This window comes from Puntigrus tetrazona, chromosome 23, assembly GCF_018831695.1.
Source record: "Puntigrus tetrazona isolate hp1 chromosome 23, ASM1883169v1, whole genome shotgun sequence".
NCBI lineage: Eukaryota > Metazoa > Chordata > Actinopteri > Cypriniformes > Cyprinidae > Puntigrus > Puntigrus tetrazona.
The window spans coordinates 2,901,103-3,040,164 of record NC_056721.1 but is presented as its reverse complement, the minus strand read 5'-3'; the positions used below and the strand labels follow the sequence as shown (position 1 = coordinate 3,040,164).

The 139,062-nt window shown below is 42.0% G+C and overlaps 11 protein-coding genes and 2 long non-coding RNA genes across 35 annotated transcripts in view; 1 reads left to right on the top strand and 12 right to left on the bottom strand.

Moving 5' to 3' along the window:
- The window catches only part of frmd4bb (FERM domain containing 4Bb), a 47,457-nt gene extending 21,908 nt beyond the window's left edge, over nt 1-25,549 (top strand). For 2 of the 5 annotated variants that reach the window (XM_043224864.1, XM_043224863.1), the window contains exons 2-23: nt 672-737; nt 858-952; nt 1,502-1,594; nt 1,765-1,849; nt 2,983-3,039; nt 3,129-3,151; nt 3,810-3,893; nt 5,589-5,654; nt 5,818-5,875; nt 6,684-6,770; nt 8,350-8,426; nt 8,923-9,061; nt 9,515-9,653; nt 9,851-9,984; nt 11,311-11,427; nt 11,828-12,056; nt 12,488-12,544; nt 12,727-12,868; nt 13,139-13,303; nt 13,384-14,168; nt 14,575-14,710; nt 24,982-25,549. In XM_043224864.1, coding sequence (XP_043080799.1) covers nt 672-737; nt 858-952; nt 1,502-1,594; nt 1,765-1,849; nt 2,983-3,039; nt 3,129-3,151; nt 3,810-3,893; nt 5,589-5,654; nt 5,818-5,875; nt 6,684-6,770; nt 8,350-8,426; nt 8,923-9,061; nt 9,515-9,653; nt 9,851-9,984; nt 11,311-11,427; nt 11,828-12,056; nt 12,488-12,544; nt 12,727-12,868; nt 13,139-13,303; nt 13,384-14,168; nt 14,575-14,710; nt 24,982-25,063 — 2,916 coding nt within the window. In that variant the 3' untranslated portion in view covers nt 25,064-25,549. The remainder of the gene's footprint in view (nt 1-671; nt 738-857; nt 953-1,501; nt 1,595-1,764; nt 1,850-2,982; nt 3,040-3,128; nt 3,152-3,809; nt 3,894-5,588; nt 5,655-5,817; nt 5,876-6,683; nt 6,771-8,349; nt 8,427-8,922; nt 9,062-9,514; nt 9,654-9,850; nt 9,985-11,310; nt 11,428-11,827; nt 12,057-12,487; nt 12,545-12,726; nt 12,869-13,138; nt 13,304-13,383; nt 14,169-14,574; nt 14,711-24,981) is intronic. The other 3 variants (XM_043224865.1, XM_043224867.1, XM_043224866.1) reach the window with 3 other exon arrangements.
- LOC122328882 lies at nt 18,194-28,984 on the bottom strand. 2 transcript variants are annotated; one of them, XR_006247846.1, is made up of 5 exons: nt 28,100-28,984; nt 21,730-21,933; nt 20,234-20,860; nt 19,454-19,626; nt 18,194-18,646 (listed from the first exon to the last, which is right to left on the bottom strand). It is a non-coding gene; the product is annotated as an uncharacterized LOC122328882 (long non-coding RNA). The 2 variants fall into 2 exon arrangements; XR_006247845.1 differs by lacking the exon at nt 28,100-28,984 and having other exon boundaries at nt 21,730-24,973.
- Nucleotides 28,985-30,147: 1,163 nt separating this feature from the next.
- rbm10 (RNA binding motif protein 10) lies at nt 30,148-44,996 on the bottom strand. Of its 10 annotated transcripts, none has more exons than XM_043224869.1 (21): nt 44,853-44,996; nt 44,218-44,289; nt 42,840-43,353; nt 42,461-42,649; nt 41,687-41,756; nt 39,540-39,613; nt 37,961-38,047; nt 37,286-37,346; nt 37,029-37,187; nt 36,161-36,258; nt 35,970-36,057; nt 34,141-34,427; nt 33,952-34,039; nt 33,368-33,459; nt 32,886-33,077; nt 32,637-32,792; nt 32,364-32,426; nt 32,050-32,226; nt 30,687-30,752; nt 30,501-30,589; nt 30,148-30,416 (listed from the first exon to the last, which is right to left on the bottom strand). In XM_043224869.1, the coding sequence occupies exons 2-21, from the start codon at nt 44,232-44,234 to the stop codon at nt 30,359-30,361; spliced, it is 2,625 nt and encodes an 874-aa protein (XP_043080804.1). In that variant the 5' UTR covers nt 44,235-44,289; nt 44,853-44,996; the 3' UTR covers nt 30,148-30,358. The 10 variants fall into 10 exon arrangements, 8 of the variants coding, with proteins under 8 accessions (XP_043080804.1, XP_043080806.1, XP_043080807.1 ...); XM_043224871.1 differs by having other exon boundaries at nt 30,148-30,413; nt 44,853-44,995; XM_043224872.1 differs by lacking the exon at nt 30,687-30,752.
- Nucleotides 44,997-46,809: 1,813 nt separating this feature from the next.
- On the bottom strand, nt 46,810-50,650 carry rhoac (ras homolog gene family, member Ac). 4 transcript variants are annotated; one of them, XM_043224938.1, is made up of 5 exons: nt 50,501-50,650; nt 49,219-49,374; nt 48,763-48,883; nt 48,482-48,612; nt 46,810-47,708 (listed from the first exon to the last, which is right to left on the bottom strand). In XM_043224938.1, exons 2-5 carry the CDS (start codon nt 49,372-49,374, stop codon nt 47,535-47,537), a joined length of 582 nt encoding a protein of 193 aa, XP_043080873.1. In that variant the 5' UTR covers nt 50,501-50,650; the 3' UTR covers nt 46,810-47,534. The 4 variants fall into 4 exon arrangements, with proteins under 4 accessions (XP_043080873.1, XP_043080874.1, XP_043080875.1 ...); XM_043224939.1 differs by lacking the exon at nt 50,501-50,650 and adding an exon at nt 50,426-50,494; XM_043224940.1 differs by lacking the exon at nt 50,501-50,650 and adding an exon at nt 50,267-50,387.
- Nucleotides 50,651-51,148: 498 nt separating this feature from the next.
- Nucleotides 51,149-56,827, bottom strand: LOC122328866 (protocadherin Fat 2-like). 2 transcript variants are annotated; one of them, XM_043224924.1, is made up of 9 exons: nt 55,206-56,825; nt 54,657-54,779; nt 54,356-54,502; nt 54,157-54,280; nt 53,882-54,060; nt 53,474-53,605; nt 52,552-52,762; nt 52,243-52,455; nt 51,149-51,845 (listed from the first exon to the last, which is right to left on the bottom strand). In XM_043224924.1, the coding sequence occupies exons 1-9, from the start codon at nt 55,380-55,382 to the stop codon at nt 51,730-51,732; spliced, it is 1,422 nt and encodes a 473-aa protein (XP_043080859.1). In that variant the 5' UTR covers nt 55,383-56,825; the 3' UTR covers nt 51,149-51,729. The 2 variants fall into 2 exon arrangements, with proteins under 2 accessions (XP_043080859.1, XP_043080857.1); XM_043224922.1 differs by having other exon boundaries at nt 51,149-52,455; nt 55,206-56,827.
- Nucleotides 56,828-63,318: 6,491 nt separating this feature from the next.
- On the bottom strand, nt 63,319-74,565 carry LOC122328851 (cadherin-like protein 26). Of its 3 annotated transcripts, none has more exons than XM_043224888.1 (16): nt 74,458-74,565; nt 73,618-73,740; nt 73,371-73,520; nt 73,116-73,263; nt 72,454-72,626; nt 72,165-72,296; nt 71,847-72,056; nt 71,340-71,659; nt 71,087-71,229; nt 69,276-69,500; nt 67,381-67,602; nt 66,785-66,903; nt 65,133-65,216; nt 65,005-65,040; nt 64,845-64,925; nt 63,319-63,929 (listed from the first exon to the last, which is right to left on the bottom strand). In XM_043224888.1, exons 1-16 carry the CDS (start codon nt 74,506-74,508, stop codon nt 63,723-63,725), a joined length of 2,424 nt encoding a protein of 807 aa, XP_043080823.1. In that variant the 5' UTR covers nt 74,509-74,565; the 3' UTR covers nt 63,319-63,722. The 3 variants fall into 3 exon arrangements, with proteins under 3 accessions (XP_043080823.1, XP_043080824.1, XP_043080828.1); XM_043224889.1 differs by having other exon boundaries at nt 66,785-66,900; XM_043224893.1 differs by having other exon boundaries at nt 71,874-72,056.
- Nucleotides 74,566-83,247: 8,682 nt separating this feature from the next.
- LOC122329171 (WAP four-disulfide core domain protein 3-like) lies at nt 83,248-85,056 on the bottom strand. The gene is made up of 5 exons (XM_043225370.1): nt 84,903-85,056; nt 84,618-84,749; nt 84,268-84,408; nt 83,520-83,750; nt 83,248-83,489 (listed from the first exon to the last, which is right to left on the bottom strand). Exons 1-5 carry the CDS (start codon nt 84,994-84,996, stop codon nt 83,248-83,250), a joined length of 840 nt encoding a protein of 279 aa, XP_043081305.1. The 5' UTR covers nt 84,997-85,056.
- Nucleotides 85,057-88,536: 3,480 nt separating this feature from the next.
- LOC122328870 (glycine-rich cell wall structural protein 1.0-like) lies at nt 88,537-91,175 on the bottom strand. Its single transcript, XM_043224928.1, has 6 exons — nt 90,979-91,175; nt 90,709-90,840; nt 90,359-90,496; nt 89,552-89,812; nt 89,082-89,381; nt 88,537-88,958 (listed from the first exon to the last, which is right to left on the bottom strand). Exons 1-6 carry the CDS (start codon nt 91,070-91,072, stop codon nt 88,711-88,713), a joined length of 1,173 nt encoding a protein of 390 aa, XP_043080863.1. The 5' UTR covers nt 91,073-91,175; the 3' UTR covers nt 88,537-88,710.
- Nucleotides 91,176-92,309: 1,134 nt separating this feature from the next.
- LOC122329170 (WAP four-disulfide core domain protein 3-like) lies at nt 92,310-94,153 on the bottom strand. Its single transcript, XM_043225369.1, has 5 exons — nt 93,964-94,153; nt 93,679-93,810; nt 93,329-93,469; nt 92,564-92,794; nt 92,310-92,518 (listed from the first exon to the last, which is right to left on the bottom strand). The coding sequence occupies exons 1-5, from the start codon at nt 94,055-94,057 to the stop codon at nt 92,310-92,312; spliced, it is 807 nt and encodes a 268-aa protein (XP_043081304.1). The 5' UTR covers nt 94,058-94,153.
- Nucleotides 94,154-96,358: 2,205 nt separating this feature from the next.
- LOC122329169 (glutenin, high molecular weight subunit DX5-like) lies at nt 96,359-100,127 on the bottom strand. The gene is made up of 7 exons (XM_043225368.1): nt 99,914-100,127; nt 99,644-99,775; nt 99,300-99,437; nt 98,589-98,752; nt 98,015-98,222; nt 97,778-97,946; nt 96,359-96,563 (listed from the first exon to the last, which is right to left on the bottom strand). Exons 1-7 carry the CDS (start codon nt 100,005-100,007, stop codon nt 96,359-96,361), a joined length of 1,110 nt encoding a protein of 369 aa, XP_043081303.1. The 5' UTR covers nt 100,008-100,127.
- Nucleotides 100,128-101,083: 956 nt separating this feature from the next.
- LOC122328888 lies at nt 101,084-101,444 on the bottom strand. The gene is made up of 2 exons (XR_006247852.1): nt 101,405-101,444; nt 101,084-101,315 (listed from the first exon to the last, which is right to left on the bottom strand). It is a non-coding gene; the product is annotated as an uncharacterized LOC122328888 (long non-coding RNA).
- A 2-nt stretch (nt 101,445-101,446) lies between these two features.
- LOC122329167 (WAP four-disulfide core domain protein 3-like) lies at nt 101,447-116,785 on the bottom strand (the record flags this gene model as incomplete). Its single annotated transcript, XM_043225367.1, has 5 exons — nt 116,606-116,785; nt 116,321-116,452; nt 115,983-116,123; nt 115,267-115,452; nt 101,447-101,526 (listed from the first exon to the last, which is right to left on the bottom strand). Coding segments are annotated over exons 1-5 (633 nt in total), but the record flags the coding sequence as incomplete, so codon positions are not given.
- Nucleotides 116,786-122,616: 5,831 nt separating this feature from the next.
- On the bottom strand, nt 122,617-138,351 carry LOC122328848 (cadherin-like protein 26). 3 transcript variants are annotated; one of them, XM_043224883.1, is made up of 17 exons: nt 138,268-138,351; nt 132,488-132,610; nt 132,232-132,381; nt 131,987-132,131; nt 131,075-131,247; nt 130,850-130,981; nt 130,559-130,741; nt 128,344-128,663; nt 128,091-128,233; nt 127,719-127,943; nt 126,614-126,835; nt 125,679-125,797; nt 125,369-125,461; nt 125,154-125,237; nt 125,033-125,068; nt 124,847-124,939; nt 122,617-123,382 (listed from the first exon to the last, which is right to left on the bottom strand). In XM_043224883.1, exons 2-17 carry the CDS (start codon nt 132,596-132,598, stop codon nt 123,176-123,178), a joined length of 2,436 nt encoding a protein of 811 aa, XP_043080818.1. In that variant the 5' UTR covers nt 132,599-132,610; nt 138,268-138,351; the 3' UTR covers nt 122,617-123,175. The 3 variants fall into 3 exon arrangements, with proteins under 3 accessions (XP_043080818.1, XP_043080817.1, XP_043080819.1); XM_043224882.1 differs by lacking the exon at nt 138,268-138,351 and adding an exon at nt 135,852-135,956; XM_043224884.1 differs by lacking the exons at nt 125,369-125,461; nt 138,268-138,351 and adding an exon at nt 135,852-135,956.
- Between the last annotated feature and the right edge of the window lie 711 nt (nt 138,352-139,062).

Sequence of the window (139,062 nt, the reverse complement as noted above, 5' to 3'; positions counted from 1 at the left end):
AGTTTATCTGTTTCAATTTTGATCGTACAGACCAATTTACACTGCACCGACGCTCACCAGATTGCAGTCACATCCCAGACATTCCAAAGCCCAACAAACACTGACTCGGCAAAAACAAGCGGCATCCAACGACAACAGACAACGACAGGGTGACACAGAGATTCGATAAAACCCGGCGAATGCGTCTTCATACTTTCCGTCTGTCTGAGAGTTCAGTGTGTTCAGCCACTGTATTCCAAAATACCCAAACTAATTTCTTTTTAAAAATGAAATTGAATTTGAACGTAAAAATTCAAATGACAGCGTAGTGACATTTTTTCTTCAGGCACTTGACAATGAATCGTGCCATTTGCAGAAACGTCTCATCTGCAGAACACTGTCAGCACGCTGCCATAACAGATCTTTTCTGGGTCGTTATGGCTGCTGCTGAGAAATGCATCGTGACTCATAGATCCGCTCTAGATGACAGTTATTATACACTGTGGTAGTGAAATATTTCTGTCTGCTTACTTTCCTGTGTGTACCAACTGAACCAAGACATTGTACAACTTGAATTTTGAACCTAATGAGTTAAGCTAGTGTTCGTTGGGCCGCTGTAGTGGGTGAGGAGGAGGAGGAGCAAGTGCACGGATGCACCGATCAATCTTCTGATGTCATGCCTGTGTTCACAGATGACCGAGGGACGACTCTGCCAGGTGCAGCTCCTGGACGACAGGAAGCTGGAGCTCTTGGTTCAGGTATAACGCTTCACAGTTCTTATTCCAGTTCTAGTCTATTAAACCTCCCACTCGAGGGTAATGGACCTCAATAAACCTTGCTGTCTCGCGTTATATCGATCAATGGATTTTCTCTCACAGCCAAAGCTGTTGTCTCGTGAACTCTTGGATTTGGTCTCATCCCACTTTAACCTGAAAGAGAAGGAATACTTTGGCTTCACCTACGTGGATGACACGTGAGTACCTATAGAGGTTTCCCATTCCCAGGGAACGTTCGTAAAATACTAGCTTCTGAAAAAATATGGAACGTTCCTTGTGTTTTTTTTGAAACCGAACGAAAGGTTTGCAGTGACAAAATTTGATTCACTGAAGCCATTTATCGGTTCATTTATTTACAACCTTTCTTCTTTTTCTCAGCGTTGTCAGATACAATGTTCATCACTGTTGTTTTAAATAATGTAACTGCATATGTATCATTTCCATTACAAAAAAGGTATCGTTTTCTAAAATGTTATATTGGTCTGTCTGTTTTAAACTTGGTTTGACTCAAATGTCAAACGTTTTCTTTACAAATTTGTTTGAGCGAACCATTCAAAAGAAACCCTGTAACGATTTATATGTAACTGTGATTCGAGCAAGGCAAAATCTCACTTAGTTCCGCTCAGTCCTGCAGAAGTCATTTCTGCGCAGACGATTTTCATCTATTAGTGTTAAAGCAGAGCGTTTACTGGGCTGAATGAGATGCGGGCTTCCACATTTCAGTCAGATGACCTTTTCTCTTCCAGCGGTCAGTGCAAATGGCTGCAGCTGGACCGCAGAGTGCTGGAACACGACTTCTCCAAGAAATCCGGGCCTGTTGCGCTTCAGTTCCTGGTGAGGTATGTGATGTCTGAAGTCACATGACCACAGCGACCACAGAAGGCAGCACATTCTTGGATTTAATTACTGTGCTGCTGCTGCTGCTGCTGCTCCAAAGAAACACCTTGTTTCAGAGTAGAAGTGAGGTTTTTTGTCCTTTGGCCACCAAATTGCGATTTGTCATTTGCAGGTTCTATATTGAGAGCATTTCGCTTTTGAAGGAGCACACGACTGTGGAGCTATTCTTTCTGAACGCCAAGTCGGCCATCTATAATGTGAGTACGTCTGCGACTGTTTACCCACCAAAGTGATTCGCTGTCTCATTTCTCGCCTATATAAACAATTAGAAAGCCGCAGACCTCAGACAGTTAATATGAGTTATTGCATCCCAGGGCCAATCAAGAAGAGGGAAATTCTTGAAAGATTCTTCATTACCATCAAGACCGACATGAGCATTATTTTTGGATTCAACAGTTTAAACATAAACAAACTAATATACTTAATGTAATGTATATCAGGCAGTCATACATTAAAGAAACGGCTAATAGTTAATATTGCTAGTAAACCGAATGCATTTTAACACACGATTACCATACTTATACATTTATCATAAATAAACCCAGTTTGTTTAATTTGAGCTAATTCAATATTAATTCATATCCATTTTCAAGCATTTTCATACGTTTTAGTTTTCACAATGAACACTTTCTAATTGAAAGTAATGCGTTTTGAAAATATGTTTGTTTAAACATTTGCATATAAAGACATTCCATCTTTTTGGATCACACAGCTTTACATAAACTAATAAACTGAATGTGTCATAGTACAGTTGTCAGTAACGCACGAAAAGGTCAAGTTTCTGGTTATAAAGCGTTTATAAACTGAATGTGTTTTAAATGCACAATAACCAGGTTTATATATTTATCATCAATAAATAAGATGTTCAGTTTCATATAGTTTAACTAAATATTGTTTGTTTTACAGCATATATATATGTGTATATATGTATTATATATGTTAGATATTAGATATTATGTATGTAATGCAAATCACGAATCATAAATTTGCGCATAAATATAGAGGTCACGCACATCTATCAGCCACAGACTCGTATCTGTTTTGCTTTCGGTCAGTCAACATATGAATATGGATCTCCGGTGTACAGTGGCAGTTGTCCTTTATTGTAACGAAAGGTTATATTAGGACGGTCGGTTGACTGAATAGTTCATATGTATTGATTAAAAATGAAAGATCAATTGAAATTATCGGTGCGTAACCTAATTTTGATTCACGAGCCAAGCCATTTCACTAAAACGAACCGATGCCCGTGGCACGTTTTCTCATGACATGACGAGCATGATTTCAGAGCGCCGTTGCTCAAAGGGAAGCTTTGCTTGTTTGTTCGCAGGGCGACATTGAGCTGGAGAGTGAGCTGGTTTTTAAATTAGCCGCTCATGCTCTGCAGGTAAGACCATCCGAGCTTTAAGACACACGACGTGCTTTCATGTTTTTGTTGGTGTCATGCATTAAAAAGCACATACTTTTGTTTTACAGGAATCTAAAGGAGACTATACGAGGTGTGTTTTGCCGTACTTCCTTGACACGAAGTTGGTGAAGTTGAAAAAACACCTACACACACACACACGCACACATAATTAATCTGGAAATGAAGTGGTTGTTTTCTGAAGAGAGTAAAATTAGCGTTAAAGTGAATCTCTCCCTGTCAGGCAGTACGGGGGGGACGCAGTGAACCTAAGATACGGAAAAAGACATTAAGGGTTGTTAATTGAGAAACAAGGTCAGCGTGAGATTAGAGTCACGTAATAATGAAAGTCCATGTTTTATAATAGGATCAGAAAAGTTTGACTTTTAAAGCGATAGTTCACCCAAAAATGTCGTTTACTCCGAATCCAGACTCGTGTGGCTTTTTATTTCACAGCTGTTTTTTGGCAAGCTGAAAAAAAAGCAGGCTGATTGTAGCTTTCAATCAGTACTTTAAAGCGCCATAAAAGTTGCGCTCGTGTGTTACTTGATAAAGTAGCCTTTAATTGAAGCCGTTTTTCACAAACTTGAACTCAAAATCGCAGCGCTTTTGGTTAAAGAATACATTTATGCGCATATATGTGTGTTTGTTATTCATTTTGTGAAAAGTAATGAAAGCCTAAAACCCTATAACATGTCCAGCGAAAAAAAAAGCGTCGGCTGCGTGTTGAAGACTATTTGTGTTCATTGTAGTGACGAAAGCACCAGAGTAGATCTGAAGAAGCTTCCAGCGCTGCCCACTAAAGTCCTGAAGGAGCACCCGTCTCTAGCGTACTGGTAAAACACGTTTTCATCCAGACATCAGCACATTTTGTTGGCTTTACATAAAATTGCATTTTTTAAAATGAACACTTTTATTGGAAAATAAATGATTATGGCTATCATATGCATTTTTGTTGAGCACTGCATAAAAATTGGCTTTTCAAAAAAGAAATGAAGAACCGCAGTAGTGATGCGAAAAAATTCTATTTTGAAACAGAAATAGCAAACGGCTATTTTTAAATCGTAATAATTATTCACAATATTACAATTTACTGCACTGTGTTATCAAAAAAAGTCTTGCGGGCAGATGGTCGTGGAAAGTATTGCGGGTAATTTACTAACGACGTGCGTATTAAAGAACACACTTATTTACATATCGAGCACTGTAATACAACACAAATAAAGGATGAATAAAGCAAGAAGCCACAGCACGCTAAAAAGAACCGGAGGTGAAAAAATGAAAGTTTTTCCCTGAAGCAAATGAAAAGTAACAGCATGTTTTGGCAAACGATGCGATATGCAAAACAAACGTGTTCTTCGGGCAATTAGAATAAATTAATATGTGTGGAAAAAAATACTCTCCTTTCTTCCACACCCTCTGCAACAATAACTGCAGCCATTTCCAGCGCAAAACAAATCTATTTTGGAAGATAGATAATGGCACCAGTAACGTGCAAGCGTTAGTAAAAACACGTTGCATGATTCTTTGGAATATTTTCCCCCCGTAACTTTTGTGAAAGTTAAAAATAAAATATTCAATAAGGTCAGGCGCAAAAATGACTATATTAAGTGGCCTTAACTACTATGCACTTACATTTAAAAGGCTAATTCGGTACAATGCACTTATTGTGTACATACGTAATTTTACATTGCACTCATATTGTTTAAAAATACGTATATAGAGATACATCTGTAATGAAATGTACACTCTTCAACCCACCCTCCACTTTTTTTGGAAATGGACTCATTCTCCAGTTTTACTGTGTTTGAATCCCTTCGGCCGATCTAGCGCTTTTAGCGTAGCTTAGCATAGATCACTGAATCCGATTAGACCGGTAGCGTCGCGTTAAAAACCGCAGAAGAGTGAAGTTTTAATTCGGAAAAATTTGTAAACTCTTTGATCAGCTGTAACGTGCACCGAGAGCGGCGGAAAATGAAACGTTGACATTTCCGAGGCCGATGTGACTAGGAACTATACTCTCTGTCCGGCGTAATAATCAAGGAAGTTTGCTGCCGTAACAAGGCCGCAGCGGGCGCAGTGATATCACGCAGCATATCTATTCGCAATTTTTTTTTTTTTACACTTTTTCTTATGTAAGCACACCGTATTTAAGGCCACTTAATAGAAAGTGGTACCAAAATAACTCAGTGCCAGTTCCTCACTAGTAAAACCTGACGGCACTATTTTATCGGCAAAAGATAGTTTGAGCTGGCGCAAAATACCGATTAAAATGTGATTACTGCATTATAGTGTATGTTGTCACGGTTTAAAGCGGTTTAATTACCGACGTGTCATTTAAAGCAGCGACACAGACAGTGCCGAGATTTACACGAAGAGCCCGTGAGTCCGTGATGCTGAAGCTGCATTTCTAGCCCTTTATGAGCGCTTTATGGCCGATGATCTCGCTCTGCTGTGTTTGTGCTGACGCGCTGAGCTTTGGGGAGATGTATCCTCCGTGGAGCGGCTTTCATCATCCTTCTCTTTTGCAGCGAGGAGCGCGTGATTGAACACTACAAGCTGTTGAGAGGGCTCTCCAGAGGACAGGCCATTGTGCAGTGAGTATCGGAAAAACAATGATCGGCCTCGGGGGGAGGGGGCGGGGCCTTCGGGGGAGAGCTGATTTATGATTGGCGGACCGACGTGCGCCGATGACGCTTAAGATGCTGTTAAGCGTCGATCTTAAGCCAATGTATAACTGATGATTACGATCCGTTTCAGGTATTTGACCCTGGTGGAGTCACTGCCTACGTATGGAGTGCATTATTATGAAGTGAAGGTAAAAATTGAATGCGTACTGTGTCAGACCGATCGCCATATGCCTTTACGTATCACCATTGAACTTATTAATATAATCGTATATAAATAGCGCCGTCAAAATTGGCCTTAATGCGTGTAATTCATTTTCCAGTAAAACATTTTTTTGCGCCTTTATGCAGTAAAACGTAACCCAGGCCCCTGCGACGTTTCTTAATCGTTAATGGACGTTTAATCGAATTTAATTTAGTGCTTGATAACTTCAATTTCCGCATACGTCTTACTTGCTGAAGGGCCGGGTAGCTAAATATGGCATGTATGACGATGGGTTTATGTGCGATAAATATAGTAACGAATGTTAAAATTGAAAGCGCTCATTTAGACCGTAAGGTTGAAAGGCTGTAGTTTAACGTTCAGGGGGGAAAATGTGTTTCACGGGGACTTCAGTAGTACTTGGCACTAAACGATTATAAAAAATATACTCCGTTTGTTGTTTGTACACTAATTGGAAGATTGTAAAAGCGTATTTGAGAAATGTAATGAGATTAAGTGTGATTCATTTCAGAATAATTAGTGATTAATTTGTTACTTTGAAATAATTTGACAGCACTATATAGTATTATATATTTGTTATATTTATCACTTTTGGTGCCATTTTTTTATTCTCCGGTGATGTGTAATCGCATAGACGAGCATCGAGTAATACCAATTAACAGGTTTGCATGGAATTAGGTTTAGGGTTTGGTTTAGGGTTTGTTGCTTGAAATGATGCATACTTTACTGTTATCACGGAGTACACGTGTAACTAACGCAAAGGTCTCGTCCGGCAGGATAAGCAAGGAATCCCGTGGTGGCTGGGCATCAGCTACAAAGGCATAGGACAGTATGACCACCAAGATAAAGTAAAACCCCGAAAGGTGAGTATTTGTTCCTATCTCCGGGCATCGGAGGAACATTTGTTATGTAAGCAGTCGTGAGTCAGCGTACGGAGCTCAGCGTATCCCGTGAAATGAGGCTTTGATTTGCCCGGATGAGACTCACGGCTTGTCGGCACTTGCTTTCATAGTTTATTTGCGCTTGAGGGTACGACATGAGATATAGAAAGGAAGCGTAACATTCGACACGTATCGTCTGGGTGGAAGTAAAACAACTGTTGCATCGGTGTGCGTTTGCGAATAATTGATGTATTACAGTTGGGCCGATTGGCGGCCGGGCCGGTTTTGTGTCACAGACCTGACAACCCTGCAAGCGAACGCCTTTGAGTTCTGTCACACGGTGAAATGCTTAAGAAGTCGGGTGTGTTACGCAGCGGGGGCCCACAGCTAGTGAACTCCATTTCCAGCGTTTTCTGAAATCCTCTTTTTGATTATGGCCAGGATTACGTAACTCATCACGCGCTAGGGGCGGTGAAGCGAGCGGCCCGGGCTGGGTTAGAACAGGTGGAGCAGCGGGCCCAGCCTGAGCGAGACTGATCCACCCTGAGCTCGAGCGCTGGTATCTGACTGATGTCATGAGCGGCGAGGCTGGGCCAAGACTGCGTGCCTGAGCTCCTGGAGGAAACCTGATGAGACAAGTCAGGAACCACCAGGAGAGACGCTTCGGCAGAGTAGACGCTAACATAATGAAGGAGCTCAGGATTTGATTAACGGCGTTTAACCTTCCCAAGCACCGGTAAGAGCCTCTAAAAGCTGGATAATTCAGTTTCGCACGGGAAGTCTTGAGAGGGTTTGTTCTCGCAGGGCGAATGAAACCGTGAAGGAGAAAGTGCGGGTACTGGATTTTATACGGGTCATTGGTGGACCATACTTTTAATGGAAGAATAAGTAAAGAAACGTGGGGTCGGTGTTACATGTGTGCATTTTTAAAAAAAAATTAACTTTCAAAGGTTTGGGGTCAGACGGTAAAGTGACAGTAAAGAGTTTTTCTCTGTAATGGTTTCTGTTGTAAAAAAAACAACAACAACAAGAAATGCTAATAAATGTTTGCTTTAATGCTGTCTGTGAATCCTCAGAAATGTATTCGTTTTCAGAAAAACATGAAATCGTTGATAATGATCAGAAACTTTCTTAAAACCATCAGATTTAGCCAATTCGAACGATTTCGTGACACGAAGAGTAAAATTCAGCTTTCATCGCAGAAATAAATGACATTTTAAAACATATCCAAATAGAAAGCAGCTGTTTTCACTTGTAATAATATTTGTCAGTATTACAGTTGTTACTGTATTTTTGACCGAATGAACGCAGGTGTGTTAATTGTGAGAAATCAGAAAAACTGTACAAACCCCAAACCTTTGTATGAATGCACGGCGAATGCATGCTCAAAACGACTTGGTTGCGAATGTGTTTTTAATAGCGACGAGGCAGTCTAGTTTGAGGATCGCTGTGGTTACGCGCGGTACTGCAGCGGTTGCCAGGTCGACGTGTACCGAGTCATTTGGCAGCGGGGTGTAGTCGGCGAAGCACCTCGGCTCACATGTTGTTTTTCCTGATTTAGCTCTTCCAGTGGAAGCAGTTGGAGAACTTGTACTTCAGAGAGAAGAAGTTTGCCGTGGAGGTGAACGACCCTCACAGGTGTGTGTTTTGAGTGTCTTATAGTAATGTTCTGAAATAATATTAAAATGTACAATATGTTCTATTTGAATGAATGTATTTGTGTTATTTAATGCTGAATTTTCATCATCTTATCTTCAGTGTCACACGAGCCTTTAGAAATCAGTGTAATATGATAATTTGCTGCTCAAGATGCTGAATGGAGAGTCTCAAAGAACAACATTTAATTCAGATACTATGAAACTATGAATGTATCAACGTTTGTATTTAATACAAGAAATGTTGAAAATAAAAACCTTGAAGATTAAAAAAAAATGTGTCAGCATAAAATAGTAATACTTTAGGTTTATTAGATGTATTAAGAGCTATTAAAAGCTAATAAAACTGTGTGAACTGCTGTTTTACAGAGTGTGAAGTTTTCCAGATTTAGTTTTGAATGTGTTCCAGTGACCATGCTCTTTGTGTGTGTGTGTGTGTGTGTGTGTGTGTGTGTGTGTGTGCGCGCGCGCACGCCCAGGCGAACAGTGACTAAGCGCACGTTTGGCCAGACAGGGCTGGTGATCCACACTTGGTATGCCAGCCACTCATTGATCAAAACCATCTGGGTCATGGCCATCAGCCAACACCAGTTCTACCTGAACAGAAAACAGAGCAAGGTCAGTCAGCACACACACGGTCTCTCTCGTATATACATCTATCTACGTAAGAACAGCAGGTTCATATGGTTTGACAAGAGTCGAATCCAAAAAGTGACATCAGGCGTTACACCGTTCCAGAATTATGAAACATGTCCTGTTCTTAATAATAGTTGCACTACACCCGTTGTCTTCCGGGGTGTGTGCTAATTTGAGCTAAAATTAGGAATTGGGAAAAAAAACCCCGCTTGCGTAACCAATGAGAAGGAAAGAGCACAAATGAGCTTTTTTTGTAGCTCTGTGAAATAGAACATTATACCGAACTTGTACGTCTCATAGTATGATATATGCTAGAATATGCGCTTTATTCTCTAAGAGGAAGTCAGCGAGTTTTGATGGCGCCGATCACGGAGAGGCCTTACGACTTTATAGGGTTAATGTAAAATCCCGTATCCTATTCATACCAACCGACAGGCGAAAATCACCACAGCCAGGAGTTTAGGAGACATCGCGTCCGACCTGACAGAGAACGGAGCTTCAAGGATGAACAAACTGAGCGCCGGAGTGAAAAATCAGCTCATCATGGCCAGCAACGGGAGTCTGGTTTCAACAGGTACGCGAGCTCTGATCTGATCCTCAGGATACGCTCTGTTAGCATCCAACGCGCTTCCACGCTGCTCGGACGCTTCCTCTCGAGCCTTTCCTTTACGCTCACTGTATACTCGTCACCGAAGTCCCCGACGTGATCTTTTTCCTTTTATTGCCTGCCATAACGAACGCTTCTGTTATTTTATGCATTTGTCCTCACAGGTTCGGCCGACTCTGAAATGAACGACGACCAGAAAAAGGAGAAACTCGCCGAGCTGAGAAAGAAAGAGAGAGAGATCCAGGATGTACTCGGCCAAAAACTGACGGAGCTGAAGGAAATATGCCTGCGGGAGGCCGTAAGAGCAAACAAGTCGATCGGTTGCGATCACTTTATGAAATAGCAAGTCTGATAAATAACATGGAATCACCGTATTACAATAGTCATATTGAAAAGGTATTTTGTGTTGTAGACAAATGTAGTTTAATTGTATTTTTAGTCAGAAACGATGCCTTAAATGGGTCAAAAGTGACAACGGAGACGTGTATTGTTACAAGATTTCTACTTCAACGGCTCAAAGAACAGAAAAGAGCCTTTTCTGTTTTCTTTGGATTCCCTAGATCAGTGGTTCCCAACCTTTTCTTGTTTGAGGCACCCTTGGAAAGCCTTTCAAAAGTTTCCGGCACCCTTATAAGGAATGCTAATGCTAAATGCTAATGCTAATGCTAAATAGGCATCAATATATGTCCTTTTCTTCGAGAGAGATGCGTGTTGCCCCTTTTCGCAATTTGATTCAGATGGAGCAGGAACACCTTCAGTGTTTGACTTTGAAGCAGTACCAATACTGGAAGCCACCATTTGGTCTGGAGATTCATCCGCCTGTACTTTTCGCTTCCTCACTACGAACTTATCCATCCTTCTTTTTCGACGCTGTCAGATAAGATGTATTGTGAAAAAAAGGAAAAAAATCAGAGAGGCTTAAATTAGTTTCTGATAGTTAAGTAGAGAGCGACAAACACAGTTTTAGCTTATCACAAGAATTGCACTTGATCACAAATGTACGTGCACTCGTGCACGTGCTGCTTAATACAATACCTTCTGCCTCCTTTGAGTCACCAATCAGTACTGAGGCATGCTGGCGAGTGGCGACTGGCGACTCGATGTGCTGATACGCGTCAATCCACAACCCTCACTGAGGAACGGGTGGGGTGGAGAAGGACTCTCCGCTATCTCGGTAGTCCCTTCCTTCCCTCCCCCTCCAAGAGAGAATGACGTTAGTGCAATTTTTCCCCCCAAAATTTGGGCGGCACCCTCAAAAGATCTCACGGCACCCCTTAGTGCCGCGGCACACCGGTTGGGAACCACTGCCCTAGATGAAAAAAGTATTTTGATTCTTCAAAGAATCGTTTAAAAAAGTACTATTGTTTCTATAACAGGAAGATGTCAAGAAATATATTAGAACCGCTTTTGCTACATTTTGAAAATCTTAAAGACAGTATGATTTGTCATCGCGCATTCTCATTATTCTCACAGTAATGAGAATCACAATTGTTTTCCCATTGCATGAATGAAAAGGAAATCACATTGGCCCTTTTGGTTGGATTGTTTATGCGAATGATTGATCATTTTCTTCTCGTTCTTTTGTGACTTGCACCCTTTTACAGTACGTTTGATCTGCTTTCAGGAACTCACCGGCAAACTGCCGAAAGAGTATCCCCTCATCAAAGGAGAAACCCCTCCTCATGTTCGGAGGAGAGTCGGGACGGCCTTCAAATTGGATGACCTTTTCCCATATAACGAGGTTAGTGCGAAACAGTGGCGCACAACAACGTTGCCGAGTAGAGGACCGAATAATATATCAGACACTGGGGGTTTGGCTCTATTCCTCTCGCGTTTGTCTGGCATCACCTGTACGATTTCAGCTGCCAAATAATTCCAGGATGTGGCTTTGCATTGGAGATCAAGCTTGGAAAAAAAGAAGAAGGGATTTCTGTTCATCGATCGGTGGTTTCGCCCACAGGTTTTGATTGAGAACTTGGGATATATTTGTTTTTGAAGCGACAGGTCGTAATGGGTCTGTATCGTCTTTGTAATGCAATGTACGGACCGCAAATGTTGGCGATTCTTGTCACTCGTACAGACAGGCGTATTTCAAGTTTTGGCATACGGAATACTAAATAATCAACAATCTTTTTTCTTAGGATCCGTACCTCAGAAATCTGGAGAGCCGGTTTGCTTTGCAGCAGAAAATCGTGGAGGCGGCCAAGAAGCTCGCCGCTGAGCCTGACATCTCTAAATTAGTGAGGAAGAAAAGGAGGAGGAACTGTCTGGACGCCATGCAGAAGCTGCAGGAGATTGAAGACGAAATGAACCAATACAGACTGAAGAAAGGGCAGAAACCCACACAGAGAGCTTCTGTGATCATAGCCGGTATGTCAGACAGGGGCTCATCGCAGGTCAAGAAAGTAGAACAACAGCAACGCAAAAACTGTAGTACATTGAAATCTTAAAGTGACTTGAAGAGAGATGTAGTGCCTTTTTTTTTTTATTAAAGCTTGCCATTTAATATTATATGCAAAGACGATATATGTTAAACGTATACATTTTGCAACTGTATCATGACAAATGTGTTACAAATGACATCCACGGTGCAAGTTTTGATAGAAAGTACATTGATAGTATACTTTGATATACAGTACATTAAGAGAAAAAACAAATGATGGGTGCAGTTTTACTGTGACTCTGATTGTAGAGCTCATCTAATACACGCGATTGATCAATACGATCAGTTAATTTGACGAAACGATCGATTCAATTCACGTCGCGTTTCATTAACGTAACGTCATTTCTGTCTTCCCTAGACGAACTAGCTCAGTCCGAGTGCAGCTCTCTGTGTGAAAGTCTTCCTCTGGATGACGGTAATGACTTTAATTGTGAAACCACTATCAGCTCTCTGCTTATGTCATTAAGATTTACGACAAGTCAGCATTGTTCCCTAACGTAGGCACCGAGGCACGCACGTTAACGCACTCCTAGTAGATCCAACAATGAATTTATATGCAGAAAACACAGCAGTGAAAAACGATATGTGTGTCTCTAGAAGACGATGGCCAGAGGCCGCGTTCCCGCTCCGTCCAGTGCTCTCCGTGTCTCAGTCCTCCTCTGTCATCGTCCGGCCTGGAATACGACGCAGAGAGACGATCGTCATCGGGCGACACGCATCACGACGGAGCTCTTAACAGGTGCGAATATATTCACGTACGACATGTCCGACAGGTCAATGTGATTTCAAGTGTAATTTATGAGAACATTTGTAAGTATTTATCAGTCACGGTAGCGGTTGTCGCGCGCTGAAGCACGATAAACGTGTTTGCAATTGTCTAGCCTTCTGGCCTATTTGGTAGCTACGCTGAAAAAAACGTCACGAAAAGAATGTGTCAAAATATCGTACTTTTCTTTTGAGCTCTGGGTTTAGCCATCGTCGTCACTGGAATTCTTTTGTCTCTATTCAGATTAGATCATGAGGTCCAAGGCCCGGGACATTATTACGTCCCCCGCGAGGTGTTCTCTGCCCAAAGCAGTCCGTGTAAAACTTTAGCCAGAACGCCAAAGGACCTTGGCAGCTTACCGCAAACCCCCGTCATGCCCCGTAACGCTTACAGCAGCAGCCAGCTCAGGTGAGTCGCATTGTCACAATGCAATACAATTCAGTGCATTCTCTGTGACCTAAAGCAAGGCTTTTTACGGCGTCCCGTAGGTCGGACGGTCACGTCCGTGGTTTCCGGCACCGCAGTGGCAGTTTGGAGTCCCAGTCGCAACTCGTCCACTCTCGCCGCGCAAACAAGTCGGCCTTCCCGCCGTCTCCGTCCCGCCGTAGCAACAGCACCGAGGCGCTGGACGATCGCTCGCCCTACACCAGCACGTCCAGCGTGGACTACTGTCTCCCCTGCTCGGCCGCTCCTCCCTTCCGCACCGCGGACTCCCAATCCCACGACTACCGGCTCCACCGCAAAGCGGAGATCTACGGTAACACGGGCAGCATGCCCAACTTGGTCCCTCACAATTCCGGCTGTTACGGCTACCGGCAGAACCACTACGGCCCCACCGCGTACTACGTGGCCGGGTATCCCGGCTTGGAATACGAGCCTTGTTCTAACGGAGCTTACGTGTACGAGAGCGAACTGGAGGGTCACTATAACGTGAACCCCACTTACCCGGCGCACGGTTACCAAGGTCGTAGCCGGAATAGGCATTACGGAATCGAGGGGTCGGATAATTTGTCGCAGAATCCGTACGCCACCGTGAGGCCCCCTAGAGGAAGACAGGGACCCTTGAACGAGGTGTTGACCAAGAACATGTACAAGGCTCTGGTGGCGGAGCACCTGAAGGGATGGTACAATCGCAGCGCCGGACACAGGGACCCAGGAACGTATCAGCTGGTGTACACTTACAAATACGACCGAGGTTCCCAGCACAGCTTGGGTTACCAGACGCTGCCCGCGCCCTTCAGCCACTCCAGCCGAACCAACTCGTTCTCCTCAGGTAAGGGCGAGCAATTGTTTGGCCAAGATCCTTGTCGTAGAACGTGCCTCTGTTCTGTCAGAGAGAAGTTAGCCCGAACTCTGTACGTAGCTAGCGAGCATACGGCAGCCCAGCTGAACCAAACGCGTTCTCAAATGTGGATAGTCAAAATAAAGTGTCGGAAACTTGTTTGTAGCTTCTTTTTAAGAAGAGACCAGGAGATTCTTGGTAAAGCAGGAGTTTGTTTTTGTTTTTATTTCGTTAGGATTAGCATTCACACTTGATTTAGGACACCTACCAGATGTTCAAGAAGTGAAAGACAAAAGATATACTGTTATATCGGAATCTGTGTTTAACCTTTTATAAATGTGTAATACAACAAAAGCATCGAGCTTTGTTCTGATGAAACACCCGTCTTCCTCACCAGTGTCGTCTACCGCCAGCGGAGGGGGGAACTGGCAGAATCCTTTAGCCGTGGGTCTGACCGACGGTGAACCGCCAGACGGACCCTCGAGCGCTGGGGCTTACAGTCCTTTGTATAATCGCAGTCCTACACACCACAGGTGAGAAAGGGAAAAGTACTCGGGACGAGACCCGCAGAGTATTGAAAATGGGTACATTGGTCATACAGTAATCTGTATTCTCGGATACAGACCCTCTCATCTCCCAATAGCGAGGCCGGTTTAGCGACACCTTAAGTGGCAGGTTCAGGCGTTTTTAATTAGGGCTGAAGCTAAGCTCTACAGCAGTGGTTCCCAACCTTTTCTTGTTTGAGGCACCCTTGGAAAGCCTTTCAAAAGTTCCCGGCACCCTTATAAGGAAATAGATATTTAAAATCTCTCTAGCTTTTTTCTTATTATTTATTTATTTGTTTCATTTCGAGAGTTTGCATGCAACAACACCTTATACCTAGTCCTAGATGATATGAGAATACTGTTTACACTGATTCTGCCTTAATAAAAAAAAATAGTATTACGATGCAAATATGTAATTGTGACAAGTTTTACTGTAGTTGCACAATGTATTCAAGTAGTTACAGTGTTACACTACGATACAAGACAAACACACAAATAGACCACAGTGCACCATGCATGTATACTGATTGTGATTGATGCTTGGAACACAAACTCTTGATATCAGGTGTTATTGTTGACAATGCCACCCGCATATCGTCCTCCAGTGAAAGAAGCCTATTTCTTTGTTTCGATTTTATTGTAGCCATGGCAGAAAATGCCTGCTCGCACAGATACGATGTGGAGAAGGGCAAAAGTAGAGAAACAGCTTTGTGACCCAAATTAGGGTATTCCCCCAATGTTGCATGCCAAAAAGCTGCCAGTGTCACGTCACTCTTCTCAAATGTGACTTTCAGTGTTGAATCAGCAGACATATCAAGAATTCACAAAATCACAGAGGCTTAAATTAGTTTCTGATAGTTCAGTAGAGAGCCACAAACGCAGTTTTAGCTTATCACATGAATTGCACTTGATCACAAATGTACGTGCACTCGTGCACGTGCTGCTTAATACAATACCTTCTGCCTCCTTTGAGTCACCAATCAGTACTGAGGCATGCTGGCGAGTGGCGACTGGCGACTCGATGTGCGCCCTGTGCTGTACGTGTGTTATACGCGTCAATCCACAACCCTCACTGAGGAACGGCTGGGGTGGAGAAGGACTCTCCCGCTAGAGACCTGCGCGGGACAGATTTTTCACGCCCGCTCCCGCAACAATCTAGATAATATTTTTTTCCCGCTCCCGCCCGCAATATTCAAGTTTTGTCCCGCTCCCGCCCGCATGTAAACATTAAAACTGTGCACACTGATGACGCTTCAGACCTGAACTTCCACACTTGTGGCTGCTGTATGCGAGTATTTAGCTGCATTTGTCGCAGCTCGCAAAGGAAAGGTGCTTTCCATACCGTCACATACTATAGAAAAACATTTCCAAATATCGGATTTCCCTTTGTTTGGCTTTGTAGTTCTGTATGTTCCTTTCTTTAATAATGAACTAATATCTGTAGCACTAAGCGCTCCACCTGTGTCATGCTCTTCAGACATTTTGCCTCGGTGTGGGTCTTTGTTCCTCGTAAGAACCACGTGAGAATGTACGTTATTTTGAGTTGTTTGTGTTGCTTTTGTGCAGCAGATAAATAATATTTCATTTCTTTTTAACTATTTAATTTGAAGATATTTCCATTTTGCGGGAGTCCCGCAAATAATTTCATTCTCCCGCAACCCGCACACACGAGGACCTGGGTTGCGTCGGGTCCCGCGAGACCCGCGGTACTCCCGCGGGATTGCAGGTCTCTACTCTCCGCTATCTCGGTAGTACCCTCCCCTCCCTCCCTCCCTCCTCCCCTCTCCCGCCAAGAGAGAATGAGGTTAGTGCAATTTTTTCCCCGAAATTTTGGCGGCACCCTCAAAAGATCTCACGGCACCCCTTAGTGCCGCGGCACACCGGTTGGGAACCACTGCTCTACAGGATAGCTACAGGTCTTCCAAATCCAGGAAAGACCGACGCAACCTTTCAGACGCAGCGGACTTTACCTTTAGATGTCCCATTTAATGGGATTAAAAAAGAAATTCAAATGAAGCTTTGGGACCGTCACGATGTCATAACATGTGTGTGGAAGTGGAAGCGACTCTGAAGACCTCGATGAAGCGGTTCGGGTGCGTTTAATTGGGGCTGGAGCTAAACCGTCCAGGACAGTTGCCCTTCAGGAGCAGGGTTTGACACCGTGGTTTTTCCCGTGGTTTTCGATCATGCGTCTGTCTTGTCTGACACACTCATTTGAATTCATGAACCTTTTTCCTAACGAGGGAGACATGCAGATTGAAAAAACCACCGCCCTAGGTGACAGCTAACGTTTAATACGACGTGTGTTTTGAACTGCAGACACGTATGGAAGTAACGCTGTTGTATTTTGGTTGAAAGGAGGATATGCGGCAGTACAGCGTTTGAAAAACAAACGAGTACCGCATCCAAGATGAAACAAAAAACGTAACCGATAGAAAGCGTAAAAATGAGAAAAGATGAAACGATACTGTTAAGTAAGGGATAAAAACAAAGAGGTGGAAGAACCGAACAAATAATAAAAGAGAAAGCGTCAAAGAAATACAGAAAAAACAATTCTGTAATTCCGACCCATGACATAATTTGATGCGACTCCAATCTTTCGCGATTGTAGTCACGTTATATTTGGATCATTAATGAACGAGAATACTTTGTAGTTTTGACTTTAAAACTACAGAGTCACGACACATCTGGGCCAGTCCAGGTCTTAGTCAGAGGCTACCCCGTAGATGGCTTACCCTTATCGGCCATTTCCTCGATAGACTGAAAAAGAGTAATTGTTTTATGCGTTCCCTAAGTACACTGTAAAAAAGAAACCGGCAGCTGTGGTTGCCAGAACTTTACCGTCAAAAATACGGTAGCAACGTTACTGGTTTTACGGGATTGCACCCACTGTACTGTATATTTTAGGGATTTTAATGCTTTTTTTTACGGTTAAAAACTGTCTAATTAACACATTTACGTTGCTATAAAGACAGTTTGTACCCGTCAAATTCCAGGGTTTACACTGTAATATTTACGGTTCATTACCACCTTTTTTACAGCTCAGAACTGTATAATTGAAAGGTTTACGTTGTAATAATTACGGTTCATTACCATCTTTTTTTACAGCTTATAACTGTATAATTGAAAGGTTTAAACCTCAATATTTACGGTTCATTACCATCTTTTTTACAGCTCAGAACTGTCATAATTAAAAGGTTTATGCTGTAATAATTACAGTTCATGACCATCTTGACTGTCTGATTTGAAGATTTATTTTGTAAAAATTATGGTTAAAGCAGATAGGAAACTATTTAAACTAAGGAAAAAACAAAATATGTAAATTATATGAAATTATTTTATTACAAATCAATTAAATATAAGTGAATTCATGAAACAATTCTGTGAAAGCATAATTTTATCACACTAGCTGGGAGCTGGGAGAGATAGAAGTTACATTGCTAAACATCAAAATGAAATAATCAAAAACCGTCAAGCGGTCCCAAGTATTTTTAATGAAGACTGGCAGGCATTTCAAACAACATTATCAGAACATTTTATCAGAAGTAAACAATGGCTTAAGATCAGTCTTAAAATCAGCATCAGACTACGCATTTAAAATGTAGATTCAGAGTTTCTGTTCCCTAACTGCCACTTCAAACTGAGCTTGGGAATATATAAAGGTTGTCGAATATTTACAATAATAACTACTAAAGCAGAACAAAGCACAACACAAGTGCTTAGAGAGTATACATTTCAACGTTTAACAAGAGTTTAAACATGGAAACCGTTTCCGTCGCAGGCCACCTTTGCGAGGTCTCTCGCCACTCGTGATCAGAAAGGTCAGAGATGAAGGTGAAGACTCTTGGGTTCACTGGGAGTCGTTTTTTGTTCTTCTTTTCCACGACCTTTGTGCCCTTTTCAGGATTGATGATGAAGAAGCACCTTTAAAAGAACAAAAAAAAAAAACAACAACACTGAAAACCTCTGCAAATGTAGCCACATATACAAAATGTCACAAAAATACACCCCTCACATTTCAACGATCATTTTGATATATATTGTTAAGGGAAAATACTATAGAAATGAAATGTGGATATATTTTAGAGTAGTCCATAAGTTTATCTTAAGACGTACCAAAGAAGAATTTCTAGTATATTAAGTACAAAATTAGTGCATGAAAATAGAGCACATTGAGCACTTGAAGTACATTGCGGAAGTGTAGTTGTTTGCCACCAAGCCAGTTCGTGACCCCCAGAGTATATATTTCCTCTGTAAAAATACCTTAACATACAGCCATAAGTGTCAAAATAGCTTGCAACAGAAGCGAGTACACCTAATGTTCAAACAGATGTATGTCATTTAATCATGCATTGCCATATATCCTATTCATCACATTCATGTTAGTATGAGATAATTGTACACATACCAAATGTGAACATCTCTAATACAGTAGACGCAAATGTGTATGGTCCCGTCAAGCAGACAAAAACATTAACACGATGAATAGGACATGTGGCAATGCATGGTTAAATGACATTCATCTGTAAGTTGCACTCACTTTTGTCGCCAGCTATTTTGACAATAATGACCGTATGTGAAGTTATTTTTAGAGAAGAGGAAATCTATACTTGTCTACAAGTAACATATTGACTACTTGACAATATATCCATATTTCATTTCTGTAGTATCGTCCCTTAAGAAGATTGTGAGGGATATCGTAAACCTCGCCTCCTAGGTGTCTTTACATACGTTTGCAAAAATTCAAGCACTGATGCCAGTTCAGTAGGGTGGTGTGTACTGAAACAGTAATAACTGCCCAACGTTAGGCATTTAAACGGCAGCGATGAATGCAGTGACGTCATGATTCACAATCTTGCGGTCCACACTGAGCATAAATCGAACAGCAGCATAGCAGGAGGGTCCTGTGGATACATTTCAATACAATAAAGTTATGTGCATGTAGCGAGGTATGCGTATTTACATATTTGACTCATTTGATCATAAAAATTGCCGTTTATTTAGTCCTGCCCTGGAAAACTATTTCACATAATATATTTTACACATTCTACAACGCAGATTACTCACAGACTCCTTTTACTAAAGTGACCTAGTTTAGATACCCCAAATGGTTCATAATTAAAAAGTATAAGGTCATTCACAACTGTTACTTTAAAGGCCAAATATGCAGAACATGTCAAAAGCAAATGATGTGCTAGTTTTATGTCTAATATGAAACAAGACTTGTGAAAGAAAACTACCACAAAACACAGAAACGCTCATGATTTAGGTCAAATCATACAGTATTAAGCATCTAGGGTATCTAAACTTTAGAACTGAATTATTAGTAGTCCGTGTTGTGAAATATACGTAAAACCATCTATTATGTGGTGCAGTTTGATCTGGGCAATCCTAATTAAACATATACTGCAAGGAGTATGTGAAATATATATATATATATAAACTCAAGATGAACATTTAATCGTTAAAGCTTTGAGGGTGCTACTGTATAAGAAGAAAACTGAAACTTACCGCACACAATAATGCAAGGCGTCGGAGGCAGGTTGTCCAACTCTACATCCTTTGCAAGGCTTGTCTCTTCTCGTACATAATGAAGAAGGAGCTCTTGTTTCTCATCAAAATAGGAGAGAAGTAGAAGAATCGTGTCTTTCACATCCTCTGAGCGACCATTCGTCTGTCCTCTCAAAACTTCAAGTTTTGTGACAGCCCGTAAGACACGCTTGTTCCTGGTTGCACAAAGATTCCTCGTAAAGTTCAACAGCCTGTTTCCTTTTCTGTCCCTGTGAGGTCTTTAAAGTGCACTTCCATTCCACTTTCCTGAAACAAAAATGGCCTCTCCTCAGTGAGAGTTTTCATGTCCGTTCCATTGTCGATATCTTTTCGTTGACTGTAGTATGTAGACTTTACGAGAAACTCTCAGCAGTTTCACTGAGGGGCATAAATGTAACTTCCCAATGAACGCAGCCGTATGTATCTTGGACTGCAGCTCTTTTTTCGGGTGTGACTTCCTCAGTGTCACATTCGTCTGTATCGTGAATGCGCTTTTTGTATTTTTGGTGTGCTGGTCCTTCTTGCATTTTTCGACCCTGGCTTGAGATAGTTTGACCAAGGAGTAGTATCCAGGACCAATCACGCTGTCTGTAAAAAAAGTTGGACCAGGAATAGTTCAACCAAAATGAGAACCACCATCACCGTTTATTATCCTATTGTTATTAAAAAACAGGTGTTCATTTAGAATGACAAAATAGTAAGTAAATTCCAAACTTGTTTTAACAGTTGAACAGTTACTTTACAGGGATAGTCCCAAAAACCAAAATGTATGTTGTGTATATATTTTATTTCAAATATAATTGTGACCATTAAAAGTATAGTTGACCCCAAAATACAAATTCTGCAATCAATTACTCACCCTCAAGTTGACCCAAACCTGTATATATTTATTTGTTTTGCTGAAGACAACTAAAGAGGTATTTTGAAAGTGAATGGGGCCTCTGATCCGTTTATGTTCAAAGATTCTTCAAAATGTATTCAGCATTTGCGTTCAGCGAAACATAGACCTTTATACAGGTTCGGTGACAGAATTTTCAATTTTGGGTGAACTATCCTTTTAATGGTCCCAATTATATTTAGCCTCGCCGTTAAAATAAAATGTATGAAATATAATACATTACCAGAAGTAACGACAAAAGCATTTGCTGCTTTTTAATAACAAAAGTAATACGTACGTCTGACCATAAAAGCGATAGTTAATGTAAAAATTGTACAATTCTGTCATCCTTTACTCGCTCTCTCAGATTGTTTCCATTAGCGAGAATGTCAGTAGCCAAACAGGGAGTAAATGGGGGGATGAGATCTGCTTGGTTACTTACAAATATCTTCCTTTGCGTTTAGCGGAACAAAGAAATGTGTATGTACGTTTGGAACAATCTGAGAGAGCGAGTAACTGACAGAATTGTCATTTAGAAATAAAACCATCCCTTTTTTTGTTAAAATATACACGGACTTACTGGTCTCCTTTAGAACAGAAATAAATGTCCTGGCTTGAATGGGCCTCAGTACAGCTCCCAGATCCGATTTCTTCTGGGGTCTCCACTCCAAGTGATTTGAAGGTGTCCTCAAGAGATTTTTTGTAGTTGCGATTGGGAGTTCAGGTAATACAGCATCAGTGGCATCGCTAATGTTTGAAATGTTTAGCTCTGAATCATCCATTTCTGAAAAACAACCAAAACAATCTGAGAAAATACAGATCGACCATCATGTTCAGCGTGACATCACACTGTGCTTTAATGGAATTAGCCTTTTTTCCATTCGTCATATATGATGTTAAAGGATAGAAATGTGCCAGGTCATTGATTTTCACACAGTGCATTATTTCGGTCTGATTTTTCAATTCACGCAAATGGTATGCAGGAATGAACTCTGTTACATAGTTTCTCAGCAGAAAATGAACAACTTTATCTTTCATGAAAATAAGTGCAAGTTCTCCAAACTCTACTGAGTCCATATGGTTTGTCACAAGGAACTGGCCTTTTTTGTATATAGCGTACCCCTGTACATGACTTGTGCTGAGACTTTGGTATTGTTCTCTGTAAATCCAAACTGCCTCACTGCATCTTTAACAGAATCAGCATATAGCTGTGGGTAATATATGCAGTGGTGTTTTTTTCTCTCTCACACATCGACCCTTCTGACAGATAAGCCTGGTACAATTGATGCCTTTCAGAGAGAGTGAAGCACAGGTTTTTGAAATTCTTTACGTTTCTAGCGCATCTTTTAAAGTAACCGTGCTTGCTCTCAAGTAGTGATGCTTAGGCTTTAGTCCATGTCCTGGAAAGAGAGAGAATGTGCAAGCAAGATATTCTTGGATAAGAACATGAAGGTATGCGACCTCTGGCAATGAAATGTTCTGCGCACAAATCATCTCCACAATGTCTTTTAGTTGAAGGGTCAACTGCCAAACATCATCCATGGGCTCTTTGACCTTGTCACACATGATCGCAGGAAGAAGTCCAGTTCTGAACAGCCTGACCAGAAAGCCTTACTCTGTTGGAGTTCACTGCACTGCACTGTACTTAAAATGCGTCTATTCAGAACTGAATACTTGAGTACTTGAGGTAAAGGGCTCAAAAATGTCACGGCCTAAACAGCGAATGAAAAATGGAGCCAGATGTTACACCTTCAACGTTTTGTCGTCCCTCAGACTGTAAAATGTCTACTGCAGATTGGTAGTTTTCAGGAGTGCGCTGAGGTCCACATGCATTTGGATCTGTTTGAAAATGTGCTCGTGTCATCCGGCAATACCTGCAGAAATATTGGGAAAAACTAAAATGTTGTGTAAAACCATATTACAATATTACGAGACCCCTGCAATGCACAAAACAGTCCCTTTGACTTTTTTCTTTCTGAAATGAGCCTTGACAAAACTTTGTCATGGCCAAAGTGTTTAAAGTGTTTTTGTCGACACAGCATTACAAGTGACACGCGGTCTGTATTTGATCTTATATGAGGTGGTAAATTGCACAATTTGGCCATAGGTCAGACTCCAATAAACACGTCAAAGTGTCTTTCAATGGAACGTAGCAGGCAAACCTAAAAAAAAATAATAAAAAATGTAAAAGCGCTGTTAATTACAGCAAAAGAATATTTCCATTTTTCAAATCAAACGTACAAATGTTAAAGTGGACGTAGGCAGACAATTGAACCAAACAATTGTAAAGTCCTTCTATACAGTGTTGCACCAAAAATGTGAGAAATGTTTATGTCCCGTCTCCTGAGTTGTGTTTTTCAAGTGCACACTGTACAGTGGTGTCAAATATGTTGATGTATTTTTAATGAGACCCGTTAAGAGGGCAATAATTGCACATAACCTTACAAAATGAACAAAAGGCTTTTACTGTAACACAGATGTCAATATCTGACTTGAAAGCATGACTGAGAAATATGTTTGGAACATAGTCTTACGTATACTTAATGGTGGTCATCAAAGAGAATCAAAGCACTCTACTGTTGTTTGAAATGAAAGCAAACGTGTTTACGACATTAGAAATGAGCTATTAGCTAACAAGCTAATATATCCAAAACGGATTCTTACTCTTACACAATGTGCTACAGAGGTCTGGCAGTCACGTGACCAGTTCTGCTTACGCCGCCATACTGGGAGGAAATATATGAAATAAATGGGGCCGGCAGAAGTGTCACGGCAACAGAGTTCACTGCAAACTTGAATTCAAAGATGTTTACCAGATTTGAAGCTCTTTAATGTCATTTTAGGGTTACTATCCAACATGTTGAAATTGTGTCTGGTTTGAAATGATTGTTCAACCACCAACGATACCAATGCTACAGTGCTCAAAAGATCTCGCCTTTAAGAACGTTTTGTCGTCTTACTAGTGCATATCTAGGCAGATATTATTAGCACTTTTAAACTCTATCAAGGGTTTGGTCAAATATGAGCAGTTCTTCCAGGCCCGCTATAATCCAAAATATGTGTTCGCTGTGTCCCGCGCGAGGCTTGTCGTGTCAAAATGTGCAATTACCTGGAATTGCCCAAGACATAATGTTTTTCTGGTAACGATGTTAATGTAACGATCAAATTTTGTTTACGTGTCATCACATGTTGGACATTTATACTATGGGCTTTGAAATCTGAAGTCACATGGGATTGCCAGAAAAATGTTCCAAAAACACACATTTCACATGTTTTTTGCACATGTAAGAAATTCATGTGTCTTAGTATATTGTTAATGAACTGCAATAAGCCGTATTTTACAGTTATGACATGTTTTTTGGAAGACGGTTTTATCCTGTAGCATTTATACGGTACTTTTTGATATGTTTTTAACTGTTAAATGTAAGGTCATACTCTGTAAAAGCAATTACGGTTTTTCACTGTAAAATCAATGGTCGTCCCATGTTTTGTGGAATACGGTTTTATTCTGTACCATTTATACGGTATTTTACTGTGAAATTTACGGACATTTTCTACAGTGTAAATAACACGCAAAGCGTATTGCCGGCGTTTGTACGGGCCAGAGAAAGTGTGTCGACGCTTGGAGGCTGCTAGGTGTTTTTTTTTGTTTTTAAGTAGTCCTAATTGTCCTCGGCATGTTAAAAACGAGCAACGTTCGTAAACCCCATTTTGTCATTTCACACAGGAACGATAGTTTTGAATGCCGTTTATGTGTAAATGCACCAATCGACGGTTTGACTCAATTGTCAAATTGTCGACACCATTTAATGTTTGCATTTTCTAACGACAGGTTCCCGTCAGAAAGCGCCGCCTCTCGCGCATCGGAGCCGGCGGAGGTGTTCGGCGCCGGCTGTTGTGACGCGGACCATTGAAGAGCACGCGAGGCCGGGTCGTGTTGAACCGATACGAGTCGATGTAGTACCCGAGCCTCAGAGACTCGGCCCGATTCCAAAGCTCTCGTGATCGTCTCCCGAAAGCCTGAGCTCGGGCGATTTTGACAAGATGACCGAGAGGCGGTTCTGAACGGCAGTCCCCGACGGAGCACAAGCTGATACGCAGCACCGGGAACGGGAAGCGGAAGGAAACGAGCGCCTCACGGACGGACGTGCGTTTCCAGCGGCCCAAAGGCCCGGTGAAACGGGCAAAAGTGAAGATCAAGCAAACGAGACGCGCACGCTCACGGCGAATGTCACTTCCTAGGGGGCGTGAAACGATGTAAATATTATTGTGACCGAGCCGTGCAATCGTGTGATAAGGGAGCGGTTTGCTCGCTCGACGCCCTATATATATTGCGTCCCGCACAAATGTGTTAGAACAGCACTGGACAGGAGCCCCCGAAACCCAGATGTTAGTTGTTAGGGGAAAAAAACCAACAGGCCAAAAAAAAAAAAAAAAAAAAAAAAAAAAAAAAAAAGACATTTTAAGGAATAGCGTAAGAAGGTCCGGGTTGTAGAGAGGCATCCGAAAAATGCTGTCGATGAGTACATTGTTTGCTCACGTTTCTGTTCGGGTCGATGCTTTGCATGTGGAAACACACACACACACACACACACACACACACACACACACTGCACTGCACTGCACTTAACACGGAGGTCCAGGTAAGATGTTGTAGAGAATGTGTAAATAGTAAAAGTACTGTAATTGTCTTATTTTTGAGTCGACGCTTTATGTGAAACAAATGTTTTTGTGCTAGTCGAGGTGGAAAATGGTAACATGAAACTTTGTGAAATTTGGAAATGTCCTAAAACACGTTTAAGGAAGTAAAAAAAAACAAAAAAAAACCCTTGTGTCTGTGTACATGAACAGGATGATGACGAAAAGAATGAAAGATTAAGCGAAATCAAAAAGAAAAGAGCATAGTAATACTAAAAGGGGTTAGGAGAAGAAAAAGCGACTGTGTTGATATTATTTAATGTCAGTAACATTGAACAAGAAGCTAACGTCCAAAAACAATTAAATACCGTAACAAAAGTACGGTCATTGTTAACCGGCGCGTTCGCTAATCTGTTAGTCCGACGTGTTGTGGCGACGCCTTTAACCGACGCGGTACTGAAGCGCTTTAGACGGACCCGTCCCGAGCGGAAGAAGCACGCGATGTCAAAAGCAGACGTTTGTAGAAAGCGTTTCGATGTTTAGGTTTAAAGGCGAATCGCACGAACTTGAGCGCTTTCCCCGGCCAAAATCCGAGACCCAACATGTTTTTAACGAAGCGTCTTGACAACGTGAAAGCATCGGTAGTGTTTAGCGTGGACGTGTGCTGTTCAACGAATAACGGGTGTCATAATGAGTAGTGTTTCTGCTAGCTAGTGTGTGTGTGTGTGTGTGTGTGTGTGTGTGTGTGTGTGTGTATATGTCAATGAACGAACGAATGAATGAATGAGTCATTTGTATCGGTAGCGCTTTTAAGAAGACCGGTTGCATAAACGCACCGAACAGTGTAAAGTAGAAGAAGACAGCGACAGCGCTAATCCGGGGGTGTCAAACTGAATTCCCGGAGGGCCGGAGCCCTGCGGAGTGTAGATTGAACCCTGCTAAATCCCATATACTAGGCATGCGTGAAGTACTCGACTAGCTGGATCAGGTGTGTTTAATTAGGGTAGCGTCTAAACTCCGCGGGGCTCCGTCCCTCCGGGAATGGAGTTTGACAGCCCTGGCGTATTCAATCGAGCGGACGAGAATCAGCTGTGGCGACGCGGGAAGAAGTCCGTGCCGGGTGTTTGAGCTTGCCCTTAATTAGGCGGGAGATGACGTAAGCAAACGGTATAAAAGGCGAGGAAGGAAGCGGAAACGAGAGCGCGCGCGCGTCCAAAGGAGTTCGGTGGACCTGCGAGCCGCCCCCCAGGTAAGGCGCCGACCGGTGCGGTTCCGCGATGTTGCGCTTGCGACAGGATCCCAGACGACTCGCCCGCAGGTATGTAATATTGAAACGCATTTCGTTGGAAGCACGCCAGCCTTTCAGATTGACCAAGTCGTGCTTGATGTTGTGTGTTGAGCAGATGTTTGTCCGTCCGTCCGTCAAGACGAGCGCTTCACGCAGGCATGTAAGAAACGCGCACACACACACACACACACACAGGAGGAGTACGTTTTGAAGTGTAGGAGTGTAAAAATAGCTTGTGTAGAACTGAAAGAGCACGTCGAAAGTTGTCGGTTGTGTAAATGTGTGAATTGGTGTTTCCCCCTTTCTTTCTTTCTTTTTTTTTTTTTTTAGGAGTTGTTGAAATGCTGGAAAGGTGGTCATTGCAATTGTGGTGGCGTTCCCCGTTGTTTGTGTAACTTGTGTTTGAATAAAACGAAGTGTTTTTCAGATGTCAATGAACTACGTAATTGGGTTTTGTTGTAATGTGTTTGATTTGTTTTATTTTTTCCCCCCTTATGTATTCCACCGTCACAAGGCGTCCCCAACAGAGCGAGCGCCCGAAGGCCGTCCGTCCGTCCAGACCGCGCTGGGGCCAGTTGTCCTGTGAGCGGACGTCCAGCGCCGAAGCTCAAGTTGAAACGCAGCTGTGTCGGATGGACCGTGTGTGACTGGCCAGCCGGGTTGTTCCTGTTTGCCGCTTCGCTCTTCAAATGTATCGCCTTGTGTTGTGTAGCGATGAAATGTAACGCGTGTACGTGCCGCCGAGACTGTCATAAAAGTAATGTAAGTAATTAGAGTGGCGTTAGTTCGCTCAGTAAAAGTGTAGTAGTCGTTAGCCGTTCAGCTTGTCCGTGTCGTTCGCTCCGCTTTCACGAGCTCGTCAACTTAAGAGCGGTAAGTGAGCGAGCGAGCGTTTGTTGTGTGACGGTGAGTAAACGGCTCGTCCTCGCGCACACGTCTAGTTTACCTATTTCCCTGCATGTAATCGCGCCTCAATCGCTCACACAGAAGTTTTTCGAATTAGAGAGACGCATCCGGACCTTACCTGAGGACGGGAATAAGGCGAGGGCTGTAGATGGTGCTTTGGACGCGACCAGTTGAGTGAACGACGTACATAGTTGTAGTTATTTTGAAGAGAACAGGACGAGTTTGCGCGGCAGACGCGAGCTGGTGTTCATCCCTCCTGTAGAGAGCCTTTGAGCTAGATGGGACACTCCACTACTGTGTCTGTTCCCAGAGTTGGAGTAGGCAGTGAAGGTCCAAACGGAAAGAAAAGCAATAATTGTAAGTAATGTAGAAGAAATAACGCTTTGTAATAGAAAGATGCAAGTGAATATTCGATCCCAGTGTCGAAAAAGTAGAAACGTTTAGAAAGGTGCGAACGTAGACGTGGTCCGTTTGGCAATCCAGGCGCAAAAGATGCGTTAGGAGTAGAAGTAGGTGTAATATTGCGAGTAGTCGCGAGAGGGCAGGATTTGAGTCCTTGTGAAGTGTAGAACGAGGTGGTAGAGACTAATCCCCGTCATGTTTGTAGTGTATACAGGCCGCAGCACAGATGCAAAGAGTGTATTTTTGTAAGCGAGTGAAAGTGGTAAGAGGTAAAGAGTGTTTTTGTGTAACTGTTTGTAATTTGAAGTTGTAAGATTGTACGGCAGCCCCCCCAGGAGGGATTGAAGAGCAGGTGTGTAGAAGGGGTGAGGTTGTGGCTAGAAAGTGATGTATGTTGTTGTGCAGGCAGCAGTAGGACATTTTTGTATTTGCCCAATGACAGACCTCTGTAATGTGTCTTTAGCAGGTGTGTAAGTGTTGTACTAGAGTGAAATCCATAAAGTTTGTGCTTTTGTATGTTGTTGTGGTGTGTGTTGTTCTTTTTTCCTTTTGTAGGTTCAGAGGTAGTGGGAAAAGGTGAGTATAATGAGTGTGTGTGTGTGTGTGTGTTGGTTCCCCCTTTAGAGTTTAGAGTTTAGAGTTTAGAGTTTAGAGTTTAGAGTTTAGAGTTTAGAGTTTAGAGTTTAGAGTTTAGAGTTTAGAGAGTTTAGAGTTTAGAGTTTAGAGTTTAGAGTTTAGAGTTTTAGAGTTTAGAGTTTAGAGTTTAGAGTTTAGAGTTTAGAGTTTAGAGTTTAGAGTTTAGAGTTTAGAGTTTAGAGTTTAGAGTTTAGAGTTTAGAGTTTAGAGTTTAGAGTTTAGAGTTTAGAGTTTAGAGTTTAGAGTTTAGAGTTTAGAGTTTAGAGTTTAGAGTTTAGAGTTTAGAGTTTAGAGTTTAGAGTTTAGAGTTTAGAGTTTAGAGTTTAGAGTTTAGAGTTTAGAGTTTAGAGTTTTTAGAGTTTAGTTTAGAGAGTTTTTAGAGTTTAGAGTTTAGAGTTTAGGAGTTTAGAGTTTAGAGTTTAGAGTTTAGAGTTTAGAGTTTAGAGTTTAGAGTTTAGAGTTTAGAGTTTAGAGTTTAGAGTTTAGAGTTTAGAGTTTAGAGTTTAGGAGTTTAGAGTTTAGGAGTTTAGAGAGTTTTAGAGTTTAGAGTTTAGAGTTTAGAGTTTAGAGTTTAGAGTTTAGAGTTTAGTTTAGAGTTTAGAGTTTAGAGTTTAGAGTTTAGAGTTTAGAGTTTAGAGTTTAGAGTTTAGAGAGTTTAGAGTTTAGAGTTTAGAGTTTAGAGTTTAGAGTTTAGAGTTTAGAGTTTAGAGTTTAGAGTTTAGAGTTTAGAGTTTAGAGTTTAGAGTTTAGAGTTTAGAGTTTAGAGTTTAGAGAGTTTAGAGTTTAGAGTTTAGAGTTTAGAGTTTAGAGTTTAGAGTTTAGAGTTTAGAGTTTAGAGTTTAGAGTTTAGAGTTTAGAGTTTAGAGTTTAGAGTTTAGAGTTTAGAGTTTAGAGTTTAGAGTTTAGAGTTTAGAGTTTAGAGTTTAGAGTTTAGAGTTTAGAGTTTACTCTGGGATGTGAGCCATGCGTTTTCCTTCTGCCTTGACCACGACTCCCCTCTATCTCTTACACACTCACGCAATGCAACATTCTTCCTTACATATCTATACATACATATATGACTTCATCATATATCACTGCTTGCATTGCAGAAAAGCAATGATGATAATAATAATCACAACGCTCAAATGTATACACTGTGCAATTTATTTGTGATTTCTCAAAGTCCTGAGCCGTTTCCTCACAATCCACCACAATCTCTTAGCTTTTCTCACACACAGACATTTCATATATATATATATTTCGCCGCACATCGCTCTCCTCTTCACGATGGTCTCTCAGGTGCGCTCTGCTCACGCTCCGCACCGCACCGATACAACTCCACAGGCCTCACCTCACGTCACTCCGCCAACAGGCTGTGATTGAAAATCCTTCCGGGGACGCATCCCGCTCCGCTGCTGAACAAAAGCAACAATTACACGAGCCTCAATAAAAACATCTTTGTTACGATCCTCAACCCAATGACTCTTTCTTTCACTCACGTGGGACTGAATTTCCTCTTTTTGGCCTCCGGTGCCTGCGGGACGGAGCCTTTCTCTCTTCTTTCCGCCGCCCGGTCCCTGTACTTCAGCTGTAAGGAAATGAAGAGCGCCGCCCTGAGGTCAATACCTCGACCGTGTTAAAGTAATTCATTACACCACATAAAAAAAAATACGCCTCTGCTTTACCTCCGTTTCCGACCGCTCTTGTGGCTCCGATCGACTCTGTCTCGCTCTCCTCTGCTCCAGATTTTGCTAAACGTTACATGCCAAATCGACAGAAAAACACGTCACAGTGTTACGCTTGCTTATTGCCGCCCTAATTGTGTGTGTGCGTGTCTCCCGTATGCCCGAGGGAATCCCTATGCTACGCTGTAAGCTAAGGTTATACACTTGCTCTCGTTCTCGTCCACGTTATTTCGCTACGCGTTTACAATTTCTGCTTTGTTCAAACTCGCCCAAATGAACGTGTTAGCAATGCGTATTACTAAGCCACAATTCACTTTTGCCAAAACACCTTTCACATTAGCGCGGCATTCCATACTATCCGTCGCAACATTCTCTTGGATACACTAGAAAACCATGTTGGCATTAGAGGAAGCGCCTTAGCATGGTTTACATCATATCGAGTTCCTCAAGGCTCGGTGCTAGGACCGTTACTTTTCAACCTGTACACGTTACCTCTGGGAGATATCATCACGAGTCGTGGTGTGAGCTTTCGCTGCTACGCTGGATGTCACATTCTGAAAACACAGAGGCGCTAATCATTGGACCTAAAAACCCCACATGTAATAATCTACAACGCAGCCGATCGCTTGATGGCTGCTCTGTTAATTCGTCATCGTCACTTAGGAATTACGACCTACGCTTTCGACCTCTAATGCAGAAATATTCATTCATGCCTTTATGACCTCGAGCTTAGATTATTGGGTGCTTGTTCTGCGCGCTTCACAAACAAACTTCAGGATCGCATTAGCCCGGTTCTGTCAACGCTGCACTGGCTCCCTAACAAACATCGGATACATTTTAAAATCTTATTCATTACCTATAAAGCCCCGAATGCTTTAGCTCCTAGCCCGCACGTCCGCTGCGTTCTCAAACCTCTGGCCGTTTCATAATACCTACAATATCAAAATCGACTGCGGGCGCCACATCTTTTTCCTATCTAGCACCTAAACTCTGGAACAATCTCCCTAACTCTGTTCACACTCTGCCGGTTTCAATCTACATTAGGCTGCGTTACTTTGATTTGCTGGAACCGGGAACGCTACTCCTACAATACAATGTACTTGTGACGTCGGAAAAACAATGCCATCTACGCTAATATTAGTCCCGTTTCTTTCTCCATCTCTTTTCACCAGATCCTGACACAGCTGCCTTTAAAAGTGCTGGGCGTCCAGTTTCTCCCGAGGTTTTTTGGTTTCCTTGCCGCCGCCGTCGCCTCTGGCTCGCTTGCTTGGGGACACTTAACGTCAAATTCATTACAGAGACCGTCTCTGCATTTCATAACATATTGGTCACTCTCGTCATTACACTGCAAATATACGCTCACCCGGTGGAGCTCCGACAGCTGCTGATGTCTGATCAGAGCCTCTTTGCTGGGAAACTGTCTCCTGCACAGCAGACAGGCCAATTTGGACCAGTCCGTCAGCCTCTCCTCTCTCTCTCCGGCCTCCTCCTCGCTGTCCGTCTCTCCGCTGTATCCCGCCGCCAGACCCCGAGGAGGACTCTGCCAGGAGACGGATATTGCTACACGTTACTTGAGCAAAACGCTGTTTTTCATTTGCTATTAGTCTTGCCCTTTCTATTTACCCTTTTCTTTCACTTCATCAAATTAACTATACTAAAAACACTACTACACCGCACCTCTCTTTCTTCCACATGTTTCATCTGCTCCGTCGCAATCTGAGCTCTCTCCAGCAAGGCGCCCTGTGGAGAGGAACCAAAATAAACACGTTACGTTGCTTTTTTTGGGCCCATTTTAAAACACATTTCCTATTCTTTCGCTACATTTAGAAAGAGCGACAGACAAAAAAAACCTTACAGTGTAACCGCTGCACTTTGTATCGACTCCAATGACACTTGCGCAAGCGTATCGGTTCTCTTTTGTTCGGCCAATTCTAAAGCTTCGCTCCCTACCTTCATCTCCAGGACGGCGTAGCCTGCGTCGGCGCTGGCAGATTCCCGCCGCTCGTCGGGCCTCCCCGGCGTCGTCGCTCGACAGTTGCCGCTCGCTCGCCCGTTCTCCTTCTGCCTGTTCAGACTTTTGGCCCACCGCTCCATGTCTTTGGCGATCTAAAGTCAAGTGCAAAGTACAAGGAAACTCGCCTCGCTAAACCTCAACGGACCCTTCCCCAAAGCGGGAAGGCTTTCTGTCCCGGGCCGCACCTGCTGTGCCGTCTTGTTCTTGGGCTTGTCCTTCTTGTCCTTGCCGCCGTTGGGAGCGCCTGGGAGCTCGGAGCTCGCGCCGTCCGTGCCGCCGTCGTCGTCGTCGTCGGACGTCCGTGACGGGCCGGGAACGTACGTGCGTCTTTCCCCATCCCAGTACATGTATTGCTGCGTATGGGGGTTATAGTAGTACTGCGACGACAACGACACAAAACACCGGCTCTCTCAGCGACCTCTGCTCTGTCAACATCCGTGACAACCGTTACTCATCGTGGGAATAAACCGAAATGCTATCCCAATCGCCTGTCGTCCATAGAGAACGCCGCTACATTGTCACTGCGCTTTTGCTTTGGGAGATTGGGCACGACGCCAACCTCTCGACAACGCCGCCCTGTGACTTTTAGTCAGAAAAACAGCCTACTCAATAGACTAACGCGCGCGACTGCCGGCTCTCTCTCCGGCCGTACCCGTGACTTTGTTACCTGTGAATTGGGGTCATAGTAGAGGCCTGTAAGAGGGTCGTAGTAATAGCCCGAGCTCTCGTCGTACTGGTACGTGGACACGTCGGGATCAGCTGCAGGAAAGAGGAAATGCATTCATTAGCTTCAAAAAACTCATTAACAAACAACATCTTACGGCTAGAACCAAAAAAAAAGTGCGTTAACCCGTTGGGATTGGTTGCTTTTCTGCATTAACTGCTCGTCTCAAATATACACCCGTCGTCTCCGCTCAAAAAAATAGTGTCACGCAGTCGCGCTTTTCCTTCACGCTGACTTATTTCTCTGTGCCGCTAAACTCTTCCTCGTTTTAACAAACAAACAAACAAGTACGCGTGACGCTGCAATAATTCGGGCAGGATTTCTCACGTGACGACCGTTACCGTCGCTCGTCGTAATAACAATTGACAGGCTACTTCCATTTAGAGTGGCCGGGATTATTCGCACAGTCGTACTCGCTCCGCCTCTACTGCGGTGACTTTCGTTCCTCGTCGCCCACTTTTGCTTTCTTGGCGCACAAAAAGCACTCTCGTAGCTTCATCTCTATTGTAACAATGTCCTGTACTCACGGTACTGCTGGCACTCCAGAGCGGTTCCAGGCGTGGCAGGCTGGTTCGGGGTCGCGGGCCGAGGCTTCCCAACAATCTCCACCGGGGCCTTCAAACAAACACCCGCAGCGTAAAGCGCTTCAAAAAAACTACAAAAAAAAAAAAGCTAACGCTTCCGCTTCTCAACAAACGCCGATAACGGAACCCTACCTGCTGGGCTTGCGTGGAGGTCGGAGCCGTGACGCGCTGGGTCTGGGACGGTACGGACGTAGCGCCCGCTTCTCCTGAAGCTGCCCTTATACCCGGGGGGGCCGTTCCTCCGTCGGGAGCCCGTAACGTTGCGCGGCCGCTCGGCGGCGCAGACGCCGGCCCTTTAAAGGCTGGCGCGTCTGCGCCGAGAAGCTGCGCGGCCTCCTGCCCGAACGCGGCCGCCGCCGCCGCCCCCTGCTGGTGCGCACACAGATCAGCGCCGGAGCCGCAGCCGACAGCTGGGACGTCTGGAACAATAAATCACAAGCCGCTCGGAGGAAAACCATTCCAAATAGTATATATAAACTCTTTGACCCAAATGATGACCTTTCAATGGATCGGTTAGCCAAAAAACAATAAATCGCCATCACTCATCAAATCCGTTTTGGGTGGACCATCCCTTTCGTTTCTGCTTCTCCAATGTTATGCACAAAACACGGATAAACTACAACAGGTCACCGCTTCGGCAGTGTAGGCGCTGCTCCGAGTTGACAATATCCATTTTTTGGGGAGGGATTTTTGGTTTACGCAACTATACCGTTTCACTTTATCACGTGTATATTTCTAAAAGGTTCAACACGGGCTTCCTGCTCTTAGCATGTACATATAAATCTTTTGTCTTTCGGTTCTTCAACGTTTGGTTCCGTGTCCCAAGTCGAGTGTGCTCTCTAGCACCAGTGCATTTCAATGACATTCCTGTTCTGCATTTGCATACTTTTCTTTTAGTGCTCTCCGCCTCCGCGCACTCCTCCCCCTTGAAACATATCGACTTCAACCTAGCATGTTTTAGTTACATTTTTTCCACGGACATTTTCTTAAACGTTTCAAAATAAAAACAAACTCCTGCTTTTAATCAAGAGTCTCCTGGCCTTTTCTTAAAAAGAAGCTAAAAAAAAAAACCTTCCAACACATGCATGTATACATGTAACATTGTATGTTATGTATTAAAAAATAAATTATCCACACACACACACGCATATATAATTTTTTTCCTATATATATCAATATATACAGTACAGACCAAATGTTTGGACACGCCTTCTCATTCAAAGACTTTTCTGTACATTCACACTGAAGGCATCGCAACTATAAATTAACGCGTAAATTAACTATAAATTAAGTGTGAAACCACTGAAAATGTGTCTACGTTCTAGGTTCTTCAAAGTAGCCACCTTTTGCTTTGCACACTCTTGCCGTTACCCTTGATGAGCTTCAAGAGGTAGTCGCCTGAAATGCCTGGAGGTGTTTTTGGGGTCATTGTCCTGTTCAAAGCACTTTGACAGGGATGTATAATGACGAGAGTGACCAATTTCTTATTAAATGCAGTCCATTCAACGATAATCACTACAAGTTAAGTTAATGGTCTAACGTCCGTTCCTTGTGTTCTTTAGCCCAAACAAGTCTCTTCTGCTTGTTGCCTGTCCTTAGCAGTGCTTTCCTAGCAGATATTCGACCATGAAGGCCTGATTCGCACCGTGTCTCCTCGCTTGATGGTTTTTCTGACTGCACTTGGGGACACTTTTCCCAATTTTTCAAGTGATGATGGCCACTTGTTTTTCTTTACTTGGAATTTGTATTATGGCAAGAAAAAAACCCAAACAAATCCCACTTATTAAACCTGACAGGGCACACCTGTGAAGTGAAGACCATTTCAGGTGACCGCCTCTTCAAGCTCATCAAGAGAACCTACAATATGACATACATTTTCAGTTGTTTCACGCTTTTTGAATGAGAAGGCGTGTCCAAACAAAATAATCGCATTCCTTGTAAACCGTGTCATTTTGCCGTACCTGAGTGACGGCCCACTGAGCTGCGGCTATAGCTGTACTCGCTACCGTCGCCACACTCGCCCGATTCCCGTCCGTCAGGAAAACGTCGCTGAGAGACAGAGACACCGGTCAATTCTGTACGTCTTCTGTAAACGGTCCCTCGCGGGCGTGGCCCCGCTGCGTTTTCCTATTCGACTACTGCAAACTCTTACCGTTTGGAGCCCTTGGCGAACTCCACAGAGATGAGCTTCCCATCGATAGAGAGAGGAGGCTGCAGGGACTGGAGGATCTGAAGCAGCTGCGAAGCCTCCTGAAACGCACAATTCCTATTAGTCTTACGCCCGCGTTTTAGACGACGCGGCCCTAACAGGAGCGAGTCTTACCACGATGGTAGTGAGCTGCAGGAAAGCGAAGCCCCGGTTGAGCTGCGTCTGTTTGTCTTTGATGAGCCGTACATTTGAAGGCGAGAGAGCGGCGAACGGGGCCAGAGCCGACAAAATGGCCTCCAGCGTCGTGTGGGGTCCCAGATTCCTCAAAATCAGAGCTGGAGAGGATCGATGCAAACACGGTGCTAAAGCGTCGCCCCCCAGAGGAAAGCGTTACATCAAAACTCGCCGTTCGTTTGCTCGCCCCCAGGCCAGCCTTTTTATTCGCTTTAGTAGACTATTAAAAGAAGCTTTTTTGGGGGAATAACCTCGTCTTCGTTAGCTTCGTTTACCATCAAACCTTTCATTTCCGCAGTTCACGCTTCAGGCTCACCGGTCTTCGAGTAAATTGGACATCTGCGCTGCTGGGATTTCGGTCCCATCGGACTGCTTCAACTAGTGCGTCGAAAAAGATCAGGTTCAAAAGAACCAACCGTTTACAAACCCAACGTCACTCCAGACTTTGGTTTCTCCTTTTATTGCGTAAGACCCCAACATATCATCGGGAGCCGTTGGGATTCGTCTCGTATCGCCTAATATGATTTTTTTCACTCTCTAAACTATTCACATCTATGCCGTTCTAGATTTTGGTCAATTAGCAGCAAATGCGATTTTTTTGGACTGAACCGTGCCTACAAATGTATGTATAACTTACTGTCGTTGGCCACCTCGGCAGCCGGGGACGAGGAGCTCAAGTTGATAAGTGGAGCTGCTGTCTGGTATATGGCAGGAAGGGGCAGTAAACCCCGAGCCGAGTCCTTTAATTGCCCCAGAGGTAAACTCTTTGGCACCAGAGGCGGTTTCAACTCGGCTTCTGAAAAACAAAGGGCCGTATGGACAAGGATTTACATTTACGTTCATTCTGCCGTATGCCGTGACAAATAACTGCAACCAATCGGTCTGAATTCGCACCTGATTTTGGAACTCCGCATTTAAAACACTTTTCTCTTCGTTTGAAGTTCTGTACTCCACACTGTCAAATCAAAACGCACGTTTGGGGAAAAAGACAACTTGCATATAGGCCATCGTTTATGTCATTCCAAAGCCGTAGGACTTTTTTGGTCCCTCCGCCCTAAAAGTCTTTGCAATCAATTGGTTTCTGACAAACGTTCGTCGATATACTAAAATGACTTGGAGGTTTTTTTCTTGCTCCGTTTTTGTGGCATCATACATATAACTGCAGTACGTAAATATATCTTTACGATACATATCTGAGCTCCATCTATACGTATTGACCGTTCGTGTGCAAATAAAAGCCCCAATCAAATGTGTTCCATCACGCAATGCCATCTTAAAGCGTCTCTTCGGAAGTCTTTATTTCAATTTCTTCATGAACTTTTTCAAAGTTTACGGACAAAAAATACGTCCATACGGGTTGGAAATTACATGACGGTAAACGATACAATTTTCTTTTTTAAAGGGCTCGTGTGACGCCATTTCACATCAAACAAACAACCATCGATACGTTTCGGGACAGCGGGGCTTGGAGAACAAACAATAATGTACAGCCTGTGGAAAATAACGCACAAATAACGTTCGTTTTAGCAACGTCGCACCATCCCTTTAAATGAACATTGCAAAAGTTACCTTATTGCACAGCCAGTCTTCGTTTGCGCGGGGCTTTGGGTCACTGTAGTGCATGGATACACGCTGTCCCAATATAGTGAGAACTCTCTGAAAGTGACACACAGGAAGAACAAAAAAAAAGAACAAAAGAGGGTAAATATTATTTTCGGGGTGGAACCGGCGCACTTGAGACCTCATCTCACACAAGAGGGGAGGAGAAGACTGGATAAAAGAGAGAGAGCAAGACAGATATCACCATCAGCTTGAGAGGACTCAGAAAGACGCGCCGGCCCGCGTGAGAGAGAGCGTGCGTGCGTGTGGACACCCTCTCCGGCCAGAAGCCTCACCCTCCCCCGTTCAGGGGAACAAAAACGCGTCACGCTCACTCCTGCCCACCCTGAACCCCACAATAAGCCACAAATAAAGCAGAGACACAAGTTTCACAAAAGCAAACTCATTCAGCCACATGACCTGCGACTATTATTAAACCCCAGCCAAAAAGACATCTTCGAGGAGCTTTTTCTTCAGTACATATTATAGCTCAACAAATCACGGTACGTGGACTCTCTGGATTACGGTGCAGTTCAGTTTCTTGCACACACGCGTCATTTCGCTTTACAAGACCTCATTATAAATGGTAGGACACATGGGTCACCTGCGTCTCGGATGGCTCGAGGCCGAATGCATTAACAGCCAATTGTCCTTTTGGAGGAAGTATCCCTTTAATAAAACATCTTTAACGTAACCAGAGTCTTCAAGAAAACCAACCGCTATCCAGTTACCCGATTTTGAGCGCTTCAGAGGTCGGATATATTAAGACAAACAACGTGACCCTGTGCTTCTGTGCGTAAAACATTTACGGCTAGATATTGTTTCGCGTTCAATTATTTGCTATACAGCGCCCCGTCGTTCTCGACCAACACAAAAACAACATTTCCCGGCATCTTTAAGATCGCTATCTGGGCTAGTAGAGTCATTTCAAATCCCGTCAGACTGCCAGCAGTCCGTTCACGAAACAAAGGCATCGTTATTTCGATCGGATTATATTCAAATATTAAACCACAATTGTGGTTTACACCACTGTCAATCAAACCCTTCCCGTCCGAGCGGGTGCTTCTTCGACAAAATAAGCAAACGGCGCTTCAGCGAGGAGGTAGGTACACTTCAAAATAATAAATACCTTTACAAATTGTGTCGCGTTATTAATAACTTCTCCCTGGCTGTCGTGTACAATGGTTTTCGGTATAGAGGGCGGCTAATCTATGGACTCGCTGGTAATAATTTAAAATCAAACGTCGCCTCGTCTTCACGCTTTGTTGGAATTCTTCAGAAACGCGTTTTAAAGCCACGTGGATTCAACTAGAGAGACGAGAAATATAGGGCGGGTCTCGCGCTAGGTCTTACAGCTGACCGAAAAAGAGAGATAAATTTGTTCGGAACTCCAGCATTTCCATAAAACGCCCAACAGACAACAGACAGACCTCATTCTTAAGAGATGGCGAAATCTGTGAAATCATAAGGAACCCAGGCGTGAAGGGTATATCACATCCATACACGTGTGGACTTGTAGTGTGTATGCGTGTGTGCAGTGTGAAGTGACCTGGTTGGTCTCCATCCAGCGGCTGGCCTCCTGCAAGTGATTAAACTCGACGAAGGCGAATCCTCTGCTCTGACCTGGAGACACAGCCGTCGCCGGGCCACAATGACAGAACAACAACAACGCAATGAGGGGTTAGTGTTTTCATATCGAGAGAGAGAGAGAGAGAGAGAGAAAATGATGGTAGAAAGAGATAAAGCTGTATTCTAACCAATCATCACACTGCTACCTTTAAACTGATGGATGTTTCTGTCCCTCTTTACGTCAGCCAATAAAACATTAATTGCGCAAAACAATTATTAGAAAACCTGAACCATATACACTACCGTTCGAATCTTTCGGGAATTTGTACAATAATACAATTCTAAATAATAATAAAAAAAAATATATATATATATATATATATATATATATATATATATATAAATGCAAAGCTGAAATTGCCGTCATTCCAATATGCTGATTTGACGCTCAAACTATTATTATTATTATTATCATTGTTATCACAGTCTTCGTCACCCGTTTTCAAATGGAGCGGCAGTTATTTCACAGAGAAGCTACGAAATATCGTGTTCGTCGTCGCAAAAACCAATCTCCTGTGATATTCCATAGCTTGTCAGTGATGTACGGCTCCGCGTATAATATAGCGCTCTTATAAAGGGTTTTCATTGTTTTTGACCTGCTATGAAGAATTGCCCTCTCAAGCACATACAGCAATCTGAATTATTACGTTACTGTATTGTGGTAATATATATATTTTTTTTTAAATCCTTGCTGACATTTTTCGTATTGTCCTTTTAAAAACATTTGGATTGGTCTCGGCCAATCTCCTTACACTGGATTTAAAAATAAAGCCCTTACAGGCATTCCATACGGTCCTACTGAAAGAAAATATTACATATCTAATTGCTAAAAAGAGACGCTGCATTTGAACCGTTAACAATTCATTCAAATTAAACGGACTGATCTTTACGCTGTGGTCTACGGCTGTTCCACATGCCTTAAAAGTCAATCGTTTTCCTTGAACTTTAATCTTCTACCGTAACACGTTCGTGCCACCGACACATAAACTGGGTGGAAAAAATTAAGAAACGCTTGATAGTGCGTCAACATCGAGGATTTAAATACACCGTTTGCCTTCAAACGTCCACAAATAGTGCGGGGAACAGCACCGTTCAAGAAGATAAGCTTGCTCTTCTTCGAGGTGTAAAAGAGGGACAAGCGTTTCACACAACAACTCGTGCCGACTCGTGTAATTGGCAGCATCGTACCGTAGATGCTCAAGAACTACTTTCCAAGAAATCGTTCTTGTACGTTTCGCCGCAGCTTTTTTTAGCACCGGGTGAAAGGTTTTCTCCCTTAGGGTGACACTGGGCCTCCGTTACGTAACTAGAGTAGTTCATTTAGCCTGTCAATATGTCATCTTATGCATTTCTTGTACGCAGAGAACGCAGTTATGTAGCCGTAAAGCCATACACATTTTCTATTCCTTTATGCATTAGGAAAAGTTTCCTAAAACGCTTTTTGCATTGGCATTCCATTAAAACACCAAAAGTTCAATTCTCAAATCATCTTCGACTCTTAAAACTAATTAACCTACACCGACTCGCCTTGATAGCCATGCGATTAAATGAAAAAATAAAAACCTTTTAAGGGTAAGCCAGAAATGGTCAGCCGCACGTCTTCTCAGCACAGCCATTGCAGAATACTTACACGATGCGAGGTGCGAGATCTTCCCCAGACTTCGGGACAAAAGCAATCAAAGTGAGATGAGGGATAAGGCCGGCAGGGCTCGTGAAACAAGCTTGGCTCTCGGAACGGTTGTGTTTGTGCGCCAGTGTGAATAGTCTGACGAGGGGTACGGTAAGAAAACGGTAACGCACAACAGAGGACAGGAAATAATCAGTGATGGCTTAAACAAAGAAACGCACACCTGAAGGTTTCCGAGCGCCGGTATTAAACGGCGCGTTTACTCGACTCCGCTACGCCAGGAGAAAAGCGAGAAAGAAGAGCGAGGCTGTACTGACGTGACACGCTGAACTAGGCAGACGCAGGAGTAAGTTAAGGCTCGTTACGAAAGGCAGTGGAAGAGTGACTTGGAGGTCAGTGACTGGGGTACAAAAGAAACCCCCGTAGTAGAGCTTTCTTACCTGAAGACTTGTTCCTCATGAGGCGAACCTCTCTGGGCTGGATCCCTTGCTCCTGCAGTCGAGCCCGAATCTAAAGATCAAGCAAAATGATGAGCTCGTGGCTGAAATCTGCTGATGTTTTACTCGCGCTCAGACCATCGAGTACGTAGAGAGTTTGAACAGATTTGGGAAAGCGTTATATAATTTGCGCGTCGGTGGATGCTCGGCAGTGAATAGGTGTCTTCAGAATGAGAGTCAAAACAACCGATGGAGATAAAAGTCGAAATGATCCACGCCACTCCATCAATTAAACTCTCGTGAAAGTGAGATGGTGCACGATCCCTGCACATTTCTCTCCTGATTCAGACTCGATTTTACATGTTTATTTCTTTGAAATGTCTCTGTGTATTTGTTTCTTCAGAATTAAGTTAATTGATGCACTGGAGAGGTGTGGATTATTGTGACTTTTTTTCTGACTGACTGACTGATGTCATGTAATGCTAAATGTCTACAAAACGGTTCCAATGGAGAAACAAACTCATCGACATCTTGGATTGCCTGAGGACGAGCACACATTCAGCCAATTTTTATTTTTTTTTGGCTGACCTACTCCTTTAAATTCTGTATTTAATTCCTTAAATGTAGCATGATATGATATGCATCCAAACTATTACGCCAACTGCCACGCAGATTTCTATTGCCAAGTAAATGAAATTCGATTTTTGTTTCGTTATAACAGCATGCCACAGACGAACCGTCTGCATTCATAAATCAAGAAATAACATGAAGACAAACCTCGTTAACGGTTGCATTTGGCGGGAGCATTCTCAGCATGACAATGTTGCTGGGTTTTTGGACCTGCTCCGTATCAGACCTGTAGTCCTGGTCGCGGGGTTCGGCCTCCTCCTGGCACATTTCCAGAGCGGGATGAAACCTTCCGTCTCTTATTTTGTCCCTAGCTAGTTGAGATTCATCGGGAAACCCCTAATCACAAAGACAGTCATCATAGGTATACGCTTTACTCCTCTCAAGTTCTTAATAACAAAGAGAAATCTTCAGGTACGATACAAATGCCCATACAGTGACGGCAAGTAAACGAAAATTAAGATTTACTGATTGCAAGCTCGCGATTCGTAGAGAACAAAAACCATCGCGGAGAGATAAATGTACTAACTTGTTTGTGCGCGTGTCTGACGTGTTTGTCTTCCTCAGCTCTCCATTCTGCACCGTATTCGCCCTGAGAGTCGTGCCGCCCTCTAACTCTGCCCCAGGCGTCGTCCTCGTTTTCTTCACCTTCATCCGGGGTCCCTTCATCCAGATAGACCTTCTGTCCTGATCTATACGTCCTGTGCGCACTCGTCTCTGGCTCAAACTCATAATCCTTATCGTCTTGCTGGAATCCCGAGTGGATATTCTCATTGGGGGGACTTTGGAGGAGGCTTTTTCCAAGTGGGCCGTTTTCGGATCCGTGGTTTCCCTTTTGTCTGAATCCGGGTCGGTTAGTCGAAAAGTTACCCGAGGCAAAGTCTCTCATGCCTTCAAAACTACTATCGGGCTCTTGCGGTCTTACGTTTGTTAAACTGCTATTCGGTCTATTTTCTTGCCCGTAACCGCGATAGTCCATGTCCCTATAGTCATGATCGTCAGAATCTTTCCTATAGCGGCCCATCCGATCTCCACGACCGCCCCTACAAAAGACACAGACAATTAATAAACGGTTCGCTCAATTCACTGAAAGCGTACTCATCCCCAGGCTATCCAGGATGTAGATAGCATCTAATGTTTCTTCACTGGAACAGATGCAAACAAGTTTTGCACTGCATCGCTTCATCAGCAATGGATCCGCTGCGCTTCAACGAGAACGAGAGTCCAAACAACTGATAAAGTGTTATAAGGACTCTCATTCTGACGGCACACATTTATCGCGCAACGTCCATAAATAAACAAGCGATGCAATGATGCGTTTGTCTACATCTGTGCTCGTGAAGAAACAAACCCCATCTCAATCTCGAATGATCCGACGGCGAGTGCGACAATCTCGCTCCAGTCAGGAACCAAGCATATGCCAACATGCACAAACATCTGCATAAACACTTCCTCCAGAGCAAGACGCGGACAGATAGCGTTCTTCTCACCAAACACCCATTTCCTGTGCAATGAAGTAAGCCAATCGTAACAGTGGCCGATGACGGAGAAGCCTAAATAAACCCGCCCCTTAAAACAGGTCGTTTTACGCAGACAGATAATACATTTTTCCATGTATTTATTACATTTTTTCGTGCACAAAACCTTTAGTAATATCATAAGTTAACAAAAGGAACATAATAAAATTCACGTCGTGTCCCCTTTAAATACTTTTCCGCGTTTAGTAACTAACCTACAATCTTTACTACGTTAAAGACTTCACGTCGGTTATTTCTCCTTCACAGATTCAGGTTTAACAGCATGAGGTTACGCAATGAGGTCAAAACATTTCGCGTTTAACGAGTGGTTAAATGCAAGTCCTCATGAAAAGAGGGCAACGCCGCGAGGCTGACGGACTCTTGACCTACCTCCTCTCGTAATCCATGCTTCACTGCAAGTCGTCAGAAACGCCCACTTTTCCTCTCTGCCCGCTTCATTTGCTGTGGACAAAATAAGCATTTATTTTAACAAAACGCATAAAAAAAAACAAATAGATTTGTACTTGACATCATCTGATCATTTTAAGCAAAAGGGCAGGACGGAAAGTAGCGTGAGCTGCGCGCAATTGCAATGGATCGGTCCAAGCCATAAACTCATTTGCATATCATCTCTTAAACGCCATTTGGAAAAACCTAAATAAATAAAAAAAAGCCTTTAAAATGCGCTGTCGGGTATGATATCCAGTAGTTTCTGCAGGGTCGCTCAGCCCCGCAGACGCTAAACCGACACTTGACGCTAATCTGTAGAAAAGCGTAGCTAAACGCGTAAACAACAACCGTCGATGAAAGTTATATTCCCGTGCGCGCCCGATAAATGGCATTCGCAGAAGGTGCGCGTGATAAAACCGCGCGCACGACCGCTTGGAATCGGTTCAGAAAGCGCGAGCCTCAGCCCAGCGCGCGAGCGGCAGGCCCCGGGACGCCGCGACAGACGCCCGAAACAGCGCGAACTTTTACAAAACCGTATTTTAATCGCGTGATAATGACAGCGTCAAGTCGCTCACCTCTGCCCCGCCAGCAGCGTTGAAACCGATACGGCGTATGTGTGCGCCGCGCCACAGCGGAGCCCGGCGTAAGATGGCCTCGGTCCGGGAGGCGGGGACACCTCTCTCCGGCTGATTGGCTTAAAACACACTGACACGAACACGCACGGCGGATTAGGTAACCGTTGCTGGTAGTGAACATGTTGACAGCTGATGCTAGAGTTCATTTTGTTAAACGTTATGAAACGCAAGATTATCATTAGGACAAAAAAAAAAAAAAAAAAAAAAAAAAAAAAAAGGAAATATATTTCTCCATTAGGTGTCTGTCCACCATTTGTTACAAAGAACGCTTGCGTAGAATGGACTCATTTCAGCTTATTATCTTCCAAATTAAAATGTCGTCTATCAAAACATCTGCCAGTGGTTTCATAGATAACAGAATCTGCTTCTCACTCTTTTGTCAGAAACTCAGTCAAGACGATATTAAAGGCCATCTCTAAGGTTTCGTGACCTTTTGTGTCTTTTTCACATCTTTAGCACTGGTGTCGCTGAAGAAAGTTTTAGAAACTTCAGCGAGGTCCATTTTTGTGTCTCTTTTCTGTTTTGTTTGGACTTTCTTGGCTCTTGATTTTTCTACATGGTCATTATTTCACACAAACGGGCTCTTCAAACACCCCAAACCTCACTGAACTGCTGAACACCATCTACGCTTCACTCACGCAAACTACTCAATGAAAACGTGTTTTCGACGCTTGTTTTTTTTTTTCAAGTGTGTATGCAAAGCCCTTAATGCACACTAAATCTACACTCCGGTATATAAGAACCTAAGAATAGCGCTTCAGAGCAGTATTCGAGGCTGAGCGTATCCCATCATGCATCATGTTCTGGAAACAAACAGTACTAACGTCATATACACATATATAGTAGCATAAAGTGCACATTTAATTGGTCCGGACTGCAGGGATGTTTGCAGTTTGATTTCCGTCACATAATTAGTACTGAAAATGAATGTATACATTAGTGCAAAGCACAAAATTAAAATACGGTTACTTGCAGTTTTACGAGTGTGTCCTACTACATAAACAAAAGTTCTACGCACGCTTGTGGTCTTCGTGCCCATTTGACCTCTTTGGACCAAATACAAGTCAAGCGCAAAGACTCCAAATACGGGTATCCGGACAGGCCTTTACACCTCTGCCCAAACACACCTGGACCCGATAACTATGAAGAGCGCTTGACGACGGACAGCAGGAGCAGTGCTGGAAGTGAACCCGGAGGAAGGCTTATCTCCAGAAACGGGACCTCCGCTGCAGTGTCCCATTTATCATCTCGGGTTCCAGAAGAAAGAGAGCTCCCAAGCGCCTCCTTGTGCCCTTTAGCTGAGCTTCAGAGCGCTCGGTGCTGAAGTGTGGACTTGGAGGAACTCCAATTACACGGCCTCCTTGGCCAAGTTCGTACACTCTGAGAAGCATGCAGTATTTTGAGTGCCAACCACTGGACACCTACAACGCGCATTTCCCCAAGCGTGAAGCGTATTCCGCACATTGATTAAACTTAATTTATGGATATTGTGCGAAATTGTATTGTCACTGTTTCTTCTTTCTTTTAAGCCCACGTGACGCACTTTTGAGTCGCATTTGTATAAAAAGCATGTTCTACACAGTAGGAACATCACCAGTTCGGCATCACGGGACAGTAGGGTGTCCATCAGATGTTCCTATTATAACTGGAAACATCGGGTCATCCGTCTGGGTACTTTTTGCTTACGTTTTCAAATTCAGACATAATAGTCTTTTCGCACAGATAAGTATTCGACTTACGCAGCCCCGGTGGAGTTACTTGACAATATAGCGCGCTATCGTTTCACTCACTATATAGTGTACAGTACGCTGCGCACTATTAAGTAAGCAGTACCCTTTTCGGAAACACAAGCAGAAGGGATTTGAGCGAATGAGGGGGAAATAAAAGACTTTCCAAATCTGATTTTCTTTCAATTTTATTTCTAAATGCAAATGATAAAAAAAAAACGTATGCTTTAAATAAATCAGTATCGCTAAATGGTTTAGATCCCTAATGTACAGCCCAGAATCCTTTGAGACATTAGCTATAAAAAAAAAAAAAAAAAAAAAAAAAGGAAAAAGCCTGAAGTGGGAGGTTAAACACAATACAGCCCACCTCAGTGTTCAGTGTGTGCTTTAGGCGAGCACGGAATAATCGAAACAGAATGAAGCCGGCCAGATGCACGCATATACAACGAAGAGTTGGCGACCTGAAGACGGACGTGCGCTCATTTGACACGGACATTCATATTCTTACATATACAAACATACATACAATCTGTCCGGTGAACAAAGCGGTCGCCGAAGGCTCATTAAACACCTTTTCTGTTCGGGACTAAAGAGTGGGAGGAGAAGAATAACATAAAATATCCAAAGTATACGGTCCGTTTAGAAATTGTACGTCTTGGTTTTTTTTTTTTTTTTTTTTGCTTGATGTGACCAGAAAACGTTGCGATGACGGGAAATGACGTCATCTCGTTCCCAATTCTTTCCGTTGGTCTCTCGTGGGTTTTGACGTCCCGGTATGCGTCCGATGCGCCGACTGTACCGGGGACGTGAATGCGGGGCTCGTCCCCCTCATCCCTCACCTCCCCGCTCTGAAGTCTCCTGGGCTGTTGACCGACATCCTCTCTTCTGCGGGTTTCTATAACAGCAGACAGCCCGACTTTTTGCCCCGTTTCCTTGCTTGCAGCGCCGCCCTGGTGGCCATCTCGAACACCTCTCTCACGCCGTCGTTTGCCTTGGCTGAACACTCTAAATAACCAAAGGCGTTGATTCGGTTGGCCATGTCTCGGCCCTCCTCTGGCTTCACGGGCTCCTGAGTGAAGAAACATTACAAGCACGTCTAAGTGACTTCACCTAGAATAAGAACATCCGCACAGGACTATTCAAATCGATTTTTTCTATTCCATTCCATTAGAAAGACAAAAAGAATACCAAAGCTTACAATGAAAATGGATGTTATTTATACGGTCCAGCTCTTATAATTCAGCTACAAATGAAAATTTGATACAATTTACTCATCCTCAGGCCATCCGAGGAACATATTTAAAGATGTGTAGCTTTTTTTATGAAGAGCTCATTTGCAAAAACGAAGCAAGACGATGTACAGTAGACTCTCCACTGTCCCTCTATTAAACAGAGTCATGGCAGAGAGAGGAAGCTCCACCTTCTTCAGCTCTCTTTATATGCTCTGCAGTGAACGGGTGCCGTCACAATGAGAGAATGAGAGCCCAAACAGCGGATAAAAACCATCACAAGCAATCCACACCACTCCAGTCCATCAATTCACTTAATTCTGAAGGGAAAAAGTGTGATTTCTTTAAGCTTTCTCTTCATTCCTTCAGCCCCCGGAGTCACAGGTTAAGGCTTAAACCTAGTCTCAGACTAAACGAGCGGTTTCACCTGAAAGAAACCTGCGCTGACTGATCTTAAAACAAGTCCGTGTCTTTCTCTTGTCTTAAGATGCACCAGCAATGACTTAAATGTCCTAATCGAACTACATCCTACATCCTGTTTTAGGCTAAATCTTCCCTGTCTGTGAAACCGGGAACCGTAAATCATACATCTAGTAAAGCGAAAAGGCCCTGCCTGTTTCATTTTGGCAAGTTCCCTTCGCGTGTGCTCATAGTTTCGGAGATCCTTTTTGTTACCAACGAGGATGATGGGAACGTTCGGACAGAAATGCTTCACTTCCGGCGTCCACTTTTCCGGAATATTTTCTGTGATGGGTTAAAGGAGAGAGAGCGAGCGGTAAGTCTATTAATCCGTATCTTCTTTTACATTACGCACATCTTACACTGTTTAAACTGAGGTAATTATAGTGTGTGTAAATAAACTCAAACATTAGGTCAAACATTACAACCGCTTACCCAAGCTATCGGGACTGTCGATGGAAAAGCACATAAGGATGACATCTGTGTCAGGATAGGAGAGAGGTCTTAACCGATCGTAGTCCTCCTGTCCGGCCGTATCCCATAAGGCAAGCTCTACCTGTAAGAAGAGAGGAATTGGTCCGAAATCACCTGAGGAGCGTACATTTATAACACCAGCGTAACCGCATCTACGCCTCGGGGGAAGGACAGAACGCTAAACATTCGCGGAAATAGCTCGATAAGTTCAATCGATACATTTCAACCAGTAGAAAAAGCGTTTTAGACTAAAGAGATGATTTAAAGACCCGTTTATCGTCACCCAAAGCAGTTACCCTTTCCGAATTTTTGTTAAAAAAAAAACATTTAAGTCAATATGGCCCTTTGTTACAACACATTCGTTGCTTCCTTGGCGTGTATCGGTGAAAACAAATCGAAAACTGCGTGCTTTCATACCTGTTTTCCATCGACCTCGATATCCGCGACATAGTTCTCAAAGACTGTTGGCACGTAGACTTCGGGAAACTGATCTTTGCTGAAAAGAATGAGCAAACAGGTCTTTCCACAGGCTCCATCGCCCACTATGACGAGTTTCTTACGAATGGCAGCCATCTGCAGAGGAAGAAAGAGACAAAAAAACTAAACAAAAAGAGCTTTACGGATCTGGAAAAAGCCGGATAACTGCATTTATAGAAACAGACAGATAGATATTGAAGTCATGTGTGTTCTATGAACCATTTCTGTAGTCAACATGAACCGGAAACACAGCTGCGGAAGTATCATTTGACCGGAAGTTACACCGCATCGCTCTGTATCGCTATGTTACAAAAAAAAGAAAGAAAGAAAAACTAAACGTTCCGCATATTGACCAAAACGATAAAGGCCATGAACACAAAACAGCACGTCAACGGTTATCTAAGTGTATTATTAAGTGTAAAGCTCGATATATATATCGAGGGTAAGTAACCGTCGCGTCGCGAGGCCCGTGTTACCGCACCCCGCCATCAAAACATTCACACAAATAACACGATAATACACCACAAAACATTCACAAGCGGTGTAATACACACAGCAGCGCGGAAAACGACGCGATTTCTTTCAAAACACGCTCGCCTCGCAGCTGATAAACGTGAAGGGGGAGGTCTGGTAAGTTAGCCGATAGCCGACCTTTCTCTAAAAGAAACTATTTTAAATAAACTTAAAACAGAAAACGGCTCGACGCCCCCTTGCATAATGCCACAAAGGCGTTAAGAAACAACGCGCACGGCGTTTTACAAACATTTATCGCGCAGCAATCCTTTAGAAAACGGCGTGAGCGTACAATCTTCGCTGTGAAGACGGATCAAAGCGAAGTTAAAATAAGAAATAACGGCTAGCGACACACGGATTTCATCGGTCGTTTAATGTCCTCCTCGTTAATTCAGTTTGTGCAAGTTCAAAATAAAAGGCTGCGAGAAAGAGCCGAATTGCGGCTCTGCTTCTTGTTCGTTTTCACCACGATCACCTGAACGGTCTCCACTCGTTCGCTCAAACTATCTTTCGTGAATCGTCGGCATAAATGATGCAACTCGTGGGGGAAAAAAAATGTTTACAGTCACAGTTAGTTTCGGGCCGTTGAACAGAAAATAAATGAACGAATCGACGAAAATACGCCCGAGCTTACGATTTCCTCAACAAACGCGATCTTCCGTTCTCGGCGACTTCACGCACCCACACAAAAACCTTTAAAAACATTTACCGTTTTCTTTTTTGTTGCGCTCCGTGGAAGTATCGGCTTTCCTGTCTTTTCCTGGCTGGTTTTAAAGTCCGCCCATCTTCGGGTCTGCCACGAAACAACACCCGCCCATGCATGCCTTCGGCTCCTTCCAGCAGACTCTCGCCTCTTTCGTTTTGTTGAATTAAAATCACTTCAACTAACCGGTGGCCTCCATTATTTCTTCATTTTGTGCAAGCTGTTACTTTTTGAAATCATGACATTCCCCAAAAGGTACAAAAAAGAGCATTTAGTGCTCTGTACAAATGATTTAGGCTGTAATAAATCAAATAAATAGCTGATAAAACAATCCACAATTAATGCGCGTCGCTCCGGTCCATCAGTAAATGTCTTATTAAACTAAAAGTTACATTTTTAGCTTTGCCTCCACATATGCACACAAGGTTAAGTGGCGACCAAGGCTTAAATGGAAGGGTCTGGAGCAACTGAGAAGAACGCTTTTATATTATTTCTATCTCGCTCTGCTAAAAAGGCATCTTAAACAAGCCTATACTGGTCATTGGTCATTTTCATCCTTTAGGTGTGCAAGTCAATGAAAACCCATGAAACGTCCACTTCAACGACAGTTCACGTATTGTAATAAACACAGATAAGCGACGGATTAGTTGCATTTCCTTTTATTAATAAATTACAATTAACAATAAAAACGAATCATCCCCAAACACGAACTCGCTTACAAAAAGTGATTCCTTCACATATGTAAACAATATAAATATACCAGTGCAGGCGGAACTCTGTACAGTATCACCTGCTCAGCCGTGAGGGTGGTTTATGAATGATTTCGTATCTGCATGAGCTGATATAATCATATGGCACTCAAGTATTCATTCACACCACGCACGTGAAGGCGGATTAATCATCAATCTATTCCCAGAGTCGTTCGCGTTGTACGCATGCGCATTTAAAACCGCCAAAGCGTTCCTTCCTTTTAATATCGCAGCGTAAAAACAAGCAGTCTGCCGTTTGAGTTCATCAAAATCAGTTCAATCCTCTGTATTTTTTTCAGGGCGCGTTCTGGAGACTGGTGGCGTTTGTGCTTCAGCTGTGGCTCCAGGAGTTCATCCCTGGACGAAAGAGGCTCTGGGTTTAACGCCGCATCATTTACGGCAGAAATAGGGATATTTATATAACAAATGCTGCCAAAATGGAGGAAATTGGTGCTGGATGATCATGAAAACACGGCGCGATCAAGTTCAGCGAGCTTCGATGGTGTCAGGGCTAAGAAATTGCTCTGATGCCTCCACTAACAGCTTGTTGCGCTTCTCAGACTGCTTTGCTCTGATCTTACAACACACCATCAACAGGATACCTACACACAGACAAACACACACACTCATTAGACACACGACTTCGCCATCGCTTCAAGAGATGTCTCTTGAGCTCACCAGGGCTGCATTTATTTGATCAGATACATTGCAGTAAAATATATTATTAGAGTAAAAACGGTAATCTCGTGAAATAGCATCAGTGTCACATGCTCATTAATCTGTTATTTTGGCCTGATTTCTTAAAAAAACACACACACACACACTGAGCCATATTTTGGACAGTAGTGCGCACTGATTGAAACACAATTTAGTATTTATTATTCGAATTGTAAAATGCATCCTCCAGTAGCATAATCCAGCTTGCAGAGTATAATGTTTGGATGAACAAAGTGACTGAGAAGGCCAGGACCACGCTGGACGTGAAACCCCCGCTCTTACCCAGCAGCCCCGGGATGCCGAGGATCGTGAGAGCGACGCCAGCGACGTTCATCTTTGCTGCCGGGTCCTTGCAGTCTGCAGAAGCGTCGCAGTCGCACACGAGCAGCGAGAGCGTCTGGACCGAACTCTGGCCCTGGCTGTCAGAGATCTTAAAAGTGAGCCGATGATGGCCTGCATGTACGCCGCCATCTTTGATCAGCCTCACGGACGCGCCTGGAGGGGAGAAATGAACAGATAATGGAATCGCAGAAGGAAAAGACACATTTCTTTGTTATTGCATTGTTAAAACAAGAAGCTTTTCTCTATTACCGTAGTCGGACCGAAGCCTCCACTTGCCCTGCACATCTCCAATCAGCTGGAAGCGTAACGGTGGGCTGTACAGGGCTGGGTTGAGAGCCGTAACGTCAGTCGTCTCCTCAGACAGACACATGGACAGTTTGTTGGTCTCCAGCATCGGTCCAGACTCCAGTACACCCACTTGTTTCATCTTCTTCAATGCTGAAGAGTCACTGGCGTGTTTCTGAATAAACGGTGATGGAAAGGACATTAACACGCATCTAGTGTTTCGCATCGGTTCCTCATCAGTTCAGTTCACTTTGATGGTCCCTTTAACACAACGTCGGCTTTAAGGGATGTTTCGCTGACATGTCTGCTAACTCTCATTAGAGCGTTAGTAGAGTATAACCAGACTGGTAGGGTTAAGGTTAGGATGAGTTGACGTGGGTCTGTTGGGAGACCATCACAATAAAGATATTGATCAGAGTGTCTAATAGTACTTTAATAAGAGTTAGTTTGACACGTAGAATGGTCAAAAGGGAGAACCTGGTCTCATGAAAATGACTATACATAGTACGCCAAATAAAACGTGCATGTGATACGAAATTTGTTGCCGTGCACAAGATACGCAGTTTTCGCACATATATATGATACAACATTTGTTGGTGTGAATACGATTCGCAATTTTTGCATGCATTTGATACAAATTTTGCTGGTGTGCATGCGCTACGCAGTTTTCGCATTTATATATGATACGAAATTTGTTGGCATGCTTACGATGCTCAATTTTTCCATGCATACGATACAAAATTTGCTGCGCATACGTTACAAAATTTGTCGACATGCATATGATACGCAGTTTTCACATACATATGATGCAACATTTGTAATTTGTAAAAGCTAGACTGAAACAGCAACGACTGAAAGCTAACAAGTGTACACTTTGTTCACTTACTGTTTTCCTAGTGAACTCTGATGGATAGCCGTGTTTGGCCATGATATTCAATATTACTGTGCTTGTGCTGGAGAGCTGTATCTTCTCCCCATGATCCTTTGCTTCTACCAGAATAGTGTATTTTTGGGTCTTCTGCATTCATAAAGAAACAGCAAAGTTGAGTACTGTATTTAAACTATATCTGTGTCACGTGATCGCAAAAGCTAAAAGCGTACATAAAATAAAATGCTAAATAAGATTGGGGGTTTAACGAGTTTTAATGCTCAATTAGAATGGCACAAATGTTTTTCTGGTTATTTGTGGATGGATGAATGGAAGTTCAGGAATTATAATCTCAAATGATACATTATATCTGCAGAATGCAATTGACAAAGGACTTCAGGATGGTAAACTGTTTCTATGTCTTACCTCATAATCAAGGTACCCCTTGAAAGAAATGCTTCCCGTCTGCTCTCCTTTTCTCTGCTGAATGAAGAAGTCAGCGCCGGAGGGAGAAGGAGACACCGAGGAGATCCTCAGCGTGAAGTGAGCGTTGGCTGTTCCTGGCTGGTCGTTGTCGGCTGCCAGCACTGTGACCAGAGCCTTACCTTTGAGTGAAACAACACGAGGAGGATCAGGTGAAACGTCGCCCTTTCACCTGGAAACCAGCCAGTTTAAACCAGTTTTGTCTATCTGAGCCGTACCTGGTTGTGTTGATTCATCTGCTGCGATCTCATACAGGTCCCGATTAAAAACAGGAGCGTGGTCGTTGATATCCAGGACATCGATATCCACAGCGACTGCTGTCTGTTTTTTAGAAAGCGTGATCTGCAAGTCGACAATATAACGGTTAACCATTAACGATACCGGCTGAAGCTGCTCGCTGCTTATTGCAGGACTTACTCTCAGTTTGCGGTACTCCTCAAAGTCAACTTTTCCATGAGCGTAAACGGATCCGTTTCTGCTGACAGACAGGATTCCTTTGGGATCTTTGTCGATGCCCTGGCCGTGAATGGAGTATTCTTCCAAAACCTTCTTCTCGATGTTTAACTAAAGAGTCAAAGGAGGGAAACGTTCAGAATGATTCGTTCGGTTGACAAGAAACTCGGAACCCTGTGAACCCTTATAGAAACACTCGTATCGCTTTTAATGTGATCAGTCGATATTCTGCTACGAAGGGGCTAAAGGTTTCAGTGTAACCTACATCTCCCAGTTTGTATGGGAAAGGACCGGCGTGCTCTTCTTCCATGGTCAGCGAATCCACAATCCACGCTCGCTTTTTGCGTACGTCGAGTTTTGATGGGGTTGCGCTTTGAATGCAGACGCTCTGGAAAAGAAAGCAAATTTTTACATTATAAAGACTTTTTTATTATCTCCCGCACACTTAATGTTTTCTGAACGTGATTGCTTTTAGTTGCATAGAAACCCCTAGCTTAAAAAGAAGCCTCTAGCTTAACATAACAAAACCAGAATTTGTGCTTTTTATGTATATTTGTTTTTGCAAAATGTTTAAAATCTTCCGGTAACTGCTTTATTTGACACTGTCCCTGTTACGCATTATCTGTAGTTATTATAGTGTAATAACAGTTAATTACGTACTAATTCATTAAAAGCAACTAACCCTAAACCAAAGAAAATACATGACGTTGATCATCGTCGCTCAGCACTATTGATTACTAAAATGCAACAAAAATTGAAATCTGCACTTATGAACGAATAACAATAATAACTCTAAATTAATTCGGTTACTTACTGCAACAAAGAAAACAACCACGGTCTTCATTTTAAGCAGTGAGAGGAGATTCATACTCAGGAGCTTCCTTTTCTCTGGCTTTAGCTGTGCTTTCAAGTGCATGTGAAACTGGCTGTGTTTCTCCTTTAAATACAAACCAAAGGAGGACGATTTGACGACATTTCTCTGGAAACCCATTGAATCAGATTACATTTTTACAGCTACAGCACGCGATTGTCTGAAAGACTTTCTAAGGAACGATGCACAAAGGAGTCTGGCAAGAGTCCAGACATTCTTAAACCAATCAGAAAACGAAAACTACTCGAACAGGTCCTGGTATCTGAAAACAATGATTGATACATGCATTATCTCGCGCATAGATTCAAAATAAATGGGCCTTCTGTGTTTACTTTGTGAGTTCACCTATAGCATAACTTTCATAGGTCAGATATTTTATGAATCCATTTATAGCCTTCCAAGGAAACAAACCTCACTTCCCATTCCTGACTAAACACAACCTGAAAAGTTGCAATCTCTGTAAATAAAGTTTGTAATAGATGTATTGTAGATCAGCCGTAAGAACATATGTTTTGTACGACACAAATACACGTATAGGTCAAGCCAAAAACATTTTGTTAAACCAAATCACACAATCAAAGAGAATTTTTGTAATTGGAAGACTGATTTAAACCAATTAGATACGAGTTATTGGAAAAATATCAAAACGTGCATAATTCTAAAAATACTAAGTGTAATACTGTTTTTTTTTCCCCTACAGTAAAAACAGATACAGATGTTACAAAGCTAAGGTTAACGTTCATAGCTTTTTGAGAATTAATCGCATTCATTTTAGGATTTAATGACAATGGCAAATCTGATGGCTCAAGGCACGACAAACAAAGGAAGAAAAATGTTTCTTAATTCAGATTCTTAAAATAACATCATAAAAGTTCCGTTGCTAATTATATCACATATAAGATAAAACAGAAGAGCAAATACCTGGAATCCAACAGATATATGGCGGCTTAATTTTGCCACTGGAAACGTTTATGGTAAGATTTTAAGGACCGATTTTCGCCATTACTAGCACGTACTACTTATAAAGCTTATTAATGCCTTAGTCTGCATGACCATATTTTAGATCCCTAAATCCCACCCCATTCTCAAGCTACCTTAATACACAATAAATAAGCACCAAGAGAAAAGTCATAGTTAATTTTAGTTATTGTTGAGAATGCGATCTTAAAATAAACTGTGATCAAAGAGCTCTCATCTGTCTCTTATCTTATTCACTTCTTATCTAGATCTTATCCATAATAATCTGTTGATGGGCTGGACTACTTTCGAAAATAAAGTAACACTTTCGAACAGGGAACACTTATTTTCTATTAACTACGATTTTCACTCAATACGTTTCTAATTTGCTGCTGATTAATAGTTAGCGCAGTAGTTGTTAAGTTTAGGTATCGGCTAGGATTAGGGATGTATAAGGTCACGTAGAATAAGGCAATGATACACTACATTGCCAAAAGTATTCGCTCAACTGCCTTGACTCGCATATGAACTGAAGTGACATCCCAGCGGAGAGCGCGTCCAGTGGGGTGGTTTACACCAATCAATCAATCAATCAATCAATCATTTTTATTTATATAGCGCTTTTAACAACACAGGTTGCATCAAAGCACTGTACAGTATAATGACAGGGATGTATAATGACAGGGATGTATAATGACGAAAGTGACCAATTTGTTATTAAATGCAGAGACGGTCTCTGTAGTCAATTCAACGATAGTCACTAGAAGTTAAGTGTCCCCAACCAAGCAAGCCAGAGGCGACAGCGGCAAGGAAACAAAACCCCATGCATACAGAATGGAGAAAAAAAACCTTGGGAGAAACCAGACTCAGTTGGGGTCAGTTCTCCTCTGACCGGACGCCCAGCACACCACTGCAACCGACGCTTTGCATTGCACTTGATGATGGATGGCTTTGTATGCAGCTGCTCGGCCATGGAAGCCCGTTCCATGAAGCTCTCCGCGCACCGTTCTTGAGCTAATCTGAAGCCCTCGTGAAGTTTGGATGTGTGTAGCGATTGACTCTGCAGTACCTCGGCGACCTCTTCGCATTATGTACCTCAGCATCCGCTGACCCCGCTCCGTCGGTTTACATGGCCAACCACTGAGTTGGCGTCGTTCCCAAACGCTTCCACGTCCTTATAATACGGATGACAGTTGACTGTGGAGTATTTAGGAGCGAGGAAATGTAACGACATCCTATCACAGTTTCACGCTGGAATTCGTCCTTTCACAAACATTTTGTAAAAACTGCGGCCATGGAAGGGATTGGAACACCTGATTTGGATGGGGGAGTGAATACTTTTGACAATATAGTTTACGTGCTTCATCAACACTAATAAATGACTAATATTCTAGTGCATGGTAATAAGCAACTAGTTACCCTAAAATAAAGTGTTACCAAAGAAATGGTACAGAAGAAATGATTTTTGTCAGAGTTATGAAAGGAATGACGAGTGAGCAAGTGAAGGGTTCGGGTTTTACTGTGAACTTCGTAACTGTCACACTGTTTATTTTTCAGCGACAATTGCATGCACTTTTAATGGAAACGATTCTTTTCATAATGTTTAACTAGTCACCTAGAAAATAGGTCAAGCGTTTTTCGCATGCATTTTGTTTGCAATGAAAAATAAAACCGTTTCCTTCTTGCTTATTTTCCCTGTGCAGTAGCTGGTATTGATTACATTAACTGCAGTGAGTCGTGCCATTCATTGCATTTACAAGTATGTTTGCTGAAAGTCAGAATTCGTTGGTAGGCGATAGACATAATTGATAAAGTATTTGCTGTACCCAGCAGTCACGTTTACTGTTGCTTACTTATTCTATGTGACTGAATGTGTATAATGCCATTCTATACATACAAGTGTAACTGTCACACGTGGACTCCTTTTGGGTTGTTGTTTTTGTCGTGTGCCATGTGTTCTGTGTGACCTACTAGTTAATTGTGTCTTATTTATTAAGTATTTACGTTGTGTATTTAAGTCCTGTGGTTTCAGTTCTCTTTGTCTGATCTCGTCTATGTTTTACGTGGCTTCAGTTCATACACTATCTGACACAGCCGCGTTTAAAATTTTACTGGAAGTTAAGTGATGGGCGTCCGGTCAGAGGAGAACTGACCCCAACTGAGTCTGGTTTCTCCCAAGGTTTTTTTTTTCTCCATTCTGTATGGATGGGGTTTTGGTTCCTCTGGCTTGCTTTGTTGGGGACACTTAACTTCTAGTGATTATCGTCCAATTGATTACAGAGACAAATTGGTCACTCTCGTCATTATACGTCCCTGTCATTGTACTCTTCTACCTTATACTGTTCAGTGCTTTGATGCAACCTGTGTTGTTAAAAGCGGTATATAAATAAAATGATTGATTGATTGATTGATTTGCCTGTCTGCCCGAGGTACTTATTCTGTATATGTGTATGATTAAACCCGTTTATTTTATAAACCACACCGTGGCAGAAACATGAAATACTGTACAATTACATGTTTTTTTATGGCCCTTGGAGATTGAATTTCAGAATTTCAAGTCTTATTGCTATATTGTCTACAGTGGCAGGGAAACAACTGCTCAAATCATGCCTTATTAATTGAATGCTATAGTCAATTTTAAGGTTAATTGTGTTAATAATCATTCTTGTATATCTTAAATTTGTATCGGAAACTATTGCAAAAGTCCATGGAACGGGTCGTTTTTCCAGTGTACTGTGTTAGGCAGTTTTCTAGTCTATTCTTTTGCTGAGTCATCATATGAGTCCGTTGCATGCCAAAATGAATAAAGTGCATAGTTTCAACCTCTCAAGACCATGCTTTCTCATATGAGGACGTTATATTTTAGTTTCTATATTTAGTTTCTGAGATTCGGGGCTTTTCAGACATACCAAATAATTGGATGTTTCGCCAGGATCACTCCCTCTCCTTTGGTGTTCCGAAATTTGTGAAATTCGTGACACATATATACAAATATCATGATATTTTGTATATATATGATATTTATAGAATTTAAATGTCTCGTTTTTAAACTCTGTGTCATAAACCAACATCTCAGGAAAAGTTTATGAGGTTTCAAATCAAATTATGACTTCCTGTTACCAGGAAGAAGAACCAGAGAAAAACCATGGACTCAAAACTCTTCCGCAAGCTACATTTCATATAACTCCTTCCTGAACGTCCCGCTGCCCTGTTTCTTGCTTTCTCATTGGCTGTAGGTCATTGCCGATGTGTGTTACAGTCAGAACTCATTTCACACAGCAGGACTGCTGACGGTTCCAGCATGTCAAATATTTTGCGGGCAAAGCAAGGTCCTTGGGTCTTTGGCATAAGCAGGGTTAATAGTGGTGGGCATAAGCCAGTTCTTATCTGCTTCATCGTGTTTGCTGATGTGACAATCAAGAAACTATACAGAGCTGAGCCTGGTCAGTACCTGGATGGGAGACCTCCTGGGAAAAACTAGGTTGCTGTTGGTAGAGATGTTAGTGAGGCCAGCAGGGGGTGCTCACCCTGTGCTCGGTGTGGGTCCTAACGACCCAGTATAGTGATGGGGACACTTTATTGGCAAAGACAACCATCTTTCGAATGAGAGGTCCTGACTCTCTTTGGTCATTAAAAATCCTGTGACACTCATCGTTAAGAGTTCTGGCCAATTTATATATATATGTGTATAGATAGATAGATAGATAGACTTCATTCATTCATTCATTAGTGGAATGTGGTGGGAATGTGCAGCTTTAGAGTTATTGGAAGAGGTGGGTTGATCTTGTGACCACTGGATGCATTTTTACAAAGACGGGCTCAGGTACTTCAGTGGATTCTTAAGAAGTGTGGAGATGGGAAATGGTGTCTGCTTTCCTATTCTTGAGGATAGGAAATTAACGTGGGTGCAAAATGAAGCCCAACTTGCCTGACAGGAAAGTCTTTTGCCTTCCTAATGATACTCTAGTTTCTTGTGATAAATGTCTCTTGGACACTCTCCAACAAATACCTCCATTCTTTAAACTCAAGCTTAATGTCCAGGAGGTCGCTATTGCAGATATTGAAAATCTTTCCAATGGGGTGAGTTTCTAGGAGAAGAAGGAACATGGATGGAGTTTGGGAGGGTTCCCCAGCTGCTGAGAAAGCAGCAGACAGTACCCTAGTGGTTGAAGCATCAAAGACCTCAATGAAGGACTTGCTGGTGACTGAATGTACGAAAAGCAGAGATTCAAGACAAGCCAAAAACATGTTTTGGAAAATGGATTGGTGGTGTACTTGCTTACTATATACATTTTGTAAATTTTTAAGACAAAAAAAAGTTACAGACTACGGCTTTAAGTAGCAGTTCAGTCATTTATGTTATGGTGATGAGAATAATACTTTCCTTGTTTGCCGAAGCAGGAGACAATCGATGGTGAAGCAGATGGAGAGTTTCTAAAAATGTTGATAATTATAATATAGGTTAATAGAAATAACTTTTAGAGAACTGTTTATTACTATTTTTGAACTATAGCTGCAAAAATGTATTATTATTCATTTTGGAAACCATACATACTTCTTACATCTTACTAATAGGCCTGCCACAGATGAACTGGGATTTTATGCAAGAATTATGAATTGACATTTCAAAAAAACATCCAAAGAATTAACAATGAAACTTTGTCCTCTTCTAATATATTTTGTGACCTAAAAGATACTTAAATCGGCTGTGAAGTCTTACACGTATTACTGTGGTACACTTAAATGTCATCGCTGTACTCACTCTAATGTCTTGCCTGTATGTCTTTTTTTCCGTGGAACATATAAGAAGATCATCCGATTTGGTTTTTACTGTTTTTTTCTCAAAACAATAGGAGTCAAGCATAGCCAGTATTTCAGTTACCAGTATCCTCCAAAATATCTTCTTACCAGAAAGTCATACCACTTGAATGGAATGACACTAGAGTTAGTGAATGATGAATATGATTGCAGTAGATTTACTTCATGGCATCCATTTGGACCGTCACACTTTTTTACAAAAATGACATTATATATTTACCATGAATTAACTAAGCTGAAAGCAGTAAGTTAAATAAACTACAATACATCCCTGGACGCATTACACCACCCCGTGAAAACACATAACTACACACTGTTTTGCATTCCAGTCTCGAAATATGTTCTAGACGGACTTGTTTGACTATTTGCAGCATCTCACGCATGACTCGCACGACAGAAAAACGTGGCGCTCAAGTCCCATCCGCTGTTTGCACATTACTCTTTTTTTAGTGTAAAAATGCCTTCTGCGTTTCACCCGAGCGTGTAAGACGCAGACAGGACTTCAACACAGCGAAGCCAAGTGATTTAAGTCAGAGCAATAAATGTGATGAAGCAATAAACTGAACAGCTATGTTTTTAACGTCAGCCTACATAAGAATTAGTCTTGGCTGTAAACAACCGATTAATGATTTCTATTTCCTGTTAGAAACATGAGCCACTCAAATCTCCCCTACTGGAGACACAACACAATCATCTCATCGTATTTAAATGCGTTTCAGCTGTTTAACCCAAGAGGTCCCTGTAGCTAGAATATTAACAGTGAATAACCACTCATACACACCTTTTTTCATGAACGCGGAAGTCTATAGGTGAGGCTTCTTGGTTGTTACACACTATAGATAAATAATGAGGAAAATAACAACGGTAGTGCAAAAAAATGTTTTCACTACAAATGAGACATCTCTTTGACATCTTAAAGGAAACCGAATGATGTGCTATCAAGGTAAAAGACAAATGAAAGCATACATTTCTGTACATTTCAAAATAAGGTGCATTAAAAGTGCATAGTCTATAAAATAACAGCAGAGTGAGTGAAAACATTCAATTTTAATACGGCTGTAAACCCTATGCATTGAAGTCGCGATGAGTTTACCTGATGGTCCGAAAGAGCACCTTCCATTCGAAGACTTGTGTTGCATTTCAGGGGGCAGGGCAACAAAAAAAGTACTGTAAAATAATACAAATAACTGTAAGTTAATAAAATGCTCAGCTTGATGATGTTTAATGTATTCAAAAATGTAACATAAAAATATATCGAGCTTGTGTGAACCACAGACTTTATTGTAGTTCCTTATTGTAGGTTTTTTTGTAGCATTACTAACAGATTTTTTGTTAAATTAAGTCTTTATAAATTTGGCACTTTAAATGGGGTTCACAATTTTGACCAAAACATTTGAATGTCTTATTCATTTCTTTTTTTGGAGAAGCAAAATTTGAGTGGACACGGCTGTTAAAAGCTGTGCATTGTAAATTATATTACATAAAATATAATTTACAATACTCGGCTTTTAATACCCATGTCCACTCAAATTTCGCTTCTCCAAATGGTGAAAATAACACAAGTGTCATGTCACCTGTTCAACACAAAAGGGCAGTGTCGCCTGGTTTTTATAAGTCAGTACCTCATATCGTTTACGCATCTGCAATATACAATACAGCTGTTTTTAAGTGTGTGAAAACTACATGAAAAGGCCACTGTCATTCTACCACAGACAATATAATAAAACAATGTAGTGGAGAAAACTGAGCTGTAAAAGACACACACACACACACACACACACACACACACACACACACACTTTATATAGAGAGACACTATAATTTACAACCCACCGCCTTTACAACAAGAGTGTTCTAGGAGACAGACCTTGTTCAACCTTCTGTGAAAATGCGAGGGATCTTAAAAAAAAAATCTTTTTAAAACTTGTGAGCTATGAGTGTATCTGGACTTTATGGAAGCCGTTATTTCTGTTCCATAAATTCATCTAAAAATGGTAAACATTTTGTCATTTGCAGTGGATGTGGGACATAATACATGCGTGATGAAGGGTCGCTTAAGCCATCTTGCAGATGAATGGCAATTTTATGCATTTAGATTTTGGAAAAAAAAATTTACAAGTGGGGAACAGTTGGGGGACAATTATTTAAAGTGCTATTGTGAAGCGGTAATTGTGTGGCATGTAAAAGGGAACTAGCTGTGTGTTGAACATATATAAAAAAGGAAAGCTGGTCAAGAGACCTGTCAAAATAAAACCTAACACACAAAAATAACAGTAGTGTGTTATGCTTTAGTAGAGTTTTATTCAAAATTCATTGATTCCCACACATCTGTGTACAATTAATAAAAAAATTTAAAAGTAAGATTTTTACAGTGAAGGTTAAAAAACAGATCCAGATACGGCACAGGATGCAGTCAAAAAAAGACATTTTCTTCAAACTCGCATATAAGCAACTTAAAACACCATTATATTTGTATTAAATGTCTTAAAATCATTCAACACGAACACATCAGCCTACAAAAAAATACATCAAAATCAACAGAACAAAAGCAAATAAACCTGAGTTCACCTAAAACTTTTAATTCTTTAGATCTTTACACTCAGCAAATCAACTGTAGAACTGTAGTAAAAATGTAGCATTTTGTCCTAAATATTTATAGTTAGGCTACGCTTTCTGAGATAACCGTCACCTCTTCATCAGGTCAGGTCTGGAGATTGTTGCTAACTGACAGAACCTGCTGTCCAGATTTTTAAGCATGTCTGGATGAAAGTCATCCTCAGAAATGGATATTGCATCCAGTTCATCTCTGGCCATAGGCTGTCCTTCATCTGTGTAACAGTGCGGTTCGTAAATACCATGTTCCTCATCACGGGTTTGGAGAGCAAGTACTTTCTAAAAAAAAAAAAAAAAAAAAAAAAAAAGAAACGGGAAAATTATTTACCATCCTTTCAAATATTTGGACAAACTTGACCATTTTTTTTTTTTTTTGTGTGTGTTCTAAAAAAGTATTTTGATCTATAGTTGTCATGACAACTCTCGGGCAGATTAGCATGGTAATGTACCGGTCTATGTTAATGTATTTGGTCTTGGCGGAATGGATCTGCTAGTACCGAAGCTTTCTACTGCCAACTACATCCACAACATGCTGCTGCTGAGCATGTAAGAAATACTGCCGCTGCAAATATAACATACATGACAGAAGCCGTAGATCTATACAGGTGGAGCGTTTCTGAACTGCTGCCGTAAACACTAGTCCTATATTTGAATGTTGAGCAATGAGCTCATTGCCCACCGATACAGCAGAGAACCAATCAGCTCTGCCACGTGATAATGATGTCCGTTAGGTCAGATTGAGTTAAACCTGATCGGACTGCAGCGGATGTCAGAACTATACACATCTTAAAGCTCGGCTAACAAGGAACATTCTCAGGAACTTTGATTCATGTTCTGACAAGGTTCTTGGAGTTCTAAAACATTCTTCCAGTAAAGTTAATATGTACATCAAAAATAAGTAATGTAGTTGCATATAGTGTATTCCTGCTGCATATAAAAACATGTAAGGGTATTGTATTAAATTATTATTTAAATATAAATAAGTAGTTAAGATCACCTAATGTGAAACGAAATTGGAAAATTATAAAAACTGAAGTTTTAATTTGTGTGAAGGTTAGATGTCATTCAAAATTATGTTTTTCTAATTGGAACATTAACACTATTCTTTTAAATTCACAAATTTTAGTCATGAAATGAAGAAAAAATTGGTAAGAAAAGTAGACTGTAGAGTGACAGAAAGAAGCATCAAATCACCTGGTTGATGAGTCCTGTGAGGTAAGATGCATTGATGTTGTAGGAATAATTGCTTCTAACGCTTGATCTGACGCTTGATTGCTGGTCGAGAAAAGTACAGACGATGCTGAACTGAACTGGAGTTCGTATATGATGATTATTACTCTTACTTTATTCTTACCTGAAAATTTTTTCTGTATGAACGACTTGTGGAATTCTTAAAAAAGAGAGAGTGTCACAAAACACAAAAGTCACAAAACCAAGGAAATGATCAACACTTTAAATCTGGCTGTGGCTGTTAATACTCACTCTATAGGTAGAGCGGTTGAACATCTGCTCGTTGTAGAGCGATGATGGAGTCTGTGAAACAGCCTGCTGTCCTTTATACATCACCTGGATATCACAAGAAGAAATCATATCTGTTTTTAATACTTTTCAATCATTTTCAATCATTTTTCAATCAACATTTATGATTCACTCATGAACAGTTTATCATATACGAACAGCATACAGTCTATTTCCAAAAACATTATAGATGATATTAATGATGAATCTTGGTTTGACAGCAAAATATTACATCCCAGAATGCTCTAGGTAGGAGCTCACATCCATTGTTAGTGGAATGGTGTGACACCAGCCAGTTCTTTCTGCCAATTAGCTGGTATCCAACACACAGGAAAAGACCGGCTCAACACGGAGACTGTAATATGTTGTGAACTTAATCCGTGTCGCACAGCCCGCAGCTCTACAAATGTCTGCCAGAGATACGTCGTCTTCCACCGCAGATCATGCTTTCCCAAGGACTGGCCTGCAATTGCAGCCATGTAAGCTTCCAAGGTGGAGGGTGACAGCCTACACCTCCACCTCTCTTGCAGGAAAGAAAGCACTGCTCCAATCATGCATCTTCGGGGGTCTTCTCTGAGAAAAGAACACCAGTTAGCAAACAGACTCCCCTCCAGTCCACTACCGCAGCCTGTGGTAGACCACTCAAGTCTGCCGTGTCCCACCCGGGAGCAGTACATAGAGGTTCCAGAAATCCGGGCACAGGTGCCAATGATGCCTAAACCCTGGAAAAGGAGGTCCTTCATCAAAGGTATTTATGTCACAAGGAGCATGAGTTTGAGGAACCAGGTCTGGGTGGGCCACTATGGCGCTACCAGCAAGATCTGCTCCTCGTCCTCCCGGATCTTGGACAGAGTTTGTGCAAGCAGGCTTACTGGGAAAAACACATACTTGAGTAGAGCCCAATGCCAGCTGTGTTTCACCACAGCACACAACTGAGCTCTCCTGTAATGTGGACGACGAGCAGCGATTGAACTGCGTCTGACTCCGAAGGCCTCCGCTTGCCCTGGAGCTGCTTGCTCTTTTCCCAGTTGACCCAAAGCCCCAACTGGAGGATGTGCTGGATGGCCTCAGTCTGTTTCTTTACTGCACGCCTCCCGCCCAACACTCACAGAGGTCCGGGAAAGCTCTATCATCAACTTCAGTGATCGGCCACGACTCGGTGACGGCCATAATCTCCCAGGGGGCAGTCTGACCAAATATACATTCCCAGAGGACGACACCCTGCCACATCTATTTCTCCATCAGTGCACCAAGTGAAATGTTGGGCACGTCATAACACAAGACAGCAAAATCACTGGGGAGACATACAGAACAACTGCTGCAGGAGAAGTGAAAAGTCTGTGGGGACTGGCCCAGCAGAAATACTCCCACTGTAAACCTCACATCGACAGACGATAGGAAACGACCACAACCAAGAGAGCACGATCGAAATAGCGACTTTAAAAAAAAAAAGACATGAGTCAACCATGTACAGAAATTGCTCTTTTAGATGAAACACTCAGGGGAATCGCTGATGAACAGGGTGTCGTAACACATGACTAAAGTAAAACTGAATAAAATGCACAGATTGAAACATTACTGAAAAACAGTTACTGTATGTTGTGTGATGAAATTACCGTGCAGTCTGTTCCTGGATTTTCTGTATTTGTTGTGATGAGATGACCGATCCCATCATCCATCATAATAATTATTTTCTCTGCCTTGCAGGATATTGTTAGACTCATTAAGCACACTGCTGAAATATAAAAAGAGAGTATTTACTTTAATCTTGCTGGAATTGGCTGACAATTTACTCTGGCCATCAAAGATGGTAAGAGTAAAAATATGAGTCTATAATCCATAAAATTGCTTCCTCCAAAATATTATGACCATTTACTGCAGAGGATTAACTCAGATTTGTTCAGAACAAATAAACTCATCCACATCTTAGATGGCCTAAGGGTTAGTAAATTGTCAGCAATTTTTCATTTTTGGGTGAACTTAACTTAATAAATTACCCAGATTTTTCCATAAAAGCAGAAAAAACAAAACTACAGTAGACAGAACAAACTAAATAACATTCAAAACTGTGCGTGTCAAAACAGGTTTCCACGGACTTCCATGGCAAGTCTTTTACCGTTTTATCACACCTTTCATAGTTGGATTGACTTGTTTGCAAAATCCTTCATCACCTATTAGTACTCTTAAATGTTACCCAAACATCAGAAATCACCTGTAAGAATAAGAATCGCAAGAATAACCATCCAGGCAGCAACAGGCCCCATCCGAGCCTGCGAGACCATCCTGACGTGACAGTTAGGAGTGACAGAGCAGTCACACACCGTGACCGTCAGGTTCTGGATGGAGTACAGTCCCTGCTGGTCTGATATCTTGATCTGGAGGAGGTGATGGCCTGAATAAACATGTTTTTCTTTAACGAGACTCACTGTTGTGCCTTTTGGAGAAAAAAGGTAGAGACACACAGTAAAGAATTAATGCTGAAAAAGTTGTGGACAGTTATTTTTGTGCTTTACTGTACAGAATACGCTTTCATATTTTTTTCTTTTGAGATGGTTGCAGATGGGAGGAGAGTGCTAATCTCACACAACATGATTTACTAGCATCATTAATGTTTGTGCCCAAAAAAACCACATTAAATGAACATTCCACTTTTTTTGGGAAATATGCTCATTCTTCAACTCCCCCAGTTAAATAGGTTGAATTTCACTATTTTTCGAATCTATTCAGCTGATCTCCGGGTCTGGCGATAACACTTTTAGCATAATGCATAGCATTATTTCCAAAAACGTGGAGTGTTCCATTAAAGCAGATGCTAAATTGTGCTGCTCTTGGTAGATTGCGCCGGTCATTATGGAAATGATCCGGCCGCATTGTATTCTTATGATGAGGAGTCTTATGATGCAATTTCAGATTTTCCTTTCTCTTCGGAGTGTTACAAGCTGTCAGTGCATAGATAAGATCCTTAAAGATCCAAAGATTAAAGTTTCAAAACCAAAGAGATATTCTTTATAGAAGTTATGACTTGTCCACAGCTCCCTAAAACTGCTTGTTTAAACACCATCCCACTTTTTATTTCAGCGCAATTACGGAGAACTGACTCTAGAGCAGCCTATGCTGGCTGTACTCAGAGACTATAAACTGGGGCATTTCGCACTCTGCAAGGACAGTCTGGTGCTTCTGACTCACAATCTTTAAGTACTTTACGTTTTCCTATTAAAAGAAGCTGCTACTTACTATTCAAATGAGCAGTGCAGTGTTTGCCGTTTCATTTCTCTGGTCACAACGACGTGCGAAAAAACAGTACTAAGTTTTGATGATCAGAAATGTAACACTGTATAAACACGTTGCATTACAACAAATGCACAAAATACTATTCTTTTTAGAAACATCATATGTGCTTACTTTTGTTCTCTAATGCTACTTTTAAATCTAAACTTAAAGGGAACCCTGGGTATTAAGAATTATATGGCTTAATATAAAGCAAATTATGCCCCTTCCTGAAATATGTAGAAAACCCATGAATGATTTGTTATTAAAAAAATTACTCTGATGGTGTAAAATGGTTGCACTCGGTGAACCAGAAACACAACTCGGAAAATAAAATACTGATATGATGACCACAGCAAATGAAAGAGCTTACAGTACACAATGCATAGATGCATAGACTTAAACCAAATGCTGCACCATGATTTTTTCCCCCCACAAAAAGTCTAAATGACCTATATTTCAAGGGAAATCCGTGATATGAAACTCGTCCAGCGGAAAGAGTATAATAACACAAGTGTGCATATTTACATGCAAACAGGACGGCATAGTATTTCTTGTATCAGCCATTTGTAAGCTTTTCGGTAGCTGTGGTCTACTAAAAGTCAAAGGCTTCAGAGGTAAAGTGAAAAGGACAAAGAAACGAGTCTTTAGGACGTTTTATACTTCTACAGGCATCTTCCCATTATTTGTCTGACTCTTACCGCTAGGAAAATGGCTAGGAAAGTCATACATCACTTCTCTTGTTACCCTTCGACTGAAAATTACAAAAGTACCATAGTGTTCATAAATCGTTTTACTTGATGTGTTTTCCAAGTGAAATACAAAGTTCAGTGCCATTACCGTACACTGGTTCAATCATCCATTTGTCCAGGACATCTCCTAAAAGCTCATAGTAGAAAGGTGATCCATATGGAGGAAAGTCCAGGTCTACTGCTGTGATGTTGACCAGTGTGGGCTCTTTATCTATACAAATAGTGACTACATTTTTTTCCAATATTGGTACGTTATCATTTTGATCGTTCAGGTGAATGACTAGAGTTCCAGTGCCTGTCAGCGGAGGGACACCTGCCCATCAGAGACATGGACCAAACAGAAATTCAGTTAGAGTAAGGTTTCAGGTGTATTCAGTTTGCAAGGTTAGCGAATCAATATTTGAAAGAGTTTGAGAGTTGTTTGATGCAAGTAATCTATTTATCAGTTGAACAGAACGTAAACTTCAAGGAGTTTTAATAAACCTAATAAACCTAATGAAAGCTTAAAAAACATAAAATTGCCTTCAATCAGTATTTCCCCCTCTATCTGTGGTTGTCAATGTTCTGATGTTTTGTCCTTTAAACTTCACTACTAATACTGGTTCACCCATTTCTATTATTTCTTCTATTGCCAACTTTTTTAGAATCTTATGTTTTACCAACTATGTCTTTATATTAATTCTCTAAACATTCCTGTTAGGCTTTAGACCCAACGTTTCCACTACTAATGCCCTTTTAAAATTCACAAATGATGTGTTCACATCCTTTGATGAAGGCCAAGCTATGGGTGCAATTTTCATTGATTTTTCAGAGGCTTTCAATATGGTCAATCATTATCTTCTTGATAAATGGTCCTCAATTGTTTGTTTTTGTTTTGTTTGTTTTACTAAGGTTTTAAGTCTGGTTACTCAGTTGTTGAAAAGGGTGTTCCTCAAAGTTCTATTTTGGGTCTATTACTCTTTTCTATTTTTATTAATTACTAGACTAATTCTGATCAGCTGCAAATCCAGAACTCTTTCCAATCTGATTTTAATTGGTTTAAAATGGGTTTTAAAATAATTAAACATTCAGAATTATTTTTGAATAAAAACAAATCTTGCTGTATTTTGTTTGGCACATGTGGGTTTTTAATTTGAATGTTACTTTTGAACTTATTTTCAAGCCTCATATAGATTATATTGTTAACAGAACATACAGTGCTTGCATTTATCATTAAAATTATTTTTTTCTCAAAATAATATTTATATATTTTATATTTATATATTTATTTATAATATTTTAAATATCATTCAATTATGGACTACTCGAATTAGAAAGAATTATTTCTCAGATTATACTTCTTATCGATTATGGCAATATAGTTTTAAAAATAACATTGATATCTATTTGTGTAGATTTGTGTTAAAGTGTCCATATAGTACTCATCACTGTCACATTACACCTCAAATCAAGAAGACAATTTCTTTGTTTTTTATTTATTTTTAAATGGGTTTATTATGACTGTCCTCCGTATTTGAAAAAGTATTTGATCCCATACAGATCTTCCTATTGACTTTGTTCTTATTCTTTGTTCCCAGTAGTGAAGCCGGACATAGGTCATAGTATAAATTTCCCCATTCTTTAAGATCAGTTAATTCTCTTTATTGCTTGTGTGTGTGCATGCTTCTAAGTTTTCTTACATTTTTATGTATGATATTGATTAGTAATCCTGCTGTGGGTTTGGGGACTGGTTGAACATGTCTATTAGTTTTTGTATGTGTTGTGCATAGGTTATACTCGGTATGGTTGTTATGTCTATTGTTGTAAAATATATTTTAACAGTTTTGGATCCCCTTGAAAAGCATAGCCAGCATCGTAACTGGCTATGCAATCAATAAATGAGTACATTTAATGTCTCACCTTCATCCACAGCATACAGGGTTGCCGTATAGGTGGCGTTTTTCACAAATGGTGACTCTCTGTCCAGAATTTTAATTGTGGATACTTTTCCAGTCTTTGCATCAATAGTTATCCATTTATCAATATCTTCACCTTTAACAAATCTGATATTCAAACACTGGATGAATTCACCTTTCTTTATATGCGATACTTTTCTGTAAATGAACTGCAGGGTCTTTAGTGAAACTTATTTAGTAATATTAGCTTTTCTTACTTAAATGTGTTTACGTGGCTTCCATCCATGTCTTTAGCGGTGAAGGTTGTAAGACTTGTTCCTACATCAATGTTCTCCATTACCACGACGTGTTTCACAGGGGGTATAAACACTGGAGGGTCATTGACATCTTCTACGTAAATGGTCACTGGAATACGGTTATAGAGGTTTCCAGCACTCATCTCAGAGCTTTGGGGTATTTTGTCGAGCACCCACATGGCATTTGGTACTTTATTTTTAATCTTGCAGGAAAAATAAGGAATTTCATTCTGCACACTGATGGACAGATTGTGATTTGTTTGCTCCTCGTAGTCGGTTTGCTTAAATGAGCCAAAAATACATTTAAGAGAGTTTTACAGAAAAATCAACATGAATGCATGAAAAGAGGTTTTAGTATATAGTTATAAATAGGCAGCTATAAAAGACATTTCTAATTCTAGTATTCTCTGTTTGTTTGAGTATCATAACCAGCAACACAGACTCAACTTTTTGGGAAGGTAGACTTACAGAATAAAGTATCAACCATCTTCTTACCTTAATGACTGTTAAAATCCCTTCGTTTGTAACGGGGTCCGTTTCTATTTTGAATATTTCTTTTTTATCTTCATGGATTGTGTATTTGGCTTTCCAAGCTTTCGAACCACGGACGTCTTTGTCTGTTACCTGCAGTCGCAGAACTTCAACCCCAGTTTCTCTCTCCTTGACCTTCCCTGGTCCCTAAAATAATTCAAACATTTCATTGGGTTGCGCAGGAAAGTGCGTCTAACTTGCCATTTAAAGCAATGACCAAGAACATGTAATCTTACAGTCCACTATAAAACTTACTGTTTTGCCAGAGAACTCTGGAAGATTGTTGTTATTGTCTGAAATATTGATTATCAGTGTACTTGTACTTGAGAGCTGTATCTTTTCCCCTTTGTCCTTTGCTTCAACAAGGATCGTATATTTCTGAGCTTTCTGGAAAAAGATTCATGTTTTTAAAACATTTCTTGAGTAGGCATGGAGAAGTATTCATAAAGCACAAAAACCAATACATGTTGTCTGAATAAAATAGAAGATGTATCAAAGGTACAAAATAGTGCATTAATACTAATGAGAGAAATTAAACTCATACCTCATAGTCCAAGCAACCCTTAAAATAAATTGTCCCGGATTCTTTTTGCTGCTGAATATAAAATTCAACATTATCTGTCTTTGGTGTGACAGACTTGATTGTGAAAACAAATGTTCCGTTGTCTGTACTTGAATCATCCTGATCAACTGCCTTTACTGTTGTTATTTCTTTACCTTTATACATTTTAAGAAAATTACATTTGAAATTAATAATAAAAAAAACGAACACACACAAACATACAGTTATTTATTCACCCTCATGTTATTTCAAATCTATGCTGTTAATGTTTCTGAGGAAAAGCTATATTTTTAAGAATCTATATTTTTGTAGCCTTTGCCATTGAACAACAGTCATTTTGAACAGTGGCTACCAAGTTAAAAAAAAAAAAAAACACAGCGAGTTATTTTACCCATCAAAAGAGGGTTTGCGCTGTCTTATGGACCACACGCTTAGGACCACTGCCAAACAAATCTTATGCTTTTAGAACAGCACGGGGGTGAGTAAATAATGCTAGAATTTTTCATGAGTGAACCATCCCTTTATGTTTTTAATATAAAAATGTGTGTTATTACTGCAAAAGCATGAGAGTAAGTACCGTAAATAATGACAATGTTCTGTTACAGTTTCTTAAACTACAAACATAAAATGCAAGAATGGGTTACCTTGAGCAAGTGACTCATCAACAGACACTTCATAGACCGATGATGGTTGAAATTCTGGTGCGTGGTCATTTATGTCCAATATTTGAATCTGAAGCCCAAGTTTTGTAACCACTTCATAGTTGGATTGATTTCTTGCTTCAAATTTCAGCTGTAATTGAGTCCGATGAATGTGAATATACAACCCTTACTCGCAGCGTATTTGAACGATCTGATATTTAAATGAACGCAATACTTTGTTTTTCGAGGAGCACTTACATGGAGAATGTTAATATCCGTTTCATAGTCCACCTTTCTAAGTACAAAAATTTCACCCGTATCTGTAATGCGGAGAACACCCTTTGGATCTTTATCCATACCCTGACCATGTAGTTCCAAATGTACTAAATAAGACCTATCGAGCTCAACCTGAAACACGAACAACATACACACAAATTGTTGACATGACCCAACTCTTTACACTGAAAAACTGTATTCAGATAAACTGGATGTGACTGTGACTCACCTTGCCTAGCTTATATGGAAACGTACCAGAATATTCTTCCTCAATACTAAACGAATCAATGATCCATGCGCGCTTCTGTCGTATCCCCCTGCTGTCAGCCCGTACATACACGCTCCAGACAGACTGAGTGAAAAACAAAACATTATAGGTAATGTTAAAGAAGAGTGAAGAAGCTTATAAGAAATAGCACTGAGATCAAAACATGGTTGATTGTAGTGTATGGCTGTGCTTGAAAAGCCATACCATTTCTGCAGTATCCAGTATGTATGCTGTGCATAGTATGCAAATGATTAGGCATGCAATGAAAAATCCTAGATGAGCTACTATATTTGCCGGAATATAACTCAAGTCCGCTGAAATCAGTGCAGAAGCTGTGTTACTACCATACTGCTACTATACTGCAGTATGCTGTGTGTACACTTTGAATAGTATGTGAATTTTCTGTATGCATGAAATGGCTGGATTACCTGCTATATTGGCTAAAATTTTATGTACAGTATGCATCCGAAGACACTACGTGGGATACTGTTTCCCAGAGCGCAACACACAAACGTGAGTGAACTGGAGGCGGGGAATATTAATTACAAATGTAATACTTTAATAATAAAACTTTAGTTTCAAATGATGTTACCTTTTTCTGGACATTCCCTACTAACTGTTTTAAAGATATTAAACAATAATGACCATGATATTGCAGTAATATACGAATAAAAATATTTGAATTATGAAACCGGAATGCTATACTGCATAACAACAGCAGCTCTGGTCTAGAAACGTGAGCAGAGAAACACGAGGCTGTGCGAGAGGCTCTAGTGTATCACATCACACACTTTAACTCACCAGCAGCAGGAGAAAGCCGACAGAAAGAGTCCTCATGCTGAAGCAGATCATCACACACACACACACACACACACACCAGCTCGACTGAGACTGAGACTCTTACAGTAATCCACTGCTCATATGACACACGAGAGAGAGGGGGGGGCATATTCAAATGACAGTGGGAAGAAACTGTTCTAGCTTTCAGTTTAAATTTATCAGGTTTTATTAATACTTGAATAATTTTAATAACAAAACAAAAATGACACCATTATATATATACACACACACACACACACATTTTTTAAAGTGTCATTGTTACGTTGTAGTTATACATGTAAGTACTGAATAATATTAACTACATGCACTTACTATGTATGGTAATATATAGTCAGGGTTAGAATTAGGGCTGTATTTATGCATAATTTCTTATGTTCATTATAGCATTATTTATAGCATTATAGCATTATAGTTCATTATTTGGTTTTAGTTAACAATGAAAATGCTTTGTGGTTTTGGTTTTAGTTAACAATAATAACCCAATAGATGGTGCCCATGTGTAGCTATTATGTAAATGTTTTTTTAAGAATAAAAAAAAATTCGATTTTATACCCTATTTAGAAATGCATGAATAATGACTTCAAAATGAATTAAAATTGTGTTGAACAGTAAATGCTGAGAAATATTGTGGATCAGGACGCACCTTATTTCCAATAATGACAGCCGGTGTTATCAGAGGATCTTATCAAAGTGTTTCCCGCCAGCTTTACACATCACTGTATGGTTCCTGAGCACAGAACAGGCCGGACAAGTTAGTACACGTTAACAGAGTCTACTTTTAGTCCATTATCTATATACTTTACCTTAGCAGTCCTTACTTGATCCCCACCAGTGGTACAAAAAAAAAAAGAAAAAGAACGTAAAAGTATGAATTTATAGTATGGTACTTTTGCACTACAGTACTTTCTGTATTAAATGTTCAGTTTTACAGTTTATTAATATGGGATAGCAATATCATCTGAGTCTACAAATGAACTTTAATAGTGTGATATCTGTATTACTATAGTAGCGCTTAAGCACAAAGCACAAATCCATTTTTCATCTTTTTCACTATTTAATAATAATAATGTTTGCATCATTCTTTTTCCCCCAGCTCTTTTCCTCTATGAACTCTATTAAAACATAACAGGCAATATTAACGTTAAGTCTTGAGTCTATAACAAATGAGAACTTTATGATTGAGTGATTTTGACATCCGTGAACTTCAAAAACAACAACCAAGAAGTGAAAACATTTTGACGGTTTAAAGTTGTTTTTGGGTGGTTTCCTTGTTCAAGCTGGCAGAAATGTTTTATGCATAAAAATAGCAAGACATTCACACCTACTTTTCCATTCCACAGAGGTCACAGGATCTCGTGCAGAAAGCTAACATTTAAAACTATGCATGACCGAGAAACCAACAATGTCTGAATGTGTTATAATAATCGGTTGTTTTGAAACACCAATTGAGAATATTCAAACTCAACCATGCACTTACTATAAAACAGGCATTTTTATTTAACCGTGGAAAACGATCAATCTCACCAGCATGCTGAATAGCACAAGACTCTAAAGAAAAAAGTAGAACTAGTCTTTCAGCATCTCATACCCCCGCAGTTTGGTATGGTTTATTACGATGCCATATCACATATCTTGTTGCACAGTAGACCGAATTGAGAAACACAAACACTGTGACGAGTTCAATTGTGTTTTGTGAAAACACTGACAAAAACACATATGAATTATCTAAGTTATATATCTATCACCATGCATGCGAACACAAAGAAACAGCTCTAATTACATCTTCTAAATAACAAAAGAAAGATTTGACAATACATTTAAAAAAAAAAAAAATTCACATAATTCTAGTTTTTAGAACTATTACATTAGAACTGATGTTCTGAGCTTATTCAGCTGGCTCCAGATATTTTGTTAAACATGAGTGTTCAGAACAGCAGTATATCATGTGAGGAAAATCTATTAAATGGGGTAGGTTTAAAAGTTCACACGTACATAACATTTAGCGCTTTCTGTCAGTGCTGTGGAAGCATGTTTTTTGTGATATATCATGACTTGTTTTAAACGGTCCAGTAATTTACTTTAAGCGTTTACTCCTACTTGGGAAAGCGTCTCAAAATTTGTTTAAAGGAGTAGTTCACAAAAATTTTCATTTGCTGAAGATTTGCTTACCTTCAGTTCATCCACAATATAGAAATGTTTTTTTTGTGTGATTCAGCATTCCATCAGTGTCTCATCAATGAATCCTCTGCAGTGAACTGGTGCCATCAGAATGAGAGTCCAAACAGCTGATAAAAACACAATAATAAACCACACCACACCAGTCCATCAAACAATATCTTGAGAAAAGCTGTGTGACAACAAACATCTTCAATAACACATTTTCAACTTCAAACCGTTTGCCTACCTCCAACTTTTTTTTTTCTCTGAGAGCTACATTTTAAAAATTAACGTAGTTGAGAGCTACATATCTAACAGTACTTAAATCTCTTAAAATGTGTGTCAATCTGAACCCTTATATATAGTTAAAAATGTACTAGAAATATTCAGAAAGTGCTAATCAAATTCAAATTTTGTCACATACCCATACATACATGGTACGACATGCAGTGAAATGTTTTTTACAACCGTCCAGCGTCGGAATAGAGAACACGCACACAAATATATATATGCAAAGAAGTGTACAAAGTATAAAAGTAAATAATAAAAAATAAAAAAATAATAATAATAAAAATAAAAAATATATAAAGTTGCTGTGTGAATGTCCAATGTAAAGTGACTAGTGCAATATTGTCCAGTGTAATTGTCCAATTGTAAGCGGGTATCTGGGGAAAGAGGGGTGGACATGGGAATCCCGGTGATTAGGTGCTGGGTGTTCTCTGGTTCAGACTCCGAATGGCCTGCAGGAAGAAGCTCCTCCACATTCTCTCTGTGTTTGCCTTCAGGGAACGAAAGTGCTTTCCTGAATGCAATAGAGAAAAGAGTCCACTGTTGGGATGGCTGAGGTCTTCCACGATCTTTCTGGCCCTGTTACAGCACCGCTTGTTGTAGATGTGCTGCAGCACAGGGAGCTCAGTGTGGATGGTGCGCTCAGCTGACCGCACCACCTTCTTAATGGCTCAGATGGTATAGGCGCTGCCGGGCCTTCTTCACCAGGGTGTTGATGTGACAGGACCAAGACAGGTCCTTCGTGATGTTAGCACCCAGGTACCGAAAACTGTCCACTCTCTCCACTGGGGTCCCGTCGATCTTGATGGGATGGTAAGAGCGCACCTCCTTCGTGCTGAAGTCCACTATTAACTCCTTTGTTTTGCTGACGTTCAGGAGCAGATTGTTCTCCTGACACCATCTCTCCAGGTTGTTGATCTCCTGAAGGTAGGCCATCTCATCGTTGTTGGAGATCAGGCCCACCACGACAGTGTCGCCAGCAAATTTAATGATGGTGGTGGAGTTTGTAGTGGCCACACGGTCATGTGTGTACAGAGAGTACAGCAGGGGGCTCAGAACACAACCCTGAGGGGCTTCAGTGCTGAGAGTGAGGGAGGATGAGGTGTGTTTTCCCATCCGTACGGCTTGTGGTCTGTCAGTCAGAAAGATGGTGATCCAGTGACGCAGGGATGGGCTGAGTCCCAGGACCTCCAACTTCGAGGTAAGTGTGGAAGGAACTATGATGTTGAACGCTGAAATATAGCCCACAAACAGCATTTTCACATAGTTCCCTTTCCTAAAATCCAGGTGGCTCGTGGTTGTGTGGAGGAGGTGTGATGGCATCCTCCGTAGACCGGTTTTGGCGGTAGGCGAACTGTAGTGGGTCCAGTGTGTCTGGTAGTGATGAGGTGATTAAATCTCTGACGAGTCTCTCAAAGCACTTCAACACTACCGACGATTTTAATTAGCTCGAGTTTTGCAGTTTTTATACAGACACAATTTAGCTCTCTAAAGTGAACGTAGGGAGACCTCCCCCCCAAAAAATCCAATACAAAACAAATCAAGCAATCATCTTTATTTGAATGAGGGGGTGGGTTTACAGAATGAGGAAATGGGAATAGATTTCCACATGAAAAGATCTCCAGTGCATTGCAAAAAATGCCCAGAATCACTGGATGGACCAAATACCTGGACACATTTCACAACTTCCCTAACCTCAGAACAATAAGACTTATTTACCTCCCCGGCCGCCTCCTGACCCTGGCCGCCTCCCTGACCCTGGCCGCCTCCCTGGTCTCCCCCACGTTCCTGGCCGCCTGCCTGGTCTCCCCCACGTCCCAGGCCACCACCTTGGTCTCCCCCACGTCCCCAACCACCACCCTGTCCGTCACCTTGGCCTCCTCCACATCCCTGGCCAAATGCTTTACTGCATGAACGGCCACAGGTGGTTGGGCAACACTTCTGTCTGGCAGGACACTGGCCATCATGGAAACAGCTTTCATCACACACTCGAGTCCTCGTTGGTCTGGGACATTGACCCGGTTTCACTGCATGGAAACAGATAGTCAGCTTTAGTCTGTGGATATGGTCTTCAATGAACAGCAAAAAACATGCAACAACGGCAATTATACCTACAGAGCGAATTGGGGTGCATTCACACTGGTCTTGTTTGGTTTGATTTGAAAAACTAAAAGTACCTTTGCCCCCTTTGGGCAGGTGTAAATACACTCTGGCAATCACACTCTGGTGCGCACTAGAAGATCTTATTCAGGTGTGTTTGACTGGGGCTGGATGAGAGGACTACTGTGATGCGTAATCAGTCACAAACCTTTACAAACATTTCAGGCTTGTTTGAGATGCGCCTGAAATGGAGACGATGGTAGACGGCTGCAGTGAGAGGAGACCTGAAATCAGGACAGTTAGGAAAAGATACGAGATCAAAGGCAGATATCGCGTTATTCTCCCTCATGTGCTGTGCTGCTAATAAACGTGATATCACTTCAGTTCTGTTTTTGTATTAACAAATATGAACAAAACACATGCTTGCTATAACCTATTGAATTCCATATTCAATTAATCATCCATATTAAATATCCATTTCTATTTCAATGCAAACATGTTTATTTCTTATAATTACACCAATAACAGACACCACACAGAGATCGCATTGTTAGGTTCAAGCATAATTTAAAGTACATATCACTTGAGCAATGGAGGTTTCCTCAAATGTAGCACTGCACAAAAATCGTTTCAGTCAACAAGCCACAAACACTGATGTTCTGCTGCTTTATTCGTGGTTTGCAGTTTTATATGAAGAAATGTCTTTTCGGTTGGCTCTTGAGCACTTTTTTTAAAACATGACGGCAGTATTAGTTATATTCTGTGTGTATTCTTTTATAAATGAGGAGAGCACTGTCACCGTTAATAGTTTTTAAAACGGCCACCAAAACACAGGACTAACATAACACTGACCTCTTGTTGGGAAGGCTGTTAAAGATTAATCTGCTGGTCTATTTTAATTAGCTTGAGTTCTGCTGCGTTTATACAGACACAATTTAGCTCTCTAAAAAGTGAACGTAGGTGTCACCAAGCCAGCAGAGGAGCTCTTACCCTGGGTGATCTGCGATCACTTCCTCTGCTGCTACTTCCTGTTCCAGGACTATAAAAACTGTAGCAAGCCACTCACCTGCAGGTTGCATTGTTTCGCCTGTTCTATTGTTGGTTCTCGAGTTTTCCCTAGTCTTTGTTTTCCTGGTTTTGACCCTGTCTGTTTACTGTTTCTCTGATCGTTTGCCGCCTGACCTGACCTCCGCCTGTCTCTGGATTTTGTTATTGCCTCGCCTCCTATATATCTGTTAGCCCTGTTCGACGCCTGCCTGTTATGACCATGCCTTCGTTTAATAAAAGCCTGCACATGGATCCGCACGCCTCAGACCGTTCCTTCGTGACAGAATGCAACCTCACACCAGGATCCAGCGGCTTTTCACCCGAACCATGGCCAGGTATGCACCTTGCAATGTCTTTGCTAACCCTCAAGCAGGGCACCCGATCACTTGAGGATTATACTCAGGAATTTCTGGACCTGGCTTACTTCTCTGATTTACCGGACTGTTTGCTAATTGAATTTTTTCACGAGGGAATAAATCAGCCACTCAAAACACAACTTGTTCAAGAGGGTCCACGTGAATCACTTGCACACTTTATTGAGTTTGGTTTAGTGACTGTGGGGTCAGCTCTCACGTTGGGTATTATGGAGGAAGAAGACACTGCATTTATTCCCAAGATGGCTGCCTTCCCCGAGCCGCTGCCCAAGATGGCCGCCGCCTGCCCAGAGCCGCTTCCCAAGATGGTCGCCGCCTGCCCAGAGCCGCTTCCCAAGATGGTCGCCGCCTGCCCAGAGCCGCTTCCCAAGATGGTCGCCGCCTGCCCAGAGCCGCTTCCCAAGATGGTGGTCGCCGCCTGCCCAGAGCCGCTTCCCAAGATGGTCGCCGCCTGCCCAGAGCCGCTTCCCAAGATGGCTGCCGCCTGCCCAGAGCCGCTTCCCAAGATGGCTGCCGCCTGCCCAGAGCCGCTTCCCAAGATGGCTGCCGCCTGCCCAGAGCCGCTTCCCAAGATGGCTGCCGCCTGCCCAGAGCCGCTTCCCAAGATGGCTGCCGCCTGCCCAGAGCCGCTTCCCAAGATGGCTGCCGCCTGCCCAGAGCCGCTTCCCAAGATGGCTGCCGCCTGCCCAGCGCCGCTTCCCAAGATGGCTGCCGCCTGCCCAGCGCCGCTTCCCAAGATGGCTGCCGCCTGCCCAGCGCCGCTTCCCAAGATGGCTGCCGCCTGCCCAGCGCCCGCGCCTCGTGCAGAGCCTCCAGTGCCCGCGCCTCGTGCAGAGCCTCCAGTGCCCGCGCCTCGTGCAGAGCCTCCAGTGCCCGCGCCTCGTGCAGAGCCTCCAGTGCCCGCGCCTCGTGCAGAGCCTCCAGTGCCCGCGCCTCGTGCAGAGCCTCCAGTGCCCGCGCCTGCGTGGTGCAGAGCCTCCAGTGCCCGCGCCTCGTGCAGAGCCTCCAGTGCCCGCGCCTGCGTGCAGAGCCTCCAGTGCCCGCGCCTCGTGCAGAGCCTCCAGTGCCCGCGCCTGCGTGCAGAGCCTCCAGTGCCCGCGCCTCGCGCCCGCCCACTGCCCGCGCCTGCGTGCGCCCGGCCCACTGCCCGCGCTGCGTGCGCCCGCCCACTGCCCGCGCCTCGCGCGCCCGTCCACTGCCCGCGCTCGTCGCGCCCGCCCACTGCCCGCGCGCCTCGCGCGCCCGCCCACTGCCCGCGCCTCGTCGCGCCCGCCCACTGCCCGCGCCGCGTCGCGCGCCCGCCCACTGCCCGCGCCTGCGTGCGCCCGTCCACTGCCCGCGCCTCGTGCGCCCGCCCACTGCCCGCGCTCGTGCGCCCCGCCCACTGCCCGCGCCGCGTGCGCGCGCCTCAAGTTATCCACACTCTCCACCCTTGCCACACGTCGACGATGGATCCCAGCAGCCCCTGCACTCATCCTCTGTCCTCCACCTGGAGCTCGCCACGGGTCTGCCAGTCTCCATCGCCGCCGTGGGTGAAGGATCCCTCACTTCATCGTCCCGCCTCCGAGCCCCGGACTCCACCTCGGCTTGTAGACCCGTCGGCTTCCCTTAGGCTCCTAGCTCCCTCCGCTCCACCATGCTCCGTCAATCCACCAGCTCCACCAGGCTCCATCGTCTCTCCGGCTACGCCTTGGTCGGTCGTCGACCATCCGTCGCCTCAGGATTCCACTCCTCCAGCTTCGCCTCATCCCTCCATCCCTCCGGCTCTGTCAGGCTCCTCCCTTCCCCCGGCTCCACCTCAGTCCTCTGTCGCTCTGGCTCCGCAGCGTCCTTCTCGTCCCCCGTCTCCGCATCAGTTGCCGAAGCCTGTGGCGTCGCCTAGGACCTCCAGCGCCTCAACGTCACCTTGGCTCTTCGGCTCTCCACCTCCGCTTCAGTCTCCTCCGCCACCTGCTCCGCCGCCATCGGTCGGCGCCATGGAGTCGATGGCTGTTCCTCTTCCATGGCTCCTCCCTCCGTCGGCTCCACTGTTGACCACCATAGCTGGGCTCTGGATCACCTCCCGCTCCGGACTCCTGTCTTCTCCCTGGCTCCTCCCTCCGTCTCTTCCTCCCTGGACTCCGTTTGCTGACCCCCTCCCGGAACCCCCTCCCAAGCTCACAGTGTTTTTTGTTTGTTTTATGGAGCGCCAGGAGTCGCTCCTAGGAGGGGGGCTATGTCACCAAGCCAGCAGAGGAGCTCTTACCCTGGGTGATCTGCGATCACTTCCTCTGCTGCTACTTCCTGTTCCAGGACTATAAAACTGTAGCAAGCCACTCACCTGCAGGTTGCATTGTTTCGCCTGTTCTATTGTTGGTTCTCGAGTTTTCCTTAGTCTTTGTTTTCCTGGTTTTGACCCTGTCTGTTTACTGTTTCTCTGATCGTTTGCCGCCTGACCTGACCTCCGCCTGTCTCTGGATTTTGTTATTGCCTCGCCTCCTATATATCTGTTAGCCCTGTTCGACGCCTGCCTGTTATGACCATGCCTTCGTTTAATAAAAGCCTGCACATGGATCCGCACGCCTCAGACCGTTCCTTCGTGACAGTAGGACAAAGAAAAATAACCCCAATACAAAACAAAATCAAGCAATCATCTTTATTTGACTGAAGGGGTGGGTTTACAGAATGAGGAAGTGGGAATAGATTTCCACATGAAGAGCTCTCCAGTGCATTGCAAAAAAATGCCCAGAATCACTAGCTGGACCAAATTTCACAACTTCCCTAACCTCAGAACAATAAGACTTATTTACCTCCCCGGCTGCCACCCTGTCCCTGTCCTCCACCTTGACCCTGGCCCCCCCCTCCTGGCCGCCACCTTGACCCTGGCCCTGGCCTCCTCCTGGCCCTGGCCCCTCCTGGCCCACACCTTGACCCTGGCCCCCACCTTGACCCTGGCCCCCACCCTGTCCGTCACCTTGGTCTCCCCACGTCCCTGTCCGTCACCTTGGTCTCCCCCACGTCCCCAACCACCACCACCCTGTCCGTCACCTTGGTCTCCCCCACGTCCCTGTCCGTCACCTTGGTCTCCCCCACGTCCCCAACCACCACCACCCTGTCCGTCACCTTGGTCTCCCCCACGTCCCTGTCCGTCACCTTGGTCTCCCCCACGTCCCTGGCCAAATGCTTTACTGCATGAACGGCCACAGGTGGTTGGGCAACACTTCTGTCTGGCAGGACACTGGCCATCATGGAAACAGCGTTCATCACACACTCGACTCCTCGTTGGTCTGGGACATTGACCCGGTTTCACTGCATGGAAACAGATAGTCTGCTTTAGTCTGTGTATATGGTCTTCAATGAACAGCAATTATACCTACAGAGCGAATTGGGGTGCATTCACACTGGTCTTGTTTGGTTTGATTTGAAAAACTAAAGTACCTTCGCCCCCTTTGGTGTGGACCTTTTGGGCAGGTGTAAATACAGCAGTCACACTCTGGTGCGCAAAAACAATTGAACAGAGACCCAGCTGAAGAGGTTTGGTTCCAAACAATCTCTGGCACAGTATTCACAAGGTGTGAATATAATCTGACCCAACTGCAGAAAGCACTGTCGGCGTTAACAGGTTCCCGTAGTTTGAGTTTGCTACATTTGCCATACAAAATTAGATGTATGAAAGCTTGTAAATCGGGTCTAGACCAATGCAGGTGAACTAGCGGATTTTCTGGTGTGAATACACCCTTATATTCACCTTACATTTTGTAAAGCCACCCCAGGTTTAAAATGGTGTTAAGTGATGAATTTAAAAAACAATCTATAAGTGGAACACCTATATATGGATCTGTACAGTGATGTCCACATCCATTGCTGCAGCACTTCTCGTTGCCTGGACAGCAAGAGTCACTTCCACAAGAACTGGTACATGATTTTCTTCCACACATTTTGGCAGGTGGACACTCTCCTGGTTTTGCTGTTACACAAAAAGTATCACTGAAAACTGAACATCTCCAGTTACATAAAATTAAAGCAGTCCTACAACAACAACAACAACAACAACAATTGTTTTGCGTACCATTTCAGTTGTTCCTTAAACTTCATTCAGAGTGTTAAGTAAAGTGTAATTGTGAAATGTGCTTTTAATCTAAGCTTTATACACTTCCACTATTAACTAAAACTCACTGGAAACAGGCGGCACACACACAGGGCCACGATCAAAACGACAGCATATGTGTTTTCTGGAGCAGTCTCTGTCAGATGAACATCCTTGACGGAACGGTACAACCGTGAGCCTCGCCGGACAGAAACCAGTCACTAGAAGATTCAGGAAGATTATTAGAGGAGGTCATGGAGTGCGGGTTACATTAAACAGGTTTACATTCATCTGCTCAAAAGCCACCCTTAAAATGTGTAAATTAGTTTCAAAGATTAGGAGTCATTTCTTCAGGCTGTTTAATAGCTTCTCACCTTTGGAGCGTCCTCGAGTAGCATCGGTTATGCTCAAACATCTGCAGAGACACAATAAAACTGCAATGAGCGAGCAGTACGCTCGCGCGCTCATCCTGACCTGTGATCACTGTGAACTCTGTGGACAAAAGCGCTAAAGTAGCGTTAGGTTAGATGTGCTTTAGCGACAAAAAAAAACCTCTGTCAAAGGGGGGTTTTAAAGATGCGAGGCGATCCACTTAACTACAACCCTGATTAAACTCACCTGCTTCTGGCTTTCTAGTAATCTGGAAGATCTTGTTCAGGTGTGTTTGACTGGGGCTGGATGAGAGGACTACTGTGATGTGTGTAATCATTCACAAACCTTTACAAACTTCATTTCAGGCTTGTTTGAGATGCGCCTGAAATCAGGACAGTTAGGAAAAGATACGAGATCAAAGGCAGATATCGCGTTATTCTCCCTCATGTGCTGTGCTGCTAATAAACATGATATAACTTCAGTTCTGCTTTTGTATTAACATAAATATGAACAAAACACACGTGCTTGCTATAACCTATTGAATTCCATATTCAATTAATCATCCATATTAAATATCCATTTCTATTTCAATGCAAACATGTTTATTTCTTATATTACACCAATAACAGACACCGCACAGAGATCGCATTTTTACGTTCAAGTATAATTTAAAGTACATATCACTTGAGCAAGAGAAGAACTCCAAAATCATTGAAAACCCAAATCAGCACCCGCATGGTGTTCTTGCTCTTGTACCAAAACCATGGCAAAATCTTGGAGAACGACTTCGAAAAAACCTGTCAGTTATGTCTCATGTGAAAGTAACAATTGGAGAAAGAAATCACATGTGCATTATTATATTGGACGCATTGTCCACTAAAGTGACCGCGTCTAATTTACTAGCAGCTGTTAATGTTAACCCAAGACCATGAAAGGAAGAATTAATCCACAGCGTGTTTTCTGTCTATTTACACTGTAAGGGTCCCCATTTTCCTGCAGAACGGAATCCAGAGGCCCTGGTCGAAGGTCAATGCGTGTTCGGTCTTTTCTTCGCGTCTCGTTAAAAATCACTAATATTTCTTAATCTTTTGAGTTTCCAATTATAGTACTGACCTTATACATAATTTTATCTGACTCCAATCTTTCGTGATTTTAGTTATATTTATTTAAATGTAACTGCTGATCCCTCTAGTTGTGATTCAATTTGGATCATTAATTAACTCACGGCACATCTGGGCTAGTCCAGGTCTTGGTCAGAGGCTACCCCGTAGATCGCTTACCTTAATGCAGCCATTTCCTCAATAGACTCAAAAAGAGTAATTTTTTATCGTTCCCTAAGTAATAGCATGCTAAGCCAGTTTGGTGGCCAGAAGTCAAGATCTCAAAAACGTGCCCCCGGCTCCATCCATTGATCGTTGGTCTGACTCACCCTAGCATGCCAACAATGCGGAAAACCTCAGAAGTCACTAACCTACTAGACAAGTTATTTCAGACAATATTATAAGTTAACCAAGATTAATGTTCATTTTGCCAGGCAAGAATAGTTTCCAAATTGGCATAATTGATAGACATTTGCACAACTGATCAGCAGTACAAAAATAACACAAAACAAAATAAAACAAACTTAAAAGGTCATTATACCTGGTCTTTAAAAAGTACATAGTATGGTTTATGAGGACACACACCACACTACGGGCCGATCTGGCTACAGAATCGCGCCTTGTTGTGTTTTGTCACTTTCCTTATATACTCAGACCAGACAAAGAGATCCCAAATGTAGTTGTATAAACCTTTTGGTGTTTAGGTTCCCGTGCTCCAGTGTCACACCTGGCCGGAACACGTTCAGAGACCCAAAAGGAGGATACACCTCCTTCTCAACAGAACACAGTTCTACCAAGTTCTTAATCTTCTCCATAAAATGAGTGATTACGATGAAATTGAGACCAATTTACCAATCGCACTGAGACCTTTCAAACGAGACCAAACATGAGAGTGAAGAACAATAGGTTCATAAGACAAATGACATATAATGCCTTATTCCTAATGAACTTTAAACCAAGTCTTTTGGGCAGAAGGAGGGGAGGCAAGAAGAGCAGAGGTGAGGAGGGTGTCATAAAAGCAACAGGGGGGGTGGTGTTGTTTACTCTCTGTATAGTTAATTGTTACAGTGAAGACTCCTTGAATTTCTCACACACACCACAACATAATCCCCTTTTGTGCTACGGAAACTGCAATTACAAAACATTTTCAATCAAGCAATTCTCTTTATTTTAAATGGAGGTGGTGGGTTACAGAATGAGGAAACAGGAATAAGCACTGAAGAGACCGCCAGTACATTACACAAATGCCCACAACCATTAAATAGACCACATCCCTGAACACATTCCCTGACCTCAAAGGCCAAAAGACTTATTCACCTCCCCGACCACCTCTCTCACCCCCACCTTGGTCTCCCCCACGTCCCTGTCCACCACCTTGGCCTCCTCCCTGATCACCCCATCCCTGGCCCCTTTCGTGATCGTAGCCACTTCCCTGTCCAAATGGTTTACTGCATGAACGGCCACAGGTGGTTGGGCAACACTTCTGTCTGGCAGGACACTGGCCATCATGGAAACAGCTTTCATCACACACTCGAGTCCTCGTTGGTCTGGGACATTGACCCGGTTTCACTGCATGGAAACAGATAGTCAGCTTTAGTCTGTGGATATGGTCTTCAATGAACAGCAAAAAACATGCAACAACGGCAATTATACCTACAGAGCAAATTGGGGTGCATTCACACTGGTCTTGTTTGGTTTGATTTGAAAAACTAAAAGTACCTTTGCCCCCTTTGGGCAGGTGTAAATACACTCTGGCAATCACACTCTGGTGCGCACTAGATCATCTTATTCAGGTGTGTTTGACTAAGGCTGGAATAGAAAGGATTACTGTGATGTGTGTGATGTGTCGCGTTATTCTCCCTCATGTGCTGTGCTGCTAATAAACGTGATATCACTTCAGTTCTGCTTTTGTATTAACATAAATATGAACAACACACGTGCTTGCTATAACCTATTGAATTCCATATTCAATTAATCATCCATATTAAATATCCATTTCTATTTCAATGCAAACATGTTTATTTCTTATAATTACACCAATAACAGACACCGCATCGTTACGTTCAAGTATAATTTAAAGTACATATCACTTGAGCAATGGAGGTTTCCTCAAAAAAAGTAGCGCTGCACAAAAATCGTTTCAGTCAACAAGCCACAAACACTGATGTTCTGCAGCTTCCTTCGCAGTTTGATATGAAGAAATGTATTTTCGGTTGGCTCATGAGCACTTTAAAAAAAAAAAAAACAACATGACGGCAGTATTACCATAGTTATATTCTGTGTGTATTCTTTTATAAATGAGGAGAGCACGGTCACGTTAATAGTTTTTAAAACTGCCACCAAAACACCGGACTAACATAACTGACCTCTTGTCGGAAAGGCTGTTAAAGATTAATCCGCTGGTCTATTTTAATTAGCTTGAGTTCTGCTGCGTTTATACAGACAGACAATTTAGCTCTCTAAAAAGTGAACGTAGGGAAACCCCACCCCCAAAAAAAAAAAAAAAAAAATAAAAATACCCAATACAAAACAAAAATCAAGCAATCATCTTTATTTGAATGAAGGGGTGGGTTTACAGAATGGAGGAAATGGGAATAGATTTCCACATGAAAAGATCTCCAGTGCATTGCAAAAAATGCCCAGAATCACTAGCTGGACCAAATACCTGGACACATTTCACAACTTCCCTAACCTCAGAACAATAAAAGACTTATTTACCTCCCCGGCTGCCACCCTGTCCACCCCCCTGGCCCTGGCTGCCACCCTGGCCTCCTTGGCCCTGGCCTCCTTGGCCCTGGCCTCCTTGGCCCTGGCCTCCTTGGCCCTGGCCCTGACCCCCTTGGCCCTGACCCTGACCCCCTTGGCCCTGACCCTGACCCCCTTGGCCCTGACCCTGGCCCCCTTGGCCCTGACCCTGGCCTCCTTGGCCCTGGCCTCCTTGGCCCTGACCCTGACCCCCTTGGCCCTGGCCTCCTTGGTCCTGGCCTCCTTGGTCCTGGCCTCCTTGGCCCTGACCCTGGCCTCCTGGCCCCTGGCCCTGGCCTCCTTGCCCTGGCCTGGCCTCCTTGGCCCTGGCCTGGCCTCCTTGGCCCTGGCCCTGGCCTCCTTGGCCCTGGCCCTGGCCTCCTTGGCCCTGGCCCTGGCCGCCTTGGTCCTGGCCTCCTTGGCCCTGGCCGCCCTGGCCTCCTTGGCCCTGGCCGCCTTCGCCCTGGCCTCCTTGGCCCTGGCCTCCCTGGCCCTGGCCTCCCTGGCCCTGGCCTCCTTGGCCCTGGCCTCCTTGGCCCTGGCCTCCTTGGCCCTGGCCGCCCTGGCCGCCCTGGCCGCCCTGGCCGCCCTGGCCTCCTTGGCCCTGGCCGCCCTGGCCTCCTTGGCCCTGGCCTCCTTGGCCCTGGCCGCCCTGGCCTCCTGGCCCTGGCCTCCTGGCCCTGGCCGCCTGGCCTCCTTGGCCCTGGCTGCCCTGGCCTCCTTGGCCTGGCCTCCTTGGCCCTGGCCGGCCGCCCTGGCCTCCTGGCCCTGGCCGCCCTGGCCTCCTTGGCCCTGGCCGCCCTGGCCTCCTTGGCCCTGGCCGCCCTGGCCTCCTTGGCCCTGGCCGCCCTGGCCTCCTTGGCCCTGGCCGCCCTGGCCTCCTTGGCCCTGGCCGCCCTGGCCTCCTTGGCCCTGGCCGCCCTGGCCTCCTTGGCCCAATGGTTTACTGCATGAACGGCCACAGGTCGTTGGGCAACACTTCTGTCTGGCAGGACATTGACCATCATGGAAACAGTTTTCATCACACACTCGAGTCCTCGTTGGTCTGGGACATTGACCCGGTTTCACTGCATGGAAACAGATAGTCAGCTTTAGTCTGTGGATATGGTCTTCAATGAACAGCAAAAATCATGAACAGCAATTATACCTACAGAGCAAATTAGGGTGCACTCACAATGGTCTTCATTGGTTTGATTGAAAAACTAAAGTACCTTTGCCCCCTTTGGTGTGGACCTTTTGGGCAGGTGTGAATACAGCAGTCACACTCTGGTGCACACCAAACAACTGAACAGAGACCCAGCTGAAGAGGTTTGGTTCCAAACAATCTCTGGCACAGTATTCACAAGGTGAGAATATAATCTGACCCAACTGCAGAAAGCACTGTGTCTGAGTTAACAGGCTCCCGTAGTTTGCGTTTGCTACATTTGCCATACAAAATTAGATGTATGAAAGCTTGTAAATCGGGTCTAGACCAAAGTAGGTGAACTAGCGGATTTTCTGGGTTGAATACATCCTTAATATTCCAAGTCTTATTCACTTTAAATTTTGTAAAGCCATCCCGGGTTTAAAATAGTGTTAAGTTATGAATTTAAAAAAATCTATAAGTGGAACACCTATATATGGATCTGTACAGTGACGTCCACATCCATTGCTGCAGCACTTCTCGTTGCCTGGACAGCAAGAGTCACTTTCACAGGAGCTGGTACATGATCTTCCACACATTCTGGCGGGTGGACACTCTCCTGGTTTTGCTGTTACACAAAAAGTATCACTGCAAACTGAACATCTCCAGTTACATAAAATTAAAACAGTCCTACAACAACAACAACAACAACAACAACATTTGGTTTGCGTACCATTTAATTTGCTCCTTAAACTTCATTCAAAGCGTTAAGTGAAGTGTAATTGTGAAATGTGCTTTTAATCTAAGCTTTATACACTTCCACTATTAACCAAAACTCACTGGAAACAGGCGGCACACACACAGGTCCCCGATCAAAACGACAGCATATGTGTTCTCTGGAGCAGTCTCTGTCAGAAGAACATCCTCGACGGGACGGTACAACCGTGAGCCTCGCCGGACAGAAACCAGTCACTAGAAGATTCAGGAGGATTATTAGAGGAGGTCATGGAGTGCGGTTTACATTCATCTGCTCAGAAAGCACCCTTAAAAGGTGTAAATTAGTTTCAGAGATTAGGGGTCATTTCTTCAGGCTGTTTAATAGCTTCTCACCTTTGGAGCGTCCTCGAGTAGCATCGGTTATGCTCAAACATCTGCAGAGACACAATAAAACTGCAATGAGCGAGCAGTACGCTCGAGTGCTCATCCTGACCTGTGATTACAGTGAACTCTGTGGAAAAAAAAAAAAAGCACCAAAGTAGCGTGTTAGACGCAGACAGCAATTCACACAAAACCAAAAAAGTTAGATGTGCTTTTGCGACAAAAAAAACCTTCTGTCATAAGGGGGGTCTTAAAGATGCGAGGAGATCCGCTAAACTACAACCCTGATTAAACTCACCTGCTTCTGGCTTTCTAGTAATCTGGAAGATCTTGTTCAGGTGTGTTTGACTGGGGCTGGATGAGAGGACTACTGTGATGTGTGTAATCAGTCACAAACCTTTACAAACTTCATTTCAGGCTTGTTTGAGATGCGCCTGAAATGGAGACGATGGTAGACGGCTGCAGTGAGAGGAGGCCTGAAATCAGGACAGTTAGGAAAAGATACGATATCAAAGGCAGATATCGCGTTATTCTCACTCATGTGCTGTGCTGCTAATAAACGTGATATCACTTCAGTTCTGTTTTTGTATTAACAAATATGAACAAAATACACGTGCTTGCTATAACCTATTGAATTCCATATTCAATTAATCATCCATATTAAACATCCATTTCTATTTCAACGCAAACATGTTTATTTCTTATATTACACCAATAACAGACACCGCATTGTTACGTTCAAGCATAATTTAAAGTACATATCACTTGAGCAATGGAGGTTTCCTCAATAAATGTAGCGCTGCACAAAAATCATTGTTTCAGTCAACAAGCCACAAACACTGATGTTCTGCTGCTTTATTCGTGGTTTGCAGTTTTATATGAAGAAATGTCTTTTCGGTTGGCTCTTGAGCACTTTTTTTAAAACATGACGGCAGTATTAGTTATATTCTGTGTGTATTCTTTTATAAATGAGGAGAGCACGGTCACCGTTAATAGTTTTTAAAACGGCCACCAAAACACAGGACTAACATAACACTGACCTCTTGTGGGAAAGGCTGTTAAAGATTAATCTGCTGGTCTGTTTTAATTAGCTTGAGTTCTGCTGCGTTTATACAGACACAATTTAGCTCTCTAAAAAGTGAACGTAGGGAAAAGAAAAAAAAACCCAATACAAAACAAAAATCAAGCAATCATCTTTATTTGACTGAAGGGGTGGGTTTACAGAATGGAGGAAATGGGAATAGATTTCCACATGAAGAGCTCTCCAGTGCATTGCAAAAAAATGCCCAGAATCACTAGCTGGACCAAATTTCACAACTTCCCTAACCTCAGAACAATAAGACTTATTTACCTCCCCGGCTGCCACCCTGTCCCTGTCCTCCACCTTGACCCTGGCCCCTTCCCTGGCCGCCACCTTGACCCTGGCCCTGGCCTCCCTGGCCCCCTCCTGGCCCTGGCCCCCTCCTGGCCCACACCTTGACCCTGGCCCCACCTTGACCCTGGCCCCCACCCTGTCCGTCACCTTGGTCTCCCCCACGTCCCTGTCCGTCACCTTGGTCTCCCCCACGTCCCCAACCACCACCACCCTGTCCGTCACCTTGGTCTCCCCCACGTCCCCAACCACCACCACCCTGTCCGTCACCTTGGTCTCCCCCACGTCCCTGTCCGTCACCCTGGTCTCCCCCACGTCCCTGGCCAAATGCTTTACTGCATGAACGGCCACAGGTGGTTGGGCAACACTTCTGTCTGGCAGGACACTGGCCATCATGGAAACAGCGTTCATCACACACTCGACTCCTCGTTGGTCTGGGACATTGACCCGGTTTCACTGCATGGAAACAGATAGTCTGCTTTAGTCTGTGTATATGGTCTTCAATGAACAGCAATTATACCTACAGAGCGAATTGGGGTGCATTCACACTGGTCTTGTTTGGTTTGATTTGAAAAACTAAAAGTACCTTCGCCCCCTTTGGTGTGGACCTTTTGGGCAGGTGTAAATACAGCAGTCACACTCTGGTGCGCAAAAACAATTGAACAGAGACCCAGCTGAAGAGGTTTGGTTCCAAACAATCTCTGGCACAGTATTCACAAGGTGTGAATATAATCTGACCCAACTGCAGAAAGCACTGTGTCTGAGTTAACAGGTTCCCGTAGTTTGAGTTTGCTACATTTGCCATACAAAATTAGATGTATGAAAGCTTGTAAATCTGGTCTAGACCAATGCAGGTGAACTAGCGGATTTTCTGGTGTGAATACACCCTTATATTCAAAGTCTTATTCACCTTACATTTTGTAAAGCCACCCCAGGTTTAAAATGGTGTTAAGTGATGAATTTAAAAAACTAAATCTATAAGTGGAACACCTATATATGGATCTGTACAGTGATGTCCACATCCATTGCTGCAGCACTTCTCGTTGCCTGGACAGCAAGAGTCACTTCCACAAGAACTGGTACATGATTTTCTTCCACACATTTTGGCAGGTGGACACTCTCCTGGTTTTGCTGTTACACAAAAAGTATCACTGAAAACTGAACATCTCCAGTTACATAAAATTAAAGCAGTCCTACAACAACAACAACAACAACAACATTTGTTTTGCGTACCATTTCAGTTGTTCCTTAAACTTCATTCAGAGTGTTAAGTAAAGTGTAATTGTGAAATGTGCTTTTAATCTAAGCTTTATACACTTCCACTATTAACTAAAACTCACTGGAAACAGGCGGCACACACACAGGGCCACGATCAAAACGACAGCATATGTGTTTTCTGGAGCAGTCTCTGTCAGATGAACATCCTTGACGGAACGGTACAACCGTGAGCCTCGCCGGACAGAAACCAGTCACTAGAAGATTCAGGAAGATTATTAGAGGAGGTCATGGAGTGCGGGTTACATTAAACAGGTTTACATTCATCTGCTCAAAAGCCACCCTTAAAATGTGTAAATTAGTTTCAAAGATTAGGAGTCATTTCTTCAGGCTGTTTAATAGCTTCTCACCTTTGGAGCGTCCTCGAGTAGCATCGGTTATGCTCAAACATCTGCAGAGACACAATAAAACTGCAATGAGCGAGCAGTACGCTCGCGCGCTCATCCTGACCTGTGATCACCGTGAACTCTGTGGACAAAAGCGCTAAAGTAGCGTTAGGTTAGATGTGCTTTAGCGACAAAAAAAAACCTCTGTCAAAGGGGGGTTTTAAAGATGCGAGGCGATCCACTTAACTACAACCCTGATTAAACTCACCTGCTTCTGGCTTTCTAGTAATCTGGAAGATCTTGTTCAGGTGTGTTTGACTGGGGCTGGATGAGAGGACTACTGTGATGTGTGTAATCATTCACAAACCTTTACAAACTTCATTTCAGGCTTGTTTGAGATGCGCCTGAAATCAGGACAGTTAGGAAAAGATACGAGATCAAAGGCAGATATCGCGTTATTCTCCCTCATGTGCTGTGCTGCTAATAAACATGATATAACTTCAGTTCTGCTTTTGTATTAACATAAATATGAACAAAACACACGTGCTTGCTATAACCTATTGAATTCCATATTCAATTAATCATCCATATTAAATATCCATTTCTATTTCAATGCAAACATGTTTATTTCTTATATTACACCAATAACAGACACCGCACAGAGATCGCATTTTTACGTTCAAGTATAATTTAAAGTACATATCACGTGAGCAAGAGAAGAACTCCAAAATCATTGAAAACCCAAATCAGCACCCGCATGGTGTTCTTGCTCTTGTACCAAAACCATGGCAAAATCTTGGAGAACGACTTCGAAAAAACCTGTCAGTTATGTCTCATGTGAAAGTAACAATTGGAGAAAGAAATCACATGTGCATTATTATATTGGACGCATTGTCCACTAAAGTGACCGCGTCTAATTTACTAGCAGCTGTTAATGTTAACCCAAGACCATAAAAGGAAGAATTAATCCACAGCGTGTTTTCTGTCTATTTACACTGTAAGGGTCCCCATTTTCCTGCAGAACGGAATCCAGAGGCCCTGGTCGAAGGTCAATGCGTGTTCGGTCTTTTCTTCGCGTCTCGTTAAAAATCACTAATATTTCTTAATCTTTTGAGTTTCCAATTATAGTACTGACCTTATACATAATTTTATCTGACTCCAATCTTTCGTGATTTTAGTTATATTTATTTAAATGTAACTGCTGATCCCTCTAGTTGTGATTCAATTTGGATCATTAATTAACTCACGGCACATCTGGGCTAGTCCAGGTCTTGGTCAGAGGCTACCCCGTAGATCGCTTACCTTAATGCAGCCATTTCCTCAATAGACTCAAAAAGAGTAATTTTTTATGCGTTCCCTAAGTAATAGCATGCTAAGCCAGTTTGGTGGCCAGAAGTCAAGATCTCAAAAACGTGCCCCCGGCTCCATCCATTGATCGTTGGTCTGACTCACCCTAGCATGCCAACAATGCGGAAAACCTCAGAAGTCACTAACCTACTAGACAAGTTATTTCAGACAATATTATAAGTTAACCAAGATTAATGTTCATTTTGCCAGGCAAGAATAGTTTCCAAATTGGCATAATTGATAGACATTTGCACAACTGATCAGCAGTACAAAAATAACACAAAACAAAATAAAACAAACTTAAAAGGTCATTATACCTGGTCTTTAAAAAGTACATAGTATGGTTTATGAGGACACACACCACACTACGGGCCGATCTGGCTACAGAATCGCGCCTTGTTGTGTGTTTGTCACTTTCATATATACTCAGACCAGACAAAGAGATCCCAAATGTAGTTGTATAAACCTTTTTGGTGTTTAGGTTCCCGTGCTCCAGTGTCACACCTGGCCGGAACACGTTCAGAGACCCAAAAGGAGGATACACCTCCTTCTCAACAGAACACAGTTCTACCAAGTTCTTAATCTTCTCCATAAAATGAGTGATTACGATGAAATTGAGACCAATTTACCAATCGCACTGAGACCTTTCAAACGAGACCAAACATGAGAGTGAAGAACAATAGGTTCATAAGACAAATGACATATAATGCCTTATTCCTAATGAACTTTAAACCAAGTCTTTTGGGCAGAAGGAGGGGAGGCAAGAAGAGCAGAGGTGAGGAGGGTGTCATAAAAGCAACAGGGGGGGTGGTGTTGTTTACTCTCTGTATAGTTAATTGTTACAGTGAAGACTCCTTGAATTTCTCACACACACCACAACATAATCCCCTTTTGTGCTACGGAAACTGCAATTACAAAACATTTTCAATCAAGCAATTCTCTTTATTTTAAATGGAGGTGGTGGGTTACAGAATGAGGAAACAGGAATAAAAGCACTGAAGAGACCGCCAGTACATTACACAAATGCCCACAACCATTAAATAGACCACATCCCTGAACACATTCCCTGACCTCAAAGGCCAAAAGACTTATTCACCTCCCCGACCACCTCTCTCACCCCCACCTTGGTCTCCCCCACGTCCCTGTCCACCACCTTGGCCTCCTCCCTGATCACCCCATCCCTGGCCCCTTTCGTGATCGTAGCCACTTCCCTGTCCAAATGGTTTACTGCATGAACGGCCACAGGTGGTTGGGCAACACTTCTGTCTGGCAGGACACTGGCCATCATGGAAACAGCTTTCATCACACACTCGAGTCCTCGTTGGTCTGGGACATTGACCCGGTTTCACTGCATGGAAACAGATAGTCAGCTTTAGTCTGTGGATATGGTCTTCAATGAACAGCAAAAAACATGCAACAACGGCAATTATACCTACAGAGCAAATTGGGGTGCATTCACACTGGTCTTGTTTGGTTTGATTTGAAAAACTAAAAGTACCTTTGCCCCCTTTGGGCAGGTGTAAATACACTCTGGCAATCACACTCTGTGCGCACTAGATCATCTTATTCAGGTGTGTTTGACTAAGGCTGGAATAGAAAGGATTACTGTGATGTGTGTGATGTGTCGCGTTATTCTCCCTCATGTGCTGTGCTGCTAATAAACGTGATATCACTTCAGTTCTGCTTTTGTATTAACATAAATATGAACAACACACGTGCTTGCTATAACCTATTGAATTCCATATTCAATTAATCATCCATATTAAATATCCATTTCTATTTCAATGCAAACATGTTTATTTCTTATAATTACACCAATAACAGACACCGCATCGTTACGTTCAAGTATAATTTAAAGTACATATCACTTGAGCAATGGAGGTTTCCTCAAAAAAAGTAGCGCTGCACAAAAATCGTTTCAGTCAACAAGCCACAAACACTGATGTTCTGCTGCTTCCTTCGCAGTTTGATATGAAGAAATGTATTTTCGGTTGGCTCATGAGCACTTTAAAAAAAAAAAACAACAACATGACGGCAGTATTACCATAGTTATATTCTGTGTGTATTCTTTTATAAATGAGGAGAGCACGGTCACGTTAATAGTTTTTAAAACTGCCACCAAAACACCGGACTAACATAACTGACCTCTTGTCGGAAAGGCTGTTAAAGATTAATCCGCTGGTCTATTTTAATTAGCTTGAGTTCTGCTGCGTTTATACAGACAGACAATTTAGCTCTCTAAAAAGTGAACGTAGGGAAACCCCCACCCCCCCCCAAAAAAAATAAAAATACCCAATACAAAACAAAAATCAAGCAATCATCTTTATTTGAATGAAGGGGTGGGTTTACAGAATGGAGGAAATGGGAATAGATTTCCACATGAAAAGATCTCCAGTGCATTGCAAAAAATGCCCAGAATCACTAGCTGGACCAAATACCTGGACACATTTCACAACTTCCCTAACCTCAGAACAATAAAAGACTTATTTACCTCCCCGGCTGCCACCCTGTCCACCCCCCTGGCCCTGGCTGCCACCCTGGCCTCCTTGGCCTGGCCTCCTTGGCCTGGCCTCCTTGGCCCTGGCCTCCCTGGCCCTGGCCTCCTTGGCCCTGGCCTCCTTGGCCCTGGCCCTGGCCTCCTTGGCCCTGGCCCTGACCCCCTGGCCCTGACCCCCTTGGCCCTGACCCCCCTTGGCCCTGACCCTGACCCCTTGGCCCTGGCCCTGACCCCCTTGGCCTGGCCCTGGCCCCTGGGCCTGGCCCTGGCCTCCTTGGCCCTGGCCTCCTTGGCCCTGGCCTCCTTGGCCCTGGTCCTGGCCGCCCTGACCCTGGCCTCCTTGGCCCTGACCCTGACCCCCTTGGCCCTGGCCTCCTTGGCCCTGGCCTCCTTGGTCCTGGCCTCCTTGGCCCTGACCCTGGCCTCCTTGGCCCTGACCCTGGCCGCCTTGGCCTGACCCTGGCCTCCTTGGCCCTGGCCCTGGCCTCCTTGGCCCTGGCCCTGGCCGCCTTGGTCCTGGCCGCCCCTGGCCTCCTTGGCCCTGGCCGCCCTGGCCTCCTTGGCCCTGGCCTCCTTGGCCCTGGCCGCCCCTGGCCCTGGCCGCGCCTGGCCCTGGCCGCCCCTGGCCCTGGCCGCCCTGGCCTCCTGGCCCTGGCCGCCCTGGCCTCCTTGGCCCTGGCCGCCCTGGCCTCCTTGGCCCTGGCCGCCCTGGCCTCCTTGGCCTGGCCGCCTGGCCTCCTGGCCCTGGCCGCCCTGGCCTCCTTGGCCCTGGCCGCCCTGGCCTCCTTGGCCTGGCCGCCCTGGCCTCCTTGGCCTGGCCGCCCTGGCCTCCTTGGCCCAATGGTTTACTGCATGAACGGCCACAGGTCGTTGGGCAACACTTCTGTCTGGCAGGACATTGACCATCATGGAAACAGTTTTCATCACACACTCGAGTCCTCGTTGGTCTGGGACATTGACCCGGTTTCACTGCATGGAAACAGATAGTCAGCTTTAGTCTGTGGATATGGTCTTCAATGAACAGCAAAATCATGAACAGCAATTATACCTACAGAGCAAATTAGGGTGCACTCACAATGGTCTTCATTGGTTTGATTGAAAAACTAAAGTACCTTTGCCCCCTTTGGTGTGGACCTTTTGGGCAGGTGTGAATACAGCAGTCACACTCTGGTGCACACCAAACAACTGAACAGAGACCCAGCTGAAGAGGTTTGGTTCCAAACAATCTCTGGCACAGTATTCACAAGGTGAGAATATAATCTGACCCAACTGCAGAAAGCACTGTGTCTGAGTTAACAGGCTCCCGTAGTTTGCGTTTGCTACATTTGCCATACAAAATTAGATGTATGAAAGCTTGTAAATCGGGTCTAGACCAAAGTAGGTGAACTAGCGGATTTTCTGGGTTGAATACATCCTTAATATTCCAAGTCTTATTCACTTTAAATTTTGTAAAGCCATCCCGGGTTTAAAATAGTGTTAAGTTATGAATTTAAAAAAAAATCTATAAGTGGAACACCTATATATGGATCTGTACAGTGACGTCCACATCCATTGCTGCAGCACTTCTCGTTGCCTGGACAGCAAGAGTCACTTTCACAGGAGCTGGTACATGATCTTCCACACATTCTGGCGGGTGGACACTCTCCTGGTTTTGCTGTTACACAAAAAGTATCACTGCAAACTGAACATCTCCAGTTACATAAAATTAAAACAGTCCTACAACAACAACAACAACAACATTTGGTTTGCGTACCATTTAATTTGCTCCTTAAACTTCATTCAAAGCGTTAAGTGAAGTGTAATTGTGAAATGTGCTTTTAATCTAAGCTTTATACACTTCCACTATTAACCAAAACTCACTGGAAACAGGCGGCACACACACAGGTCCCCGATCAAAACGACAGCATATGTGTTCTCTGGAGCAGTCTCTGTCAGAAGAACATCCTCGACGGGACGGTACAACCGTGAGCCTCGCCGGACAGAAACCAGTCACTAGAAGATTCAGGAGGATTATTAGAGGAGGTCATGGAGTGCGGTTTACATTCATCTGCTCAGAAAGCACCCTTAAAAGGTGTAAATTAGTTTCAGAGATTAGGGGTCATTTCTTCAGGCTGTTTAATAGCTTCTCACCTTTGGAGCGTCCTCGAGTAGCATCGGTTATGCTCAAACATCTGCAGAGACACAATAAAACTGCAATGAGCGAGCAGTACGCTCGAGTGCTCATCCTGACCTGTGATTACAGTGAACTCTGTGGAAAAAAAAAAGCACCAAAGTAGCGTGTTAGACGCAGACAGCAATTCACACAAAACCAAAAAAGTTAGATGTGCTTTTGCGACAAAAAAAAACCTTCTGTCATAAGGGGGGTCTTAAAGATGCGAGGAGATCCGCTTAACTACAACCCTGATTAAACTCACCTGCTTCTGGCTTTCTAGTAATCTGGAAGATCTTGTTCAGGTGTGTTTGACTGGGGCTGGATGAGAGGACTACTGTGATGTGTGTAATCAGTCACAAACCTTTACAAACTTCATTTCAGGCTTGTTTGAGATGCGCCTGAAATGGAGACGATGGTAGACGGCTGCAGTGAGAGGAGGCCTGAAATCAGGACAGTTAGGAAAAGATACGATATCAAAGGCAGATATCGCGTTATTCTCACTCATGTGCTGTGCTGCTAATAAACGTGATATCACTTCAGTTCTGTTTTTGTATTAACAAATATGAACAAAATACACGTGCTTGCTATAACCTATTGAATTCCATATTCAATTAATCATCCATATTAAACATCCATTTCTATTTCAAGCGCAAACATGTTTATTTCTTATATTACACCAATAACAGACACCGCATTGTTACGTTCAAGCATAATTTAAAGTACATATCACTTGAGCAATGGAGGTTTCCTCAATAAATGTAGCGCTGCACAAAAATCATTGTTTCAGTCAACAAGCCACAAACACTGATGTTCTGCTGCTTTATTCGTGGTTTGCAGTTTTATATGAAGAAATGTCTTTTCGGTTGGCTCTTGAGCACTTTTTTTAAAACATGACGGCAGTATTAGTTATATTCTGTGTGTATTCTTTTATAAATGAGGAGAGCACGGTCACCGTTAATAGTTTTTAAAACGGCCACCAAAACACAGGACTAACATAACACTGACCTCTTGTGGGAAAGGCTGTTAAAGATTAATCTGCTGGTCTGTTTTAATTAGCTTGAGTTCTGCTGCGTTTATACAGACACAATTTAGCTCATTAAAAAGTGAACGTAGGGAAAAGAAAAAAAAAAACCCAATACAAAACAAAATCAAGCAATCATCTTTATTTGACTGAAGGGGTGGGTTTACAGAATGGAGGAAATGGGAATAGATTTCCACATGAAGAGCTCTCCAGTGCATTGCAAAAAAATGCCCAGAATCACTAGCTGGACCAAATTTCACAACTTCCCTAACCTCAGAACAATAAGACTTATTTACCTCCCCGGCTGCCACCCTGTCCCTGTCCTCCACCTTGACCCTGGCCCCCTCCCTGGCCGCCACCTTGACCCTGGCCCTGGCCTCCTCCTGGCCCTGGCCCCTCCTGGCCCTGGCCCTGGCCCCTCCTGGCCCTGGCCCCTCCTGGCCCCCACCTTGACCCTGGCCCCCACCTTGACCCTGGCCCCCACCCTGTCCGTCACCTTGGTCTCCCCACGTCCCTGTCCGTCACCTTGGTCTCCCCCACGTCCCCAACCACCACCACCCTGTCCGTCACCTTGGTCTCCCCACGTCCCTGTCCGTCACCTTGGTCTCCCCCACGTCCCCAACCACCACCACCCTGTCCGTCACCTTGGTCTCCCCCACGTCCCTGGCCAAATGCTTTACTGCATGAACGGCCACAGGTGGTTGGGCAACACTTCTGTCTGGCAGGACACTGACCATCATGGAAACAGCGTTCATCACACACTCGACTCCTCGTTGGTCTGGGACATTGACCCGGTTTCACTGCATGGAAACAGATAGTCTGCTTTAGTCTGTGTATATGGTCTTCAATGAACAGCAATTATACCTACAGAGCGAATTGGGGTGCATTCACACTGGTCTTGTTTGGTTTGATTTGAAAAACTAAAGTACCTTCGCCCCCTTTGGTGTGGACCTTTTGGGCAGGTGTAAATACAGCAGTCACACTCTGGTGCGCAAAAACAATTGAACAGAGACCCAGCTGAAGAGGTTTGGTTCCAAACAATCTCTGGCACAGTATTCACAAGGTGTGAGTATAATCTGACCCAACTGCAGAAAGCACTGTCGGCGTTAACAGGTTCCCGTAGTTTGAGTTTGCTACATTTGCCATACAAAATTAGATGTATGAAAGCTTGTAAATCGGGTCTAGACCAATGCAGGTGAACTAGCGGATTTTCTGGTGTGAATACACCCTTATATTCAAAGTCTTTTTCACCTTACATTTTGTAAAGCCACCCCAGGTTTAAAATGGTGTTAAGTGATGAATTTAAAAAACTAAATCTATAAGTGGAACACCTATATATGGATCTGTACAGTGATGTCCACATCCATTGCTGCAGCACTTCTCGTTGCCTGGACAGCAAGAGTCACTTCCACAAGAACTGGTACATGATTTTCTTCCACACATTTTGGCAGGTGGACACTCTCCTGGTTTTGCTGTTACACAAAAAGTATCACTGAAAACTGAACATCTCCAGTTACATAAAATTAAAGCAGTCCTACAACAACAACAACAACAACAACATTTGTTTTGCGTACCATTTAATTTGTTTCTTAAACTTCATTCAGAGTGTTAAGTAAAGTGTAATTGTGAAATGTGCTTTTAATCTAAGCTTTATACACTTCCACTATTAACTAAAACTCACTGGAAACAGGCGGCACACACACAGGGCCACGATCAAAACGACAGCATATGTGTTTTCTGGAGCAGTCTCTGTCAGAAGAACATCCTTGACGGGACGGTACAACCGTGAGCCTCGCCGGACAGAAACCAGTCACTAGAAGATTCAGTAAGATTATTAGAGGAGGTCATGGAGTGCGGGTTACATTAAACAGGTTTACATTCATCTGCTCAAAAAGCACCCTTAAAATGTGTAAATTAGTTTCAAAGATTAGGAGTCATTTCTTCAGGCTGTTTAATAGCTTCTCACCTTTGGAGCGTCCTCGAGTAGCATCCGTTATGCTCAAACATCTGCAGAGACACAATAAAACAGCAATGAGCGAGCAGTACGCTCGGGCGCTCATCCTGACCTGTGATCACCGTGAACTCTGTGGACAAAAGCGCTAAAGTAGCGTTAGGTTAGATGTGCTTTAGCGACAAAAAAAAAACCTCTGTCAAAGGGGGGTTTTAAAGATGCGAGGCGATCCACTTAACTACAACCCTGATTAAACTCACCTGCTTCTGGCTTTCTAGTAATCTGGAAGATCTTGTTCAGGTGTGTTTGACTGGGGCTGGATGAGAGGACTACTGTGATGTGTGTAATCAGTCACAAACCTTTACAAACTTCATTTCAGGCTTGTTTGAGATGCGCCTGAAATCAGGACAGTTAGGAAAAGATACGAGATCAAAGGCAGATATTGCGTTATTCTCCCTCATGTGCTGTGCTGCTAATAAACGTGATATCACTTCAGTTCTGCTTTTGTTTTAACGTAAATATGAACAAAACACACAAACACACAAAATCCCAGCAAAAGCCCTGGTCTGTAATATAACTGCATATTTTCCTCTCTTTCTGGCTAAATTTAGGTTTCCCGAATCTCACAGTTAAACTAATGCTACTAAAAGAAAAATAGATGACAAATAAAAGTGCAGCCTTAACAAAATTGTATTTGTTATTTAATTTATTTTGTCAAAAGTCTTACATTTTACAGCAAAATATTCAAAAATAAAAAAATCGATTAACATTTCGATACCAACAACGTAGGAAAATAAAATGTCACAGAGAAATCGTAAAAAATGTAAACGTAAACATTGTATTTCTTATTTTTATTCGTTGAGTCAATTCGTTTAAGTTAAAAAGTGAAGCAGAGATACAAAAAAGTTGAATTGTACATTATAGCCTATTAGGTATTTTACTCCTATCCTCAAAATATTACATTCGTTTAACATTTTGCTACACAAAGAAATGAATGAGAGAGAGAGAGAGAGAGAGAGAGAGAGAGAGAATAATAAATAAATATGACAGCTGTCATTTAAAATTACAGACTAAATATATATATAAAGAAAACCTCTTTCAAAGACAGCGCAGCCACACTGCTTTTATTTTGCTCATACTCAACCTTCTTGTTCTGTCTGAGTGCTGTATATTCAACTTGATCTCATGATAATTCCTATGCGTTTTATGCAGTTTCTCTAACTTGCTGTGACTGACAACAGTACTATAAAATACACCAATATATACTCGAAAGCTAATTGGCTACATTCGTCACAGATTGCGTCCTGCAGTGTTTCTGGTTAGTTGTATTCTAATGACTCTTCAAGTCTTCACTGACAGAGGAAAAGTAATCAGGATAATACTTTCAGCGATTAACAACATAAGTTGGAGATCAGTTGGAGAAGGCAGCGTGGTGAGGCTACACTTCAACAGGCTGTCCGGATACCTTGAAGCGTGGCGTCCCATAACCATCATCTCTTGGTCACTGGCAATGTGGGCGCTGTAAGAGAGAGTGAGCAAGCAATGTGTCGCACACTGTCACACCACAGACCCCGAAGCCCGGAAGATGAGGAAATTGCTCTTTTCTGAGATATTGGGTACCATAGACCCAAGGAGGAACAGAAAGACAATGAAACAGAAGATTCTTTGCCCTGGCCCTTGTTCACCAGCTCCTGAAGAGCAACTCCTCGCCTCTCTGGGCCAATCCGTCTCAAGGTCTAGTCTTCTATTCTGTATCATTGAAGTTGCAATCTGTGCTGTAGCAATGACTGCGCTGGACCCAGGCCTTAAAATATTCTATTTTTTTTTGTTGTAATTAATTAAGTACCATGGAGATTATTGACCCAGGTCTTTGAGTTATAATTCACACATGGTATAGTTGCTGGTTTTATCACATATCGATACTGCTAAATTATAGGTGTTTCAGAGGCCAAATGTCTTATTTTAAGTTTAAATAGTCAGCAATTTTGTAAGAGTTTCAAAATTATTTTAACTTAAATGTTAGTTTACTGTCTAAATGGTTGCACCATTACGCCGAATGAAATAGTAGTAAACAAAATATATTAGAAAACCAAACATTAAAAATAAATTAGCCTAGCAATTCTTAAAGGAATAGTTTAGCCAAAAATGAAAATTCTGTTGTTAATTTCTCACCCTCGTGTTGTTGAAACCCATAAACTCTGCAAAAGTGTAGAGTTCCCAACTCAAAATTTTTTTAGTGACTCGTGGCATCTAAGTTTTTCCATGGGCTCATTTTAAATTTTGATGCACACGTCTACAGAAAATTTGGGAGTTAAAAACACTTTGGAGTTTGGGGAAAAAACACACATCTGCTGTGCCTTGTTTACATTCACGCATTGTAGTGCAGGAGGAGATTTGGAGGAGAAGAATTGTTCAATTAAATTTACTTTGCACACAAAAAGGTTGAACAGGAAGACCAAATAAGGGCAACTTAAAGGCAACACACATATTCAAACACATTACATAGACTACTATTGTTTTTATATACAGTTACTAATGTTATTACTCAACTCTAGCAACATCTTAACCATATTCCTAATATTGTATGCAATTTTAAAATAAATGAATAAATGCGAATAAAAATGTATAAAAATATTTTTAAGTAAAATTTTATTTTACTGAATAGATTTTCGATCCACACACATGCAATTTTTACTTTTGTTAGATTTATATCTGAAACAGATGTTCCCCAATGGCTCAACTTCCATGCTATGGCATTTTAAAAATCCCGCGTTTGAATGTAAATGTAATGGCGTCGGGCTGATGTGTCCGCTTTAGCCACTAGAGGGCACTCTTCTCCATTCACGTTTATTCTTTTATGAACTTCATTTCCCAGACTACATCTCTCTGTCTCATGCCAGATTATTGGTTACAGCTGCTTCCATTTTTATCCTTGGGTCCTGCCTAAGCTGTATTTGTCACTATCAATATCATGGAGTTTTCCTGTTAAACTGCTCTTGAGTTCTTTTACCTTGCCCTCTGGACTTCATTCTTTTTTGTGTTTGCTGATTTTCACCTTCTGCCTGTTCTTGGACTCTTTACAATAAATATATAGATTTGCAACTTATAAATCTTCTCCTTGCTTATTGGCAACTAAATGCAAGTATTTATTTTGTTTTATAAAGTTTTATTTGTTGAATAAAGTTGATGTAACTGAAACTGTACAAAATAGGTTCATGTTTTTTATTTATTTATAATTTTTTTTAGCAGTCATTATTTTCCCAAAATATAACAAATTGCCCGGAATTCCGGTAAAACATAGCAATAAATCATTTCTCAGCATCCATTCTTGAAAACAGTTTTATCATGACTCATAATGGGACAGAATATGTGTATTCACACTTCTTTGAAAATGTGTAGGATCTGAAACGGAAAACCAAGATTGATGGATTAGCAAGATTACAATCATTGGGTTTCACACAAAAAATAAGACTGAAACACATGAGCCGTTATGGACTTTCACATCATGTAAGTCTAAACTTCACAAATGTGTTTGAACAGACGCTTTAACTAACTTTGCATACGTAAGAGAAATGTTTCACTAAACCATTGCTTGAAAGTTTTTTCAAAGTAACTTTTTTAGGCATAAGATCTTGTTCAGGTGTGTTTGACTGGGGCTGGATGAGAGGACTACTGTGATGTGTGTAATCAGTCACAAACCTTTACAAACTTCATTTCAGGCTTGTTTGAGATGCGCCTGAAATCAGGACAGTTAGGAAAAGATGAGATCAAAGGCAGATATTGCGTTATTCTCCCTCATGTGCTGTGTTGCTAATAAACGTGATATCACTTCAGTTCTGCTTTTGTATTACCATAAATATGAACAAAACACACGTGCTTGCTATAACCTATTGAATTCCATATTCAATTAATCATCCATATTAAATATCCATTTCTATTTCAATGCAAACATGTTTATTTCTTATAATTACACCAATAACAGACACCGCATCGTTACGTTTAAGTATAATTTAAAGTACATATCACTTGAGCAATGGAGGTTTCCTCAAAAAAAGTAGCGCTGCACAAAAAGCATTGTTTCAGTTAACAAGCCACAAACATTGATGTTCTGCTGCTTCCGTTGCAGTTTTATACGAAGAAATGTCTTTTTGGTTGGCTCATGAGCACTTTTTTTAAAACATGACGGCAGTAGTTATATTCTGTGTGTATTCTTTTATAAATGAGGAGAGCACGGTCACCGTTAATAGTTTTTAAAACGGCCACCAAAACACAGGACTAACATAACACTGACCTCTTGTGGGAAAGGCTGTCAAAGATTAATCTGCTGGTCTATTTTAATTAGCTTGAGTTCTGCTGCGTTTATACAGACACAATTTAGCTCTCTAAAAAGTGAGCGTAGGGAACCCGCCCCAAAAAAATAAAAAGTCCAATACAAAACAAATCAAGCAATCATCTTTATTTGAATGAAGGGGTGGGTTTACAGAATGAGGAAATGGGAATAGATTTCCACATGAAAAGATCTCCAGTGCATTGCAAAAAATGCCCAGAATCACAAGCTGGACCAAATACCTGGACACATTTCACAACTTCCCTAACCTCAGAACAATAAAAGACTTATTTACCTCCCGGCTGCCACCCTGTCCACCCCCCTGGCCCTGGCTGCCACCCTGGCCTCCTTGGCCCTGGCCTCCTTGGCCCTGGCCTCCTTGGCCCTGGCCTCCTTGGCCCTGGCCTCCTTGGCCCTGGCCGCCTTGGCCCTGGCCGCCTTGGCCCTGGCCGCCTTGGCCCCTGGCCGCCTTGGCCCTGGCCGCCTGGCCTGGCCGCCCTGGCCCTGGCCGCCCTGGCCCTGGCCGCCCCTGGCCCCTGGCCTCCTTGGCCCTGGCCGCCTGGCCTCCTTGGCCTGGCCGCCTGGCCCTGGCCTCCTTGGCCCTGGCCTCCTTGGCCCTGGCGCCTGGCCCTGGCGCTTGGCCTGGCCGCCTTGGCCTGGCCTCCTTGGCCCTGGCCGCCTGGCCTGGCCGCCTGGCCCTGGCCGCCCTGGCCTCCTTGGCCCTGGCCGCCTGGCCTCCTTGGCCTGGCCGCCCTGGCCTCCTTGGCCCTGGCCTCCCTGGCCGCCCTGGCCTCCTTGGCCCTGGCCGCCCTGGCCTCCTTGGCCCTGGCCGCCCTGGCCTCCTTGGCCGCCCTGGGCGCCCTGGCCTCCTTGGCCCTGGCCGCCCTGGCCTCCTTGGCCGCCCTGGCCTCCTGCCCTCCTTGGCCGCCTGGCCTCCCCTGGCCTCCTGGCCCTGGCCCTGGCCGCCCTGGCCTCCTTGGCCTTGGCCCTGGCCGCCCTGGCCTCCTTGGCCTTGGCCCTGGCCGCCCTGGCCTCCTTGGCCTTGGCCCTGGCCGCCCTGGCCTCCTTGGCCTTGGCCCTGGCCGCCCTGGCCTCCTTGGCCTTGGCCCTGGCCGCCCTGGCCTCCTTGGCCTTGGCCTCCCTGACCCTGGCCCCCACCTTGACCCTGGCCCCCACCTTGACCCTGGCCCCCTCCCTGGCCGCCACCTTGGTTTCCCCAACGTCCCCAACCACCACCACCCTGTCCGTCACCTTGGTCTCCCCCACGTCCCCAACCACCACCCTGGTCTCCCCACGTCCCTGTCCGTCACCTTGGTCTCCCCCACGTCCCTGGCCAAATGCTTTACTGCATGAACGGCCACAGGTGGTTGGGCAACACTTCTGTCTGGCAGGACACTGACCATCATGGAAACAGCGTTCATCACACACTCGACTCCTCGTTGGTCTGGGACATTGACCCGGTTTCACTGCATAGAAACAGATAGTCTGCTTTAGTCTGTGTATATGGTCTTCAATGAACAGCAATTATACCTACAGAGCGAATTGGGGTGCATTCACACTGGTCTTGTTTGGTTTGATTTGAAAAACTAAAGTACCTTTGCCCCCTTTGGTGTGGACCTTTTGGGCAAATACAGCATTTGTAAATACAGCAGTCACACTCTGGTGCGCAAAAACAATTGAACAGAGACCCAGCTGAAGAGGTTTGGTTCCAAACAATCTCTGGCACAGTATTCACAAGGTGTGAGTATAATCTGACCCAACTGCAGAAAGCACTGTGTCTGAGTTAACAGGTTCCGTAGTTTGAGTTTGCTACATTTGCCATACAAAATTAGATGTATGAAAGCTTGTAAATCGGGTCTAGACCAATGCAGGTGAACTAGCGGATTTTCTGGTGTGAATACACCCTTATATTCAAAGTCTTTTTCACCTTACATTTTGTAAAGCCACCCCAGGTTTAAAATGGTGTTAAGTGATGAATTTAAAAAACTAAATCTATAAGTGGAACACCTATATATGGATCTGTACAGTGATGTCCACATCCATTGCTGCAGCACTTCTCGTTGCCTGGACAGCAAGAGTCACTTCCACAAGAACTGGTACATGATTTTCTTCCACACATTTTGGCAGGTGGACACTCTCCTGGTTTTGCTGTTACACAAAAAGTATCACTGAAAACTGAACATCTCCAGTTACATAAAATTAAAGCAGTCCTACAACAACAACAACAACAATTGTTTTGCGTACCATTTCAGTTGTTCCTTAAACTTCATTCAGAGTGTTAAGTAAAGTGTAATTGTGAAATGTGCTTTTAATCTAAGCTTTATACACTTCCACTATTAACTAAAACTCACTGGAAACAGGCGGCACACACACAGGTCCACGATCAAAACGACAGCATATGTGTTTTCTGGAGCAGTCTCTGTCAGAAGAACATCCTTGACGGGACGGTACAACCGTGAGCCTCGCCGGACAGAAACCAGTCACTAGAAGATTCAGGAAGATTATTAGAGGAGGTCATGGAGTGCGGGTTACATTAAACAGGTTTACATTCATCTGCTCAAAAGCACCCTTAAAATGTGTAAATTAGTTTCAAAGATTAGGAGTCATTTCTTCAGGCTGTTTAATAGCTTTCTCACCTTTGAGCGTCCTCGAGTAGCATCGGTTATGCTCAAACATCTGCAGAGACACAATAAAACTGCAATGAGCGAGCAGTACGCCGCGCTCATCCTGACCTGTGATCACCGTGAACTCTGTGGACAAAAAGCGCTAAAGTAGCGTTAGGTTAGATGTGCTTTAGCGACAAAAAAAACCTCTGTCAAAGGGGTTTTAAAGATGCGAGGCGATCCACTTAACTACAACCCTGATTAAACTCACCTGCTTCTGGCTTTCTAGTAATCTGGAAGATCTTGTTCAGGTGTGTTTGACTGGGGCTGGATGAGAGGACTACTACTGTGATGTGTGTAATCATTCACAAACCTTTACAAACTTCATTTCAGGCTTGTTTGAGATGCGCCTGAAATCAGGACAGTTAGGAAAAGATACGAGATCAAAGGCAGATATTGCGTTATTCTCCCTCATGTGCTGTGCTGCTAATAAACATGATATAACTTCAGTTCTGCTTTTGTTTTAACGTAAATATGAACAAAACACACAAACACACAAAATCCCAGCAAAAGCCCTGGTCTGTAATATAACTGCATATTTTCCTCTCTTTCTGGCTAAATTTAGGTTTCCCGAATCTCACAGTTAAACTAATGCTACTAAAAGAAAAATAGATGACAAATAAAAGTGCAGCCTTAACAAAATTGTATTTGTTATTTAATTTATTTTGTCAAAAGTCTTACATTTTACAGCAAAATATTCAAAAATAAAAAAATCGATTAACATTTCGATACCAACAACGTAGGAAAATAAAATGTCACCGAGAAATTGTAAAAAATGTAAACGTAAACATTGTATTTCTTATTTTTATTCGTTGAGTCAATTCGTTTAAGTTAAAAAGTGAAGCAGAGATACAAAAAAATTGAATTGTACATATAGCCTATTAGGTATTTTACTCCTATCCTCAAAATATTACATTCGTTTAACATTTTGCTACACAAAGAAAAATGAGATAGAGAGAGAGAGAGAGAGAGAGAGAGAGAGAGAGAGATAATAATAAATAAATATGACAGCTGTCATTTAAAATTACAGACTAAATATATATATAAAGAAAACCTCTTTCAAAGACAGCGCAGCCACACTGCTTTTATTTTGCTCATACTCAACCTTCTTGTTCTGTCTGAGTGCTGTATATTCAACTTGATCTCATGATAATTCCTATGCGTTTTATGCAGTTTCTCTAACTTGCTGTGACTGACAACAGTACTATAAAATACACCAATATATACTCGAAAGCTAATTGGCTACATTCGTCACAGATTGCGTCCTGCAGTGTTTCTGGTTAGTTGTATTCTAATGACTCTTCAAGTCTTCACTGACAGAGGAAAAGTAATCAGGATAATACTTTCAGCGATTAACAACATAAGTTGGAGAACAGTTGGAGAAGGCAGCGTGGTGAGGCTACACTTCAACAGGCTGTCCGGATACCTTGAAGCGTGGCGTCCCATAACCATCATCTCTTGGTCACTGGCAATGTGGGCCGCTGTAAGAGAGAGTGAGCAAGCAATGTGTCGCACACTGTCACACCACAGACCCCGAAGCCCCGGAAGATGAGGAAATTGCTCTTTTTCTGAGATATTGGGTACCATAGACCCAAGGAGGAACAGAAAGACAATGAAACAGAAGATTCTCTGCCCTGGCCCTTGTTCACCAGCTCCTGAAGAGCAACTCCTCGCCTCTCTGGGCCAATCCGTCTCAAGGTCTAGTCTTCTATTCTGTATCATTGAAGTTGCAATCTGTGCTGTAGCAATGACTGCGCGGACCCAGGCCTTAAAATATTCTATTTTTTTTTTGTTGTAATTAATTAAGTACCATGGAGATTATTGACCCAGGTCTTTGCGAGTTATAATTCACACATGGTATAGTTGCTGGTTTTATCACATATCGATACTGCTAAATTATAGGTGTTTCGCAGGCCAAATGTCTTATTTTAAGTTTAAATAGTCAGCAATTTTGTAAGAGTTTCAAAATTATTTTAACTTAAATGTTAGTTTACTGTCTAAATGGTTGCACCATTACGCCGAATGAAATAGTAGTAAACAAAATATATTAGAAAACCAAACATTAAAAAATAAATTAGCCTAGCAATTCTTAAAGGAATAGTTTAGCCAAAAATGAAAATTCTGTTGTTAATTTCTCACCCTCGTGTTGTTCGAAACCCATAAACTCTGCAAAAGTGTAGAGTTCCCAACTCAAAATTTTTTTTTAGTGACTCGTGGCATCTAAGTTTTTCCATGGGCTCATTTTAAATTTTGATGCACACGTCTACAGAAAATTTGGGAGTTAAAAACACTTTGGAGTTTGGGGAAAAAACACACATCTGCTGTGCCTTGTTTACATTCACGCATTGTAGTGCAGGAGGAGATTTGGAGGAGAAGAATTGTTCAATTAAATTTACTTTGCACACAAAAAGGTTGAACAGGAAGACCAAATAAGGGCAACTTAAGGCAACACACATATTCAAACACATTACATAGACTACTATTGTTTTTATATACAGTTACTAATGTTATTACTCAACTCTAGCAACATCTTAACCATATTCCTAATATTGTATGCAATTTTAAAATAAATGAATAAATGCGAATAAAAATGTATAAAAAATATTTTTAAGTAAAATTTTATTTTACGAATAGATTTTCGATCCACACACATGCAATTTTTACTTTTGTTAGATTTATATCTGAAACAGATGTTCCCCAATGGCTCAACTTCCATGCTATGGCATTTTTAAAAATCCCGCGTTTGAATGTAAATGTAATGGCGTCGGGCTGATGTGTCCGCTTTAGCCACTAGAGGGCACTCTTCTCCATTCACGTTTATTCTTTTATGAACTTCATTTCCCAGACTACATCTCTCTGTCTCATGCCAGATTATTGGTTACAGCTGCTTCCATTTTTATCCTTGGGTCCTGCCTAAGCTGTATTTGTCACTATCAATATCATGGAGTTTTCCTGTTAAACTGCTCTTGAGTTCTTTTACCTTGCCCTCTGGACTTCATTCTTTTTTGTGTTTGCTGATTTTCACCTTCTGCCTGTTCTTGGACTCTTTACAATAAATATATAGATTTGCAACTTATAAATCTTCTCCTTGCTTATTGGCAACTAAATGCAAGTATTTATTTTGTTTTATTTGTTGAATAAAGTTGATGTAACTGAAACTGTACAAAATAGGTTCATGTTTTTTATTTATTTATAATTTTTTTTAGCAGTCATTATTTTCCCAAAATATAACAAATTGCCCGGAATTCCGGTAAAACATAGCAATAAATCATTTCTCAGCATCCATTCTTGAAAACAGTTTTATCATGACTCATAATGGGACAGAATATGTGTATTCACACTTCTTTGAAAATGTGTAGGATCTGAAACGGAAAACCAAGATTGATGGATTAGCAAGATTACAATCATTGGGTTTCACACAAAAAATAAGACTGAAACACATGAGCCGTTATGGACTTTCACATCATGTAAGTCTAAACTTCACAAATGTGTTTGAACAGACGCTTTAACTAACTTTGCATACGTAAGAGAAATGTTTCACTAAACCATTGCTTGAAAGTTTTTTCAAAGTAACTTTTTTAGGCATAAGATCTTGTTCAGGTGTGTTTGACTGGGGCTGGATGAGAGGACTACTGTGATGTGTGTAATCAGTCACAAACCTTTACAAACTTCATTTCAGGCTTGTTTGAGATGCGCCTGAAATCAGGACAGTTAGGAAAAGATGAGATCAAAGGCAGATATCGCGTTATTCTCACTCATGTGCTGTGTTGCTAATAAACGTGATATCACTTCAGTTCTGCTTTTGTATTACCATAAATATGAACAAAACACACGTGCTTGCTATAACCTATTGAATTCCATATTCAATTAATCATCCATATTAAATATCCATTTCTATTTCAATGCAAACATGTTTATTTCTTATAATTACACCAATAACAGACACCGCATCGTTACGTTTAAGTATAATTTAAAGTACATATCACTTGAGCAATGGAGGTTTCCTCAAAAAAAGTAGCGCTGCACAAAAAGCATTGTTTCAGTTAACAAGCCACAAACATTGATGTTCTGCTGCTTCCGTTGCAGTTTTATACGAAGAAATGTCTTTTTGGTTGGCTCATGAGCACTTTTTTTAAAACATGACGGCAGTAGTTATATTCTGTGTGTATTCTTTTATAAATGAGGAGAGCACGGTCACCGTTAATAGTTTTTAAAACGGCCACCAAAACACAGGACTAACATAACACTGACCTCTTGTGGGAAAGGCTGTCAAAGATTAATCTGCTGGTCTATTTTAATTAGCTTGAGTTCTGCTGCGTTTATACAGACACAATTTAGCTCTCTAAAAAGTGAACGTAGGGAACCCGCCAAAAAAAAAAAAAAAAAAGTCCAATACAAAACAAATCAAAAGCAATCATCTTTATTTGAATGAAGGGGTGGGTTTACAGAATGGAGGAAATGGGAATAGATTTCCACATGAAAAGATCTCCAGTGCATTGCAAAAAATGCCCAGAATCACAAGCTGGACCAAATACCTGGACACATTTCACAACTTCCCTAACCTCAGAACAATAAAAGACTTATTTACCTCCCCGGCTGCCACCCTGTCCACCCCCCTGGCCCTGGCTGCCACCCTGGCCTCCTTGGCCCTGGCCTCCTTGGCCCTGGCCTCCTTGGCCCTGGCCTCCTGGCCCTGGCCGCCTTGGCCTGGCCGCCTGGCCTCCTTGGCCCTGGCCGCCTGGCCCCTGGCCTGGCCGCCTGGCCTCCTTGGCCTGGCCGCCTGGGCCCTGGCCTGGCCTTGGCCCTGCCGCCCTGGCCTGCCCTGGCCGCCTGGCCCCTGGCCTGGCCGCCTGGCCCTGGCCTGGCCTTGGCCCTGGCCGCCTGGCCTCCTGGCCTGGCCGCCTGGCCCTGGCCGCCCTGGCCTCCTGGCCCTGGCCGCCTGGCCTCCTTGGCCCTGGCCGCCTGGCCTGGCCCCTTGGCCTGGCCGCCCTGGCCGCCCTGGCCTCCCTGGCCCTGGCCCGCCTGGCCTCCTTGGCCGCCCTGGCCGCCCTGGCCTCCTTGGCCTGGCCGCCCTGGCCTCCTTGGCCGCCCCTGGCCTCGCTTGGCCTCCTTGGCCTTGGCCTTGGCCTGGCCCTGGCCTCCCTGGCCTCCTTGGCCTCCTGGCCCTGGCCGCCCCTGGCCTCCTTGGCCTTGGCCCTGGCCGCCCTGGCCTCCTTGGCCTTGGCCTCCTGACCCTGGCCCCCCACCTTGACCCTGGCCCCCCCACCTTGACCCTGACCCTGGCCCCACCCCCCAACGTCCCTGGCCCCCTCCCTGGCCGCCACCTTGGTTTCCCCAACGTCCCCAACCACCACCACCCTGTCCGTCACCTTGGTCTCCCCCACGTCCCTGTCCGTCACCTTGGTCTCCCCCACGTCCCTGGCCAAATGCTTTACTGCATGAACGGCCACAGGTGGTTGGGCAACACTTCTGTCTGGCAGGACACTGACCATCATGGAAACAGCGTTCATCACACACTCGACTCCTCGTTGGTCTGGGACATTGACCCGGTTTCACTGCATAGAAACAGATAGTCTGCTTTAGTCTGTGTATATGGTCTTCAATGAACAGCAATTATACCTACAGAGCGAATTGGGGTGCATTCACACTGGTCTTGTTTGGTTTGATTTGAAAAACTAAAGTACCTTTGCCCCCTTTGGTGTGGACCTTTTTTGGGCAGGTGTAAATACAGCAGTCACACTCTGGTGCGCAAAAACAATTGAACAGAGACCCAGCTGAAGAGGTTTGGTTCCAAACAATCTCTGGCACAGTATTCACAAGGTGTGAGTATAATCTGACCCAACTGCAGAAAGCACTGTGTCTGAGTTAACAGGTTCCCGTAGTTTGAGTTTGCTACATTTGCCATACAAAATTAGATGTATGAAAGCTTGTAAATCTGGTCTAGACCAATGCAGGTGAACTAGCGGATTTTCTGGTGTGAATACACCCTTATATTCAAAGTCTTATTTACATTTTGTAAAGCCACCCCAGGTTTAAAATGGTGTTAAGTGATGAATTTAAAAAACAAAATCTATAAGTGGAACACCTATATATGGATCTGTACAGTGATGTCCACATCCATTGCTGCAGCACTTCTCGTTGCCTGGACAGCAAGAGTCACTTCCACAAGAACTGGTACATGATTTTCTTCCACACATTTTGGCAGGTGGACACTCTCCTGGTTTTGCTGTTACACAAAAAGTATCACTGAAAACTGAACATCTCCAGTTACATAAAATTAAAGCAGTCCTACAACAACAACATGTGTTTTGCGTACCATTTCAGTTGTTCCTTAAACTTCATTCAGAGTGTTAAGTAAAGTGTAATTGTGAAATGTGCTTTTAATCTAAGCTTTATACACTTCCACTATTAACTAAAACTCACTGGAAACAGGCGGCACGCACACAGGGCCACGATCAAAACGACAGCATATGTGTTTTCTGGAGCAGTCTCTGTCAGATGAACATCCTTGACGGGACGGTACAACCGTGAGCCTCGCCGGACAGAAACCAGTCACTAGAAGATTCAGGAAGATTATTAGAGGAGGTCATGGAGTGCGGGTTACATTAAACAGGTTTACATTCATCTGCTCAGAAAGCACCCTTAAAATGTGTAAATTAGTTTCAAAGATTAGGAGTCATTTCTTCAGGCTGTTTAATAGCTTCTCACCTTTGGAGCGTCCTCGAGTAGCATCCGTTATGCTCAAACATCTGCAGAGACACAATAAAACAGCAATGAGCGAGCAGTACGCTCGCGCGCTCATCCTGACCTGTGATCACCGTGAACTCTGTGGACAAAAGCGCTAAAGTAGCGTTAGGTTAGATGTGCTTTAGCGACAAAAAAAAACCTCTGTCAAAGGGGGGTTTTAAAGATGCGAGGCGATCCACTTAACTACAACCCTGATTAAACTCACCTGCTTCTGGCTTTCTAGTAATCTGGAAGATCTTGTTCAGGTGTGTTTGACTGGGGCTGGATGAGAGGACTACTGTGATGTGTGTAATCAGTCACAAACCTTTACAAACTTCATTTCAGGCTTGTTTGAGATGCGCCTGAAATCAGGACAGTTAGGAAAAGATACGAGATCAAAGGCAGATATCGCGTTATTCTCCCTCATGTGCTGTGCTGCTAATAAACATGATATAACTTCAGTTCTGCTTTTGTTTTAACGTAAATATGAACAAAACACACAAACACACAAAATCCCAGCAAAAGCCCTGGTCTGTAATATAACTGCATATTTTCCTCTCTTTCTGGCTAAATTTAGGTTTCCCGAATCTCACAGTTAAACTAATGCTACTAAAAGAAAAATAGATGACAAATAAAAGTGCAGCCTTAACAAAATTGTATTTGTTATTTAATTTATTTTGTCAAAAGTCTTACATTTTACAGCAAAATATTCAAAAATAAAAAAATCGATTAACATTTCGATACCAACAACGTAGGAAAATAAAATGTCACGAGAAATTGTAAAAATGTAAACGTAAACATTGTATTTCTTATTTTTATTCGTTGAGTCAATTCGTTTAAGTTAAAAAGTGAAGCAGAGATACAAAAAAGTTGAATTGTACATATAGCCTATTAGGTATTTTACTCCTATCCTCAAAATATTACATTCGTTTAACATTTTGCTACACAAAGAAATGAGATAGAGAGAGAGAGAGAGAGAGAGAGAGAGAGAGAGAGAGATAATAATAAATAAATATGACAGCTGTCATTTAAAATTACAGACTAAATATATATATAAAGAAAACCTCTTTCAAAGACAGCGCAGCCACACTGCTTTTATTTTGCTCATACTCAACCTTCTTGTTCTGTCTGAGTGCTGTATATTCAACTTGATCTCATGATAATTCCTATGCGTTTTATGCAGTTTCTCTAACTTGCTGTGACTGACAACAGTACTATAAAATACACCAATATATACTCAAAAGCTAATTGGCTACATTCGTCACAGATTGCGTCCTGCAGTGTTTCTGGTTAGTTGTATTCTAATGACTCTTCAAGTCTTCACTGACAGAGGAAAAGTAATCAGGATAATACTTTCAGCGATTAACAACATAAGTTGGAGATCAGTTGGAGAAGGCAGCGTGGTGAGGCTACACTTCAACAGGCTGTCCGGATACCTTGAAGCGTGGCGTCCCATAACCATCATCTCTTGGTCACTGGCAATGTGGGCCGCTGTAAGAGAGAGTGAGCAAGCAATGTGTCGCACACTGTCACACCACAGACCCCGAAGCCCCGGAAGATGAGGAAATTGCTCTTTTTCTGAGATATTGGGTACCATAGACCCAAGGAGGAACAGAAAGACAATGAAACAGAAGATTCTTTGCCCTGGCCCTTGTTCACCAGCTCCTGAAGAGCAACTCCTCGCCTCTCTGGGCCAATCCGTCTCAAGGTCTTTTAAATTTTGATGCACACGTCTACAGAAAAACCTTTACCTAAACCTTTAAAAACCTAAACCTTTAGCTATTTTACCAGTATCCCCATGAAAACATGGCGCGTGTTCAACCCTACCACAGTTAAACAGAGCAAAACTGAATTAACTGAAGAGTGAAAACAGTACTTTATGGCCACTTACGATAACTAAAAATAATTACATAAACAGTAAAATGCATGGCTGTGGACATCAGCAATTAAAAACTATTTATTTAGGTGGATAGTGTTATCACTACCCATGTATTCTTAGATAAAGTTTTACCAAACAGTCATTACACCACCATGCTTGTTTGTAATAAATATCAGAAATGATTAAAGTGCCCTTATTAGAGGCCATCGAGGTTGTCCCACTTCACGAGAGACAGTTCCAAAGAAGGATGAAGAATTCCAAAGAAGGATGGAGGGTTGAGTCCTGTTTTACGTCTGCTTCGGTTGAACTGCTTAGTCATGTGCCTGAAGTCGCTCACTATCAAACAGGTCGTGTCTGAGATCAAAGTTAAAAACGTAAAAAGTTTAACACAGTCACTGCGCCCATAGGAACAGATGCCTCACCGTTCTGTGACCTGAAACCACCTTCCTAATTTATAAAGGCCACCACTGTCATGTTTTTGGTGGTACCCCTTGAAGGCTGACGGGAAGGAGGACTAAAAGAGAGATTGGTCATGCATATGCTTTACTTTCGTTTGCGATTCCTTAAAATACTGAATTAGGGATTAACTCGTACATGCATAGAATTGCAGAGTGATATACATTTAAGTCAATTAACATTTAACTTTAAGTCAAGCAGTAATTCTAATTGAAAGTGACACTGATAACGTTTTTCGTGTTTAATACCATAAAGCTGCTTGCTTTACAGTCTTTTTGCGATTTTACTGAAGTGCCAATTGCAAACATCCATACCCCTGTTTTCTGTCACGTTTGATGTGCGTCGAGCACGTTTCGCTATTCAGGTACTCAGGAATCTCAAACTTCTTTTTACCCCTGGGCGAAGAACGAAAAAGCATGACTTTTACAAATTACAGCATTTTTGTTTTACGTTTTGCAAAGCTTTCCCACACTTTGCTTATTCGGCTTCATTTGTACTCTTCATAAGCATGTCTTATTGGCGCGCGCAGCATGAAAAACGCGGCGCTCGGCCTCCATTCTGCTGCTATCGGCTCGCTTTTTTCGATGCAAAAATGCTTTTGTGCGAGTGGCAAAAAATGTGTTGTGTGCTAAAATAATGGCTTCGTGGAAAAATACATCATTTTCCATCATGACTGAGCATTATATGTATTAAAGAGAAAGGAATAACTTCTTCCGATGTTTAAAGAGAAGAAAATAGCCATGATAGCCTACTTACTAGAGTTTTATAAGAGCCTTTCTCTCACTGGGTATCTGCGAAACGGATGTTTTTTTGTCTTTTTTGGGTTTTTAACCTGCTCAACACAACAGTGGAAGTGTCACTTGGTTTTTAACAGTCCTGATATCATGCACACCTGTTTGCAATGTCCAATACAGCCGTTTTAACCAAGTGTGTATTTTTACACATAACTATCATGGATAAAAAGTGAACGTTGATCACAATCGCAAGAATTTCACCGACTTTTAACAGCCTGCAATAAATTATAACAATGCAGTAAAGATAGAACTGAGCAATAAAACACACACACACACACTTTCATACATTTTTTATAATGTAGGCGATTGTACAACAGGAGATTTATTCTGATCCCGGGTAACAGGAAACATACAGAATCCTGTAAAAGACACAGTTTATCCCTATAACACATGCACACATTCTCTCAGTTTTTCCCTTTCTCATAACTCTTTGATGGGTCTCTGAGCTCTATTAAAGGTGGGGTATGTATTTTGCCCAAAAGAATGCGCAGGACGGACATTAGCTGAGCCGAGCGACAGAAATATAGAGATGGTGAAAAAAACATGGCAAAAAGCATGCCATAAACACAACGCAGCAGCAGTTTTCCATCCTGTTTATTGTGATGCATTCAGTATAGATTTTTATCACTGATCATAATGAGTTCTATGGTATTTTGTCGCTCTGCTCACGTCCGGTGTGTAACACAGAACTAATTGTTGCCAGGGTTGTGTATATATGTGTGGGGCAGAGCTGTCAAAATAGGGGCAAATCTTATATTTTTGAAAATCCAGCGTTTCAGCGATCCTGTCTTTGGGAAGGGAGTTTGTCGTCACGGCAACGTTGTTTCCCAGCGGAACGTACTACACAAGAATGCCACATAACTCCTGCATATTTTAATGCAGTGCTGTCCGAACTCGATCCTGGAAGGCCGGTGTCCTCGACTTTAGGCAAGCTAGAGCTAAACTCTGCAGGACTGAGCCCTGATTTATCCAGTCCCATGACATTTAGCCATGTCTGAGGTTAAAACTAATCACCAGCAGACCGATCAGGCTACATCGCGCAGTGAGTTCTTGTTCTGCCTCATATTTGTCATCAACAAACTGTATCAAATGTCAGATGACCCACACAGGTCTGGGGCAGTGCAAGTGCGTTAATTGCATTAATAACTTTGATGCACTATTCATTCAGTTGTGACATAAATGAGAAAATAATTAGTAATTAAAACATATAGATAAAGGCAATGATACATTTTTTTCTTGCTTCGTTTTCAACGTCTGACACTAAAGACAAGTTCAGTTTTTTTTGTATTTATCTATCTTGTGCAGATAAGAGTGCTGAATTCTTTCAGCGACTAGTTATGTTGTTTTAAGATATTACAGTATGTGCAGTCTGCGGGTGGCAAGCAGAGACACAACAGAGATACTGTCTCTGAGATCTTAAAGGTAATCATATATCATAATGTCATCCAGCTGCACTGTCAGATTTATAGCAGCAATCAGGAAGTTGATCGGTTACTGAATCGTAACCCGATGACTGATCATCTTTGTTCTCTTTTTCTCAGCATTCATGTTAAAGGGCACCTATTACGCCCCTTGTCACAAGATGTAACATTGGCCTTGGGTGTCCCCAGAATTCTCACCCCAAAATACCCCACAGATCATTTTTGGGTTGTGTTTAAAAAGAGCTGATTGAAGTGTGTGGCTTTAAAGGTGTTTGGGTTGGGTTAGTTTTTGACTATCATGAAGCCAAAAAACATATTATTTGTAGATATTTATATATCTATAGCCAGTAATAGCTCTGAAAAGTATGTTTCAGGCTTTACGGTACCCATTTCAAGCATTTATTTATTCTTATTCGGCAAACACAGAGTATTGCTTTCAAGGAATCGCGTTATGTTTACCGTTTCTCTGCTGTTTCTCTGAAAAATGGAAGAGGAAACGTCTCTGCATTGAATATCTATGCATATATATGACGCAACGTAACAGAGAGAGAGAACTGGTGTTCAGTTGTACGTATTGTGACTGTAAACACATTTTGTGTGTTTGGTGTAATGAAGCGTGTTTATGCGTTTTAAGGTTCAAAAAACACATTATTTTCCACATACTGTACATTATCGCCTTTAAACGCCGCCTTCCTGAAACAGATCGATTTGTGCAAAGCTTGATTTGTCAGCCAGCCATCCTGTGCCTCGAGCGCGTGAGGAGTATGTTAAGCACACATCTGTCGCTTTTCCTTTAGGAGTCACCACTAATCTGTCCATAAAGCCTTAATGGATTTCCCAACACTTCAGCATGTCGTTTTTTTTTTTTTTTAGGATTTTGCACCCAAGCAAAGTCTCTGAGAAGCTGAAACACCACACCTGGGGGGACTCCAGGAAGGTTGCAGTTCTGGAAAAGGACGGTTTCTCAATTAATTCTTGACATTAATTCCTAATTCTTTTGTAGTTAGCACCCGTCTTTTCTTCTCCACCTTATGAGCATTTCGCTGCCCAATGGTCATTCCTTTGCCAATCCTATCATTGCATTAGCATTGCATCCTTCTCATGGCATTTATTCATTTTTAACTTTTAGTCTGAGTTCAATCTCATCCTCTCATTGAGGATGCATCTCATTGTTTTTGATGAATGGTACATTGTGCATTCACAGGTTTTGGAAATATTAAAGATTTACGAGTGACAGGCAGGAAACAAGTCGGGGGACAGTGATATAAAGTGCTATTGTGGAACGGTAACTGTGTGGCACGTAAAAGGGAACTATTTCGAGAGCTGTGTGTTGAATGTAAATTAAAAGACTAAACAAAAAAAAAAAAAAAAAAACGGGTTGAACAGGTTGAGAGACCTGTCAAAATAAAACCTAACGCAGAGACCAAAAATAAAACAGTAGCATTTAATGTTTCAGTAGAGTTTTATTAAAAGTTTGATTCCCATACATCAGTGTTCAAATAAAACAATCCAAAAATAGATCAAAGTTACACATTTTTACAATAAAGTATTAAAAACACTTAAAACAACCTAAAACCTGAAAGAACAGAGCAGTTTCCTGCCCAGGGGAACAACAGACCTAGATATGTCAGGGGTTTGCATGACAAAGTCAAGATAGACATTCTCTTCAAACACGCTTATCAGCAACTAAAAACGTTACTTTCAACCTCCACCCATGTAATCTTACTCATCAAATAATTGCAACACCATATTTCGGATTAAATGTCTTCGGATTTTTCCGCATGAACAAAAAAAATACTGAATCAGAATAAACAGAATAAAAGCAAAAAACCTGAGTTCACCTAAAGCTATTAATTCTATTCCTTTGTTGCTTCGCAAACACTGTATTTTTACATTCAGGAAATGCAACTGTGGTTATCATCATTTATCATCGCTGATACTGTAGAACTGATGCATTTTGTCCTAAATATTTATAGTTAGGCTACACTTTCTGAGATAGCCGTCACCTCTTCATCAGGTCAGGTCTGGAGATTGTTGCTAACTGACAGAACCTGCTGTCCAGATTTTTAAGCATGTCTGGATGAAAGTCATCCTCAGAAATGGATATTGCATCCAGTTCATCTCTGGCCATAGGCTGTCCTTCATCTGTGTAACAGTGCGGTTCGTAAATACCATGTTCCTCATCACGGGTTTGGAGAGCAAGTACTTTCTGAAAAGAAGAAATAAAACACGACAAATGTTGACACGTGACACGTTTGGAATATTTTCAGAATGGCTCTTTTAAAGTGATGAAAAGAATCTTTCAGTAACGTAAAAATCTTGAGCTGTCTGCTATTACCGGAAAAGATAAGTACTAACTTTAACTTCACAACTCAACTAGACGTCATCAGAATATTAATAGATGTTCTGCATAGTATCTGCTAACACTTTATTTTGATGCTCCCACATTCTACATCACACATCATATCCAGCTTCATATCGATGTGTTTTCATAGAGGGTAGGTTTGTTTGGTAGATCACAGAGTACATGTTCTTGAGAGACGAGGAGCTCCGGTTCAATGCTGTAAGCTGCATTTAGTAACACTATCGTGTAGATTTAGGGTTGTATTTGGTATGGGGCATTTTCCCTAAATGATAGCTAATTTTAGTAGCAGTCCCTGGATGTTTCAACTCTGAACCGCCGCAATACTTACCCTTTATCAAAGTAATAATAATGTGCCAGGGTTCATGTATTGAAGCTGTGTTTCAGTGCCGCCCAGAGGACATTTCTCTTTGAAATTACAGCGAAACGTGTAGTAAGAGGGAATTACTATTATCACATTTACTAATGAAAATTGTGAAATTGTCTATCTATCTCTCTATCTATCTATCAGTAAATGAGTAGACAGTAGGATTGTATAGATTAATCTCTCTGGAATCGATTCTGAGCATAGTTTTAACAGCAGATGCTTTAGAAACAGCTTGCTTTCAGTTTCTTACACACCACTAGAACACAATCATTCATGAAACGAATCACAGTGGGCTTACATTAATCTTAAGTCATAAAAGCATAAAAGCCTTTAATGTTTAATCAAGCGATCTTCTTCGTCAGCATTTGAGTGTGCAGTTAACAGCTAGCCTATAGCACCATGTACTGTCAAGAGAGAATCACGATTTAGAGAATCGGTCCATTGATCAATTTATTGTTACACTACTACACTGTAAAAAAAAAATTGTTGTTTCAACTTAAAATCTGTTGTTCTATAGCTGTCTCAAAATTTAGTTTAGTCAACTAAAATATTCAAGTTGTTACTTAACATTAAGTAACTTAAGTTAACTAAACAAAAAAATTTAGTTCAGCAGGGTAATTTTTTGCAGCGTAGTAGACAGTAGAGTGGTAATGTATGCTGAAAGAAGCATAAAATATTATCTGTTCTTTGTCTATTGTATCTTTTTTTATATATATAAAAAAGACCCCTCAGAGTTCCCTTATCTTTTTCTATTCTATCTACTGGTTTTCTTTTTATTATTAAAAAATAATAATAATTGTGTACTGCATTAGGCGAACCGAGACTTGTTACATATCTTACATATTACGTATCATTTCTCCTTTCTTGGTTTTGATTGCTTCTATTGTCCTCATTTGCCCACTGCTTTGGATGAAAGCGTCTGCTAAAAGTAAATGTAAAATCACCTGGTTAATGAGTCCGGCGAGGTTTTCACCCAGGTAAGATGCATTGATCTTGAAGGAATAATTGCTTCTAACGCTTGATCTGGCGCTCGATTGCTGGTCGAGAAAAGCACAGATAATGTTGTGGAAAAGGCTGAGCTTTGCTACAGTTAGATATGATGTGAATTTTTACTGTTGTTCTATGCTTACCTGAACATTTTTTCTGTATGAACGTCTTGTGGAATTCTTAAAAAAAACAAATATGAAAAACAGTCACAAAACCAAGGAAATGATCAACACTTTAAATCTGGCTGTGGCTGTTAATACTCACTCTATAGGTAGAGCGGTTGAACATCTGCTCATTGTAGAGCGATGATGGAGTCTGTGAAACAGCCTGCTGTCCTTTATACATCACCTGGATATCACAAGAAGAAATCATATCTGTTTTTAATACTTTTAAATAAAACATTACAGGTGATAAATCTCTGAAATATTATTTACCCCGATTGTCAAAGAACAAAAATGAGGAGTTTTATTGTTACTCACTGTTTGTTTTGTGACCTTCTGGCTTGAATTGACATTTTTAGTTGCCTTTATACCGTTTACGTCGGTTTTGTGAATACCTTTGCTAGAAGACACCTTCATGAAGACATGAAAAGTTATTCAAGACAATTAAATGTTTGATATGATAAATACGAGCCGTCAGTTGTAATAATGGACACTTTAAACATTTTAGATTTATATTTTAACATTCTGTGTGCATTGATCTTTCATATTATTTCTTGATATAACGTTATAAAGTGTTACCTGAAACGTTACTGAAAAACAGTTACTGTATGTTGTGTGATGAAATTACCGTGCAGTCTGTTCCTGGATTTTCTGTATTTGTTGTGATGAGATGACCGAGCCCATCATCCATCATAATCATTTTTTTCTCTTCCTTGCAAGGCACTGCTAGACTTACTAAGCACATTGCTGAAATATAAAAAGAGAGTAGTTATTTTAAACTTTGAAACTTTTAAACTTATCAGCTCCTGTGCTGAACACATTTTGAAGTGTTTAAATGAAATTTAATGACTTTATGCAGACGAGTTTGTTCTTGATTGAATTTGGAGAAATTTAGCATTGCATCACATGTTCACATACAGTGAATGGGTGCCGTCCAAACAGCTGATAAAAACATTGCAATAATCCACAGGTAATCCACACCACTCCGGTCCATCGGTTAATGCCTTGTGAAGTGAAAACATGCAGGTTTGTAAGTAACAAACCTATCATAAACATGTTTTAGCTATTGCTTTTAGCTAAGATATGAGTCTATAAACCATAACATTGTTTCCTCCAAAACATTCTGATGGCACCCATTCACTGCAGAGGATCCATTGGTGAGCAAGAAAACAATCTCATCCACATCTTGGATGGACTAGGGGTATTAGTGAATTGTGAGTAGTTACATTTTTGGGTTTCACTTCTATTCCCTTAAATTAAGTGAATAAATTACCCAGATTTTTACCCAAACGCAGAAAAAAATACATTCTAAGTGCCCTGAGGCAAAAACAGAGTTTTTAGAGAGAACAACAACCAAACACATTTCAATACTGTAGCTATGTGTCATTCAAGAAACTGGTTTCTACGGGTTTCCATGGCGAGTCTTTTATTGTTTTACCACACCTTTCATGGTCGGATTGACTTGTGCAGAAGGATGGGTTTTCAGTATTCAGTATAACTCATCCTTCATCACCTACTAGTACCCAGACATGTACCCAATGCTACCCAGACATCAGAAATCACCTGTAAGAATCAGAATCGCAAGAATAACCATCCAGGCAGCAACAGGCCCCATCCGAGCATGCGAGACCATCCTGACGTGACAGTTAGGAGTTAAAGAGCAGTCACACACCGTGACCGTCAGGTTCTGGATGGAGTACAGTCCCTGCTGGTCTGATATCTTGATCTGGAGGAGGTGATGGCCTGAATAAACATGTTTTTCTTTAACGAGACTCACTGTTGTGCCTAGGAGAAAAATTGTGATGAAATAAGAATTGGTATTAGTGTAAGTACATACATTTTAAAAGTTCACTGGAGTGCTTTGAAACAAGCGGCGTTGTTTTGTGTGTTCACGTAATTTTAATTGAAACAGGAAGTCCCTTTTAAAAACAGCCTATAGCATCTCGTTTTTCATCACAGTTACAGTTTGGACGAGAGCCGTCAAGCTCATTAAAGCTACATTTGACGGCCACAGTCTCGTATTGCTGATACAATGTAATTTAGCATTCTGTGTATAATTCAAACTATGGGTCCGTTTAGTTTTATAGTCTGAACAAAAAGCTGCTCAAGTTAAATTTATTATCAATGTTAAAAATGGTTGTGCTGCTTAATATTTTTCTTTTAAACGCATACAAAAAATAAAAACTTCACCCCAAAATGAAAATTCTGTCATTTGTTCATATTCGGAACAAAACAATTAAGATATTTTTGCTGAAATATCTAGCCCTCCATAGAGAGCAGCACAGCTGAAATGTTCCCAGGTCTAGAAAGTTTTGCGACGCTAACAAGAAAACTTTTTTTGTGCAAAGAATACAAAGATAACATACATTTACTATACCATTCTTCTCCCCTGAGTTACATTCTCAGCCATTTTTGGAGAGTTTCACAAAAAATAGCTTAATTCGTGTTGAAGATGAACAAAGGTATTACGGCTTTGGAACAACATGACATGAAGGACAGAATTTCGATTTTGGGGTGAACTAACCCTTCAATCTTAAGGAGTTCACAGAATACATGACATTATTTGACTATTTTATATAACCTATTTCATATTTCACGCGTTTTCCAAGTGAAATATTACATTAAGAGTAAGAGTAGGGTGCCTGGACCAAGTAAAAGGAGGAATTACCATGAGCTGGTTCAACCCTCCATTTGTCCTTAACATCTCCTAAAAGCTCATAGTAGAAAGGTGATCCATATGGAGGAAAGTCCAGGTCTACTGCTGTGATGTTGACCAGTGTGGGTTCTTTATCTATACAAATAGTGACTACATTTTTTTCCAATATTGGTACGTTATCATTTTGATCATTCAGGTGAATGACTAGAGTTCCAGTGCCTGTCAGCGGAGGGACACCTGCCCATCAGAGACCAAACAGAAATTCAGTTAGAGTAAAACATGATTGGGAATCATGAGGTAGATATTGAGAGGTTTTTATGCAAGTAAACTACATATTTCGTAAAGCAAAGTAAATGTGTATGTATCTCAAAGGAAATTAATTACCTTCATCCACAGCATACAGGGTTGCCGTATAGGTGGCGTTTTTCACAAATGGTGACTCTCTGTCCAGAATTTTAATTGTGGATACTTTTCCAGTCTTTGCATCAATAGTTATCCATTTATCAATATCTTCACCTTTAACAAATCTGATATTCAAACACTGGATGAATTCACCTTTCTTTATATGCGATACTTTTCTGTAAATGAACTGCAGGGTCTTTAGTGAAACTTATTTAGTAATATTAGCTTTTCTTACTTAAATGTGTTTACGTGGCTTCCATCCATGTCTTTAGCGGTGAAGGTTGTAAGACTTGTTCCTACATCAATGTTCTCCATTACCACGACGTGTTTCACAGGGGGTATAAACACTGGAGGGTCATTGACATCTTCTACGTAAATGGTCACTGGAATACGGTTATAGAGGTTTCCAGCACTTATCTCAGAGCTTTGGGGTATTTTGTCGAGCACCCACATGGCATTTGGTACTTTATTTTTAATCTTGCAGGAAAAATAAGGAATTTCATTCTGCACACTGATGGACAGATTGTGATTTGTTTGCTCCTCGTAGTCAGTTTGCTGAAATGAATGAAGAGAATTTAGACAAAAATCAATGTGAATGTATCTGTTATGGTTAATAACACCTATCCCAGAAATCAGTCACATACTGATGTTTGGTCAGGACCCTTGAGCCCAGTCACTTTGAGCTTGAACAGGTGGACCTGGTCATTGAATTAAAAAAAAAAAAAAGTCTTTCCCTTTCATGCTCATCACTAACAGGCTGTTCCATTTCTGTGAGGGTTAGCTATGAGCCGAAAGCGCTGATCCTGAGAGCTCAGTATGCAACAATACTGAGTGGTAAATCTTGTGAGCTAGGTTCCTCTCTTCACTCACTAGTGGTCAAACCCTTTGCTCTTTGAGCTTCAGTGACAGTCACATCAGGTAGTTTGGCCACTTGCTGCTTCCTTGATAAGCTGTCTCTTTTTGGATCAAGCATGGCAGTGCTCCCTTCACCCTAGAAGGCCGCTCATTATTTAGTGTCTGAGGTTTGCTTTCATTGGGTCTTCCTTTTTTTGGAGCTCCATTGAGCAGCAACCTCTGGCGGTACGCCTTTCTCTGCTGCTTGAGTTTAGCAGGGCTCCCCTCACCTTTGAGTTCCATTGAGCCGCAACCCCAGGTGGCTAGACCTCTCGCTGAGAAAAAAAGAAGCCTCCCTGGTGGGTTGATTGCTGAGTGAGCTAACTGTGCTTCCCTCACTATGAAGGGTTTCCTGAAAAAATGTTGCTCCTATCTGAGTACTTAACCATAACAATCATAAAGCTTTCAATCTATATGCCCTATGAGCATGCAGACTTTCTAAAATCCTGTATGGTAATGGTTATGTGCTGCCAGCTTTGCTTCCTTTCTTGAGTTGTTTTAGTCTCGTTTTTCACCTTGCGCTCTACTCGACTTGATACATTTTGAACAGGAGGTTGCTACCTATGATCTTTAGAGTCAGTTCTTTGAGCAAATGTAATGCTTTAGTTCTGCCCTAGGCCTGCGCTTCTTGGCCAAGCCCTTATCAGGTAAGTAGTTTTTGGATATGCAGCTCAGATTCAGTGTGGTGATTGCGGGTGCAGGTGTTGGCAATTAGTACTCAGGTGATGGTTCACGGGTGTGGCGTGTCGGCGATTGAGTAGGCGGTGACTGATCCTGGTGACTAGGACTGAGGGAACGTGCTGAGGGTGTGACACAGATGAAGAAGTGGATTACATGTTCTCCAAATGCCTTTTAAAATTGTGTTGATGCTGAATATTGACGTCATAGGCTGTTGCTTGTCACGTTTTAGATGCTTCAGACACCGGCCACGCTAAAGGAATTCCATATAGCGACACGTAGAGAAAGCAGTTTCATGTTCCCTTCTCAGGCAGATGCTTTTGTGTGTATATGATACACCCTTTCTTGGTGTGCCTACAGTATACATTTGGCATACATATAATGTGTACCTATCACACACCCCTAAACGTAACATTTGCATATTACATGGACCCCAAAGCTGTAGAACACAAGATCCAGGGGGAGAGGTTGGATCCAGATCCAACTCCTCCCACCTTACATACATCTAAACCTACTAGTCTCCACCCCCATAGTTATGTATTCAGTCCTACCCCTTGCATCCTATGTTCTTTAAATAAACAGGTGTTGGGTAATATTCCCAATGCCTTTTGCATCTACTGACACCAACGGTTTCTAATTTACATTTACAGAATGGATCTGCATGTCAAAAAATGAAAGGGTCCTGAACAAGGGTCCTTGCTCAAAAAGTGTTGCCAAAGGGTCCTGAAGAAGCACCAATGTGACAAGTTAGGACTGAGAATGTGTTTTGTGCAGAGACTATAAAAGGCATTTCAGTGTAGACTGAATTTAGATCATAACCAGAGACTCAACCTTTGGGAAAGTTGTCCAACAAAACAAAACATCAACTATTTTCCTACCTTTACAACTGTTAAAATCCCTTCGTTTGTAACGGGGTCCGTTTCTATTTTGAATATTTTTTTTTTATCTTCATGGATTGTGTATTTGGCTTTCCAAGCTTTCGAACCACGGACGTCTTTGTCTGTTACCTGCAGTCGCAGAACTTCAACCCCAGTTTCTCTCTCCTTGACCTTCCCTGGTCCCTAAAATAATTCAAACATTTCATTGGGTTGCGCAGGAAAGTGCGTCTAACTTGCCATTTAAAGCAATGACCAAGAACATGTAATCTTACAGTCCACTATAAAACTTACTGTTTTGCCAGAGAACTCTGGAAGATTGTTGTTATTGTCTGAAATATTGATTATCAGTGTACTTGTACTTGAGAGCTGTATCTTTTCCCCTTTGTCTTTTGCTTCAAGAAGGATGGTATATTTCTGAGCTTTCTGGAAAAGATTCAGAAACAAGTTGTATCAAACAGATGTATCAAATGTGCAAAAGTAGTGAATTAATACTAATGAACGAAATTAAACTCATACCTCATAGTCCAAGCAACCCTTAAAATAAATTGTCCCAGATTCTTTTTGCTGCTGAATATAAAATTCAACATTATCTGTCTTTGGTGTGACAGACTTGATTGTGAAAACAAATGTTCCGTTGTCTGTACTTGAATCATCCTGATCAGACGCCAGTACAGTCAGTAGTTCTTTACCTTGATATATATTGAGAAAATTAAGTGTTGTTAAAGAATCAATTGCTATTTAGTGCAAATGGGCTATCCAATGGGTCGGATTCAGTGTAGGTAATATTTCCAACATGACAGAACATTAACTTCTAATGACAATTCTGATCCACTGCAATACATTCCTATATCCACGTAATAAAAATGTGCTAGGGTTGAATCCCGAGTCACTTGGTGGACATTTCTCTTTGAAATCGTTGCAAAACGTGCAGTAAGATACTTAAAAATGGTGCTGCACAAAAAGTGCACGAAGGTACATATTATAGACCAAGTTGGCTTTTTCATATTGGTTTAATTATGTTAAATGAACTTAAATATCCAACTAAAGCTATAAACTAATGAAGAAATATACACGTGAACAATATTGAAGTCACACTGGAAAAAAGTAAAGTTTAGTTGCACTTTGAATTTCTAAATAATTACACAATATGTAAGTGACATGGAGATTTATGTACATTTATATTTAGTCATTTAGCAAATGATTTCACCAAAACAATTGGGGAATATATAAAACGATTCATCTTAAAGAGATAGACCGCTCGTAATAGCAGCCTCAGCCATTGTTCAAATAAGTCCAAGCTGGAATTTAATTATAACTATTAAAAATAGTTTGCTTTACTTTAGCGTTATGAAGAGAAAAGTAACACAGTGGACTGCAATAACACGAGGGTTAGTAAATACTGTCATAAATGAAATAATTATGGATTACCTTGATCATGTGACTCGTCCACAGTCACTTCATAGATTGACTTTTGAAATGTAGGTGCGTTGTCATTTATGTCCAGTATTTTGATCTCAAGCCCAAGTTTTGTATCCAGCTCATTATTGGATTCATTTCTTGCTTCAAATGTCGACTGCAATCGAATTCAGTGATTATGAATATACAGTGCTTCCCTGCAGCTTATTTAAATGAATTAAAATGCTTAAGATACCACATTTTTAAGGAGAACTTACATGGAGGATTTTAGGGCCGGTTTCATAGTCCAGCCTTCCATGTACTAAAACAAAACCTGATTTGTCAATGCTGAGAATATTCATTGGATCTTGATCCACACCTTGACCGTGTAATATGTAATTTACTAAATAAGACCTGTCAAGTTCAACCTGAAACACAAACAGCGTACACATACTCATACATTATCATCATTATCCAACAATTTAACATGCAATGTGAAACTTTCTCTATATGAGACGCTGTGATGCAGCTCACCTTGCCTATTTTATATGGTAACGAACCAGTGTATTCTTCCTCGATAGTAAACGAATCAATGATCCATGCACGCTTCTGTCGTATCTTCCCGCTGTCAGCCCGTACACACATGCTCCAGATGGACTGAAACGACAAGTCACGAAAGTCATTGGCCATGCATGTCTATATCACACAGAAGCATATGAGAAATAGCTTAATGTTAACTGTGAAAAGAAAGTATATAAAAATAGAGCTCTCATAATTCTTGTGCAACTGTAATTGGATCTCCAGTAATGTCGTATTATTCACAACTTTTCTTTAACAGTGAAGACGGTTTTATAATCTGAAATGTAGATCCCTAAATTACTTTGAAAATAACTGAAAACATTTTGCTGAGAAGCTTAAGCAATTAAGTACATTTTTCCATTATCAGCATAATCAGCTACATTTAATTAAATATAGTTTTCACTGCATAGATGTATATTGTTTGTACTTGATTTTATCACCAAAAGACAGAATGTGTTGCATAAAGATTCCTTATTCATAATATCAGAGTGAAAGTTCCTTCATTTATTCTGACAGGCATATTATTTATGATTTAACTTTAACTCATTTGTTTTTTTACCACAGTTTAATTAAACGTTGGTTATGGGATTTTTTTCAGTAATTACTCTAGTTGGGATATGTTAAGTGATTTCCCAGCATTTCTTGACCTGTTTCAGATGTGATATTAATCTACAACATTTGAGTTATTGTGATATATATTAGACACAATACTTTCCGATTTAGCAACATTTTGTAAATGAAAATGAAGCCACAAGAAAACTATTGTGCTCCTCCTAACAAAGCACAATAGGTGTTTTTTTTTTCTTTCTTATCAGTATTTACATCAATTTTACATGACGATTATTGTCTACGCACGGATGTCTGCATACACTGTCAGGGGTGGGTACGGGTGTTAAATTAAAACTTTATTTTGACGTTCCCTTCAGACATTCTCCTAATAGTAAGTAACTTTGTATCTACATGCCAACTAGCAGTCATTAGAGTATAAGTAGACTGTATGCTTAATATCTTCTAACACTTTATTTTGATGAGTCCTACATACTGACTATCAGAAACAAGTACAGTGGATATACAAAGTTAAAATGTCAGGTTTCTGTCATGTAAAAAAAATAAAAAAGATAGAGAGAGAGGGACTAAGATCAATTATTTGTCAATTAAGCTCAATTGTAACTTTTTTTAACCCTCATTGTAAACTATAACCTGTACAACTAAATAGCAAAACGGAAATATTTTAGGAAAGATAGATTAAAATAATAATAAGAATGTGGTTGCATAAGTGAGCACACCCTTAAACTAATAATTTGTTGAAGCACCTTTTGATTTTATTACACCACTCAGTCTTTTTCTATCAGCATTACACATCTTGACTTCGCAATATTTGCACACTTTTCTTTGCAAAAATGTTTCGTATCTGATTCTTCATAACAGATTCGGGTCTGGGTCATTTCAACACTAATTTTCTTCCGGTGGAGCCTTTCTTTTGTTGTGCTTTGGTTTATTATCCTGCTCTTCAGCTTTCTAGTAGAAGGGTTTTGAAGGTTTTGTGCCAGTACTGACTGGTATTTAGAACTGTTCATAACTCTCTCCACCCAAGGTTTAAAAAAATGCGGTGTGTTACTTTTCATAAGTTGCGTTCACTCATTCATTTCTTGGCACAGGTTTAGCATAAAAACTGAAACTCGTGAGACATCAAGACGTTATCGAGTATACTGCCAAAACTAAACGAAACACACCTAAGATAGTAGTGCACACATACGCGACTATGTGATGAAGACTGGTTCGTTTAGAGAACGTTCTTTCACTACATGATTCAGTCCATTAACATGCATTAAGAGTGATTGCGTATTACAAATGTTATATTGATGTTATACAACAGTTCAATAAATAATAAGTTAATATCACGAGACTTACCACCGCCATGCTTCTTTTGGTCATGTGCAGTGTTGATTTTGTGCAAAACATTTTCCATCTTTTGGGTTTATGACCAAAAATCCATATCCTTAGTTATAAGAGGGTGTGCACATTTATGCAATCACGTTATTTAAAATTTGCTAATGAATGACAATTAGTTGACATGTAGTTACAAAGTTACTTATAGTTGGTAAAGAACATTCTAGATGTTCTTTATTTCAAAGTCTCTACAAGCCAGTCAGTGTATTCAGTGGGCGTAATGAATTGTACGTTGCTTCAGAGGCATAAGGTATTGCAAGCATTGCATACAACAATAATAAAACATTGTGCATTGCATAATGCATTGACATTAAAAAGCAAATGTCCTTTTGGTACCTAAGTACTTTTAAAAGCAAGTGCTTCTGTACTTTTACTAAGGTGAAAATCTTTCTTTGTAACTTTTCCATGTAATTGAGTAATATTTGACCAGCAGTATCTGTACAGTACATTCACACAGTAATGGAGCTATATACTTATATAGTTATATACACCACCCTCTGGGTATTATTAACTAAAAACTAACTTGATTTGATAGCACTAAGGTTATAGTCCACAATGACAGGCCATTGAAGTCTGCATTCTGTATCTGCAGCCCAGCAATAAGAACTTTTAAAAGTCGAGCAGTTGTCAGTATCAGTAAATTATGTCAAAACCTAAATTATTTACTGCTAATGGCCAACTTTTAAAAGTTTAGGACCAATGCCAAATCAATATCTAGGCGTTTTCCGAAAACATGATGTGTATATTCTGGCTAGCGTTCACGGTAATAAATCAAGTGTGACTTCTGTGATGTTTATGTTTCTGTGAACGCTTGAGGACATATACGTTTGCGAACCACATCACAGATTCTCTTACTAACATGTCAGTCCCTGAAAAAGGAAGCTTACAACTGTGCAGGTTGTAAAGAACATATGCAATATTTAGATATTGCCATGCATTTTTACTCAATTCACATAATTAATTTTCATTTTTTATTAATGAGCATATATGCTATATACAGGTAGAAAGGTGCCTTAAGGCATGAGCTTACAATGCAAACAATTCTGAAAGTGCATACTAATGTTCTTGCGTCACGACCCAAAAGATTTAAAGGAATGAAAGTCACTTTCATCCACCTCCCTAATGACTGTAACATAAACCAAACTCAACAGAACTAATTCAAGCGTGCCCTTCCAACACAGTTCTTACTATTTGACGCATAGCAAACAATCACATTCACTGTAAACAAACCATTGTTCATAAAGCTGGCTTCATACTGTTTGACTTAGTTTCTGCAGCAACAACAACAGCTCTTGTCTAGAAACGTGAGCAGAGAAACACGAGGCTGTGCGAGAGGCTCTAGTGTATCACATCACACACTTTAACTCACCAGCAGCAGGAGAAAGCCGACAGAAAGAGTCCTCATGCTGAAGCAGATCATCACACACACACACACACACACACACACACACCAGCTCGACTGAGACTGAGACTCTTACAGTAATCCACTGCTCATATGACACACGAGAGAGAGGGGAGGGCATAGTCAAATGACAGTGGGAAGAAACTGGGTCCAGAGTTTTGTTCGCATTTTGAAATAGATTTTACTTGCATATTTTCTGTTGTCATTTTAATTTTACTTAAATGTTTAGTATTTTGTTATGTTTTGCCATTTTGTTTTTGTAATAAATAAGGCTATATAAACTAAGTTTTAGTTTCATTTTAATATTTAGTTAGAAAGTCATTTTAATATATACACACACAGCTTTAAAGGAATATATATATATATATATATATATATACCTATATATATATATATATATATATATATATATATATATATATATATACATTTATTTATATGGTTACAAATGAAAATAATTTTCCCCATTTTAATTAAATTATGGCCATGGTGTACTAAATGTGTCCCTTCTACTAATTATGTATTAATTATGGCCAAAAAATGGCCATATAAATGTGTCATTATAAATAAATTATACTTTTCATAATACAAAAACTCAAATTATACTTTTTGTACCAAAATATAGCTAATTGACCAAATAATATTGTATTTGCCTTTTGAACTGTTTGTACAGCTATTAAACAGTTGTAATGTTGAAAGCATTGTGTGATGTTGCCTTACTGGCACAATTTAAACCCTGGCTTTATCCCAACAGAAAGTGCAGAGCTGATGAGTATATAAGTTGTCTCGCAACGCCTTGTCTCAGAACATTAAACAGACAGAACGCATGCCTTTAAATCAGAGAGGTCTTAGGTTAATAAATCGGTCAAATGTGGACGGTGAAAACCAATTGACAGCCGCACAGATCTCAGCAACGCAGAGGATGGTGTTGCTCACTCTTGCTGGGAGCTGATTAAAATCCTGTCGAGGCACCATACAGCTCTAGCCAGGGTTGCCTAATCATGCCTTCCACCTCAGGGCTGCTGTTGAGAGCTGTATAGTTTTGGGAACCAAACCTTGTTCCTTCAGAGAGGGGCCACTAGAAGGAAAGAGCACTTGGTCTCCCTGACCCGGCTAATGGACTGAGGAATCAGGGCCATTGCGGGAAAAGCACAAATGCTAGTTCTTTAAAGTCTGTTAATTTCTGCACTCAATATTTGGTCTGGGCTCCTTTAACACAAACTCCAGCATCAGTGTGGAGTGAATGGAAGAGATCAGTCTGTGTCTGTGCTGAGGCTATATCTGTATTGTTGGATTCCCTGTTTCTCACTTTTCCCTTGAAACTATACCATAGACTCCACATGGGCTTCAAGTCAGGCATGTTTGACTGACCAATCAAGCACAGTAATATCATGGTCAGCAAACCATTTGGAAGTGGTTTTGTCTCTTTGGGCAGGTGCTAAGGTTCTGCTGGAAAATGAAATCAGCATCTCCATAAAAGCTTGTCAGCAGACGGAAGCATAAAGTGATAGAAGGCTGCATTTAAACTTAATAAAACACAATGGTCCAACACAAGCAGACATCAGCGCAGCTTGGGTTCTGTTCCTCTCCAGTCTTCTTGAAGACTCCAGACTTGATTTCCAAATGTAATGCCACTTTTATCTGAAAAGATGTCCTTAGGCCACTTAGCAACAGTCCAGATATTTTTCTCCTTAATCCAGATAAAATGCTTCTGACATTGTTTCTGTTTCAGAAGTGTCTTGGTAGCTCTTTTCCTGCAAGACATCTGCGTGGAGACTCTTGAATCACTGACTCCAGCTTCATTCCACTCCTTCTGAGGCTCTTCAAAGCGTTTCAATCGGCTTTGCTTGGCAGTATTGTGATCATCCTTGTCGCTTGAACACCTTTCAGTATCCTCTACCATTCAACTTTGAGTTTAATATGATTTATCAGCGCTCTGTGATTTAACCTCTTTGTGGAGAGTGTCAACAATTGTCTTCTGGACCATTGTCAAATCAGTAGTCTTCCCCATTATTGTGTTAGAGTTTCAGAGAACAAGAGACTTTATATTGTAGGGATGGTCATTTAATGAAACTTAAATGTAAATATTCTAATATTTTGAGATACTGAACATTGACTTAAGACTGTAAGCTCTTATCACCCAGAAAAAAAGAAAAACCTGTAATTATACTTACATATTTGGTAAAATATAAATGGAATAGTTACACCTCATTAACATTTATGTGCTTAACGCTATGTATTAATATAATTAATAATTGCCTCTGGTAAGTAAGTAATAATATTCTGTACTATAACAAGAAATTAGGTAGGGCAGCATTAATTATATTCCTTGGCAACAGTGTTAAACAGTAAATGCTGAGAAATATTGTGGATCAGGACGCACCTTATTTCCAATAATGACAGCCGGTGTTATCAGAGGATCTTATCAAAGTGTTTCCCGCCAGCTTTACACATCACTGTATGGTTCCTGAGCACAGAACAGGCCGGACAAGTTAGTACACGTTAACAGAGTCTACTTTTAGTCCATTATCTATATACTTTACCTTAGCAGTCCTTACTTGATCCCCACCAGTGGTACAAAAAAAAAGAAAAAGAATGTAAAAGTATGAATTTATAGTATGGTACTTGTCACTACAGTACTTTCTGTATTCATTGCATCAGTATTGGATGACAGGTATGAATTAAAAGTAAACATCTACTTTTCCACAGAATGTAGGCTGTAAGTTCACAGAGGCGTCACAGGATGTCACAGAAAAGCTAACATTTAAAAGTATGCATGACTAATGTAGACACACCAACATCAGCCGAATGTGTTGAAATGAAAGGTGCAGTATCGTTGTACCGAGGTAGCAGAAGGGAGTCTTAAAAGGAAATGTCTAATATGCAAAACAGAAACTCACTAATCAACTATAAAAAAGAGCAACTTACCAGGCAAAACACTTACTATATGCAAATACTTTGTTTGTTTGTTTGTAGATTCAAGGAATGTGTTATAGATTGAGGAAACAGGCCGCTAGTACAAAGAATAATTATTTTAATAAGTAATAAATCTGCAGAAAGAGATGCCATAGGCATTTTTACAAGTTAAACTTACAATATTAGGTCTCTTGCACCATGAAGTTTCTGGCTAACCACTATTTTTCCCCTTTCACTTTCTTTTTTTCCTATGCATTTACTG

Bases quoted from the DNA above. Each gene is read 5' to 3' on its own strand.
- rbm10 (XM_043224869.1), bottom strand. The intron at 32,427-32,636 runs GTAGGGAGCGAA...TCCTCTCCACAG, and splicing joins ACGCCGTCCTGGAGATGAAG to GGCGCCTTGCTGGAGAGAGC. The intron at 30,417-30,500 runs GTGAGTGAAAGA...GCTTTTGTTCAG, and splicing joins AAGAGGAAATTCAGTCCCAC to CAGCGGAGCGGGATGCGTCC.
- rhoac (XM_043224937.1), bottom strand. From the start codon at position 49,545: ATGATACTTCCGCAGCTGTGTTTCCGGTTCATGTTGACTACAGAAATG. The intron at 48,884-49,218 runs GTATGAAAGCAC...CTCTTCTTACAG, and splicing joins TCGAGGTCGATGGAAAACAG to GTAGAGCTTGCCTTATGGGA. The intron at 47,709-48,481 runs GCAGGGCCTTTT...TTCTTCACTCAG, and splicing joins AACTTGCCAAAATGAAACAG to GAGCCCGTGAAGCCAGAGGA.
- LOC122328866 (XM_043224922.1), bottom strand. From the start codon at position 55,382: ATGGGTTTCCAGAGAAATGTCGTCAAATCGTCCTCCTTTGGTTTGTAT. The intron at 54,281-54,355 runs GTAAGTCCTGCA...GTCGACTTGCAG, and splicing joins AGGAGTACCGCAAACTGAGA to ATCACGCTTTCTAAAAAACA. The intron at 52,456-52,551 runs GTAATAGAGAAA...TCTCCCCTCCAG, and splicing joins GAGGCTTCGGTCCGACTACG to GCGCGTCCGTGAGGCTGATC.
- LOC122328851 (XM_043224888.1), bottom strand. From the start codon at position 74,508: ATGATCTGCTTCAGCATGAGGACTCTTTCTGTCGGCTTTCTCCTGCTG. The intron at 72,297-72,453 runs GTATGAGTTTAA...ATCTTTTTCCAG, and splicing joins AGGGTTGCTTGGACTATGAG to AAAGCTCAGAAATATACGAT. The intron at 72,057-72,164 runs GTAAGTTTTATA...GAATTATTTTAG, and splicing joins CAGAGTTCTCTGGCAAAACA to GGACCAGGGAAGGTCAAGGA.
- LOC122329171 (XM_043225370.1), bottom strand. From the start codon at position 84,996: ATGAGCGCGCGAGCGTACTGCTCGCTCATTGCAGTTTTATTGTGTCTC. The intron at 84,409-84,617 runs GTGAGTTTTAGT...TTTGTGTAACAG, and splicing joins GTGTGTGCCGCCTGTTTCCA to CAAAACCAGGAGAGTGTCCA. The intron at 83,751-84,267 runs GTGTTCCACTTA...GTTTCCATGCAG, and splicing joins CTGTACAGATCCATATATAG to TGAAACCGGGTCAATGTCCC.
- LOC122328870 (XM_043224928.1), bottom strand. From the start codon at position 91,072: ATGAGCACTCGAGCGTACTGCTCGCTCATTGCAGTTTTATTGTGTCTC. The intron at 90,841-90,978 runs GTGAGAAGCTAT...TGAATCTTCTAG, and splicing joins TACTCGAGGACGCTCCAAAG to TGACTGGTTTCTGTCCGGCG. The intron at 89,813-90,358 runs GTGTTCCACTTA...GTTTCCATGCAG, and splicing joins CTGTACAGATCCATATATAG to TGAAACCGGGTCAATGTCCC.
- LOC122329170 (XM_043225369.1), bottom strand. From the start codon at position 94,057: ATGAGCGCGCGAGCGTACTGCTCGCTCATTGCAGTTTTATTGTGTCTC. The intron at 93,811-93,963 runs GTGAGAAGCTAT...TGAATCTTCTAG, and splicing joins TACTCGAGGACGCTCCAAAG to TGACTGGTTTCTGTCCGGCG. The intron at 93,470-93,678 runs GTGAGTTTTAGT...TTTGTGTAACAG, and splicing joins GTGTGTGCCGCCTGTTTCCA to CAAAACCAGGAGAGTGTCCA.
- LOC122329169 (XM_043225368.1), bottom strand. From the start codon at position 100,007: ATGAGCACTCGAGCGTACTGCTCGCTCATTGCAGTTTTATTGTGTCTC. The intron at 99,776-99,913 runs GTGAGAAGCTAT...TGAATCTTCTAG, and splicing joins TACTCGAGGACGCTCCAAAG to TGACTGGTTTCTGTCCGGCG. The intron at 97,947-98,014 runs GTCAGGGCCAGG...GGTCAGGGCCAG, and splicing joins GCCAGGGCCAGGCCAAGGGG to GGGGTCAGGGCCAGGGCCAA.
- LOC122328848 (XM_043224882.1), bottom strand. From the start codon at position 135,902: ATGATCTGCTTCAGCATGAGGACTCTTTCTGTCGGCTTTCTCCTGCTG. The intron at 132,382-132,487 runs GTGAGCTGCATC...TTTGTGTTTCAG, and splicing joins TACCATATAAAATAGGCAAG to GTTGAACTTGACAGGTCTTA. The intron at 125,069-125,153 runs GTGAGTATTAAC...GTTTTTTTTAAG, and splicing joins TCAACCGCTCTACCTATAGA to AATTCCACAAGACGTTCATA.